The sequence below is a fragment of the Ciconia boyciana genome, chromosome 12 (genome assembly GCF_034638445.1).
Source record: "Ciconia boyciana chromosome 12, ASM3463844v1, whole genome shotgun sequence".
Taxonomy (NCBI): Eukaryota; Metazoa; Chordata; class Aves; order Ciconiiformes; family Ciconiidae; genus Ciconia; species Ciconia boyciana.
In genome coordinates this window covers 162364-305134 of record NC_132945.1, presented here as the reverse complement: position 1 = coordinate 305134, position 142771 = coordinate 162364, and the positions used below count along the sequence as shown (strand labels likewise).

The 142771-nt window shown below is 47.4% G+C and overlaps 3 protein-coding genes across 4 annotated transcripts; 1 reads left to right on the top strand and 2 right to left on the bottom strand.

Annotated features, from left to right (window-relative positions):
• The first annotated feature begins 30925 nt into the window (after positions 1-30925).
• Positions 30926-69612, top strand: LOC140658420 (rho GTPase-activating protein 20-like). 2 transcript variants are annotated; one of them, XM_072876835.1, is made up of 16 exons: positions 30926-31161; positions 34646-34745; positions 49264-49346; positions 53963-54133; positions 54740-54889; positions 56481-56522; positions 57278-57362; positions 58273-58350; positions 59096-59162; positions 60560-60748; positions 61209-61384; positions 61915-62076; positions 63251-63360; positions 64300-64489; positions 65125-65242; positions 65824-69612. In XM_072876835.1, the coding sequence occupies exons 3-16, from the start codon at positions 49267-49269 to the stop codon at positions 67563-67565; spliced, it is 3360 nt and encodes a 1119-aa protein (XP_072732936.1). In that variant the 5' UTR covers positions 30926-31161; positions 34646-34745; positions 49264-49266; the 3' UTR covers positions 67566-69612. The 2 variants fall into 2 exon arrangements, with proteins under 2 accessions (XP_072732936.1, XP_072732935.1); XM_072876834.1 differs by lacking the exon at positions 34646-34745 and having other exon boundaries at positions 30927-31161.
• Positions 69613-74980: 5368 nt separating this feature from the next.
• LOC140658658 (adrenodoxin-like) lies at positions 74981-90609 on the bottom strand. Its single transcript, XM_072877334.1, has 6 exons — positions 90581-90609; positions 90087-90304; positions 81929-85909; positions 76552-76676; positions 75977-76106; positions 74981-75726 (listed from the first exon to the last, which is right to left on the bottom strand). The coding sequence occupies exons 3-6, from the start codon at positions 82105-82107 to the stop codon at positions 75606-75608; spliced, it is 555 nt and encodes a 184-aa protein (XP_072733435.1). The 5' UTR covers positions 82108-85909; positions 90087-90304; positions 90581-90609; the 3' UTR covers positions 74981-75605.
• A 296-nt stretch (positions 90610-90905) lies between these two features.
• MSN (moesin) lies at positions 90906-138905 on the bottom strand. Its single transcript, XM_072877534.1, has 13 exons — positions 138750-138905; positions 110840-110923; positions 101470-101565; positions 100660-100934; positions 100118-100201; positions 99623-99769; positions 99054-99150; positions 97836-97999; positions 97249-97379; positions 96446-96606; positions 95842-95934; positions 95174-95407; positions 90906-94121 (listed from the first exon to the last, which is right to left on the bottom strand). The coding sequence occupies exons 1-13, from the start codon at positions 138759-138761 to the stop codon at positions 93957-93959; spliced, it is 1743 nt and encodes a 580-aa protein (XP_072733635.1). The 5' UTR covers positions 138762-138905; the 3' UTR covers positions 90906-93956.
• Positions 138906-142771: the final 3866 nt, after the last annotated feature.

Genomic DNA, 142771 nt, shown 5'->3' with positions numbered 1-142771 from the left:
GAAAGGTTTTTATTAGTCCTCACACCAAAAAAAGCTTGTGAGATCTCCAGATAAAGGTTTTCCTGAATGAATGTCCCACACAGATCAACATGTATCAATAAACAGAAACTCTTATGACCACGAGAGGGAAAACCCATGCAGGCAGAGCTGCTCGTGTGCATGTGTGTGAGATCGGTCGGTCTGGTAACGGCACTGACTTCCAGCCTGCCCACCCTCCCCGATGCTGGATGGCTGACAGGCTTTTACCAAAGGAATGAGAGAAATAAAATAAAGAGAAAGAGAACTTTGACCAAACTCCTGGAAATCAGAGCAGTTGTTAGCCGAACCATACATCACAACGAAGGTTAAAGTCAGGTTAGTGGCAGTGGGTTATCCACGTCTATTTTTCTCAATCTGGTCATCCAAGAATAGCTGCTGTGCTTCAGCTTCCAATACAAAAGCTGTCTCTGTTGCTCACATGTAGAAAGCAGGAAACCAGCAGGAAAGAGTGAAGATTCCACAAAAATTCCGCCTTTTCCTGTATTGCTGGCTGTGCTGATGCTTTCTCTGCTCGGCTCTTGTTTGACTCCTGGGCACCCATCCAGATTCACCCTCTGGCAGGAGACAAAAAGTGCCGTTCATAGGCTGAAAATTGGAGCTTCAGTCTTGAGAGACCATTTGGCTGACAGATGTTTCTGCTCGTCTGTCTCCATCATTATTTTCTTCTCCTACTAATTCCTATCCTAGGAAGTGCGTGGCACTAGTGCAAAGAAGGGAGGGGGAAAACCCACAAAAAATAAAAACATGTAAAAAGCCTTGGGGCATGAATTCTTAATCAAACACTGTCGGTCCGGTTATGCCTGGAGGGGTGCGCCTGCACCTCTGGGTCAGGGTGGGAGTCTGCCTGCAATGAATATTTAATGCAAATCAAAGGGCAGATGTTACACAATGTCTCTCAACTTCCACTTCACAGAACAGGGAGCGTCAGCAGTCCAACAGTTCGCAGAAATGTCATCTTGCAAAATTTGCAAAGTTGATCCCCGGTCCTGCAATGAGTCGGGACACCTCTGTCTGTGCAGAGCTTGTCGCCGGTGTCATCCCTCTTAATGAAGGACGTGTTAGAGCAGGAGGTCAGTAAAGTATTGGGTAAAGCTCAGGAGGAATTCTGCTTTCTTAATTCCTCGAGACGCTCAGATCTCATCTTACTTTTGCCCCCTTCAGCGAGTCCCCGATGGATTAAACTAGCCCATAAAAAGGGAGGACAAAGCTCAGTACATTTTGTCTTTTGAAACCACCTTCACACACGCCCTCACAAAACCACCTTACACCCTGACAGCTCTGTGGCTGCTTTTCTGCACCCAGTGACGGATGGTAGCACCCATCCTCTTGCTGGCTGTGTCCCCTGTCCTCCACTGCTTCTCTTCTCCTGCCTCTAAGCAGGTACACCCTCCTGCAGGAAAGACTGGCCATGTCACTGCTGTGGTAAAGGGAGCTACTCGTGAGGCATGTGAAATGACTCCTGAAGCTAAGGAACAAAGGTCTGTTGATAGCGGTGTATCCCTTGTGATCCTCTGCTGGGATGAGCATATCAATAAGTGATATTTTACTTTCTCCAGAAGACTTTTGACTGCAGCTACAGCTCTGATGCAGTCCATCATCCGCTCAAGTCAAGCCAAAGTCAGCACAATCAGCCAATACCTGCTTGACCGATTATATAAAATAGGTAAGTGCTTGTCGGGTCCTCCTCTGCTGCACAGGTGTAACCACGTACCCATACTACAGCTAAGCAGAAACCATCGGCTTCCACAGTTTGTGGAGACCCTTGTTATCGGCACTAAATACATCCACTGAAGCTGCACTGTGACCTATCCAGCCTTTCCTGTCAACATGAAAGAATAATTTCAGGACAAGACTTGCTGCTACCATTTACTGGGATGGGACGTAAAGCAAGAGAGAGTGGCTTAGGATACAGAGTCACCTTCATCAAGGGATACTAAAAGCTTGAAGGTAAGCAGGTCCTCTGAGCCTTTGATACTGAGTCAATTCAGGAGCAGGTTAGGTAAGTGCAAGTGCTCATCTCAGCAAACAGAGCAAACTATTTCATTGTTTAGAATAAAAGATAATTCATGAAGAGCTGTAGTACAGTGTTTCACTTTTAAATGTTAAATGTTTCACTTTTTTGTGTATGACTGCCTTCTCTACGTGAGACATGAGGCTAGAGTCTTGACCAGGGCAGGACAAGGTGTTGAATGTGTTTGGATGGAGCAGGGCATGAAAATGAAGGGTTGTAGTTTGCCAAGCCATGTTTCCAGGCCCGGAGGACCTCCTCCAGATCTCATGCCCCCCCCCACAGCTCTGGCACACACCAAGGTCCGAAGCTCTGCAAAGGGCACTGGGATATGTAGGGCTTCTCAAGAGAAAGTGAATACTTTGAGCTGTTGTTTTTCTTCTTTTCTCCCCAAACAGCCAGTGGCACAGGATGGGGGTCCTCCAACTTCTGCAAGAATCAAGATAATTTTCAATGGCATTTCAAAACAATGCCTTTTAAGGAGAAGAAACCCAAGCCAGCAAGTGGTGTACATGCGTCAGCCACCCAAGAGCCTGAAATGGTTTCCACTGTGCAGATCTACAAAGCCGCCGTGGAGTTGCCACAGGAGGTAATGCTAGCAAGCCTGGGGCAATGAGGGCCAAAACCCAGCAGAGCTCACCGACACCGAAGTTCTACCTTAACCCTATACAATCTATGTCTTTGGATGCGTGGGTGGTGACACCATCCAGCTCCATGTAATGCATCCACTGCAAAAAACAGACAAGATGTGAGAGGGACTTCTTTACTCTTTTGCAAAGGTTTAATGATCTAAATGAAAGTGTGAGGAAAGAAGGAAAAGCGATGTCTGCATCTGCAGTGCGATGTCGGTGCTGCGCTGCGCCTGTGACCCAGCGAGGTCCCCAGCGAGCCTCCCCGGCAGGCTGTGGCAGGCATGCACCAATGCAAACAGCACATTTTCTTTGAGATGGTAAAACCGTAGCCCCTCACACGGAATGTTTTTTGCTACAGTTCTCAGAGTGAGCATGGCAATTCAAATGAGCGGAGAGGGTGACAGAGCCAGAGGTCGCCTCTTCCTCCTGCTGGGGTGCCGGGCTTCCCCCGGCTCCCCTCCGCCCTTGCAGCAAGCCGCAGGAGGGCCAGACTGGCAAGGCGCTGGGGACCCGAAGCAGGGCCAAAGCACAGAGAGGAGGGTTTCGTCTCTCGGAGGCCGCCTGGGCACACATCTCTGCCTGGATGAAGAGGGGAAGGGGAAGAGGAAGGAGGGAGAGGCTGGGACGGTGTTCGGTCCCGGCAGCCCCACGGGGTTTCAGACCACGCTGCTGCCGGGCTGTGCGCAGGCTCCACGCCGGGATCCTGCGAGGGGGAAGGAGATGAGCAGTGGAAACAAGAAAAATTCACAGCAGCGAATTCCTCGGGCCTGGGACACGGAAATTGTTCTATTTAGGACTGGTCATTTATTTTTAACCTGGCTCTTGGACTCACACGCTGTTGTTACTGATCTTACTAAAGGAGGGCGGAGGGGTTTCCTTGCAGCAAGGCGCCTGTGTCGCACTGGGCACAGGATGGGCTTGGGAGGTTTCTGATTCCAGGAATGTGACTTTTTATAGATCCTAATCCAGGAAATAAAATGACTTGGTGACTTCTACACCAAGACACACCGTGCAGCCCTTGCACACTAGGCAAAGAGTAACCAGAGGAGCACAGCGACAGCACAGGCATGCACTTGGAGATATAAAGACTGGGGAGAAATTACATATTTTGGTTGGAATTCTACAGCTGAGAGGAATAGGAAAATTTTGCAAAGGGGACATTAAGCTAACTAGTAACCTAACAAGTAAAACATCCTTACAGTGAGATATAAGCTCCCAAGAGAAATAGCAAAAGCCTTTATATTTTACCTGTGCATTTTTTTACACCATTGCAACCGCTAATCAATTTTAAATCCATCTCTCAGGCCTTTCAACCCTATGCTAGACAAGTCCCTGGAGCATATTCTTAGAGGATACTATACTTGTACTAAAACTGATTAAAACACCAATGGAGGCAAAAGGCTGCAAATACAAGTTTAGTGTACAATTTTTCTCAGGATCGGAAGTAGTGGCCTTAGAGAGTGATACATGCTTGTGCTTACACACACACACATGCCCAGCATGAAGGGAGAACACATAAAAAAAGGGGAAGAAGCTTTAGATGGGTCTGGGATGGCCACACGGCTCCACTCCACCTTCTCTTGAGCTTGGATGCAAATTGTTGAAGCAGCTTATCAGCTTTAATATGCTCAGGGAGTTTGACAAAATCAGACTGCTCTAATCATCACCCTCTTTCACCCTACTTTAATGATGAGTTAATTGCCCATGATGAGACTTTGATTTTCTTGGAATGCCTTAGCCCTTTATAATTTTCAGGTTCTGGCTTATTCACAGGCATTTTCATGAATAACTGCAGTCCTTCTTGAGTAATAAAGGAAGACAGTCCCACAGGGGAAACTGAACTACATATTTTCTATGTGTGCATGAGATACCTGTCAATTTGCTTCTTTCAGCCTTTAACCAGGTTTCATCTGTCCCCATGGAAGTCAATCCAACAAGGCCAGTACCCATTTGCTCTCCAAACTGTACCTCTACGCGGGATTTTTTACTCAAGCAATGATGCAGCTGCATGGAAAATAATCATGGAGCCAACAGTTTTCAACACGGAGCAAAGCCTATGCTGCTGCTGGAATCTAAATTGGACAGCTTGAGGCTTTGGGGCTTTGCAGCAAGGAATCTTTAAATTAGGAATGTGTAAAGACTTTCCTGTGGTTTGGCACATGGGCAGCATTCCATAAATGCATCACAGAAATTAAATATAGAAAAGACCGGCTGATAGGTCTAATCCATTTTGCTTGGATAGCACAGAATTGGCTCCTATGGGACAGTTTGCATTGTTTGCTTGAGAAAAGTTTAAAATTTCCTAGGTGATGAAGCTTCCACCAATTCTTTTCAGGAAACAAGTAACAGCCTAACACATCTCAGTGTCAAGAAATTTTTCTGAGATTCTTCCTACTTTTTTTTTTTTTTTGCAACATACAGCTCCTAGATATGTCCTACTGGGCTGTTATGAATTGTTTCCTTCCCACCTGAGTGCTTACACTTTCCAATTTCTCTGGTGTGCTGCATGAACTGGGCAGAAGACAGGATTATACATATTGTGATCTCCCAGTTCAATCCTTTTTTATTCCTTCACATAAGCTTTTCCCTTAAAATCCCCAATCAGAAAATTTTTCTTTTCTAGAGTCCCCCTGGTTAGATCACTGCTTTTGCAGCAAAGTGGTGAAATGGAAGGATGAAGTCTCACAAGCACAGGACACAGCATACACTATTCAGCATTTTGCCCTCCTTAGAATGAGTGTGCTGTAGGAGTTTTTCACGGGCTGTAATACCCTATATGTTCCCGAGCTGTCAATCATTTTGGCATTTGTGTTACCTTCGACCACAAGTACAGTTTTTAGTATTGGAAAGTATGCCAGGGCTTTAGCAACCAGAGCACGAGCTCCTCTTCAGTACTTGTTTTGTTTGAGCTCAATGCATAATGTCGGTCTCATCTCGGTGTTTGTGGAGAGCTCACTCATGGCATTTAGCCACTCTTTAATTTGGCAGGGTGGAGAAAAGTTAGCACTGTAGCTCTGGAACAAGGTGTGTTGCCAGAAGTGCTGGGCTGGATCTAGAAACGGAGCAGCAGCTGAGTGCCACAGTTGAAGAGAGCAGGTGAGCCAGGACCTGAGATAACAGTACTGTTGACCAGGACCACGCTGGTCGGTGGGGCTTGCAGCTGAGAGAGTGTGGCACCATTTAAACACGTCTGCGTGAGCAGTCAGGACTGCAGTCGGAGCATGAATGAGTTAAGAGTGGCTCTGGTGGAGAAAGGCTCTGTTGGAGAGCACTTGGAAATTTTTACCTTTCAGGGGAAGACTTTCTGAGACCTCAGAGACACTCTCATTCATCTTTTTTCTCAAGACAGGGCACTCGTCCAGCTTCTCACTTGAACAATGCAAACTGAGATGTACTCCGTTCTTTGTTAAGTGCAGAGATCTGCAAATGAAAAGTGCAGTTTAATTTGGAAAATCAAATACTATTTGCATGTATGTAAATAAAATGCAAAAATGCTATTTCTGAGAAACTCATTTTAAGATTAAAAACACCACTAAAGGAAGTCTCGGTGCAGCCCTGACACCCTACTACTCAGGTGTGTGAGAGATAAACAAGCCCAAGACTGACTGCAGCCCAGAGCATACATATCGAGTCTGTGTAACATTTTCTGTGCCCTCTTTAGTGATTTGTTTAGCCTAGCATATCTTAATTATGTGTACAAGAGAATCTGAGCCTTCTCCAGTAGGATTCGTGTCATTTCACTAGAAGTTTACAAACATTTTGACAGTTCTCATACAATTGAGGTTGTTTTTATATTCATATAGCGATCCACACTTGTGTGTACTTTCAAGTGCTAAAGATTTATTCTTTCTCCTTCGCGCTTCCTAGAAATGCAGTAGCAATTCCTAATCTGGCCAGATTGCTTTGGGCTCTGGAACAAAGTTTTTCTTTCACAGAGATACTAAAACTGGATCAACCCTAAGCTGGAAACCCATATGCTCAACTTCCACCGTGATCTGTTAGCATAAGCCTTTCCATCAGGAAGACAGTCTAAAATCATTGCTATTGCATTCCCTCATTTCTGAGGGGTTTTTATTATCCTTTTCTGTTATTTATGTTTTTGATGAATGGAATCATAGTGGAAACTGATTGATTCAACTGGAGAAGAAACTGTAGCCTCTGCAGACTGCATCTTTTCCTGTCACTCCTAGAGATGCTCCCACCATGCTCCAAGCTCGGAAACCTTGCCGGGGCTTTCATGGAAAGGATCAGCACTGGGCGCTTCCCAGCAGCAAAGCCTGCAGGGCAAACGGTAGAGAATGGATGTGCTGGCTGCCCACAGACTGGTGGCCATAGCTCCTTCTTCCAGATGAAGCAGTGAACAACCTCCCGTCTCATTTCTTGAGGCTGATAGTGATGTGAATCATCCTCCGAGCAGGCAGGTGAGTGCCACGGCCTCCGAGTGACAGGTGAGGACGTAGGCAGACGCGCGCATTCCCCAAGGTCAGGTGCAAAGCACAGGCAGGAGCTGGGGAACCCGGGACGCCTGTCTCTCTCGGGCAACCGGTGAGGACAAGGCAGTGCAACGCGCACCTCGTCCCTTTGCTGCCTGAAGCCTTGCCCTCTCCGGCCGTGTGCCATCGCTGACACAAATGCATCGCCAGCAGGCCCAGGCAGCCTGGAAATGGACGGTTTCTTCAGGAGGGCTTTGCAGAACTGGCTCCTGTAAAACACGTTTCTCACACATATTTTGGAGCACATGAGAAACTGCTGTCTGTCACAGAGCGGGGACCTTGTCCTCAGGGGCATATCAATGCCGATAGCGTAACTGCGGGGTGGTCCAGCAGGGATGGGGTCCCACTGGCCCCCTTGTGAATAAGCCGCTCTGGGAGCTCTCTGCTGGGAGAGGGCCTGGATGTGGCCCGCAGGATCTTCCTGGAGGTTGCTGAGAAAGCAAAAGGGGGAGGCAGAAGCCTGGGTCCGGCAGCGCTGTGCAGTTTCTCACATCCGCTCCCCCAACGCCGTCCTGCTCGCATCCTCTCGCCACACCCCCCCCGGGTCCGTGTCGTTCTCCGAGTCTGTGTTTCCTTCCATTGTTCCCCAGCAACTCCTTGGGCAATACTGTCTCCCGTCCCAGCCTCGTAGGCAGTCTCGGCCGTCCAGCGTGAACCGATGGATGGGCTTTAAACAACAGAACGGAATAAACATTTGCTTCTCCTCAGAAGTTTCCCCCTCCCCAGTGCCCCCACACCCATGCACACACTGCAGTCAGATGTCTTTCTTCTCACGCCCATTGACTCAGGGTTTCAGAGAGATTCTCCTGTCGTCTTGTCCCTTGAACAAATTGCACTCCTGTTAGAGCTGCCAGCGCAGCCCGGCTCAGCGCTGAGCTCCTGGGCTCTGCTTTCCCCCTCCTCACCATTTCTTAGCAGGCATGGAGGTGTTGGGTTGACGGTTGGACTAGATGATCCTAGAGGTCTTTTCCAACCTTAATGATTCTATGATTCTTTCCAAGCATTAGATGCGAGCGATATTTGCCAAGGTGCTGAGCATCTCCAGCTGAAGTCCTAAAAGCCAAATGGAAGCCAAAGTCCCTGGAGTTTATTTCTCTTTTCTCCCCTCTTTTCCTCCTTTATCAGCAAATATCCATTTGCCAGGGGAGACAGGCAGAAGGAACCAGCAATCCTGAGCAAACTAGGAACGCTTGTTCAAACCAAATGGCCCCACTATTTCCAGCAAGCAAAGCCATCTGTATCCTATTTATTTACCCAGGAACCCAGAAAGACTGTGAGAAGTCAAAAGATGGTTGGTTTTTATTTTTTAATAGTTTAATTTCAAGCTACCTAAGGATAATTTGAAAAAAATAGAAACATACAATAGATTGTTTGTTTGTTTGTTTTAAACTGTAAACAAGCCAAAAGAAAAAGAAATTTGTTTTGGTTTAGTTTCATTTCATTTTGTTTCATTTCTGAAATGATTTGGCCTTGGTGCAAAAAAGTAAGAAAACAGAAACAAATATGTTATTGTTTTTGTTAATTTGTCATGGGAGCCACAAAAAACCATTGCTGAGATTTTATTCCTAACTAATATCTATTAACTCTACATTGTCCCACAATGATCCCATAAAATCCTTGGGAATACGGACAGCAGAAGAGCTGCTCATTCTATCCAAATGCAGATGTGATAGGAAGGGTGTCACATCGTGCCCCAAACTCAGCCACATTGCTCACTAGCCCTGATGCTTTCACCTGTCCGATAAGCATACTCTGTGCCCCACGGTGCCCCAAGACTTGCGCCGGGATGGACTTGTATGTCCTCATGGTGCAACGGGCCGCCCCGTTCAAGGAGGGACAACGGCAGCCATTTACATGTAGGCACTTCTGCATCTTTGCAGAAATCTTCTGGGGATTTCTGGCTTCCTGGAGAGCTCTCAGAGCTACTCCACTTTTGGAAGCGTGCAGGACAATGGTGTTAGAGGGCGAGGTTAAAATCTCGGAACTCTTCCATGCTCTTTTACAGCGTGAGTGAGGTCACAGGCAAATTAACAGGTTGGAAGGAGATCAGGACTGTTTCTAAACAGCTATCATTTTCCTACGAGGGGTTTTTACCACTCCAATAAGCGACTGTCCAAGGCAGGAGCTGGTTGAGGGAGACACTTTGATCACACTTTGGCCAATCCAGTCCCCAGTGATGCTTCTAAGGGTTAGACAGCTTTGCAAAACTCCACCCCATTCAAAGCACTGTGACTAACTCTCCTGCATACAGCCCATTTCCTCAAAACAGCAATCACAGGCTGCAGGCAGCAGACAAGACCTTCCGACAGGAGACTGGGCACGCTGAGCGATGTCCTCAAAACAACCAGTTCGGTGCAGCATGGCGGAAGGAGCGTTAACATGGGTGTGATAGCCTGCCGAGGAATTCCAGTGTCACTAAGTAATTATTTGTAATAACTGAGAGTAACAATTTCCATATGTAGGACCCAAAAACAAGAACTACAAGTCGGGAGATGCCTCCTCCAGCTTGTTAGATGAGAGCAGGGTTTCCACCTCCTCTAAAATAAGATCTAATCTGTTTTCTATTCTGGTCTCCATCACCCCACCAAAATAAAATCAGCTGAAGACAGATATGTCAGTGAGCAGAGCTGGAATTTTTGCTAGAGGTTTGGGGCGGGGAGGGGTTGGCACGGACTGAACTCTCAGCACCATGATCATGTTTCACTGGCTAAGGAGCCTGGACAGATGCACCTTTCACTTCCAGTGTAGATGAAGACCTTGACTGTCTCCTCCAGGATGGCGAGTTTCGCTCGGTGGGACTGGGAAGCCCTGAGACGAGCCTCCGTACGGTGTTCAGGCTTTTTCAGGACTGTCCAGAATGTGGAAATTCAGAAAGAGAGTGAAACGGGGGGCACACACAAAGTAAGAGAGCGGGACTGAGGGTTTGCTAAGAACTTCCATCCAAAGAGGTCTGTGTGCTTCCCTGCACGGAGGAGTGGGATTTTCCCTCACCCGTCCCTCAGAGAGCTCCTTTGTCCAGCTGGGCAGAAAAAGCCAGGAAGGTAACGGTTAATGCCAACGAGGTTATTTAGCTGAATGGTGTCTTTTTTTTCTCCTCCACCCCCCATTCCTCCGCGCGAGCACACACGCACACACAGAGTCTCACACACATACACATCCTGAAGCAAGAGGAAAGGAATTCCCTGTGCAGCCGGATGGCAGGACACGGGCCAGGACCTCCGGTGACACCACAAACTGGTGCGTCCTTCTCCCGCCGTGCCCCCGCGCCAGCACCACCTTCAGCCCTCCCCAGCCGCGCTGAGAGACAGGTCACTGGGACCAGAGACGCACGCACAAGTGCTTTTCTGTTCCTCGGTCCGCAGCGTCATCTTGGCTGTAGCCGGCGCAAATCCTCTGGCTCCCAGACAGGCCCCAGGGGTTTTTTTCTGCCCTCTCTCTGCCAAAGCAAATTGACTTCTGACACCTTCCCTTATGTTTTCATCCTTTAAAGGGTGGAAAGCTGAAAGCCTGGCTTCGCTGTATTCACTTCCACGCCTTCTCTGCACTCTCCCGCCTGGATGTTAAATAAGCTCTTTCAGGGAGGACTGGGCACCTGGGCTGCTAGTAGGTAGCAGCTTGCAGGCAGGGCAGCCTGCAGTGTGCACGTGCACACGCGTGTGTCTGCGTGCTGAGACCCCCGGCTGAGCGTGTCGGGGTGCCTTTCCTGCAGCCCACGGAAAACAGCGCTGCCCGGGGAGCGTGCCCCTGGCTTCCTCTGCAACCACCCCCGGCATTTCAGCTACCCACCCTGCTCTGTAAAGCGTGGGTAACAATTCCTGCCTCCTCCTCAAACGCGTGGTGAAAGGTACTGCTTGGGGCCTAGGTGTTACAAGTAGTGCCTAAAACTGACAGTAGGCAATATTTTTATAACTACCTAGCATTTATTCCTGCAAGAATCCATCCCCAGCACTCCTGTAGCAAAACAGATCTTGGAAAGCCATTCTAGGAGAATCCATTAATCATATTGAACCGGCACGGGACCAAAATATTTCCCCTCTCTGCCTTTAAACCTTCCTGATGCTTTTTTCATGTTGCTTCTTTGTCATCTCAAAAAAACTTGGAATTTCTCAGAAATACGAATCTACCTCAAGACTTAAGCTGTCCAGAAATGCATGGTGCGGGAGTACTCAGGCCTCCCGGTTTGATCCTGGCAAGTCTTTGCAGTGCCAATTCAGTAATTCTTCCAGCAGCTGGGAAAAAAACTGTTCAGGACCCCTTTTACCCACCAGTAAAAGGTGTTGAGCTAGGAGGAACAGATCAGTTAAGTGTGCAGTGACTGCTCACCCAGCTCAGCTCCAGGAGGAAGAGCCGTCCTGTACTGGGGTGAATTCCCAGGCAAGGACTGTGGGGCCAAAGTCTGTACCCACAAGCTGTTGCCACAGGCGCTGACGGTGCTGCCCTAGGACTTGCAAAGGCATCCTGTGGTCGGGATGAACCAAAGGCCTGTGTCACAAATGTCGTTCAAATTATTTACTTCATTCTGACTTGCTGCGCTTATGCTTTTTGCTTAAACAGTGCTATTTTCCACTAGAATATTGTCACATTCCAGCCATGTGACATGCCCATAAAAACATCATTTTAGCCTTCTCAGCTCATTAACCCTCTAGAATGTAAGCTGGCTGAATTCGCAGGGTTAAGAGATCTAAAGGATGCTTTTTATCCCAGCCATCACTTACCTCTCTCTCCTGGAAGAGACTGCTGGACAGCTGTGAAATTATTTTTTCATGGGCCACCATGCCAGCAGGTTTCCAGCTGGAATCAATGACAAAGCTGGAAATAAATTGCTGACTGCTTCGAGCAAGAGGATCAGGAAACCCAGCCCAGTTTTGAGCTAGAAAAACAACAGAAACAACCACCACCAGCCACCCCACCACATACCTCTCACATTCGTGCACTTCCCGCAGCCTCCCTGACTGTTCACGGGGTTGCACATTTGTTCTGTGGGTGCAGAACAGAAATTGTCCATCTCAGTGCCATCTCAGAAATTATCCAAAAGAAGATGAGATTGTTGGCTGTTGAGCAAGGAACGATAAGGGCTTTTAACATGTGGAAGGCTTGGGAGGTACAGGAGAGTTCTTGCAATGAGGAATCACCTGAGTGAGTCACTTAGTGACCCAGACGGACGTGTCTGTCTCTTTCTGTCTTGCAGGCTACACTTGATTAGAAAATTTGTTGTAGGCTTGTACATATCTTGCAGAACAGCAGCCCTATCACCACTTGCCTGATGTTCCACAATGGTGGTTGTTACTGATTGAAATTCAGGCTTGATGAATTTGTAATAGTGTGCCGGGTAGCGATGGCTCAGTCAGCAGGGCCACGTGATGAATCTGCACCTGCAAGGGCAGAATATAGCTGGCCAGTTGACATTGGAAAGCATTCGGTGGTGGAGTTGGGCTTCAGAGACCATCCTTGGGCGATCATATATGTGAGGGGTTACAGGCATTGCAGCACACGTGTTGCGAGTCATTAGGCACTAGCTCTTAAAACGCTTCCTGGGAAAGCTCCTGCAGCACCCCAACCATTACTAGCAGCACTCTGATGTTGCAAAACATCTGGCCCACATGAAAGAGAGACAGCATCAATGGTGTCACTCCAAGAGTACACTGGACCATTGCAGCTGTATTCTGCGAATCAGTCACCAGCAGCCTGAACTTTCCCAGCTGGGAAAAAAACGCTGGCTATTTATTTGGGAGATATGAAGGATGTCTACTGAGCAGCTGTTGCTGCTAATGCTAAACATGTTCATTTCCAGGACAACTTTTTCAACAGCTTGAATGGCAAATGAGTAGTAAGAAGGGCTTTTGCCAAAGCATTTAGACTTTGAACATATTTAACAATTAATTTTTGGCAGCACTGTCTTCTTTTAATTTTGTTTCTTTGGCTTCTAAACCAATAGCATTGAATCTCACTGTGCCCTTTCATGGGGGACAGAAGAACTCAAACCCAGCTCCTGTACCACATCAGTTTACATAGACCTGTGTCTCATGGTAGCAGCAAGAACTAGATGCTGGGAGGAAGGTGGCTTAAGTCTGCATATGCTATCTTTCCACCAGGGTTTGAGTGGTTTCCAGTTCTTGGGCTTGGGCTTTCTGTGCCAACCCAGCTACGATGGGCATGAATACAGACCCTGACTGACAAAGCCACATGGGCAATACCTGTGGAACCAACTGCACTTGCAAAGATGCACCAGTTTCACCATGCCAGCAACATACTGTAGTATAGCCTATATACTATCTACTCTTGGAGCACTTAGGCAGTAAAGAAGATCAGGCTTCTCATGGAGATTAAATGCTCTGAAATTGTAGTACAGCATAAAACATGGCCAAAACCTATAAACTGAATATTCTCTCTCCATGGGTCTTACTCCTAGGGAAACTTCAATAAGACCCAGATGAAAGAAACCAGCAGAGAACCATTTCATGCAGAGACACCTAACAGATATCCCACAGAGTCTGTCTTTTTGGAGTAGTAAAGGGGATCTAGTCCATTGTTCCTTAGAGACCTCAAATGTACTCTTAGCTTTGTTTTGTAGTAAAGCAAAGCTTTTACTATAAACCCATGTTTATAGCAAATTTTATGTTTATTTTATACTATGTTAATTTTTTCTTAAGCTTTGGAAAAGTTTCAGCCAGCCTCTTCTGGAGTTTTGTCATTTTAAGATAATGAAGTTTCTACAGGTTTTAAAAACATGAGGACCTGGGCTGAACAGGGAGATTTTAATGCTGTTTTCATTGCAGAAAAGGATATAATCTAGTTCATCCCTTATTTAACATAATAGATAACACAGCGGATTGTGACTGAAAGAGAAACAAGAATTATCTCACCCTGTGGATCATGGATCTCATTGTCCTCTGAAAAAAAGCATGTATTTATAAAAACACGTTACAATCTCAGACAAGACCTTGTGCTGACAAGTGGATACCTTCTCCTACTTCCTTCACATTAGCAGAAACCTAATCCACTTTATATACTCCAGCCAAACTCATGTTCTTGATCATATACAGTTTGCAGCAATTTTTCCAAAAAGAATAAGAAAAGAAAAGGATTGTCCAGGAACTGAATGAACTCTGCCTCTTCTACTCCTCCTCTTTGTCTTGCATGAGATTATGAGGGACTCTCTCTTGCTTTGTGCTTATGTAAAATTTAACACTGTGGTATTATAACAATCCAATTAGTAATAAACTGTTTAATAATAAAGGTGATGTCAAAACCAGATGGGATCATCCCACAATTTGTTTAGCTAACACCGGCACACAGGGCCAAGTCCAGTGTCCAGGGGAAGGCAGCTGTGAACATACATACAGTCCAATGAACTTGACCTTAACCAACAAATACATTAGCTTTGCCATAACTGTAACCAAGATGCATATGACCAGATCTAACGCACAGATGACTGGAAAAGCACTCTGTGGCAGACTAGTGCAAGGAAGTGCCTTGCCAGAATGTGTTCTTCCCTTCTTTCTGGTGCAACTTGTTCTATTACCAAAGCAGTAACTAAGACGACATTCCTTAGCTGCACACTGCTATGGTGGGGCCATCTCATCCCAGTTCGTAAGAAGTTCAGGGCCTAGAGGTAAAAGTGCCACAAAACATCAGAATGTGCCATCTGGCCTTGGAAACTGGGAAACAAAGGGCTTATAAATATGCAGGGACCTCCATGTGTTCCTGGGACCACATAGCAAGAAGACAGAGAGACTCAAACATATATGGAGAGGAATGTCTCCCCTCCTCCCTTTGCATGTGCTTCAGTCAGGATGTTTGTACAAGAAGAAAGTCAGTTGAACAATAAAACCCATATGTCAGATGTTGAAGGGAAGTCTGAAGTCGAACACGCCAAAAGAAAAGATTGAGACCAGTTCATCCTTACGATAAGATCACCCACTGCAATATGCACATCACAACATCCTTGTTAGGGGACCAAACTGATAACGGCAGCACTGTGGTACTTGGTACTTTGAACCTTTCACCCAAGAATTGCAAAGCACTTTACAATAAAGCCTAAATATATCTTTATGTGAGATGGGAGGGGCTTTGCTCAAAGAGATAGCTTTGCTTATTTTGAGCATGAAAAACACACAATTCCATTACAACACAAAACAGAAAGCTCTAATTCACCTGGAAATGGTGCTTTTAATGAATTTTAATGGAACTATACCCAGTCAGACTCCAAGGCTAGTGGACTTGCATGTCTTAGAAACATAGAATCATTTAGGTTGGAAAAGATCTTTAAGATCATCAAGTCCAACCGTAAAGTCTTCACACTTAAAAAGAGAGTTCCTGTGACCTTTTGTAGTCACATTTTTTATACTAAAGATGATATTAAAAAATGGACTCAAGAGTCCCCACTATAATAAGTATTTCGTTATTTATTCAAAGTGGAACAGCTCTCGGCAAAGCTGAGAGGTCCTCCTACGTAAGGGACGAACCAATAGCCCCAGAGAGGGCTTTTGAACGCTGAATCCCAAGGCCAGAGGGAGCTTCATCTGAAGATGGAGCTACTCCATGGCCAATTCCAGACCTTCACAAAGATGTGAGTGTGAAGAACTGGACAAAAAAGCTCATGAGAGTCAAAAGCTCTGCCATCAGTTCTTGAAGGTTTCCTGCTGTTACTATGGACGGAAATGCTGCAAGAGCAACTTTTCTTAACACTTTCTTTGTTCAGGGCTACATTTATTCAGCCCTCAAATAATGGAGCAGGAAGGAAAATGTTGTGGACCGAGTCTGGCAAGCCATAATTTGAAATGAGGTCTAGGCACTGGGAGGTTTTACCTCTGAGTACTTGAAAATTCTCATCAAATTTTCATCGGATTAATGAGTTTTTGCTGGACAAATGTTGGCCTCTCATCTGTCTGTGTGGGAAACATTCTTGCTAACCGTTTCTTTTAACGTTTAACCTAAAAGTAATTACGGTCCTAATTAGTTAAACTTTGAACGAAGTTCTGGCAATGACAGTCCCTGCCAAAGACAGTGAGCAGTCCTAACTGGACTGGGGTTGTCAGACATTTCCAGAAAACAGCATCAAGCATCTCTCAAAGTTCACGACCACTGCTCCTGCTCCTTCTGCCCTCCCCACCACCCACCAGCCCCTTTTCATCTTTCATTGCTGTAGGCAGCTCAAAGAGATGTTAATGTGCCAGAAGTGATCCTGGCGCCAAGTTTCTCTATCAAAACCATCTCCAGGCAACAATCAGGTTTGCCACATGTCTATTGTCCTCATCACTCTCAGGCAGTCATAGCATATCACGGATTGGTGCTGGTTTCATCCCGTGCCTTTTGCTCCTGCTGCTACTGTCCCCAAGTTCAGGAAGGGCTGTAAACAGTGAAGGCAAGATGAAGGGGTGGGGGGTGCATCTTTCTTTATCTCATCTGGCAGTTAATCCCTTGCCAAAGGTATCAAGCCGAATGAGGAGGGGAAGAGGCTGGTGAGACAGACATGTGGCGTCTTCAGATTCTGCAGCTTCCCTGCTGTATTTATTTTTCTTCTGTATTTCTGTAGCAAGCTTGAGTGAGTGACTATGGCCCTGGATGAGGAGTTAGCAGCAAGGGCTATTACACTCCCAGCCTTGGCACTGACCACCAGAGGTTTTTGGCTTCCGTCCCACCCTTTGCCTGTATTTTCATAGTCTCTTTAAACTGGCATAAGCTGGCTTCACCACCAGCAGAAGCAGCGGTCCTGACACAGGGTTTGCGTGGTGCTCCCAGTGGGGCATCTTATCCCAGCTCAACCCAGCAAAAAAGCATATATATGTTACTCTGAGATCAGGCCCGTAAGTGGCTGTGTAAGCCAGTTCACAGTGACTGTGCTACTGGGGCATCTTGTGGTCTTACCATGCTAGAGTCTGAACCCTTTGGGATAGGGAGTATGTTTCCCTGGGTATACAGCCCCTAACATGACAAAGCATTGATTTCAGCGGGTCCTTGGACCCTGTACAGCGTCACTGATCCTTCAATGGCAAGGTGCACCTTGCTAATAAAATACACAAACACTAAAGCAAGGAGCACGAGGTCTTAAGCGCTTTGTAACACATTCACTTGGGCTCTGTATGGAGTTGGCACTGCAGTGGCGAGGTCTGGGGCCATTGGGGATGAGGAAGAGTAAGGGAAAATGTGGATCTGCTGTGAGAGGGTTGAGGAGCTCTGTTATAAATAGCAGTCCCCAGTTTGTGTTTGGCTGCTCACGAGTGGACAGTGGTGGAGAGCCAAAAGTGTTCCCAGCTGATGACTGGCACAGGAGCTCTTCATGGGGGAGTCCTCAGGGAACAGCTCAGAGACACTGCTGGAAACCTCTTCTAGTCCAGTACGGTCCCGTAGGCTGCACCTTATCTTAATGTAGAAATGCTCTGTGCCTCCAAATTTGCTGTTCTAAGAAAGAGATGGTTTATATGGGCAGTGTCCTGCTTATGATTTTATTTCTGTTTTTTTTCATCTAGGCCCCTCAAAGATTTGCTTTTTGGGGTCAGCTCCTCGGCTTGCACAAGCTGGTGTTATTTCTTTGACTGCACGGCAGCTGTTCTGCCTGTGACCTGTGTAACATAAGCTGGTGGTCTCACATGGTCTCCCCCACCACTGGTCCTCTCCAGCCCTTTTGCCGTCACCCTCAACATGGAGATCAAGTGCTTTACCACCCATGAAGACACTCCCATGTTGTTCTGCTCCCCTCCACACTCATGCGTTTTTGCAGATAAGGTGGACGTCACAGGAAAGCGTGTTCTGGAAAACTCACTGTTGAAGCTGCCTGTGCCAGATTTGTCCTGGCAAAGAAGAGAGGGGCTTTGCGAACATTTTCACAGTCCTTGAGCAGCAAAGGACATCTCGCCACCACATCTCCCAAGCCTGAGCGTGCCTCTTCCTCTGGGTGCACAGGCAGGAAGCAGTAGTCTACAAGTAGGAGCAATTTTGGGCGAAGACTTGGCTCTCCTGCGTTGTCTGTGTGGCTGCTCTCAGCAGGACTACTTCCACTCCAAATGTGTTATTGCAGTGAATAAACGGGAGATGGGTGGGGTTGCAGGGGCGGTATGGACAATAAAAGGAAATGCCTCTGCTCTGCATATGCTCTGGAGAGGGAGGGTGTCTGTGTGTCGGGCAAGAGGGGATGTTGTGCGAGACAGGGTACGGAGGAGAGGTGTCTGCATGAAAACCAGAGGAGAAGAAAGCATTTGAGAGAGGGTGGGTGGGTGGGTGGGCGGTGGCAAGGGAGTGGGAACGGGACGAAAGAGGCCATGTATGGCTGTAAAGAGAGAGACTGCTTGAAAAGGACTGGGAGCAGAGGGTGTGTGAGAGGATTGCAAGGGGGAGATGTGAGGCAGAATGTCTGCGGGTGGCACAGAGATGGCTGCAGCGCCTGCACCACACTGCCAAACAGGACACCCCATCCCGGATGCTTGGACCGCCTTTTCCAACCCCATGGACTACACCGTTATTTTACCCTGTTAACACTCTATATCCAGTATCCTTTCCTGAAGTAGAAAAATTGTGGTATTACGGCCTGGGGAGGGTGCCAAGGTTCAGCAAGAGCTGTCCATCCCTTCAAACAAATAAACATTGCATCTTTTCAAAGCTCCCTTGAGCGAACAGAGAGACTTCAGAGTTGCTGTAGTGCTGGTGGTTTGAGGCTCATTATGGAACAACCCCTCCAGAAATGTTTCTCCTGATTTTTGAGTCAATGAGCCATCTTCTTCTTACAAAATGTATTCGCATGTATCAGTGTTACCACAGGGAAAACAAAAGCTTCCTCCTTCATTGCAGTAGCCTTCCAACCACACTCTTCCATATGACTTTGACACTTTGCAGTTCAAGGTCTTGTTTCTTCTGGTTTAAAAAAAAAAAAAATTGGCTTGGGTTGGAGACTGCCCTGGCCCACATGGCTTGGACCAGGATGCAGCTGACCCCCAGCACCCTGGGGTGCTAAGATCTGATGTTTAAGATTGGACCCCTCTCTAAGCCAGGCTCCTGAACAACAGTTGGCATACGCCAAGTAGATTGATAAATAAAATGAGATCATTTGAAGCCAAAATAGAGAAAAAAAGCAAGCTTGTTCATCAATATTCTGCAGAGAGTGAAAACATAGAAATAGTGACCTAGTAGGAGGCTGTACTCAAAATTCCAGAGGATCATGGCAATCTGATATTTACACTGACTTCATGAGTTTGGAGTCCTTCTGAAAAATCAGACCAGAGCAACACACACGTTGTCTTAGGCCCTGCATGCAATCTCCATGCCTAGCTGTTACGGCTCTGGTTTGCAAAGGGTTTCTGTTTGTTCCCTTGGTGGGTTCTAATTGCCCTGGATCAGCTTCAAATAGGAGGGAAAATGTTAAAAAAACACAAAGGGAGTCTTCAAAGGTCCTGAACATTATGCCTAGGTGGTGATCTCATGGCAGCAATGACCTCAGAGGTGTGTTTGGCTTGGTTCAAATTCACAGAACTGCCTCTTGCCAAAGATATTTTAAGTGGGCCAAAAACATCTGTAAACACACCCATCCAAAAACACATGCTGCATACAGTCACAGACACACATCATGTATCTCACGTAAACTCACATATGCTCCTCATGGAAAATGTGGGGTCTGCAGTCACACGCAGCCTGTCATTGCTATTTACCATACAGCTCAGGTGCCCCAACACACAGCGTAAATGCGAATGAGCTCAGAGTGGACAAGCTCATCAGCTTGTAACCTGTGCTGTGCAGTACAGCCGTCTCCTGCGTAGTTCCTGCTCCTGGATCCCAGATGGGGGACTATTCCCAGTTTTTATTTCTCTTATTTCAGGTTAAAATCAGTTCTGCATAAGCCATCTGAACTTCGCTGTGCTCCTCACAATTAATCCACTTCCAGCAAGAAGGAAGGTGTTCCTGGGGGTCCAGTTTTCCAGGCTGACCATGGATTCTGAGGTCCACAGGCCTTGCCCAGCTCATCTGCTCCCACCTATCCTCAGGCAGTATAGGAAAGAGAAATACATGCTGAGAGCTACATGTCTGTACTTACAGGTGACTTCTGTTAGTTGAGCAGAAGGCAAACCAAACTTGAAATTAAAATCCTAGTCCTCTTCAGACCAAATGGTGCTCCAACAGCCAGTCCTAGTATTTAATATGCATGCTGCAGTAAAGATTGCTGACTCCGTTCATTGTTTTGTCCCTGTTGTACCAAGCATGGCAGGCACAGGGACTGGTAACAGCTATGTTCGCATACTTCCAAGGTCACATTTACATACTTCTAAGCATGAACATGAACCGAAATGCTTGCTTTGTGCATCCCCAGGTTGTGAGGAATGCAGACACCCAGATCTGTATTCCCCATCTGACTTCCGCGTTTGTAGCTCAGCAAGTCTGAAATGGCTGCAGACTTAAGAGCAAACAATCCTACAGAAGCCCAGACTGTCATCTAGTACCAGCGGGAGAAATAGGACAAATGGTGAGGCTCAGAAAATGCAGTGCTGAACAGAAGCTAAATCTCTAGATGAACAGTAGGAGTTGATCCTGTAGATTCAGTGTGAAATGTTGGCACAGTGTCACAGAACCATAGAAAAATGTAGGTTGTTAGGGACCTCTGGAGGTCGTCTAGTCCAGTCTGCCCCTCAAAGTAGATGCAGCTAGATCAGGTTGCTGAGGGCCTTGTTCAGTCAAGCTTTGAATATCTCCAAGGATGGAGACTCCACAACCTCTTCGGGTAACCTTGTCTGTGTTTGACTTATCCTCACGGTGAAAAAAAAATTCTTTGTATCTAATCAGAGTTTCGTGTTTGGCAGGTTGAATCTGTTGCCTGGCATCCTACCACTCTGCATCTCTGAGAACAGCCTGACTGCCTTCTCTATACTCTCTCCTTAGATATCATAATATTGAGGCAGTTCTGCCCTACAGGTGACAAAATACGGAACTGAAATTGCAGCAGTGTGAAAACAGCAAAGAGAGGAGCTGGAAGGAAGGTAATCAGAGCCTCGAAAGGATCTGATCCTAGAAGCTGGCAAAGAGTGGAAGGAAAAGAATGGAAATCCTAGGTTTTTTCTGAAGATTGTCCTCCTCACAGCCATGACTATTTGATGGTGGTTGCTCAGAACTGCTCCCAGCAATGACCGCAAGGAAAGCACAGGTTGATCCCACAGGGAGCCCTGTGCTGTGCCTGCCTGACATTCTTGGTGCTCAACACGTGCAATAAATCATTTTCACAAGCTGCTGTGCATTCCTCTCCAAACACACACAGGATGCGCCGATCGACTCTTCTTTTCCAAAGGCTAAATCATGTACGCAGGGCCAAGGCTGGAAGCTGGCAAGAAGAACAGCGAACAGCCCGGTCCGTGTGGGCAGAGTGCTACCATGGCAAAAGCTCTTACTCTCAAAAGCACATATTTTCCCATAAATGGCCAGTCACTAAGAACCAGTCACCATGAACTGATACGGGCATAGGGAGGAGCTCTGATGTCTATTAATGATGAGGGAGCAGCTCTGTGACACGTTTGGACCGCAGGATAAAATTATAAGTGGCTTCACAGCCACTGAAGTGCACACAGACAGTGCTTGGGGCACTGCAGCCAGCACGCGGGGCCTGAGACTTCCACCTGCCCCGTGTCCCCCGAAGGGCACAGAGCAGCCAAACCACAGCCGCCGCTGTTCTCTCTGTGCCGGTCCTGCTCACCGAGCCCATGTGCGCTGAGGCAGTGCAAGTGAATTTGGGTCTCACCAGCTCCTGTGGGCACAGGAGCCCGTGGGCACCACCACGCTCCTCCCCCGGGTGGGGAGCACGGAGGAGCCAGGGCAGCTTGGCCCCGGAGGCTTTAGACCGCTGGAGGTTTCAAGAGCACCAGGTGCTGGGCCGGGAGCCCAGCGGCACCGTGCCCGGCGGGGCAGGGCCTCGCCAGCCAGGCCCGTCCCACCACGCCAGCAGGCCGGGAGGGCAGCCAGGCCCAGCCGAGAGCCCCGGCCACGGGCAAGTGGGCAGAGAGGAAGCAGGCTCCAGGCCACGCCGGGGGTCAGCCCACGGGTTGGGCCAGGGTCAGGCCCAGGGATAGTGGCCAGGGTCAGACGCAGCCCAGGGACCTCCAGGCGGTCCTCGGGGACAAGGCAGGTCTGAAGGCTGGCCCGGAGTCGGCTGGGGTAGGGCACAGGCACAGCCGAGCTGGAGCCCGGCGTCCTGCAGCAGGCTGGGGCCTGGGCTGAGGTGGGGGCCCGGGGCCTGTGGGCAGGGGGAGGCAGCAGTGGAGGCCCCAGGCAGGGCTGCTGGGGGCCATTGTGGCCAGTTAGTGCCTTGCAGGCCCTGGCATCACGCTCTGACCCAGGGAGTTTGGAGGCAGGTTAACCACGCTCGCCAGGGACAGCGGCATCATGCTTACCATGGGGTGAGAACAGCCTGGGAGGGTATTGGGGGGTGATTCACAGGCGGTCAGTTCAGAGACCCTTTTTAGCACATGTAGGCTTGCAGCAACTCCCCGCACGTCCGGACCAAGCAGTGCACACCTCTGACTCCAGCCTCCCTTGGGCACTGACAGCGTGTGACGGTAGCCGCTGAATAAAACAAATCACCTTTGAGCAGATAGAACGTACCAGCATACTCTAACAACCATAGCAACTCCTTTCTAGGCTATTTTAGAAAATGCATAGCTTTAATCACCTGTTTAAACTATTTTTCAAAAGCTCTGGCACCTAGCGAGTGTTTAAAAGGCTCCCTTAGCTTCTAACATTCAGCGTATTTTCTCTCAGTGACATGTATTTCAGTGTGTTATTACGGCAGATACCAGCCACCACCAAGGTAAGGTTGCGCAACAACATCCACTGTCATCGTAAGTTTGCTTAGGACGCTTCCACTGAGTATTTGACCTCACAGTTCCCATGCTTGGTCTCTCTTAAGAGAAGTTGTTTTGTTTCGAAACTGGGAACAAAATCCCAGTAGGTATTTTTAAGTTCAAGGAAAGTGAAAAGAAACAAACCCGAACCCCCAGTGTGCAATCTTCCCCTCTCTAAAAATATTGAGGCTGTGCTCTTTTCAACAGGCCTCCAGCAAGGAGAGATGAAAGGCAGTGCTCAGGACCAGGTCTGGAAACAAGACTGAATCCAAGGCCACTAAATCTCTGGCTGTGATGTATGTTACATTACACTGAGACAGGAGGAGGGTGGAACCTGAAGTGAAATTATTACCAGTGCTTGAAAATTCCCCCTGAATGTGCTTGGGGCACCTGTTAGAGTTTGTAATGGACCTTAACCAGGCTTACTCTCCTCACTCTTATGGGACAAGTCATTGCTGCTTCAGGGTTTCCGCTGGGATAGTTTGCATGAAGAAGACTTCTACGTCAGCTTCACAAAGTAGAATCCTCAGAAGACCTGTCCTTTATTCAGGAGTCAAAGAAAGTCACAGGTCTCCCAGCATCTAGGGAACTCCTGCATTTCAGCGGCAGTCCACAAGAAACAGTGTGTGAGAACAGAGTGCTGGAGAGATGCTCATTTCAGTTGGGAATCAAGCCCTGAGTTTTCATCTTTTATTCTACCTGAGATAAAGCAGTCACAATGTGAACAGACGTATTCCTGCCCTTTCAAACCAGCTTTGTGCCAAGCTATTTCCAGACAGGCACTAACAAGAACAGGCATGGGAAGAGAGCCTTCCTCATGCCATCACTATTAAAGATCTAAAGACCTCGTCTCCAGTTCTTTCTCCTTCCAGTCTCTCCCACATCTGTGCTAAACTGTTCAGAAAACACAGCTTTTCTGGCCTGGTGGCTTTCTCCTCTGAGTCTGCAGGGCTCTTAAGTATGAAATAGAAGCAAGGCAAAACCTAATTAATCACATTGCTTAAAATCATGGCCCAAATCTCACTGGGTTTACTCATGTGATTAATGTTTCATTGAAACAGAGGACCAGGGAGCAACTGATTAATTGATGAATATCCCATTGATTTCAGCAGATCGTGGATTTTTGCATAGGTATTTCCAGCTACTCTTACAGCTAAATGAAGGTTTAACCACACTGGAACTGGCTAGTCTAGTGTGCATGGAAATGCAAAAGATGAGATTCCAAACGCAACACCACCTTGGCCAAACAGCACGAGTGAGGTGTTTTCTAATCCTGTTTGCTTGATTAACGGCACGGCAAGACACATCGCATGTTTGTATTGCAAACAGGAGCACAACTCCAAGTTAAAGGCGGTTTTAAAAGTTCTTTATATTGTCTGATTGTGTTCATGCTGGGAAGGGGTAGGGGTGGAGTACCTGTGGGAGAACATTACGCATGCTGTAGACGCTCTTCTCCTGGCCTAGCAGCAAAACTATGTGACACCCCACTCTAATGAATACTAGCCAAGCAGTGAAGGAACCTGTTGCTAACTGGACAAAAAGCCTTTCACAAAGCAGCAAGTCAGTCATGAGAGGTAAGGCTCATCAGGCTGAGGGTAAGACAGGGCAATGACTGGAACCTGCATGGGAAATGCATACCTGAAGTGGTGGTGAAGAGGACTGTGGCAAGAAGGGCTGTTATAAAACTGCCTTTTTGCCCGCAGGAAGGAAAGAAAAATGAGTGAGTATCTGCCATTTGGAAACGTACTCCTTTTAGTAGCCTTCATGCTCTTCAGACATGCCAAATCATTGTACAGACATCCTTATGGTATTTTCAGCCCTGAATGAAGCTACAGCAGACAAAGGAACCAGGCAAACAGGATGCCAGCGAGCCCTGCTAAAGGAAACGCGATGTAAATCAGGGAGAGGAGTACACAATGCCTATAGGATGTATTCTTTCTATAGCAGGGGCCAGCTCAACCTTTGGCTTGAGAACAAGATCCAGCCTGGGCAACCATGTTAAATGACATTGTGTAGGGAGGATGTGATGGGCTAGCCTTCACGCATCAAAGGTTATCATCAAAATTCACGGCAGAGGAACACAGACTTTTGTGCAGATCTGATCCATGCCCCAGCTAACCCAATTTCCTGCTCTCAGCCACAGCCTATGACTTAATGCTTGAAGGGAAGGAGGAACTTCCCTGGGTTTCAGCTCACTAACAGTGCAGTGCTAGACATGGAAAAGTTTCTTAGCTGATCCCTGCATTTGTTCAGCAAACATCTAATTAGGACCACTAGACATCAGTGCATTACAAATGCAGGTAGCGATGTCAGCAGCATGGCAAACGCAATCGTCGTGCAGTATTTCTGCAGCACTGTAGTATATGGAAAGCAAACCCAGGAGCACAGTGAACTTATTTGTTTATCCTGTGTGTTGGCAGACTCTTTCAAATAGTTTCTCTGCACTATCAAATAACAACTCCAAAAAAAATAAAACAAAATATTCCTATCTGTTGAGAAATTTTCAGCACTGGCCTGTCTGCTTCAGTCGCTCATGTCAGACAGAGACCTCATCACTGCTGCTCACGCAACGGGGTCAAGGAGATCTGACAGCAGCAGAGCAAAGTTTTCAGCCATGTCCCATAAACAAGGGAAGTATTCCAAGCTCTTCCCTGCCTGCACAGGAGGATGCGGATTGGACTACACTATGTTTTGAAACAAATCCATAACCAGCAAAGGGAACAACTGCATTGGAGCGGAATCCCTTGGCTGATTCTTTGTTTTCTAACGTAGATGGGGCCAGAGGTGTGGAACTGGGTCCATCTGAGATGCCTCCCATGTGATAATGCGCGCTTTGCATCTTTCCAAAGCACAATGATTTGGAATAACAGTTGCCAAAGAATTTATCTTGAATGTCTTTTTGAAAACAAATTCACAACTGTTGGGGTTTTATTTTGGGGGGGGTGTTGGGTTCTTTTTTTTAAGGACTCTTTAAAAACTTACTCTAAGGGCTACAGTTGGAAAAAGTCGGTTTTGATCTTTTTGCAATGGGCTTCCCTGCTAGAAAAGGCTGTTTCAGTGGAGCGCTGACATTCAGTGCCCCTTCGAAGACACCAGGGACCTAAAGACCATCGATGCTGTCATATTTCCAAGACTGAATTCCTCCCTATAATATCCAGGCTTGCAGCCAATTTGGCTGGCTTGGAGCAGTTGTAACTTTAAAAAATGCTTGATGTGTATTCACATTTCAAAAAGGAAAAAAAACCACATTGCGGAGTGATTCAGAAAGATAGGCAGATGATGGAGTGAAGCCACAAAGTCATAAGCAAAGACAACCCAAGCAGAGATGATCTTCCTAAATTCCGTATCACTAATTCTGCTCCTTGGAGAGAGCGCCTCAACATTTGTACCTTAGCACGATACGACGATTTCCTTTCTCCATAACTGATCCTCTACACGGCCGCTGTGATACAGACAACGAACTAGTTTGAGAAAACAGCAGGCTATTTCTGAGCCCTTTCTTATGAAGATTAACTGCTCTTCAGAAAATGATCATTCATGGATGTTTCTTGGGCAGGAGGCAAAGCGAAGGGAAGGGGATCCTCTGTCTCAGTTTGCTCACAGATTTCAGAGAAATGTTGTCTTGGTTATTGTCGCATTTTGCTGATCTATAAAACACAGACTACCTGAAACCCTATGCCCATGCGATGGAGATAAAGAAACACAGCTGAGCTCCATCAAGCTACCAGTGGGAGTGTAATAAGCTTAGAGGCTCTAAAGCATTTTTACATTGATATAATGAGGTTAATTAAACTCAGAATTCACAGGAACTTGCAACTGCAAAGGAAACTTTTTCTGCTCGCTAGATTAGGAAAGAGGTAGTAGCACTTTGGGAAGAAAAGATCAAGGAATTTTATCAGAAGAGCTCCTTCGGAAAAGGCTGTGCCATTTTACTTACAGTATTGTTGCTATAACGAGACAGCGGGCAGAGCCATATCAGGATTGCGGATGCACTTCACTAGACAGAGGAAAATATGAATGAGAAGCACTAATAAGCACTAGTATTGTTTGCAGTCTTAAATTTGCCTGGCCCATTTGTACCTTTCGCTTACAGGAAATGCCTCCTGAGGTATTTCCCAGGAGCATGAGAGCTGACGGGGAGGGATTGCTCGGTTTGTAATACTCCATGGATGTATGCTGGGGGGAGGCTGGCTGCTTTATTGTGTCTTTGTAAAGACAGACAACATACACATTTCTTGGGGAAGTGGGGGGTGTCTATTATTTCGTTTTCCAAAAGTATCTCTTGGGTATCTTATGCCCAAAAATATTTGCAAGGGTTGTTTAGAGACAGAGGAAATGTCATTACTGAAAAATCACAACTTTTCAAATCTTGTATGCATAGAGAAAACAAAGATCAGACCACAGTGTACCAGGTGGCAAATGAAGCATTCCTCATATTTCTTTATAGTTTTAAAAATCACTTGACTTTCCAAGACAGTCTGTGTGACTGAGATGTGGTGCGTTTTTTTTTTTAAACGCTTCAGTTTATTTAACACTTTAAGTACTTGTTTGCAGGACTGAACCTATAATGTGAAAGAGACCAAAATATCTTAGCATAGATCGGAGTACATTCTCTCCATGTAGTGTATTCTTTTCAGAACATCTCCAGAGGGGATTTTATAGCACAGATATTTCTCAAAGTGACGGAACTGTGAAAGTATCCGCCCTTGGTACATGTTTACGTTGGAATAGTCTCTCAAGTGGCTTCTTTCTCAACACAAATAGACTTCCCCAGAGAGACAAAATTTCCCTGCCATGCAGATAGAAAACTTTCTAAAGGAAACTTCCTACACAACAAAAAAAAAAAGGGGGGGGGGGGTGCAGGGAGGGAATACACTTGGCCCCTATTGCTTTTCCTGCCTTCTCAGTGATGAATGGTCCCAGCTACTTCAGCCTGTGAGACAGCCACCCAGGCGGATCCCACTTTAAGCAGCGCCAGTAACGGAGGACAGCGAGGAGTTTGGGCTAGTCTCTGAGGGCATTTACATACCTCTCAACTCTGTTTATGATGGCAAAACATTCCCATGCCAGGAGCTTTAAAAATCCTGGAGTGAGAACTTAACAGAGTGCCTACGGGCTTTAGCTGCCCGGTTGCTCTGAACTTTCAGGGGGACTTAAGCCCCTACTTAAGGGGCTCTTTCAAAAAATTTCAGCCCTGTACATTATAGTAACACTAACAAACAACTTTGTGATAAAATCTATTAGCACAACTGCCATTAACTGGCTTCCTTGCAGAGAGATCAAGGAAGAGGTCAAACAAATATAGTATGGATGGTAAGCAAGCCTTTCCCAAAATGAGACAGCGACTCTCCTCCTGGGATCAAGCATTAAAGGGGGATGATACAGGAGAAGCCCACGTGTTTGACCTGCATTGTGGGTGCACCGCAAGTTCCCCTTGCAAGGTCATCTGTCTGCTACTTTCCATGATGCAGGAAGAGTTGCTTAAAAATAAAAAAAAAATCAAAAAAGAGATTAAGGTAAAAAACTCATAGTAAATAAGTGTCAAAACGTTCAAAGCAGATATTTAATAAGAGAAGAGGGATACAAAGGGGAACAATACAGGCTTTGTCGGGGCACACAAAAAGAGCTGAAAGATCTAGCAAAACTGGTGATAAATGATGGCTTCCCACAAATAGTCATCTCATACTAATTAGAAAGGAAAAAGCAATAGGCTAATCTGGAAATCTTTCCAAAACAAGAATCTGCATTACTAAATGTCTTTTCTCTTTCACTAATACTCCCTTTAAGACCCACTGTGTTTCTTTCCCATCAGCTCCACCACAGCGTTGTGAACATGGCACATGCGTTTTCTTCATGTCGCAGGGCGGGCAAATGGGTACCAAGTGCTCCATGAAAGGCACAGAAGAGCGGAAAGTTGGGCGACTGCCACAGCAGGTTATCTGTGATCCCGTGAAATGTGCTGCAATCCATGGGACAGGGGGAGTTGCAGGAATAATTTCAGAGAGGAATGTACCTTGTCAGTGCATGCTTTAATTGCTTTCCATAGTATTTTCTGTCCAGCAATCGTGGTAGAATTATGGAATTAATGTACGGAATTTCCACCTGGCCAAGGACGCTGAACAGCAGCAGCGCCTGGTTAATCTGGCAGTATTTATGTCCGTTTCTGTAAGCCATCGGGACTCCCAGCACAGAGACAAGCCCCTCCAGGAGACATCATCATCACAGATCCTTCGGCTTGCAACCCAGGCGCCAGACATCAGATGCCTTCCTTGAAAGCAGGAGTCCCACTCGCAAGGCCTCCAGCGTCTGACCAGCCCCCAGATAACTGACTGGCCTGTACTCACAGGCTCTTGAAAAACACGGTTTTCAGCTGAGAAGCTGAGCTGAGCTGCGTTGGCAGCAAACCAGTCCATGCCAAGGCCTTCCTGCAGTGGGCTTTTGCCTGAGTTCCATCAGAAGATTTGCCAGAACAAACAGGTTTCCCCCAAATGTGAACCGTTCTGCTCTTTCCACTGGGGAAAAAAATAGTTCCATTGGAAAATTTCTCACCGTTATTTTTGTGTTTGTATTGCAAGAGATTGTAGTCAGAATTCTGAGTAGGTTGTGGTCTCTCCCCAAACAGCTGCAGTCGCTGGAGAAAAGATGCAGAAAAAGGGGGAAGTTTGAAACGAAGGAGGTGAGAAAGCTGGAAGGAGGAAGAGTGAGGATCCGGAAAAGATCACGACACGTAGAGGAAATGGCTACAACTGATGGTCCCAGATACTCTGATGTGTACCTCTCAGTTGTAACCAGAATCTTCCTCCCAAAGGAATGGAGGGACTGCTAAATTGGACGAGATTTTTTGGAGCTCTCCATGGAAACGGATGTAAGGAATGACACAGGTAGGCACAGGCAAAGCGGGGAGCTGACTGCTTTTAGGAGAAGCTGGAAAACTGGGTGAGCACATACATTGGTGATAGCTGGGGCAGCAGATCTGGCGGTGAGGGCGAAGGAAGGAAGCGGTGCGGGAGCTGGGTATGATACCTCGTAAAGTTACTTCCATGCCCTCTTGCTCAGGTGCCCTGACTTGCAGGAACAACTGCTTTCCAGAACAAGAGCATCACGGTCTCGGGTCCTGCCCGTTCTTGGCTCTTCCACTGAGTTTGCCCAGAAAAGCTATCTTTTAGCATGACTTTCTGGGTAGCTCTCTGCCCATACTTAGTCCCCGACTCTGCTCTTGGGCAATGCCCACCGCGGAAAGTGAGGTTCTGCACCACCGGGGGTAGCGAACAAATCTGCTGAGCCCCTCCCACGCCAGGCACGCTTTGCTTGGCCTCGACGTTCCCCCCCAGCCTGCGCCAACCCCTCCTCACACCCCGCGCAGAAATGCCGATTTTCACCCTTTTCCCCCGGCACAACTCCTCTCCCGCGTCCTTTTTCCCCCACGACGCTTTGAGGGCTCCCCGGCGAGCGCGCAGAGGGGCGTTCATCCCACGCAGGACGAGCCCGGACCGCGCCGTTCCCCCGCCCCGGCCGCCGGGTGAAATCCCCCCTTGGCCTCCCACGCGGAGCCTCCTCTCGGGAGGGAGCCCCGCCGAGGGCTGCCGCTGAGGCTGCAGAGGGGTCGTTCCGCGGGGCACCCGCGCCCCGGAGGGATGGGCGGGCGCCGACGGGGCACTCAGCCGGGCCACTCAGCCCGGCCTCCCTCCCCAGCCCGGCCTCCTCCTCCCCAGCCCGGCCTCCCCAGCCCGGCCTCCTCCTCCCCAGCCCGGCCTCCCGCCTCCACCAGCCCCGGCCTGCGCCCCCCTCCCCGTCCGGCGGGGCCCGGGTGCCGCCCCGCGCCGGCAGGAGGCGCTGCCGCCCGGCCCCGCCCCGCCCCGCTCCCCGCCAATGGCCGGCCGCTCGCAGCGCCCCGCCCCGCCCGGCCGGGCCGGCCCGCCGGCCGCGAGCCCCGCGCCGCGCGAGCCACTCGCCGGCCGCCGGGACCGAGCGCGCCGCCGCCGCCGCCGCCGCCGCCGCCGCCGGCAGCAGCAGCAGCAGCAGCAGCAGCAGCAGCAGCAGCAGCCATAGCCATAGCCATAGCCATAGCCATAGCCATAGCCATAGCCATAGCCATAGCCATGCGCCGTGCCGCGCCTCGGCCGCGGGCATGACAGCGCGGCCGCGCCCCGAGCTGCGCCGCGGGCTCGGCGCGGAGCCAGGCAAGTACCGCGGCGGCGGGGCCGCGCTGCGGGCGGGGGCTCTGCTGCTGGCTCCTCCGGGGCCGCGCTGCGGGCGGGGGAGGGGGGGGTCTCTTCGTACCCTTCCCCGGAGCTGCCTGCGCGGCGCGGGCCCTCCTGCCCGCTCCCCCGGAGGCGGCCGCGCGGCGGCGGCGGCGTGGCGCGGCTGGTGGCGCCGGGGAAGCTGGAGGGGGCTGCGGAGCCGGGTCCGGAGGCGCCGGACCGGCGCTGGGGAGAAACCGCTGCCCGGCTGGGAGGAGGCGAAGGCGGCCGGCTCCCTCAGCCCGGCTGCGAAGGGAAGGGAGGCGGGGGGCGGCGGGAGAGTCCGTGGCGTGTGTCTGCACGGGTGTGTGGAGCTGGGGACCCGCTTGGCTGCGGGCTGGCTCGGAAAGGCGATAACCTGGGGACCTCTGCAGCACGGGCTCCGGAGGGCTGCTCGGCCTGAGGTGTACTCAGAGCCGCTTTCCCAGACCGGTGGCAGAATCGCAGCGCTTTTGCATCCCAGCGTCGTTCCGGGAGACCTGTCAAGTGCGCGTTACTTCGCGTTCGTGTCGGGACACAGTGACAGGCAAAGCAGGCCTTTTGTTACTGCCTCGTGTTTTTAGAGTCTCCGGGAGAAACCGCAGCCTCCTCTGGAGTGAGGGGAGCATGTGGCGCTCGCTCCAGCAGCGCGGGGGCACGCTGGTGGGGAAGAGATGCTCGGTCTGGACCGAACGGCAGCTGCCCTTGGTGATGTTTTAAAACGCAGCAGAGCAAACAATAGAATATCATATTAGCATGGGGCTAGCCTGAAATAATGGAAAATCAGAGGGAAAACTGTAAACATCATTCAAAATGCCAGTTTGAAATTCTCAAACAAATCATCCAAAACAAACAGTAGCTGAGTGGAACTATTTTCTTTGCAGGGAGTTTCCACTGGAATAAATAGCAAGTTCTGTTAAAAAAAAAAAATCTGCAACTAGTTGTAATACTTGTAGTGCTTGCCAGGGGCTGGAGGGTGCCCACAACCAGAGAGATCTTTATGATCCAGCCCGAGGTATTAATGCAGCTTGTGCTGCCAGTTCTTTAGAGACGCTTGCAGTTTTTACCTACAGGCCCTACGTAAGACAGAGATGTCTGGTTTTCCCTTTACTTTCCCCATCTTCTTCTACATTTAGAACATCCCTTAACGTTCTCGTTCCTAGCTAGACCGCTGTCTGCTGGTGCCTTTGTGTAACCCAGACAAAGCGTTGCTGTGATGTGCCAACTCTACGTTACCTGCCGAGATGGAAAATGAGGGCCTTCAGCAGTAAGTTCGTTGCCTCAGCATCACAGCCGGTTGCTAGCTTGCACAGCCAGAGCAGCAGGGCCATGGACGCCTGCTTCCGCAGGAGCGTGAAGCTCCTATGTGGATTGTATTCCCTGGGATGCATAGAGCACCGCCAGGCACTGCACCCAGCGATTTCTTCAGGGATCCGATCGTCAGTTTGTCCAGCATGACTTTAAGCTAATTAAGCCACTAGTACTTGATGGGATATGTATCAATGGCGGTGCTCCTGGCCATGGGACAGCTGCCCGATGACTTGCGGAGACCTGGCACAGCTCATGCCCAGCTGCGGGGAAGTTCCTGGGTGCATTTCCTGGGCCCCTGGGCTGGTGCTCTCCAGGGCACAGCTGAAGAGATGTAAAGCATTTAGTTTGTGAGCCAGAGAGAAAGTGGTCAGGAGGCCGTTTTGATATGCACAGACCTTTTAAACCTTCCCCCTGAGGTTCGCAACTAAAGAGTTTTCTCAAAGATCTCACTGCCTGTACAGGCAGTTAGCTTGATTGGGAAGCCTATTTATTTAACGCCCTCTAGTGATGTCTTACAAATTAATATAGATTCCTTTCAAGAGGAAAACAAATATTAAAGTTTATTGGTTTAAAAAGATTTACATTTTCTGAGAGTCAGCTGCTTCAGGGAATCCCTGTCAAACACAATTCCAGAGTTTGGATGGGTGCATAACCTAATTTTGGATAGGCTTCTCTAGCCACGGAGACACAATAGTCTCTGCCTGGAGAGTCTCCCCTGCAGACTCTCAGTGGTGCTCGGTGAAGGTCTTTCCATCAACAGCACTGGACACAGTTCCTTTCTCTTGACCTGTCTTTAAGTGCTGCTGCAGTTGAGGTTTTGGCTGAACCCACATGTAGATCGCTTAATATGGCTCTGGTCTAGGTGAGCTTGGCATTCGCAGAAGGGACCATTTATGCTTCTTGGTGCTTCACCTTTGTTCATTATAATTCGGCTAGGCTGGCCCCAGAAATGGGAAGTGTGTGGCCTGGTTCTTGCAGAGGAGCTAAGCTCCAGGGACTAGAACTCCTCTAGACTGTAACCAGGGGATGGGACTCGAGCACCTGTGTGGTCAGACTGGTTTTACTTCATAGGTATCGGGATGTTGAGGAATGCACCATTGATAGGGTTTCTCTTAATTAGCCAGACGATGTAGTGGATGTTCGTTCTTTATGACTACCCATGAGGGATCGCAGATCCCCTCCTGCTTGTAATATGGAAGATTCTGATTTGCAGCTCTGATGCAGAGATCCTTCTTGTGGATCCTTTCCTAGTTCCCCGTGGACAGCATTACACCAGCACACCGTGCTCCACCTTCCACACCAGCACACCGTGCTCCACCTTCCTGCCTGCCACAGGTTCACCACCCCTCTGCTGTTCCACCCTCTCTCATGCCAGCACCCTCACGAACACCCCCAGACTCCCATATTTGCTCTGTTCACCTTCATCCACATATTCCTCGCTCCTCCACCCTTGCCAGTGCCACCATCACAGCAAGTAGCACCCCGGCAGATCCAAATACACGCATCTCCGAAAACGCCTACAGCAGCTCAGGCACTTGTGCTGTTACTCGCCTGTGTCCCGCTTACAGCTGTGTACGATCACACCTACACTGGACTGCACCCGCCGCAAGCAACACCCAGCGGCCTCCGGAGCCCCAGCAGCACATCGCCGGTTTGGCAGCGCTGCTCGGGAGACAGCCCGTGTCCTCTGGCTGGAAGCTGATGTGCAGGGGGCATCTAGAGGCGGTACTGAAGCACGGTACACTTCTGATCTGCATGGCTGGTTTCTCAGCTAAGACGGGAAATCTGCCTTGCCAGCTCCCCACCTCTCTGTGTGCTTCTGGTTAGGGACCTGGCGTCTCCTCAGCATCTTCTCTTTGACTTGCCTGTGAAAGTGTCATCAGTATGAGTACTTACGCCTAGTAGAGTGAATAGCAAGTCTTTAACAGCACTTTCTCCATTTCAGCCAGAGGCGGGGACTGTGGCAGTCACTGTGATTTAAAAAACAATAAAAAACAATAAACCCCACTTCTGTTCATCTTCCACTTCTGGGCATTTTCTCCTGAGGGATCTTAGAGCTATGGGAAAAAGGACCGGCACAGGGATGGGTGCACATGGGCGCAGGAGATCAACCCCTCTTTTCTTGTCTCCACAGTGTTGTCCTCCTCATGTTCCCCTGAGAGCAAATGGCGGGACAGATAAGGATGTGAAAGTTTCCAAAACCTGGCGCCTATAGTTAGCCCCTCTGAAAACAGGTAGGGTGGAGTCCAGCTTGTGGCACGTGAGAGAGAAACTGAAGCAAAACAGGATGTTTTTGTGATTTAAAACTTATTTTTCATAATTCCTGTTGAAAGGCTTGTTTTGGTTTGGTCTTGAAGTTGCCTGCTGTATTTATTGGGAAATTTATCAGCCAAAGAGCTTTGTGCATGTGTGTGTGTGCATGTGTACATGCACGCGTGCTTGCGTAGGCAGAGCAAATGAAGAGGCTGCTATTCAGCCTCAGTCTTTATGGTTCATTGGAGATGCTGTACCCACTCTTATAAATCCTAGCCTCTGCAAAGCACTGGCATTTTATCATTGACTTCAGTGGAACAAGACATTTTCTGCCTTAATCATTTCTTCTCCGTGGCTCATCTATGAGTTTCTGCAGTAGCTTGCAGCAGTTGCTCCTATGGAATAGTTGTAACAGCCTCGTGTAAGGAAGTTAATGTGAATGGTTTGATTCCACTCATCTTTTTCCACCTCTCGTGCCATCAGAGAACTGGGACACGTTCTTTAAGGCCCCACAACTTGACTTGTGTTGGCTCATAGTAAGAGCTTTTTACTATAAGAATGTGCATATTTCTTTGTTAGCCTCACTTGGCAAACTGTCCCCTGGCCTCCAGGTTATTTGATCTCCGGGCTCTTCATCTTCCACGATTAGCTTCTCTCCTTCCCTTTCTCAGTCCACTGGCATGTCTTCAGGCTGTGTTTTCAGGCCCCTCCTTTGCACCTTCTCTTTCACATGGGCTCAGCTCACATAGTGCTGCTCCCGCCTGCCTTTTCACTCTTGACTTCTGCCCAGCTGCTCAGCAGTGTCTCTCTCTTGGCTTCTGTCACTGTTCAAGCCTCAATGTCTTCCTGCAACTCCAAAAACTGGCAAAAAAGCGCAATTGTTCAAGCCAAAGTCTACTTTTATTTGCTCAGCTCGTGTAACTTTAGCCTTGCAGCTCCGCTGAAATTCATGATGTTTGGATCCTCACTGGAGGCTGGGATGCCTATTTTTTATTTCCATCAACTGCAAATCCTACAGTTAGCACAAATCTATCATGAGTTTTGAGGAGTTCGACAGGGAATGTTGCTAATAAGCGTTACCAGTCCTGATGCTGTCAGGCAGATGAGCAAGCAACAGAAAGAGGAAAATGCCTTTCATGGTGTGTGTGCTAGCAGAGGTGCTGTTGATTAACCCATTTTTCAGCCAGCCAGCTCTGAGAATGCCATTTAACAACCCCAAGTCTGTATAACGCTAACAGGATGCTTATAAGGCATAAAGGGATTAATGTTCAGCTCTAATGAAATCCAGATGCACAGAGCTGCCTCTTTTCAAGGTCTTTTCCATGGCCAAGCTGCAAATAAAATTATTTAATCATTATAAATAGATGAGAAACACCAGACTTCCAACATGCACTAGGCGCTTAAACTCACAGGCACCAAAGGCTGCTGGCAGTTACCCGGTGGAGAGGATGGGGTCACCCACTGACCCTCTGCTTGCAACAAGATCACTTCTAAGGTGGGAACTTGGGACCTTTCTTGGGGAGCACAATTCACGCACGTGTTTGCGTTAGGGCTGGGGGAGGCTGGCTCGGAAACGAGCCTGCGTCTGTCCCTGAGAGAAAGCCAAGGCAGGTATAAAGGTGGTGAGTGTCTGGTCAGCCTCTGTCAGGGACGTGTTGCTGGACCACTAGCAACTTGGCAGCTTGCACTGGATGCGTGTCCAGGGAGAGGTGAGGATTCATACCACAGCCTTCGAGGGGAGATGTGCTGTCTGCTCAGTGGACCTGAAGCGTTACTGCCTCATAAACTGTTTCTAGTTTACACTTTCTCTTCCTTGTGCAGCTTATATCTTCCTATATCACTCGCCGAGCGTGGGTACTGTGCATTTCATGCCCTGGTGGTTAATCTGGGCCCTAGCAGGGGCTGGACCAGCGTACTCCAGCGCAGAGGCCCTGCTTCGGAAAGGCTGAAGTAAATCTGTAGCTGGGCAGACCCAGCCGTCTATGAGTTTTTAGTTTTTAATATGGCAGGAGGAGGAGTTTTGAACAAGAGAGGGGAAGAGAAGGGGGTTATTTTAAAGACATGAAGGAATGTGTTACATTCTTCTGTTCCTCAGGTTTGGCTGCTCTGCAAGATTTTCATTTTGCCAAAGCTCAATTCAGTGAACTATTTATTTGCATTTTTAAAGAAAGAGCACGGTTCTTAATTTACTTTGGCCTCAGTGATGAATTTTTATACTGTGAAATCCAGCAAGTTCCCTTCCAATGTTATATATACATCCAACTTTACAACAGAAACTTCTGCCCCAAAGTACCAGCCTGAATTAAATGGTTTAAAGGGGTTTATAGAAGTGTGCCCCCACTGATTTCCCACGAGTCTTATCAGTAGTCACCCTGTAGTTGTTTGATGCTATGCTCATAATCAGAGCATGCCACAGCTCAATGCTAGAGACCATATGTGTGTGTAGAGCTGTGTAGAAGTTTTCTTCAGAGCTATAGAGGCCAGAATTCCTCATGAGAGGTTCCTGGGGTAGCTGTCAGCATTGCTTCAAAGGAAGGAAAGGGATGAGGAAAGAGTCCCGCCATAAAGTTCTATCAAAACATATAGGGGGAATCTGTTGCAGTGGGTTTTCACCATGGGAATAAGCATTGCAGGAAAATCCCAACAGGCGGCAGCTGTTTGGTCTAATCCATTGTCAGCAAATATTTCAAATTTACTCAGCCCTGGACATCAGAATTGCAACCAAACCATCAGGACTCCAAGAAAAGGTGAAGAAATTTTACAAAACAAGTTTTTACTTTTCCCACTGCTTTTGGCCTCCTATGCTAGTACTAGAAGGGGTTGTTAGTTCCTCAGCAGGCCAGAAGCACAAAGTACAGAAGTATTTCTAAATCAACATCATTATTTATTGATCCCTTTAGTCTCCATCAATTAGCAATTTGCTGTGCTGTGCTGGCTACAGAGAAGAGACTTGCATTTGTGTTACTCAAAGTTTTTCAAATTGATAGTGATGCAAAAAAGACTGTCTGAGTGCACCCCTCAGAGGTTCAGAGCCTGATCCTGTTGAAGGTGACGGCTAATGATCATCCTCACGGGCAGTAAGCGTTTTTCTTGTTGTTGTCCCAGAACACCTAGATACACCCCCTCCTGCTGAACCTTCGGATTTGCAGAGAGAAGACCACCCGTGGATATTTTCAGCAGCAGTTGCCCATAATTTTCACAGATTCTGTCCACCAACACTGTGTCAGCGGGCTGAGGCTTGGAAACAGCAGAACTTTTTTTATTCTTGTATTCATCAGTTTTCTCCTGTCTGTCTGGTACTGGATGCTGCAGTGAGGAAGCACAGAGCTCCAGCTGGGCACCCAAGTGTTTCCAGCGGCACAGCTGATGAACGGGAGCTGAGGCCTTGTCTTCCTGCTTGAAGCTTTTGGGCCCCTTTCCAGGTGCCCGTCCTGCAGTCTGAGTGACAGCTGAGAGTTTCACTTTGGTTTAGGACCCTGGGCAGTGCTGTCTCGCGGGACCAAACCCTCGAGCTCATCCCCAGGCATGGATACTCCTGGTGGAGGACAGTGCCGTGCGGGCAAGGCTGTGCTCAGCAGCCGGAAACACAGACCCAAGCCTTGACAGATTTCCAAACGTCCTGATTTGGGGTCCAGCCCAGTGTCATTTAAGAACCTGGCCCATTACATCAGCTGTTCAGAAAGACCCTCTTCAGCTGGAAAGACCTCTGGTGCTCCATGAGACAGCAGTCTCCTCCGTGCTTTGCAGGACATCCTCTCTCGTTGCTATCCGCTGTCGGTGTTGTTCCAGGCTCCCGGTGTTGTTCCAGACTCCCGAGGAAGGCAGGCCCTGCAGGCACAAGTTATCCATGGGAGCAGGGAAAAAAAAGTGGCATGGAACAGATTAGTGTGAGTCAAACTAATCCCCAGCCACCTCCGAGTGGAAAACCCACTCGGCCTTTGGCAGCCAAGAATTGTTTCTCCCAGTCCCCCTTATATGGGACATTTTAAAATAAACCAGCAGGGCTCCATTTCTTGGAAGGAAAAGGAAACGTTTCAAAGTGTGTCCTTGCAAACTGATTTACTGCCACCAGGCTGTGCATATTTTAAGAAATGTTTGAGTTTAGCTGGAGCCGCGTTTTAGCAGTAAAGCAGAGGGAAGCAATTAGTGAAACAACACGGGAAGACGAACTTGTGTAAAACGGCTCAGATAAATATTTACACCCAAGTTTCTTAGCCCTGAGTTCACATTAAACCCTGCCCTGTCTCTCTGAAGAGACTTGCATCCACAAATAAAATACTGGGCTGTGGCCACCCAACATTATTTTACAATTTCTCCTCTGATTAATTTGGCTAGTTATGGATCTTAAGGAATTCGGAGGGTTAAAGTGGTGGCAGGAGAGTTAAAGATTCTCCCTAACATTTGCAAGGAAATGTTAATGCTTTACCATATGCCTGTGCTGGCAAAATGCACCCCAAAGAGCTCGTAAAACAGCTGCACTTTTTTTCCCTCTCTTCTGGGCACTGAATTTTCACCCTATGCAAAGTGAAGTACTGTGAACTATTAAAATATATATGGACAGACACACGTGTCCTTACCTAACGGGCAGCAGTATGGAAAAAGGAGGCTGGACGGATCGGAACAGGGTTGCATTAGCCAGAAAACGGAACGGACTGCCGGAGTCTCAGGGTGGCAGGAGGCATAGGGCAGTTAGCGTAGTGTTAATTGGGCTGCATGAGCAGTTAATACTGCTCCTTGTTAGGTGGGGTGAGTCATCCGTGTTGTGGAAAAGCTTCTTGTAGCCCCAGTGGTAGCAAAAGGACCTGTTTCTTTGGACAGGTAGGTGATGGCAAAAGTTTAGGTATCAGGAATTCCTGATAATATTCCATGAGATTTGATCTGCTCTGATTCTGTCTGCTCACAGATGTTGTTGGTCTGTGCTTTTGGATAAGCTCCTGGGGCAAGAACTGTGTCTGACTTGTTTTCACAATGAAAATGTCGCAGTTGTGACTGCGGGGGAATATACCTTATGATTAGAGGAGAAAGGACACCTAGCTTGGACCTCTCCCAGAACGAAGACCTAGCTTCCAAGCCTAGCTCTGCCACTACTTTTCTGCATCGCTGTGGGCATGTTACTTAAGTCTTCATTCTGAGCCTCAGTTTCTCCATTTTCCAAGCAGTCAGTTCAAAGCTGGAGTAGAGATGTATGGCACAGGAGTAAGGAAGGGCTTGGTTGAATAAAGACCATAATCTGGTTTAGAGCCCATCAGCTGGAAAATGTTGTGGCGAAGCACAATAGTTATACAGAGGGAAAAGCAGAAAGTCCCTCTGCTAAGGCCACCACTGTCTCGGAAACAGGCTCTCAGTCCTCTGGCAGCTGATCATGGTCCCAGCAGAGCTCCTCAGTTGGCCACCTGCTTGTGGGCACGTACAGCAGTGGCCATTCCTCTAGACACATAGGGTTTGCTTCTCTTCCCTTATTCACCTGCCCTGAAATGTCTCTAGAGCAGCCACGAAGGCCTCGTGTACCGCAGGGATGCTCGCGTGCAGCTGTTTGGGAGCTGGGAACGGGGTGGCGTCGCAGCGCAACGCGTGGAGCTGCTCTTACAGCTGCCGAAAGCATCGCTGTCCCTGGGATGGGAAACCTGTTGGCACAGCTGACGATGAGCACCGTGAGCTGGACAGCATAGCCTGCTTCACCTTCTCCTGGCTATTCTGCCTAGTGGGAAAAGGCTCATCTGGTGTCTTGAGGTGGAATATCTGACAGAGGTGTGAAGTTTGCCTACGGAGCCTGACTCCGCTCGGAGACAGAGCATGGAGCAGCTGCAGCTGTGGATAACACTCCTAGAGGTGCAGCAGGCCAGGCACCAACATGGGGAAAATTAGACTTTTTGGTCTGGCTTCCTCTCAAAATGAGGCACTTGCTGCCACTGTAAAGACTGGGAGGTGGTTGTACCCTGCCACCACCAGTAACGTCTGAGCTTGGTGGTGGGTTGCGCCCAGATGTGGTGGGGAGGGAGGTATCGGAGGCTGGGGACGTTCCTGTAGGTTTTGTAAAGGCAGCCAGCTGTGGCACCTCTCAGCCCCGCCGCAGGGAAGGGCGATCCCGACGCCCTCCTCGACAGCAGATAATCCACAGGTAGCAGAGCTCACAGCCCAGCCTGGAAAAGGCATAATTCCAGGGTTAAAGCAGCGCAAAACCACTGTGCTGCAGCACTGTCTGAGCTGGCCTCAGACCACCCCACTGGGGAAAAAACAGGGTGAGAAGTAGAGGGACGGGCCAGCTTTTGGGGGAGACGAGCGCTCGGCCCCAGGGAGGAGGCTCTGGGGGTACATTTGCGGCCCCGAGGGGGGCGGGGGGCTCTGTCTACCTCTCTGGGCAGCTCCGGCCCTGCCGCCCCCATTTCTGTTCAAGCTGTGACAAGGGGACCCAGAGCAGAATCGCTGTGAGAGGCTGGCAGCAGCCCAGACGTCCGCCAAACGCTGCTGGAGCTTCACCAGCCGGGAGGAACCGGTGTGCAAGTGGCGGCTTGTGCCTCTCTGGGCCTGGGTGATGGGGGAGAGGATCAGCCCGTCCTGGGCAGTGTCTGCCCTGCCGCTGGGTCCCAGATCAGCGCTGCAAGGGGTAGCTTCGAAAGCTGGATCCAGCTCCTTGGGCAGCCCAAGTCCAGACTCGAGCTGAGGGGGAAGGCTTGGGTCTGCTGCCTTGCAGACCAAGGCAGAGACTCCAGCTGGCCAAGTAATGACCCATTTAACATAGTTCCACCTCAAACAGTTAATTAGTGGTGAAGTTGCTACAGGAAATATTCTGAACTGCACAGGAAAAGCAACACGTTCAGCCCTCCACCCTGAGATTTCATGTGCCTGCTGGCAAAGCCAGCCCCAGCAGTGCTTGTACTCATGGTCTTTTTATGCATTCTGACCTGGGGGAAACTAAGTGCAGGACAGACGTGGGAGACCCCTTAGGAAACATGCTCCCCCTTCCTCTAATCAGTCCTTTCAAGAAGGTTTTCATCTCCTGAGCGTCCCACTCCATCTGCATCTGCAGACTCACTCCCTCGGTTACATGCCTTACAGCACCCGCCGCAGGCACTGCTAGTGCGTCTGCTCACATCATTCCTGTTTTCTAAAGTCAATAGGCACTGCACTTTTAGAGATTAAATTTTTAGGCATAGCATGATTTCTGGATGTCTTCTAAAGACATCTAATGCTTGAACAGCTCTGTTACTTTCAAATTAGTGCTCCACCAGGTTAATTATTCCTATTACTCTAGTAGCAGAGACACAAGGCTCTTATGCTAAAATAATTCATTGTACACGTATTTCATGCTACGATGCTAGCTAGATTCGTTATGTTGCTATAAAACTCCCCCTGAGAGTTCAGTGAGCTTGGCCTGGCTCCTTCCCTCCATTACATGAGTGTAAAGCTACTGACTATAGTGGGTCGACATTGATTTACCCCAGCTGAGGATCTGGTTGTCTTTGCTGGTCTCTGCTCAGTCCTGGAGTACTCAGCAGGGTTTGTGACAGCCCCCTGTCCGCCCGTCTCCCCTGTCCTCCATGCATGCCCCTGGGACCTTCCTCACTGCAAGCGTTGGAGCGGGGGTGTTTGCAGCCCACCTCTCAAGGCCACGTTCCCCATGGACTGTAGGTGGGGTTACCTTGGTGCTGGGTAGCGGGGGAGCTCTCGGGCTGGGGGTCCTGCGGGAAGCGGCTGCTCCTCTCGGGAGCCGGTTCATACAGAGCGTGTTTTTTTGAGGGCCCGCTCCATTTTGGAGCCTTCTCCCTTCTCCCCATCAGGTCATGCTGGCCTGCCTGGCTGGCAGCGAGCTGGAAGGAGGCTGGTTAACAATGCCTAATCACGATCACCATCACAACAACAGATCTCTGCTATATATAGCATCTTCCCCTGGCTGGGAACTGGGCAAAGATGGGGAAACCAGCGCGGGAACCAAGTCACAGCCCAGGCTTTTGTCTTGGTCCTAGAACTCCAAACACTCACCTTTTAAGGGACACTTGGAGGAGAACTGGAGAGGTTTTAATCTTATTCTGGGTGGCAAGCTGGGCAGGGAATCAAGGCTGAGAAGAAAACAAGTCATCTTCCAAGGAGCTGGTGGCATGATGTAGAAAGGCGTGTAGCTTTTCAAGCCAGTGTCACCCAAGATCAGGCCAGCAGAGACTGGCACAGCACATCTGGATGAGATGCAGGGCAGGTACGCGTGGCGGAGGCTGCCTCCCAGTAAGGTGACACCGAGTGCCCTACAGTGGATTTCCCCATTCAGGGGCAAGGGGGAATGACTGCAAGACAGCAGCTTTTGGAGCCCCTGCTAAAACTGCTCCTGGTCACGGGGTCACATTGAAGTTTGTACTTTCTCAAGTGGCAAATGAAGTCTGGAACAAGGGGAGAAGGAGACAGCAGCCGTGCAAGCGCACTGTTCCCTAAACTCATTTTAAGTGCAAATCAGCATAAAATGGCAAGCCCGGTTGTTTTCCGTTCGTGTAACTTAATGCCTGATTTCCTTTTATGCAGTGAACAATTTCCCCTTCTCTTTCTTTGTCTCTCTCTACTTGGGTTTTCTAACTAGAAATGCAACAGCAGTCTTATACAGGCACTTTGTAAGAGCATCCTGCGCTCGCATAAACAGAGACGTAACAGAGCAGGAGGCAGAAGTGTCTTACATTATCTTGTTAAGATACTTCTGTAGGAATGCCACTGCTAACATAAGCTCATTATTGGATAGAAGAGCAGCAGCAGTTGTTTTCACAGGAATGGATCCAAGCCCAAGTGATCCGTTAATTGTTTCTGTACTCTTAACTGGATTCTTAAGTATTTTTTTGAATGTTGCCTGAGAGCTAACTAACCATGTGCTATATTTATACAGTAGCTTTTGCTCTGTTCCAGTAGACCACTGAAAAACATGCCTTTACTGGGTTCAGTTGATTAATAGCAGCTATCAGCTATCTGCTCCGACACAACATACCAATACTGTGATGAGAGTATTCGTAGGAAGAGAGTGGTTCACAAGATCCATCCAAGAAAGAGAATAACATTGGTGTTACTGGCTCTGAACAATCTGTGATGCTCCAAATAATCAGACATTGTGGCCCATGTTTTACTCTCTGTGCCTTTAGCAACATAAGCCTCCCTGACTGATCTGAATGTCAGCATGGAATTGCCTCAGAGTCCACGTTTATAAGGCTGTGTTGTTTTGTTTTGTTCTGTTTTTTAAAGAGGATATCATACCCTTTGACCATCTTCACAGCTAGAAAGTGGACTGTTTGTCTGACTTGGGGAGAATGACACTTGACAGCCAAATGTTCCGCATAAAAGAGTAACAGAACGTGCAGCTAAGAGCACTGGAAGAAGCGAATTTCCCTTGGAAGTGTGAGCTGGGTGCCTTCAGCCGTACTAGTGACATGCTGATAGGGTCGCTCCATTCAGTAGTGTGCAAAGAACTCACGGTGAAAGATCAGTATGCTGAGAACAGGGGTAGACCTAAATTAACCTCTATTTCGCAAGGGACAACATTAATAAAATCAGTGCACAGTTCTCCCCTCGTCAAAAGAGAAGGGAGGGGATGGCTATCATCCCTGCCTTAGCAGAGAGCCTGTGGGGTGGAGGCAGGCTAACTGACTGATCTTCCTTGCTCTGTGTCCAGTTCTCATGAAGGATGTTTCCACTACAGGCTGCAGGGTGGTATGGACGTACCAGGCTAGTTTTAAACATGCTAGCTAGCCCCATTTCTTGGCAGAGGCTCTGCAGAGCTTCATCCTACTGTTTCTACACTGCTACTTGTTTTCAGACTGGCTTTTCAATCTCTCTTTCAGTGATGGCATACCTAATGGCCAAAGCAGAGCTGCCCAGGAGCCTTCTTGTAGTGTATTTTTTTCCCTGGAAAATACAGATTAATTGAAAACAAACATTTTATCGAAACACACTGCTTTGGAAGAGCCTCCCAGTAAAATGAAGGGAGAGCTCTGAAGGAACTCTTCCTGCCACACAGGATCTTAAAGCTTCTCGCCAGGCAAGTTTCTATTGGAAAATGCCCTTGACTCATGCCAGCTTACCCACCCAGCCCCACAGTCTGCAGCTTTGCAGCAGCCCTATCGTATGGATTAACCCAGAAATTCAAAGTCCTGTAGATCTGTCATATCTTACTGTGCAGGTGATCCTGCGTCCAGGCAGCCCTGGCCTTGCAGGTGGCCAAGCCCACCGCCTCCTTGGCTGCGTCTACCTCCCACATTTGGTCTGGAAGCATCAGGGTCTCTGGTCCATGCCATCATAACCTACAGTCTTCCATAGCATCAGCAGCTCGTGAGTGACAGAGAGGTGCTTCCCTGCCGCTTTGCACTGACTGACGGAGATGAGTCTGACCAGGCAGCTTCCCACTGCTGCTAGCAGACCGCGTGAGTCTTGTCAACTTGCAGCAGATGCTAGGGTCAAAGAAAGCACGTGGTGTTTTTGAAGACACAGTGTATCAATGTTTCTGAAACAAATATTTTTATTTCTGTTTCGCAGAAAAGTTGCACTACTTAAAAAAAATTTGTTTTCATTTCTGAATGTGAACTAAACCAAATAGCAGCATTCCAGTGGCACAGACATTGCAAGCTTTGACCAGCTATTGACAGAAGGAAAACCTGCCCTGTACTAAGCAGGTGTCGTTATTTTACAGCTCCATCCCACCTTCACTATCTGAAGAATAACATTCAAGCGCAGAGGTCGGTGGGGGAAAAAAAACCCTCTCATGCTGGCCAGCTGGGCCGATAGCGTAGGCCATACATGGGTTTGGAATGAGGGGCATTAGACTCACAGCCTCCCCAGTGCCAAGAAATACACAGCTAAAATTGGCAGCTCCGAGATGAGTAATGCACAAACAGGGTCCAGGGTGTTGCAAGTGTTCAAGCACTTTCAGAGTATGTTGGGTAAATGAGTATCTGTTTCCATGGCATCAAAACAGCACAGAGATTACGCCGTGTCCCTTTGGCGGTTCTCTGATTCCAGTGCCTGGTTAATGTGAGCAGAGCTGGCTTCCAGCAAAAGCGCTCCCCGGCTCTAACGTGGAGGGGCACAGAAAAGTCCCCCCTTCATCTGAAAGCGATGCTCGTGGGGAAAGGCTGCGTGATGCTGCCGGCAGCCAGGTGAGCCCCAGGCTGCGGACCTCCAGCCGTCCCCTCCAAGCACTGCCAGCTCTGCTCAAGCGCAGCCGTTGGGCAGGAGGGCGAGGGGCTGTGGCCGCCCCAGAGAGCTCCTGCGTGAGACAGAGGCCTTACGGTGTTTCTTCTGTGTAGTGAGATGGGAAGGGTTTTTTGCAAGAAAACCATAAAACTGTAGAGCTTAGACACATGCAGGATTCAGAGCACATTTTACATGGCACTGGAAGAACACTCAAGGTGTTAGGAGACTCTGTCCTCGTCCAGCAGCCTCTTAAGGAAACATCATTTACTTGGGCTAGCCTATACAAACCAAGACTGTTTAAAATGGGGTACACAGCTAGGTTCCCCCAAGCAGGGAAGGACGACATGAGCAACCCTTTTACCTTGCATGGCTACTGAAACCAAAGGCAGAACAATTTATTATTCCTCTCTTAAATATGCAAAGCAAGTATGTTAACCTTGAAATTATGCCAATTAGTTGTGTCCCCTTCCCTCAGTAAGATGCCACTCGTGTGACCTTGTGGCCGTCATCTCAGTGGCCGTCATCTCAGTGATGTCCTGCCAGGGATGCTTGACTGGCTAGGGTCGAAGAGACTTTGGCTGAGGGCTTGGAAGGCAATTTTCTGGTTTGCCTAGAGTCTGTTTGGAATCAGGCAACTGGACCTCTGGGCAACTGATGATCTCAGCGTTTTATTTGGAGATAGCAAGTATAGGGAATACCTTGTGTCCTGCATTCACGGCATTTCACTGGAAACCCAAAGTTCTGTCTTTGTGAGACTTCCATGGGGAGTCCAGTGCTTGCTGGAAGTGGTGCTAGTGAACAGGTCCTCACACTCCTCTGGAGAAGTGCAGTGAGTGGGCAAAGACGAGGCTTCTTGGAAGGCATTGCTGCCGCCCCCAGATACAACCTGAAACCATTCCTCATGGTCAGGAGAAGCAATCCACCAGGACTTGACTCTCTGATATCTCCCCTGAAATTTATTCTGAGTAAAACGTCCTCCTACACTACACTCACATCATGTATGTCACTGGTGCTCCTTACCACATTGTACCACAGAGGAGACCAGTTATAGGGTGGCCAAAATGATTGCTTTACCTACAGTAAGGTTATTATGTGCCATAGGATGCTTTGGCACAGAAGATACTATCACGTGCAAGGTTTTCTTTACAATGCCATTCAAGATGTCACTACAATGCCCCTGGCACAAAGATGCATCCGATCTCCCTGCGTGCCTGCTGTATTTATTTGAGTGACCTTTGCAGCTGACAGCCTGCCGGGGTTTTCCACCAGGCAACCACACCCGCCCTTTCTTCCTACCCTAAGATGTTGCATGACTGATGCTTTACTGTGCTATGTTTTGTAGGAACATTTTATCCTATTAAGGCACCTCTGAAAGCCAGATGTTCCGTTTTAGTCAGGACTCGCTTTTTTTAAAAACAAACATTTTTGAGCTGATGTTATTTTTATTTAGTTCTCTCTGTGAAACTTCCGAAGACAGATCTTTGCTTGGCAAGGTCATGTCAGGGAATGAGGGAGAAATTGCCATCCATCTGTCACTGTCTACATATATACACATACACAGAAGAATCTAAGATTTTCTAAGATCTAAGATTTTCTAAGGATCTACTTAGAGAGCACTACTGATGTTGCAAAGCTGAGTATTCATACGTTAGGAAATTGCTTTATTAAATTGCGCTTGCAGTCCCGCTCCACCTTTGAGTTACATGATCATACGCTCTTTTCCACGAGGTTCTCTGTGCTCTGGAGGGCTCTGATGGACCTGATCAGGCAACGAATCGGGATTCTGTGTTGTAGAAAGCTCGTGCCTGTAGAATTCCCTGGTCTTTTGTCGCAGAATTCAAAAGGTGTACTATAAACGAAATGGGACATGAGGAGTGTGCCTTCCCTGGCAGCTGGACTCCGCACCGGCCTCTGCCACAGATTTCCTTTCTGAAGTCTGGTAAATCACTCCCACCAACTTTTGAAGTGGTCACTAATGCCCTGTTCTCAATTTTTGGGATTCCTCACTTAAATCCCTGGGGACAGACTTATAGCCATGCTGAGCCCCTGTAGCTCCAGCGAGAGCGAGCAGGAACAGTGCTTCAGACCAGCCCCCTCAGCCGACCTTTCTGTCTGCTCAGAAAAATCAGGTTCAATGTGAGAACACCAGGCACCCACCAGGCACCCAAATTCACTGTAATCACTTCGTTCTTGGCCTTTCCGTCAGTGAAATGAGGATACCTTCCTCTAACATCATAAGAATGTCATGTTAATGTGGTTATAAGGTACTGAGCTGTAATGGGGTCATGTACTCAGAGATGGGACTAATGAGCTCACATGCAATGAATATTTCTGCGTTCAGCACAGAGTTTGAAAAGTATACGGTTAATAAAAGGAACATGCTTTCCCCATAAGACCTCTCCTCAACCAGCAATCCTGGTTTCTCTTGTTCTTAGGATATTCCATGTTTTGATACGTTCAGAAGTAAAAAGATCAGTAATTCTCATCATACTCTAAACTTCCTGGTACTTAAGGCTCTAATACAGGCAAATGCTGAAATTAGAAATGAGCCGTGGGACAGATTTTCCCATGCTTACTAAGCAAGAGCCACTGATGTAAAGATTTCTCTCCCAGGCTAAAATCTGTCATCTTTCTCCAGCACGAAATTCATTTAGCAACTAAAAGGAGACCTGTGACCTTCGTGGTATATGTTGACTTGGATGGTTATCATGTCTAACTCACAAGTCTCACCATTACAGTCCCCTCATTTCTGTGTCATACAAGACTTGGTGGCTGGGGCTGTTAAAAAAGGTACAAGTGTCTTGAGGTTACGCTATCTGGAGAGAGGCCTAATAACAGTCTATCTGCTGAATCTGTAAATCATGGAAAATGAAGACAGAGAAAAATCTGCTAAGTAACCTCATCCATTCCTTCAGTAATCACCCATAAAATATGGCTCCCTACAGTATTATATGCTGTTCATAGCTTTGTCCAGTCCAGTTTTAAATTGGATTTCTATACTTTTCCTTAACAAACTATTCCATGGCATGAGTGTTAGGAAGTTTTTCCTGACCTTCAGCCTGTGGTTTTTTTCTCTGCTTAATTTCATGTCATTACCTTGAATTTGGGCTGTGAAAGTGGAAGCATTTCAAGTTAGGAAAGTTTTAAGTGTCCCACATAAATGTGAGAGTTGACAAGTGTTTTACTAATAAGGAAGGGGAGGGAGGTGTCTGAAAGCACAGATCATGGCTCTCAGTGCTGAGATTTCATGAGTGTTAACTGGGTTAAAAGAGAACTTGTAGAGTGCAATGAGCAGATCTGCTTCCAAGGTGGCCAGGCTAACTGGAATGTCTTTTTGTCTTGCAGAAGATGAAGCCCATAGTCCAAAGAAGACGATCTACCCCTTCTGCCATTACTAAAGCTCTCGGCAAGTCAAAGTACCATTCCAGGTAGAGGAAATACCTTTCTGACTCCTTTTTTCACCTTTCTGCCTGTACAGACTGAAATCAAACTGGTTTTCAAATTCATTTAATGTTGTCAAGGGCGACTTGTGGACAGAAAGGGAAGAGTTTCTTTTTTACTGGAATGGCATCATGCTCAGCAGTAAAAGCTGAGGGAAAGGAGGAGGATGGGGGGACATTCACATTATGGCGTTTGTCTTCCCAAGTAACCGCTACGCGTGCTGAGGCCCTGCTTCCCAGGCAGAGGCTGGACATCTGCCCGATGTCCAGTATGGACAGTAGTGCACAAATTCCTGATGGGAAGTAGTGCACAAACTCCTCTTTTTTCCCATCTTATTTTCTCCGCCTGTCCTGTTGGGAGGGTGTGAGAGAATGGCTGGTGGGGGTCTGGCAGCCAGCTCAGGTCAACCCCCCACGCAAGGCTAGCTGGTTATTTTCAATGCAGATAATATTAGGTCTAGATATTTGATGCCTGTTATATCCAAGTATAAATACACCTGGACAATATTGCACAGTGCAGAGACACCCAAGTAAGATCAGGTACGAGAAACAGGGTGTAAGTTTCTGTAGTGTGGTTTCCCTGTTGACCTGGCTGGGATAAACGAGCCCTGACGCTTGTGTCATTCAGCTCAGCGGGGTATTCACAGTGCTGGCAGTGCAGACATCACCGGCGAGGTCCAGAGAGCGGAGCTGGGACTGGCTGGTAGAGTGCCCTTCCTCCATCCCTTGCAGAGCCGTTCCCTGCCATCAGGGCATGAAATGCTCTATACAGTCCAAGCTGGACTGAGTAGCAGAGCTTCCATCTCTTCCTGACAGCTCTCCTGGCTTTTCTCTCATGCGCCCTGACCCCCGTCTGCCAGTTGACTTAGCAGGCTTGAAGGCACGGGCCTGTTCAGAGCTTGTGTGAGGCAGATTGTGACTCTGTGCTGTGTCACGCTCGGTCTCTAGGTGAGGAGAGGACCTGCTTTCCTGAGTTGTCAGCCTGGAGTTTTTTCCCAAAATTCACTTTCAGCTGGAAGCCCACACTGCCTCCCTTTTGCCCGCTAGCGTAGCCAGTGCAGGGAGGCCAGCGTGCTCCTGCCAGGCGGGAGCAACGAGCCCCAGCTCACAGACACGAAGTCCAGGGGACTCTTTTCCTGAGATGCAGTGACCAGGCCACTCCTCATCACACACACACTGTCTTGACGCTGGGAGGCCATACCTCCTGAAGGAATAAGAGGTTTTCCTTAAATATATATATTCGTGTATACATATATATACATATATATGTGTGTGTGGTTTTTTTGATAGATATAGATGTGTATATATATGTCCCCCATGCTTGCACACAGCAGAAGGAGCTCTATCCTCCCCCCTGTTGCTGGACTGCAAGTGAGACAAGCTTCCTCGTGTGGTTCTGGCTGGACAGTCAATGAGTGTTTGGCTGATGGATTCGTTGCTGTTTAGTCTACCCTCTCACCCGTCACAGGCAGTGGTATGAGAAGCAGAAACAGAAATGCCCTAAGAAAAGAAAGAGCTCATGCCACAGGAAGGACAGACAGAAGCAGCCGCGGGAGAGAAGCTGCCCAGTGCAGACCAGTACGTGGGGACTCCTCTCCCGGCAGCGTGTGGCTGTGGGTGGGGAGCACAACTGGGAGGTGTCAGAGGACTGGGGTGCAGAGAGGCCCCGTGTGGGCCTGCCCATGTTCTGCAAAGGCCCACTGGTTTGGGCAAGAGCACAGTGGTCCCCATCCCCTCAGCTCTGACTGCGGTGAAGGGCTGCGGTGTAGTTTAATTAACGGGAAGGAGGCCGTAAGCTGTCCCTGGCCGAGCAGGTCTGGGCAGAGCTGTTGCAGGCAGGGGAAGGCCCGGCAGCAGCGCTGCGCTGACCGCAGGTCCTGTCGCGGGAGCGGGCAGGGGCGGGCGGAGGAGGGACGAGGTGCACCGGGAAGGTGCAGCGGGACGCAGGACAGAGGCTGGTGTGGCATTCACCGCCTCGTGTACCGGGACTGCGGCGGCATCATCCCTGAGGAGCAGCCTGGTGTTCCCCCCCAGCATGTCCCTGCCCGGCCCCCCCTGGGGACTCACCACCGGAGACCTCTCTGGCCCCTGCTCGGTCTGCTGGACCACCAGCAGGAGGGCTGGCCCTGAGCTTTGGCCGTGTTTCAGATGCAGATTCATGGGGGCATGTGAGGGGGCTGGGAGCTGTCTGGGGTGGAGGGAGTTCTGCGAAGTCTGTCCATGCCCTGCCAGCACTGTGTAGGGTGGCATCAGCTCAGGCCGTTTGGTGGGAGAGCCACCAGACCCGGCCGTCCTCCGGGACAGTCACGTCCCCGTCAGATGACAGCAGCTTTCCCTTACTACCAGCTCGGGTGGATAGGTTAGTGGTGACGTTGATGTGAAAAGCTCCCTCTTGCCTCGACTCCAGAGCCTCCAGTGCTCTGCTGACACTTTGCTCCTGCAGGTATAAAGCGCCTGGAGTGTCAGCAGATAGAGTCAGGTACCAACATGCCAGATGTGCAAATCTTCTGCTGAAATACCAAGTGCTAGCCGTGAGCCGAGCTCCTTGGTCCTGTAGTGGGAGCTGAGCACTCCTCAATGTCATCCCCTCTTCCTCCTGCAGCACCACAGAACTAGTAGACACCGATAAGGGGATGCCACGCTCCTTTCTGCCTTGCTCTGATAGCAGTCTTATAAATAACATTTCCTGAGTGATTTGTTTAGTTTGATTTTTTTTTTCTTTGTAAGAAAGAGGTGATAAAGGTGAACTGATTGACATTTGGGTTCAGACCAGCCCTCCTGAGGAATACCCCTTTTATGTCACACCATAGGTAACTGATGCATAGTGCATCCTGCTTTTCTGAAACAAGTGTGTGGGGTCAGTCTCGTAGGATCACTTAAAAGGGCAGGACTGATTTTCCTTTGGTTGTCTTCTGACCGAGTTACTGGCTTCTTTGTCATTCCCCCCCCTTCTAAATTGCACTAAAAAAAAGTAAGGAAGAGAAACAAATTCTTGACTTTATTTGGCTGGAGAACATCCTCGTGAGGGAGGGAAGCTTTAAACGTTTCTCATGACGGATTGCTATGGAGGGAGCTGGTACAATGCCATCTTTGCTTAGGCCACCAGCGTATTGGTGAGATTTTTTTGCTATCCTGCTGTTGTGTTTACAAAGCTGTGTAACTCCTCCAGCTTTAGGAAATCCACTGCTGAGCTTGTGTGATGGTGTGGCTCCCACTGCTCAATTGACGCACGTGGAAGGCTTTAAATACCAAGTTTAAAGGTGATTTAGCTTCTCACTTGTAGAGGCAACAGATGCATAAGCCAAGAATTCACTTGTTGGTGGCTGTAGAGTGGTGAGGAGGGAAGAGGGAATTTCTGCTTGCAGGAGTGTGGGTGTTCCTCTGGCTGGGGGACGATTTTAAAAAAGCAGCTAATGGCTAGCTTTAACCTCACTCCCATGAAAGCAAAGGGGCCCAGTTATGAGGCCAGTGGAAACTGAGTTAGACTAACAATGTCAAAAATACTACCCTTAAAGCTCATGTGTTTTTTCATTTGTTTGTGTAGAGACTGCCCTCAGACTAGAATAGTATTGCTGAGGGGTGGAGGGAAGGTAAGTATCTCTTCCACATGCGTCCTTGCCTGCAGGCAAGATAGACTTTTTTTCTATGTGTAGAGACAGGAGGATTTCTGTTGTTTTTCTGTCTACATAAATCTAAGGCCATGTCTCAGAGGTTAGCTAATTCGGTCAGGATTGGGCACACGAACACGGTCTCTGAACAAGGCTCAGCAAAGAGCTTTTCTCAGCAAAGAGCGAAGATTGCTTGTTCGTTCAGCACAATCCCACCTGCAGAGCAAGGGCAGACCCAGGAAATGACTGTGGGACCTGTTGTACTGCCAGCACTGCTGACGAGAGCCAGGAGCAGCGCTGAGAAGTTGCTCTGGGAGGGTGCTGAGAGGCAAGTGGGGAGATGAGCACTTGGTGGAGCTCTTCCAGCTGGGGAGAGCATGGAGAAAGGATCTGGTCCAATCCCGACGATGGCTTGTTGATGGCAGTCAACATGCAAAAACCATCAGGGTTTTTTGGAAATGGTCAGCACCTGCATCAATCTCAGTAGAAAGAAGATGCTGGATTGCAGCCAGGCAAACCAGAATCAGATGGCTGGAATTAGATGAGTACATGCAGTTCATTTTTTTTGTGCTGCAGCCCTTGCATTGACAAGCAGTTCAGTACGGATGGCAGTCCCTCCCCATGGCAGGTTGAGCAGTGCCATGAGCCGGGGACTGCCATGGGGTTTCCGTGTTCTTTTTGAGTCATAGCTCGCACGCACATGCAGGACATAAGCGTTTTACCTGAGTGAGAAATGACTCAAAAATTAATATTTCAGCAGTTTAACCTCCCCAGTTTTGGTGTAGGCATTTAGGCAGTTTTCCATCTGTCTGAGGCTGGTAAAATTAATTGGGCAGAGGCAGGCAAATGCCATTCATAATTGAGAGCAATAGGGGCAGTGCTGGGAGAAGCACGGGGCTATCGAGCTGTTCCAAAAGAGTCACCTAAAGATTCCAATCACAAACCCTTGTGAGGAAAGCTGCTGACAAAGTCATATGATTTTTCTTCCTTCTCCAGGGAAACTACCCTTTCCTCTTCCCATTCAGACAATGGGCTGCGAAGTGGGGTGTTCAGCAGCCCAGGCTCCACCTTCGTCCTGGACGAGAGAGTACAGCTAACCGTGGGCCTGCAGACCCAGGAAAGACATTTGATCTTGTTCAGTGATGTGCTGGTCATCGCCAAGTCCAAGTAAGAGGAATTCACACTCACTCCTTCTCCCCAGTATGTGCTATTGAAGCCAGGCTCTGAGCTATTTGTGGAGCAGGCATCAAAACAACTCTTCTTTACAAACGTGGATCTAAAATGGGCCATCACCTCACCCTTTCACCTCCAGAAATTCTTCTTGGTATTAATGTTTCACTCCATTTTCCTGAAGGAAAAGGTTGTCTAATTGGTTTTGCCCTTTCCCTTATGTGGCTTCTTGAAGCAATAGCATGAGGGCAAGATGCAGTAAGGACAGAAAACTGTCTCCTGGTCTGGCTACTTCTGCCATACATAAATTAAGAGCTTACGTGTCTTCAGTTACTAGCATAGACAGTAATTAGCCTAAATCACCATCTACCTGCACGTGGCTCTAGTGAATCACATTGCCCTAAGCCACAGCTGTCCCGCTGCAGCCACCAACCCCAAAATCCACTTGCAAAGCTTTCTTGTAGTGCCTCCACATGCCCAGACATTTCATTTTGGGGGGTTTGTTGCTGTCACTGCATCTGCATGACTGGAAGGTGGCATGACCAGACTCTGGAGGTCTAGATGTTAGGATCTGGCCTAAGAAATCCATAATTTGAATTGCAGATCCTCCTCCAGCCTGAAGCTGAAAAAGCAGGTGCATCTGAGTGAAGTGTGGACCGGCACCTGTCTCAGCGAAGTGACAGAGAAAAAGCTGGGTCCCGAGAATTCGTTTGTCATCGGCTGGCCTACCACCAACTATGTTGTCACCTTCAGGTATCCCATCAGACACCAGACCTCCCTCTGCAGCCTGGCAGCTGCCCAAGTCTCCCATATGTCAAGCGAAACAATGACTGAGGCTATAGGGCCCTGAACTCTACTACAACCCTTCTCCTCACTGAGTAGAGGACTTCCACTCACATTGGGCAGTGTGGTAAAAACTTAGATGTTGGGAGACAGTCATCTTAGAAAGATATCTGCAGGCTGGTCCCTGAGAGCCTTTTAGAGGACCAGCCTGTGCAAGTGTTGTTATAGCAAGGGCTAACCCTGCTGCAGAGCATCCTGGAACATCACAACCAAATCTGCCATAGCAAACCAGCTTGTGCCATCATATAACTTACACGCATGTTGTTTCAGCACCTGCCAGCAGCCATTTCTGTAGGAGATTAGCCCTAGTTTGAGAATTTTTCATTATGAAGGACAGGTTAGTTATGTCAACGAAAAATGCCAGATGGCCTTGTGCCAGGATTAAATCCTTTATCCACCCCTAGTGTGGCACGGGCAGCTCCTGGGCAAACCTTCCTCCTGCAGTTGTCTGCCAGGTGTCCCAAGCCTACAGCAACAGCCTATAAAGATGGAAAGGTTCTTCAAGATGGGTCTGCACAAGCAGCGCAGTCCAGAGCTTGCTTAGCCCTTGCTGACCCCAAAAATAGAAATGTAGGGGAGCATGGAGCAGGCTAGAGAGTAGCCTATTCATATCCAAATGCCATCTCAAAGGCTGTCCCAATGTTGTGCTTGAGCCAATAAGGCTCACCAAAAAGCAGGTGAGCTTTTTGTTACCTGGAGCTCAGTCTAGCCTGGCTAAATTGAATCTAGAGCTGGTATATCCACAGGGAGCTCAGGTCACTGCTGGCTCAGGCATCTCTGCTTCATACTCTCTTTTGCAAAGCAGAGAGGTCAGCAGTCTTCAAGGGTCGCTCTGTCCTCAGGGGCTCTGCTGGCACAGCTAGGAAGGGCTGATCTAGCCTGATGCTTTTCCCTCTGTGGGACAGCTGCCTTGGTGGAAAAAGAAATGGGAACCATACCATGGTTTCATACATGCTGTCTCATCATTTCCAAGGGTCACGATGGTCTCTCCCGGGTGATGCGTTCCTGGCCTTAGGACTCATGCTCTGACATGCAAGCTGCCCTTTGTGTCTTAGTCCAAACTCAACAGCAGTTCCATTTCCTTCATGTCACTGAGACCTGGGTAACCTGTGTTGGCAGCAGAAGCTTCTAGGAACAGCAGACACTGGGAAGGAAATAATAGGAGAAAGAAAATAGCAATTAAAGGTCACTGCAAAAATAATAAGGGCGCACAAGATGAGTTAACTCCAACATCACAGAAAGATATTTGTCCCTTATCTGAACACTTGCCAGCCTGGGCAGGACATGTAGTCCAGTTTGTTGCTGGATTTTTTTTTGTTGTTATTATTTTTGTTATTTGTTAAAATAGGACAGAAGCAGGAAAGGACTGTGCTTTTGTTCCAGGGCTTTGCAGGAAGGAACTTTGACTTACAGCTATATATAAATGAAACTGGGTAGAGTTTCCAAAGGCTGCTACCCACTCAGCACTTGTTTGATGATCTGCCTCCCTTTTTATCTTCAGCTCAGCTGACGTGAAGGAACGATGGCTGTCAGCATTACTGTGGTAAGTGACCCTCCTTTCATCCTCCTCCTGGGTGGTTCCTCTACAGTCCTCAGAGAAATTTGTCATGCTAGGTGTCAGATTGCCCTCTGATTTTCAGCACGTTAGGTGTCTAGCTACTGTTTGAAAAATCCACCTTTGAAACCTGAATGTAGAAGCCCCTGGGTGAAAGCAAAATTGGTGTTGACAGTGCAGGAAAGATGAAATCCACTAGAAGATAACATTGTTGGAGCACCTTTTTTCTTTGGAGCTGGACATTGGCTTTGCTAATCACTATGGAAGTGTCACAAGTGTTACTGATTCTTCAGATGTTTTTTGATTCAAACTAAAGCTTGTATTTTGTGGCATCTAGAGGCTACAGTTATTTCTTTTTCATGTTATGTTTTTACATGTTGTTTCCACTACCATCCAGGCAGAAGTGTTTGTATAGGTACAGAGAGGGGAAGAAGTCTCTTGATTTGTGGAGAACAGTAATGATCCTAAGGATGCTGGAAGGTGTTATGCTAGACACATCTATCTGCATTAAAGTACTGCCATGTGGGGTTTTGCTAGTCTGGGGCCTCAAAGAAAGATAAAGAAGCCAGTAAGAGCATGTGACCACACTATGAACATTGCATGTTATTGTTACTGTCATAATTAATCTGTATTTATTATAGTGCCAAGGAGCACATCCTTTTGATCTCTTGGATCCAAATCTTAGGGTCCTTCTCAAGTTTGGTTGGGAAATTATATTCCCTCCCCTTTTCTTTGACTTTTAGGCATATCAATGAGGTAAAACAGAATGAATATGTGAAGAATCTAACCCTTCAGATCTTTGTGCTGGATGCTGACAACTGTTCTTCTGTAAGTAAAGCTAAGAACCTGCTCATCAGACCAGCACTACATGGAGGTCTATGGGGTAGGGGCGGGAAGGCAGGGCTGTGGTGCTGCTGCTGCTGCTATCCCTGGTTAAAATTCAAGTCCCACCTGGAAAAGTTTTAGAGGGTGTCCATCTGGGCAGCTGCATCCTTCCCACTGGAAGCTGACTCAGAGAGTTTTGGTTTGGGAAATTGGGAGGTAGCGAGACCCTTACCAAAGAACAGTTAATTCTTAAGATTATTCTTGGCCTCTAGCTTCTTTCCTCTTTTCCTTCTGCTTCACTTCATAATTGGTGATGGTTTGTGGTTGAGTGCCCAGTCATTCCTATTTCCAGTGCAATAAGTTGAGGATATTGGTGATGAAAGAGTCACTGGTGTGTTCTCCAGAATTAATTTACTGGAACATGTCCCAGTCTCTTCATATGAATAGCATACATTTCTAGGCTTCATGCCAAGCTTGGTGGGTCACACTGACGTCCTGGGGGCTCTTCCCTCAGAGAGCGACCCCAGACACTCATGGTTTATTAGCCTTGTGCCGTGTTCACCCTTTGGAGTGACAGTAGCACCACTATCAGTCAAATATTGATGTGATCAAATACAGCATCTGAACACCACACAGTTCCTGTGATTTCTACTGGACAAAATCTTTGGATGGTTAATAAACCTGTGATAGAAGAAGTAGCGGACAACAGTTTTCACAATGTATAGCCATCACCCTTAACAATGATTCCAGTGTAGTTCAAATCAGTACAACTCTTCTAACCATGAACATTTAATAAAGACAGTCAATAGACAGATGAGTGACATTTTCCCCAGATTTTAAAGCTACAAGCAACTGCAACCAAACTTCATGCCTTCTTATTAGCTTCCTATATTTTCTCTGTTCTCCTTTCTAGACTACGGCAGTCAATGTGTCCAATGTGGAAACTGCAGAGAGTGTGATGAAGAAGACCCTTCTACAGCTTGGACTTCCTGTAAGTGGCAGTTGCATAGTCTGCCAGATCTTAGCTAAGGAAGCTGGCAACGTCTGGTTTACAGGACAGTGCAGATGTGGAGAAGTCTAGATTTGCTGTAGCTAACCAGTAAGGCATTAATACCCTCTGGACTACAAGATGAAGCAATCTATTTGTGTGGGTGCCAAGTATTAGAAACACAGACATGCTTGCATGCCTGCATTAAATTAAAACCTTGTCTGATAAAGTCCTTTGGATTTCAGAGGACTTCAATGCTTGCAGTCCAGCATTAGGATTGAGCCAAGCTTGTCAAAGGATTATTAATAATAGCCATGAAATACTGAACAAATCAGTGATGTTATCAGATGAGCCTTGCTCATTGCCATGGTCCAGCCTTTCCCATTACAGTGTTTAAAAGGTACCTTTGACAGTGTTCCAGTAGTTTAATTAATACCAAGGAAGGCTGTGGAACTATTATATTGCTAAAATAGTCCGGGAAACCATCATGTGGGTTTACATCCTGCTGGCTCTCCATCTTTTCTTCTTCTGAACCTTTCCCCTTCCACTCTGTATCAGACAGACTGATCCAGAGGGCCGTCCCTCCCAGCCGTGCGGCTGTCCCGGAGATAGCCGTGCACATCTGGCTCCTTGGCTTGTTCAGCCGTTACCTCTGTCTGTTGCTTTCTGAGTGGAGTGCAGCCTCGTGGACCCTCATCCTGGCCCGCTTCACCTAATATTTTTCTCTTTTCTGTTCCTCGTCCACCAGGGCAGGACAAGTGAACACCACCTCTGGGTGATCTCAGGAAAAGATGACCCTGCTTACCCTCTCATTGGTAAGAGCTCTCCCGTTTTCCCTCAATTCTAGCACCACAGGAAGAAGTGATAAATTATACTGGTGTGTGTGGCAGAGAAACATCTCAAACATTGCACTCATCACTTAAAAAAGCAATTGTAGGGGGACTGTTGCCGATGTGAGATGTGACATCAAGCTGATGTGAGATGTCACTTGGCTTTTATGGTCTCAGGATCCACACTTAATCAACACATGGTGACATCTTTGAAGATCTTCATACTTACCTCCCTTTTCCAAGCAAATCTGTGCATTTGTGGATGGGAGCCCATGACACTTTTCAGCAGATGCTCCAAATAAACAGGAGATTTTTAGACAGGCCTAAGAAGTTCTTTCTATCTGTGATGCAAGGGTAGGACATGCCTCAAAGCCCAGTCCCATCCCCGTGGCTGCTGGTATGAGCTTGCATGGCTACCTGCTTGGAGACTGGTCATCCTCTCCTGCTCAGCTTTGCAGGCTTCCCCTCCTCACAGGCAGCACGTGTGGTCTGGGGCAGACTCAGCCCTCGTGGCCTTACTGCTAGGTCGGAGTGAGGCAGCACTGACAGTCCTGACAGACAGCGTGTACTTGCGCTAAGGAGCCCACCACTTAGATCTAGCCAGAGAGGAAGCAAGGAAATACGCTGATTTACGCAGCAGCTAAACCGGAGCTGTTAGATGCATTTAAACTGCTGCTTGCTTCTCTGACAGAGGTATCAGTGGTGCGGCCATTGCTCAGACTGTTTTGCCCTATAGCATACTGCTTAGTTATGCCGAACAAGTAATCTCTGCCTTCACTCTGTATTGTGTTTTCAGTGATAACCCAATAAATATATCCCCAGGCTCTCCAAGGAAGTTTATGCATGTTGGTTTATTAAAGAGATCTTGCTCCAAAGACCATGTTGTTGTAGTAAGACTATTACTCTGAGACTCATTAGACTGCATGTGTTTATTTGGGGGTATTTCTTGGTGTTTTCCAAGTCATCATGGCATGGATACATTTTTGTATCCATCCAATACATACTAGACTGTCAGAGTAAGCTAACTCCTGCACAGAACAATGCTTACAGTATTTTGTTAGTGCAGTGGGGCCCATAAGCCTATTAATAAGGGCTTAAACCCAGTTAATAGTGCTTTGTTGCATGTTGTTCTGGAGAGCTGCTAAGGAAGAGTGGCTGGCTAAGTTTAACTGGATGAACTTATTTGTAAAGCGATGATCATATACGCATAGATGTGCCCGGGCCTCTTTAGTCCACAGGTGGAGGTTTTGCGCAACATTGCTTAGAGGCCCAGCTGCAGTGGGAGCCATTAGATGTGGGTGCTTCCTCCTGCCCAGATTTGGAGCTGTTTTCCCATAGCTCTGCATCTTTGCTTGCTCTTTACACACCTCTTTGCTCAACAGGGCACGAGCATCCTTTCAGCATCGCATTGAACTGTCTCCGGGACTCTGCTGACCAGCAACAAGGAACCAGCAATAACACCCTCCTGGCTGATGGGACAGAGACTTCCTTCCTTGATCAGCTCCCAAAGGAAAAACAGTGTCGGTTTGTCCTGAAACCCAGGCTCCAAGGTCCAGTGCAGCTGAGGAGAGGTAGGGGCTGCAGGAGTGCAGGCAGGCAGAGACTTTGCTGCTTCCATGGCAGTGACAAACTCTTCCTAGCATCATACACGTATTCCAGAGTCGCTCTCATACCTGAGTGTATGCAAAGAGGAAGAGATTGCAGAGGGGCTAAATTTGTCTGTGCAAATGTTCAGAATTGGCTTTCAGTCCTTGATTAGCTTTCAGTTGCAAGCCATTCTTACACTGCACAGACAGCAAGGTTCCCTGAAGAACAGTGATGATTGAATAAAAGTTTTGCTGACGGTTGAGAGATGAACAAGTGTTTTCCCTGCTGTATATTACCTGACCGTCCCCATTAAGAGTGTAGTTATTAAACACACAATGGTAGAAAGTCCTTGCTATGCTGGGAACTCTGCCTCCGCTGTAGATCACTCACTGGCCAGTAGGAAGGACAGACAGGTGTGTAACGAAGGTCTGCGTTTTCTTTCAGAGTCACTGCAGAAACACACCAAGAGGAAGAAGTCCTTGATTGACTGGGCCCTGCGCCGCAGCACCAGCACCCCCACAGGCAGCCCTCCTTCACAGTCTCCTACCACCCCACGGAAGCTCTTCGGCCTGTCTCTGTCCTCTGTCTGTCCTGACGGGATCCTTCCCAAGCCAATCATGGTAAGGAGCAGCCTGGGCTGTTTGTCCTGACATAAACTTGATGTGTTTAGCCCAGAATTTAAAGTCACTTGTGGTATTTATGAGGACTGGATGGGGAAGACCAGCATTTGCCTGTGATTCAGATCTAGCTCAGTAACAAGGGTGAAAGCATCCCTCTCCTGTGTAATCCATATCACTTTGTGCACAGATGTCCATCCTGTTTCAATGGGTGTCTCCAACCAGGTCATCACAAGCTGACAAGGGGCAATGTCAGTGGACTATGCCATGCTACATAGCCTAGACCTCATTCGCTACAAGAGTCCACTGGGCTCACACTTGCCACAGGATGAGTGTACCCACGTGAACTGTACCTGCAACTTAGCTGACAGGCTCTTGTCCCTGGTTAAATAATGATAAATCTCTTGTATGTCTGTCCTCTTCCCAGTACTGACTAGGTCTTACAGTAATTATGTTGTAATATGTGAGGTATAATATACACAAACAACAGGATAAAGTGTTAGGCTCTTAAGTACAACTGGGCTTTCTCTTAGGATATGCTGCTCCTGCTGTACCATGAAGGTCCCTCTACTAGGGGCATTTTCAGACGTTCTGCCAATGCCAAGACTTGCAAGGAGCTGAAAGAGAAGCTGAACTCTGGAGATGATGTCCAGGTGGATGGAGAGTCAGTCTTTGTGGCTGCAGCTGTCATCACGGTATGTTTGGCCAAGTAACTCAGCTGTCTGAGCTAATCATACCTTCCTTCTTTAAGGAAGCAACATGAGTCTTTATGGGTAGGGAACACAAAGCGTTTTCCAGCAAGGCACATTCTCACCTGATGGCTTGGTCCATCTATGTGCACAAAGGTATCTGCCTGCCCCAGTGGTGCCTTTTTCTCATGCAGATATGTGCAGTGGCCCTCAGGCCAGTGTTTCATTTTGCACCTCCCTGTACAAAACAGCCTCCAGCAGGCGATATAGTAATGTCTACCTCCAAGATAACCGAGGTATCTATACAGTGCCAAATAACATGCCAGAGTCTCGACTCAGCAATTCAGATGCTGCACTAACATAGGCATGAAGCCTTTTGGTGACAGCAGCACAGATGCTCTTTGTCCTTTCTGGACACAGAGAAGAGACTGCAGGGAGATATGGGAGGACTCGTGCCATTTAAGTGCAACTGCTCTGCATCCCCCCCAGACAGAGAGGCCATGCTCAAAGGAGCTGGCCTGTACTATCTAGACCCTAAGCCCTCACCAGCCAGCAAGCAAGAGGGAAAACAGCTGCCAAACGCAAGCAGAGGGGTCGTGGTGGGTGAAGGATGAAGCTTGCGATAAGACACAGGTTTTAGTAAGAAAAAGCCTATCTTTTGCACTGGCAATTAAATCTGGTCAGAACAATTCAGGCACCTAAAGTACCAAAAAACATCCCTGTCTCTTGCTTTTGCTGGCCTAATACAAGAAGCTGTTGACTGGGAGGATATTCAGGCACTTTCCAATGCAAGACATGGAAGTTGTTAAATAGTCCCCTGAGAACAAAACAGCAATCCTCATAGCTGAGAAATGTTTCAAACAGAATTATGCACAGCCTTAGGTATGAGTCCCTTGCCTGCTGCAATAGAGATCAGTCCTGTTCCGGAGAAGGGGCAGGGCACGAGGGCTGGCTGTGCACCCTGCCGCCAGCAGCTGCAACACAGTGCTGCAGTGCTGCAGTGGAAGAGCCCTGAGGAGGACAGCTTGGTGGAAGCGGGGAGGGGAGGAGAAATGTATTTGTGTCATGTCTTGTTTTATCTTGTGCTTAATATGAATAAACAATGACTATATGCATCGTGAAACCAAAACAAGGAATTCAAAACTGACCAGACTGCTCTGCATATATATATTTAATTCAGGATTTTCTCCGAAATATACCTGACAGTGTTCTATCCTCAGACATGCACGGACTGTGGATGGAAGCTGTGGACACAGAAAATCGGGCACATAAGATTGAAGCTATCAAAAGGTTTGTAAAAGCCTTTGTAAAAGCTTCTTTTGGTGGGAGAAGGGGAAGCATATGGCCCTAAGCATAGACTTCATCTTCTGGGAGAGTCCTGGTGCTGCTCCAGGCCACAGCAGAGCTATTGCTGATTGCCAGTGTCACTGGTCAGAACATTTTCCTTTCAATGGTCTTTTATGAACATTGTTAACATTTCTGACCCAAAAAAATGTCATTAGAAAATTCTTTTCTGATGACCAGTTCAAGTCACCAGAACCGGCAAACTGAAAAAGCACAATAATTCAGCCACCAGGAGTACATCAAATGTTAGTGGAATTAGATCCTTAACAATGGTAACTTTTTTCTTATGTGCACAAAATAAAGCTGATCATCATATTGGCAGTTAGAAGAAATAGTCCTGCCAAGATGGTGATTGGGACCTTGAAAACGGCTTTACTGCCTTGAAACTGCTGCCCTGAGCAAGAATAGTCCATCAGCATTGTGTGGGATACGCAGTATATCAAACCTCTTCTTGTCAGTGGCTCAGCTCAGTTTTTGAACCTTACTATTTGGCCCGAGCCTCCTTCCTCCATTGTCGCTACAGCATGGGACACAGGCAATGGCATTGTCTCATGTGCTGCTGGCCTGGAGCTGTATGCATCTCCTGTGGGCTATCATTATTGTGTTAAGGCATTATGGACTTCTACCCATGTGTTCTGGACGCAAGTCCCTTGGTCCCTCAGGCTCTGTGACCAGAGCGGGTAGGCAATGTGGATGTAAAGTTGTGGCTCTCACATAAGGTGGTGGAGGGGAGTGACACGGTCTTACTTTATCATCAAATGTGAATGTCTCAAACTGGTTGCAAAAGGGCAGAAGGGAGCAACAGCTTTGGGAAGCAGCTTCTGATATTTGAAGAGCGATTTTTATGAACAGCACTGTTTTCCTTTGTTCCCACTCCCTGAATAGTCTGGTCAACCAGCTCCCAGAGGCCAACCTCATCTTACTCAGACACCTCTTTGGAGTCCTCCATCACATTGAGCAGAATTCCGGCGTGAATCAGATGAATGCCTTTAACCTGGCTCTTTGCATAGCACCCAATATGCTGTGGCTACCAAGTCCCACTGGGCCTGAAGAGGAGAGCAGGTCTACAAAGAAGGTAATCTTTTGTAGGTTTGGCCTCATGCATGTCTTCCCCTTTTGCCGCTTTTTATGGGCACTGTATTTTGTAGACTAAAGGAAGGCATAGGACCAGTGACAGTGCTGGCTGAGTGGCATCCAGGCTTCATCCTTTCCCCTGTGCCGTTGTGCCCATGCTGGTAGGGGAATTTAGCCACTCAGTTTATCCAGGGTGGAAAGGAAAGCTGTGGTTGCTTTACCACATGAGCTTCCTATATGGGCAGGCAAGCACAAGAAAGATGGAGCAGCTGAAGTTAGACACTGCCACTTCAGCTGGGTCTAAAACCATCTTGCAGAGACAAAGTAGGCAATGAACATGACAGTGCATCAGAGGGGAGGAATGCTTGCTTGTAGTTTATGAGGCATTATCAATAGCAAGGAAAATCATAGAGCATGCTGTACCCAGCTCACTGTACCAGTTCATGTAGCTCATATTCTTGCCCCAGGTTAGTACAGACGCATTGCCACGTTCTTAACAGCTTCTTGAGCAAAAGGTTCTGTAGGAAATTACGTCTTTGTGACAGGCAAAGGAACATTGTGGGACTGATTTGACTTGCTCTGTATAGCTGGCTATATACTCATGAAACTGACTCTGTAAATTCATGTCTTTGCCAGGTGGCCTTGTTAGTGCAGTTCCTGATTGAAAACTCAGGAGAGATTTTTGGAGGTGACATTGCTTCCTTGTTTCAAAGACCAGACAACAAGAAGTCCAAAAACTCAGAGGAATCTCTGGGTAAGTTGGTGGTACTGTATCTTCCAGAAATGTTTAAGATCTTTTAATACGTAAAATCCTCACGCAAGAGTTTGCTTTCCCTTCATGTCTCTTCCAAGGAAAAACATTGAAAAACAGTTGTTTTGGGTTTTCGCTTTGCCTGTCAGGCATAGGCAGGAAGCGAGGGGAAAGCAGAGCGCTGAGGTGCATCACTTCAAATGTGTCCCTGAGCATGGTTGTCTTTCTCTATGGCTGCTGTTCAACCTATTCCAGCCATCACAAGAATTTAGTGTAGCCTTAGCACTGCTGTGTCCCAGCAGTCTTTTCTTCCAGATTCGTTCTGTAAAGCTAAACCAAATGGTTGAATGGATAGAGATCCAGTTGTCTCTGTTAACTGTCCCGTAAATACAGGCCAGTGGTGACAGCTCAGGTCATCAAGCCAGAATTTTTGATGTTGTTCCCAGTCCTGCTCTGGTCCCTGGGAAACAATGGATCATCTTTGCTTTTCCATGGACTTGATAATATTTCCCTGCCTTGGTTGTAAGATACTATACGGGGTTAGGAGACATAGGCAACAAATTAATTTGCATTCTCTGCCTCAGGCATAGGCTTGGCTCAGCATGACGATTCCTCTGATGAGCTGGAATTTTCTGCTTGTGACCCAGAAGGACCAAAGCACCACCTGGTACCTGAAACAGATGCCATTTTTGAACCATCCAGCAGCTTGTTACTCGGTGAGGATCAGGAAGACTGGGACTTGTTCAGTGAGATCACAGCCTGCTATCAAAGCAAAGCGCAGAAGAACACCAGTGCAGACAGCTACGACCTCCTGGAAGAGGAGGGCTCCTTCTGCTCCATTGGCTCCATACGCTCACTCAGTCCGGCCAGGGACCGGTGCTCATCAGAGCCCAGCGTCTGCCTCAGCTCCCAGCTTCCTGCTCAGAGCCATGAGCCGGTGGCCCGCCAGTCCAGCTGCGATGCCACCATCATGCACAGCCATACAGACTACATCCACAGGCTCAAGCAGCTGCAGCTGGAGAGCCAGAAGTTAATTGATGAAGGCCTAAGCCCCGGGATTAATAAGGCCAGGCAGAACTTGTGGCAGTCGCCTCAGACCAGCTCTAGGGTGAAGAAGCTCAGCCTTCAGAAATCCAGCCTGTCCAACAGGTCCAGCTTCTCTAGTCTGTCCTCTACCACCACCTCCCCGTCTGCCTCCTCACTCAGCTCCTTAGACAGTGCTTTCTCCTACTGCTCAGAGTCATCAGCCATTAGTCCCACAGACGTCTCATCCCTGCCATTCATGTTCGGCACGTCTGCCAGGCTTCATGCTGTGTCCCCCAAGATTGCCAGAAGGTCCCTGAAAGAGTGGCACAAGTCCTTCACGTCTCCTGTGCCTTTACACCCATGTGACCTGGACAGTTTCCATGAGTATGAACCCAAGGCCATAGAGAGCAGTCATTGCTTTGGGGAGAGGAAGAGTTTTCCATCTGTCAGCAGAGCTGCCGTGGGAAGCCCACTAACTGACATTGACTGGGAAGAAGAGGAGAGTCAGCTGAGTTGCGTAGGGGACCCTGGCCCAGGGCTCAGCAGCCAGGATTATAGCAAGGCGTCTGAACAAGACCCTGAGCTCCCAGCTGCCAGCCCAGCCAGCGAGAAATCCCCACAGATCAGCCACCAGCAGCACAGGGAGAAGGCAGTGAAGAACATAGAAATCAAAAGCATTGATGCCTGCCCTCCAAGCCAGGAAAGCCTGAAGCGCACCAAGATAACTTTTTACATGGCCCCAAATAAAGAAAGCTCTTGGGGGTCTCCAGTGGAAGAGGAAGAGGAGAGATCCATGGCAAACACCAGCAGCAGTGACTCGCCCAGCAGCAGCAGTGAGCAAAGCCTATCCAAGAACTTGCAGACTGTGAGCGTCCATATCCCCCAGACAGTTTTCTATGGGCAGAATACCCCCCTTGTCCTGCAGTCCATCTCCAGGCGCTACCACCATGAACCAGTGATCCCGTCCCCGCAGGCAGAGCACAAAGAGAGCCCCCAAAGTGCCTCCACTCCTGAGGAGCTGGAGAGCAAGCCAGTGGAAATGGCGCAGGCGCCAACCCAGAGCAAGGGCTTTAACACATTCAGCCACACCATCCGTATCATCCTCCCCGCCTCCATTCGAAATACCGTCAGGGAGTATTTCAAGCACGATGAAACCAAGAGCTGTCCCGCGGCTGAGGCGGAAGCAGTGGAGAACGAACTCCTTCGGAGCAAGGTGGAGTGGCTCAGGAGCCAGCCACTGGCAGAGGTGGCCACAGAGGAGCGTGATACAGTGGCGTTTGCAGAAGAGACGTTTGTCTAGGGAGATGGATGTGGGAGAACTGAATATTTTTTTGTGTATGTGCAGCAGAAAATATTCTGTAAGATATGATCGGGGTGTGAAGAATCTAGCAGGCTGCATGGGGCAGTAATGTAAAGTGACACTAATGTGTATGTAATGTTGGGGTTTTAACATTCATTTTGGCTGGGGGGGGGAGGGGGTGTTCTTGTTTTTTTTCTTTATACCCTTTTTCTATGGAAGAGACTTCCCTGGCTGGGTGTCTAGTGGGCTGAATGCCACCAGACTCTCTCTGTCCATGAATTAGCTGACCTGTACAGGGTCTGACTCCATTTCTTTTTAAAGCATGAAAGGAGAAACTCTGCTTTATTTTCTCCAGTCAGCTGCTGATGCGTGTGGATGACTTGAGAACTGGGACAGCTAATGCTCCATCAGAATGAGTTAAAAATCTTTACGCTTGCACAAAGTCCTCCACTATTCACTGTTCATCACCACCATTCCTCCAAAGGAAGACCCTTCACCTCCATCCCAGAAATCACTGCTTCGCTCTGCTCATCTTTTGTCCCCCGGTGGTCTAGCTCAGTCTGTGTTCATTACTGTTTGAGGCTGGGTTCCAGAAACACCAAACGGAGCCCAGAGCCCAAAGCCCTGCTTTCACTGACAGATGGCATATGTAACATTTTAACCCCAAGATTGCCTTTTCTTCCCAATTACTTATGCATTGATTCTCTCTTCTCATACCTCCCCCAAAGCTAGAATTTGACAGAGCCACAGTTACTAGAAAGGATTTTAGCACTGTCACTTTGGCAGGGCTATGAACATTTGTCTTCTTTGGTGTCCTCTGGGAGCAGCTGGTCCTTTGAGTCCTAGTAAAAGGTGACATTGTATTTCTGTAAATGATGGTGACATTTCAGAAGGCCCTTTCCAGAGGCAGTGTGGATGGGGCAACTAATCAAATTCCTAGTCATGCTGAGAGGGACTTAAGCAGGATTTGGCTTTAGCATGAGGTGAAGGAGTTGTGGAAGTTGTCAAGAATGTTGTCGAGTGGATGCTGAAGCAAAGCCCCATCTGGCTAGAAAGTTGTCAGACAGTCTGTGAGCCGAGACTGTCCAGGCTCAAACAGCGCTGATGCTGTCACAGAGAAGCAGTCGGTTCCCACTCAGCAAAGTACGTGGCCCAGTGTGCTGCAGCAGAATTAAGTCTGGAGAAGTGCCAGGCAGGGATGCGCTAAGCAGGCTGCTTGTGTTGCACCACGAAAGAAATGCAGCCAGTAGACTCTTGGAGCATCCCTGTGATTCCACTCAAGGCAATGCTCAGAAGCGCCGTAGCCATAATGGGACTTGCTTAGAGGTTGTGATGCTGCCAGCTGAGCTCTAAAAAGAAGCTGAGAGCACCACGTTAGTTTGACAGGCTTTACGAAAACGATGGGAAAAGTCTCAAAGGTTAAAAGGTTCAGGATGTTTCATTTGAAAGTTATGTGAGAGTTTTCTGAGGTGGTTTCTCTCAGAGAGATACTCCCTTTACTCAGTTAACAGTGAATTGAAGGACGAGAGAAATACATGAATCCTAATGATTACAGGTAGTCCTTGTGGAGTGAGTGCCCCCTGCAAGTTGCTGAGTGTCTGCTAATAGCCATACCTGGAGCTGCTTGGCACCTGCTATGGCTCAGTCCTTGCACAGAGAGGGAAGCCACCTCCGTAAAATGATCCAGTAGGTGTCAGATGCCTCCACTCATCTGCCAGGTGCCTGTGACAGTCAGTGCCAGGAAGCTGACCCCACACTCCAAATTCACACCATCGAATACCAGGGCAGGAGAGAGAGGGGGAAGCCCAGAGCCCACTTTCCAAGGTGTATAGAGTTCAATTGTTATATGCAGAGTGTTTAACTCTTAGATGTGGCACTCTGTGTCCCAGATCACCTTGGTGGCCCTTGTATGATGAAAGGTGTATATAATCGTAATACGAACCCTCCCCGCCATCATTTCCCTCACACATGAACGCTGACAAGGCATTCACAGTCTTTTTTCCAGAGCTACAGTTGTAACTACTTCAATAAAAGACACACAAGTTTGTTTGTCATTGTGGTGATCACCTTTTGTTGCCTTGCTCTGACTTGCCTCTCTTCTGCGCTTGGGTGATGGTGTTTGCAAAACACCGAACCGTGCTGTGAAACGCACGTGCTCCCCACCCCAGATCTGCGAGGCTGGCTGGCGAGGAGCCCTCTTCCAGCAAATCGGCTCAGGCATTACTCTTATTTGTGTCTTTTCAGGAAGGTGAAACAGCACTAAATATTATGAGAAAAGTCTGTCTGTACTTGGAAGAGAGATTATTCTGTATTCTAAACATGCTGTGTTTGGAATTTACAATGGATTGTAAACTGGCTCAGTAGCTGGGCTGGGCTCAGTTCAAACAAGGGGGACCTGGACCAAATGCAGAGTAAGAGCTCACAATTTGCGTCACCTAAAAGAATTTCGAGCAAGTTAAAAAGAGATTAGTTTATAGAAACACTGGGAGAGGCGGGGCAAAACACACATTTTCCTCTTCTCAGCTTAGGCTGCCTAATATGGGCGCATTTCCCTGGATAGTTGCTCTAACGCAGCTCTCTATTAATAATTTTTCTTCATTTAAAACAAAACAAAATCCTCCAAAATTTATCCCAAAAGACAGCACAAACCGCCGGTCCCTTTGGGAGCATGGGGCTGCATGGCAGAGGCAGGGTGCTACCCAAGACAGAGACTTGGCCTCCCCAAGCACACAAAGACCTTGCTTACCTGCTACCTCTAGGCCTGGGCATGGAAATCTGCAGCACGCCTTTCCCATGAGCCAAGGCAAAAATGCAGTTCTGAGAGTCCAGCTTGCTGGAGACCAAGACGCTCCCCACATTTTGGCACCCAATCCTACATCCACTAAGATAGCAGAAGTGTTCCACTTTCTTCAAGGCCATCAAAATACATGTAGCAAATTAGTCATACATTTCCTAGGGACGGAAGACCAGGACACCTGTGAGCTGTGCCACCATCCAGCACGCTCCAAGTGTAGTTGAGGAACAGGTAAGTGCCTTCATGTAATGCCCCACCTCTAAACCCCCCAAATCCTGGCCACAGTCCCCACGGGACTGTGCCATAAAGACAAAAGGGTCCTGGAGCTCCTGGCTTCTGCTGAACAATAACGCCAAACTGCTCCTTTTAATCCCAGGAGACTCAAGACCAGAAGTATAAATTGGCCAAAATACGAATTCTGCCTTAATTCTTGTGAGCGCACTCTGCTTTCCTGTCAGTCCCTGGCAGGAGACACCCAGCAGTGGGTCACCGTGCCACCTGGGGCTGCGAGCCACCCTGCGCTCCCACAGCAGCTGCGGACGCTCTGTCAGTGCTCCCGTTGGCGCGGTGTCACAGGGCGGAAAGCTGCATGGCAGCTGACAAGTCAAGATAAGGATAAAGAGGAATGCTCTTTGCCTTCCTGCAAAGAAGGAAAGTGCAACTGTTTTAGCTTTGTCTTCCTTGTAAATACATGTTTCGTTCATCTTCTTTCACATGGTGGAGTCTCTGGACCGGCACTCCTGGAAAGTCCAAGGAAGACAATTACAAAACCTTCAAATAAGGGCCCCTTTCCGCAGTAGGCGAGTATTCCATCCTCACAGTCATTGCCTCTGCCACTGATTTACACCTGCTGAGAATGTGATCAGTGATGCCTTAGGGTGCTGCTTGATGTCATTTTCCTGTCACATATTATATCCAACTGCTACCAAAATTCCTTTCTCAAAACTCCCGAGTGGGATGTGCTGCTCCCCAGAGATGCAGAGATGTATTTGGAAGTCACCAAGCATTCTTGAAAAAGTTCCACAGCACCCAGCTTGCTCATAACACAAAATACCAAATACAGACAGTTGGCTTTCTGACCCAGAAAGGCCACATTTTCCCTTAATGTACAGCCCTCAGACACAAACAGGTTTCCCTTCTCTCTCTGCCCTTTTCCTGATGAAAAGGAGAGGTTTAGCCCAAGCTGGCCCGACACATGCTGACAGCCCTGCTCGGCGCCCCGCCGGACGCAGTCACTCAGGAAGAGGTGTCGTGTGGTTGCCATCCGGGAAGCGCGGAGCCTTCATGACCTGCTCCCAGTATAGATCAAGGCCAGACAAGTCCAGCTCATTTGCCTTGAAGAGACAATGACTCATGCACTTCAGCCTCTTCTCATTTCTGCTTGGCATGTATGACTTGTTCCCTAACCCTGCAGGCTGACAGAAACCGTGAAGGAAGTGCCCAGGGGCAGCTGTAGTTTATTTCAGCCGCCTCAGTCCCATTTCTGACATCCCAACAGAGTCAGCAAAGCCAGTCGCCCAAGACATAGGCTCCCCGATCCTTTGCAGGCAGCTCCTTTGTGCAGAGTCCTCTCTGCTATCCCATGGCACCTCCGAGGGACAGACGGACTTGCCAAAGAGCGGTGGGGGCTATTTTGGCTACCTGCATAACAAAGCAAACAGCCTACCCTAGAAACTTTTTCTTCGAAGGTCACCCACACTCTGAAGAGGAATGTGACAGTCACTCAACCCTTTCAAGCCAGCAGCTGTTCCCTCCCTCGCCATCCCACCAGCACATGGCATCGCGCCTGCATGTAGAGAACTGACGTCTCTCAGCAGCAACCGTGGTCCAGCTTCAAACTCACAAGCAGGAGGGGGCTGGAGGGTGGGACTGCGGAGCTCTGGGTCGTCACTGCTTCGCAAAGGCATAGTGGCAGCATCAGGAGAGGGGAGAGACATGAAGCGGTACTGGAGGTGGTGGCTTTACAGCTTTCATTTAATCTGTTTTATTCCCTTTGCTTTATTATAGTAAACCTGGGGCAAGTTGGAGGAGAAGAGGTTTGGGAGAAACAGGCACACCCTGGAGGAGCTTTCTGAGGCATATCCAAGCAAAGGGCTGCCCTGTAGAAGGTTTGGCCTTGCACTGGCTTCTGTGAAATGCCAGTCAAGAGCCTCTGAAGCCCCAGTACTATACCACATCCACGGTCCCAAAACAGGGCTGGGACCCTGCGAAAATCCACCCTGCTGCATTCCCCTGCTACAGCGAGTGGTTCTGGCCCCCACCAGACGATTCCCTCAGTAGCGAGCCTTCTGTTAGTTTCCCTGGATAGAATTTTGTACTGATTTTTGCACGATGGACCAGAGACGAAGCCAAAGCCCGCAGTGGGGGATCTACAGGGTGTCACTCGCTACCTCTGCCCGAGAGCCCCACGCTGACACTGGACCACGCTGAGAGGGGCAGGGCTCGCGTCCGCACTGCCGCTGCCGTTGAGAAAGGCACAGAGGCAGCGCTGACACCAGCGCACACGGACAGCAGCGCGCAGCCGCCCGCGGCAGGGCCGCAGGAGATGAGGCGGGAAGGAAGGGAGGCGGGAGGGCGGCAAGGGGCGGGCGGGAGGGCGGGCGGGAGGGCGGCAAGGGGCGGGCGGGAGGGCAGGCGGGAGGGCGGCAAGGGGAGGGAGGGAGGGCGGGCGGGAGGGCGGGAAGGGGCGGGCGGGAGGGCGGGAAGGGGCGGGCAGGAAGGCAGGCGGGAGGGAGGGAGGACAGGCGGGAGGGCAGGCGGGAGGGCGGGAAGGGGCGGGAAGGAGGGAGGACAGGCGGGAGGGAGGGAGGACAGGCGGGAGGGCAGGCGGGAGGGGCAGGCGGGGGGGCGGGCGGGAAGGGGCGCGAGGGCGGGCGGCCGGGCCGGCCCCGCCGAGGAGCCGCGCCCTCCCCGCCCTGCGCGTGCACGGAGCTGCTGGCGCCCCGCGAGCGCCCCCTGGCGTCGCAGCCAAGCCCCGGGCGGGCGGGAGCGTCGCAGCGCGCTGGCGCTCGGTGCGGGCGGCCGGGGGCCTGCGGCCGGGGCGCGGCGGCCTCGCCTCGCCGAACGTTTCCAGGTGGGTCCTGGCGTGCGAACCCCACGCGAAGGGAGGCCAGACCCCGCGGGCAGCGGGGGAAAACGAACTCCAGAGGCAGGCAGAGCGAGGAGGTGCTCCCAGCCTAAGTCACCGCGTACCGCTCGCAGAGATGCCGACCGTGCAGAGATCCTTTCTGCTTACACTTGGAGTTTCCGGCTCTTATTTTAAATGTAAAGGACTTGCATGTCTGAAAGTGTTCACCCTCCTCTCCCCCCAGCTACAGCATTTGGTCTAATGAAAGATGCTACCTCTCTATACAAAATTTGTTTTTCACCCATCTAACCAGGTACTACTGTCACAGGCTGAGACACCTCAACTTGTGGAATTTTACTTAATTTAATTTATTGCCAGCTAGCATAAACTTTTAATTACTCATTCAGGTATTGAGAGGGGAAAAAAAAAGATGACAATTAAACAAACAGGGACACACTTTTCCTCACCCTTCGCAAGCTCAACTTCAGCCAAACCCAGCTCCTCCCCACCCCACTTCATGGTCTCAGCATCCCTTGTTTCCACCAGTCCCTCCCAATCCCTTCAGTGAGGGAAGAGGTGGCACAGGAGGCCAGGGTGTGTGCGTAACAGTTTCTTTCTGCCAGTCCTGGCTTCTTACTCATTTACTTGCGGTGCTCCTGGTTTCTTAATTGTTACCCCTGCTCAAGTATTGATCCTCCAGGGGCTGCAAGTCCCCCAGGGGTGTCCCTGCCCTGGCGTGGGTCACCCATGGGCTGCAGTCCCTCAGGGTCGTCCCTGCTCCAGCGTGGGTCATCTATGGGCTACAGTCCCTTCAGAGGTATGCTTCCTCTGGGAGAGAGCACCTCCTTCCATGACCATTTATCGAGCTGGGTCACCAGCACTGTCCCCTTCCACCTGCCTCCTCCACTCCCTCCTCCCATGCCAGCTCCCGTGTCTCCTTTTGTGCATGTTCCTTGTGTCTCCTACTCCTCGTGGCCATCACTCCTTCTTAAATATATTTGAGCACAAGTGCCACATGCTCCTCTGACTGATTGAACTTTTGGTGTGCAAAGGGGTTTCAGAGCCAGCTGGAAGGGGCTGTGACAGGCATAGAGCAGTCCCTGGCCTCCCACAGAGGGCAGTCCCTTCCCCCCCAGTCAAAACTCTGCAATTTATGCCAAATAAAACTGTGAATGCTCCAATATAAGATAAGCATTTTTGAAATGTATATTTCTTTTATGGGGTTGATATCTTGCCTAAGAACAGTAACTTGTTGGTTTAAATTGGTTGCTAAACATAGCCTGGGTTTTAAATAAATCCATAGGAAAGGTTTCTGTGCAGAACTCTTGTTTTGAAAACTTGGTTACAGATCATGGGTTCTCTACGACATTTAGATGGCCAGTTTGACATGTTCACTCAAACACGAGGGGAAAAGCCAGTTAAGTAAACTGGGGCAACAGGATATTATACCTAAATTTCCATCAAACTCATTCTATTCTAACCAGACTCATGTTACCAGAAAAGTGCATCTCACGGGGCTGTAAGCCTGATTATTAGAATTTTATTTGACGTATGTGGTAGTACAGCAATGGGGAAATTTAATATTTGGAGAAAGTAGCAGATCATGGCACATAACAGTTCAGTGACATGTAACATCTCAAATTCATAGGAAGTGGATCCCTCTTATAGGAAATGTCAGCATTCAAACGGTTATCAGTATGTTCTTGCTAACCAAACTCAGTTAGCCTCTATCATCAAGCCAGTCAGCACACCATCTTGTGTTTGGAACAGCTATCTCTTCTTAAGCTTCCCAAATTGGGAAAAATCTGCTCTACAGTTAAAGAGCCAAGCCTTGCAAAATTCCCAGCAGTTACTTAGAATAGCAGAATTCCTTAAATTTCAAAGGAGAGGGTGAGTCACATAGAGCACAGATGTTTACTGTCACCCGCCCAGGGAAACATTAAGCCATACGCTTTAGTCCAGTTGCGTTCAGCAGCGCACTTAAGTGCTTAACTTAAAAAATGTACCAAAGACCCTAGCATTAAGCTTTAAGTAAGAGATTTGCCAACAGGCATTTATATTGAATCAGACCTCTATGGTCTACTGCAAGCCAGCCACAAAAAGCAATAAGGTTAACCAAAAGCAAAGTACCCTGCCACACCTAAAATGAGGATGTGAGTTGTGCAGGAGTCACTTCCAGTTACTGTTTGCTTTGCTTTCCAACCTCCAGCTGTCTCCTGATGTCTGATACATCCATGGGGACCCGCACCGTCAGACCATCCATCGACTTCTTAATGCACACCTGGCAGCCAAGGCGAGACCTGAGAAGAAAACATCAAGTGAGGCTCATCTGTTCCCACAGTAAAGGAAGAAATTCCCAGCCCACGCTGGGGTGTCTGGTCCAGGCTGGGTTTTCACTAACGTTCCTGTTAAAGGTCTCCTGTGCCCCAAGAGAAAGCAGCTCTAGAGGCACAACCATAATACAGAATCAGTCCTGGCCCCTTGGAAACAGGTGCTGAGAATCTGCCTCAGAGGCTTGAGAATCTACTGCGGTCAGCAAGGGAGGCTTACGTCTCAGTGAGTCCATACGCTAAGTCCAGCATGTCCAGCTCTTCATCTGAGATGGCATCCAGCTTTTGGAAGGTGTCCTTCTCAAAGATGAGGTGACAGGTGGAGCAGGCTAATGTCCCTTCACATGCACCTGGTGGAGAAATGAGGGAGTGACAGCAAATCAGAAAAAACAAGGGGGTGAGAAAGAACATCTTCGGGAACAGTGTGAGAAAAGGTCCTTTAACAGATCTGGAGCATGTCAAAAGAGATGCCAGAAAACACAACAGATGGACGCAGATTTCAGCCTGCCTCTTCTCTGGGAGGATCACAATCAGTTTTCAAATTTGTACATCAACTCTAACCGACCAAGCGCATTGACACAGGCCACTCGAATCCCAGCAGTGACAGTGTGGAAGTCGCACTGCCACCTCGGTGTGGTAAGCCAGCCCAGCAAGCAGCTGTTGGGGAAGAGAAGCTTGCTTCATGGTCTCGCCAGAACACAGTGGCATGTGTACAGTTGCACTATTCCCAGGTACCCACTGGTCACAGCACAGACACATAAATCGTAAGAGCACGTACCCTTGTGCAACACCTACCAAATCCATCAATGGCCAAGTTTTGATTGACTACCACTTCCAGCAAACTCTCCCCTTCTTTGGCTGTGGCCGTAAGTCGCTCTCCATCCCGATTTATAAAATGCACCGTCACCTGGTCTGCAGAGCTGTAAGACAAGTTTGCCAAAATCAGAGGAGCCCACCCTTTCCTGCATGCCCACTGTTGAGGTCTTTTGGCTGAGCACTAGAGACAGGGCACTCGGAGGGAAATGTGCATACAAACACTTTCTAGAAGCATTACACCATGCATGTCAGAAAAGATTCAGATTATCAGTTCTCAGTGGCAGGCAAAACTGAGTTGACCCAAAATATTTCCCACTTTATCAAATGTCCCTCAGAATAAATGTTTAGCAGTGCATGAACAAGTGCAGATGCTCTGCACCCACTGCCTTGGCTTGGGCTGGCTCGCAGAGGGAGCATTCGTGGGCAGGCAAAGCATTTGCAAGTCCTGGGCCTGGGATGTTAATCCTGGATGGAGTGATGCAATAACAAGAAAAGTGCTCAGGATCAGATACTAATCATGCAGTAAGGGCTGTTATCATTCACGTTTTGTTCCCCCTTCCCTTCCCAAGGGGATTACTTGATGACTGTTCCTTTTCTGCTGCTGGTTCTTTCATGAAGTGCCCACTCCTTCCCTGAACTCAATGACAGGGAGCCTTGTTGTGATGAGACATGCTCAGCCCCAGCTTAGAGAGCGACCGTGCTGAGTAACCTTCTCTGAGCTGATGTGATCCTTGCTCAGGAGAAATTGCTAGTTATTTTGACAGCCTGCGAGATTTAATCTGGTGGAGAGTTAAGAACAAGGCCATCAGCATCTCTTAGTGCTGACTTGCGGAAACCGCATCTACACATAAGAGGGGAACAGCATCCTCTTCATCTCCTCCAGACCAGGCTCTCCCCACCAGTGTGGGGAAGGGCTGCTACCCTGAACAGCGATGTCAGGGATTTCTCACCAAGACAGTATATTCTGAGACCATCTATTATATTTGCCAGGGGAAGCACATGAGCAAACAGTGGTGGTTCTTACTGTACATACCCAAATGTCACTTAGAAGCAGGAGGTCCCAGTTACCCAGAGGTCCCACCCTCCTGTGCTGAAACAGGACAGCACCCTGGAGGCAGTGGGTAGTTTGCCCAGTACCTCTCAATGTGGCACTGCCCAAGTGCCCATCATCTCAAAGCCCAGGACATTCTCCAGTGGCAGAAGCTGGGTCCACCCTCTTCTCTTCCATCAGGCCGACAACACGCACCACTCTCCCAGATCTCTGGAAAGATCCACCTCTGTCTCCCACAGCTCTGATAGACTCCCGAGCACTAGCAGCGTCAGCGCTGCCCCGTGGCCTTGCTGCTGTCATTTCTGGCATAGGAAGAAAGAACCACAGCCTTGAAGATCGAGCAAATTTCACAGCGAGAACTGGCCAAGCTCACAATCCCCTGATTTTTCCCACTTACACAAGACTGAGTGAAGCAGCATCCAGCTTCTTCCAATAAAAGCGCTGTTTGTAACGCTTCTCCTGGAAGCCCTGGGACCAGGGAAACAAACAGCAAGTATGGCTCAGAGCTCTGAGAATGCCTAATATTATCTCCTGATTTCTTGCAATGTGTTTGCAATATACACTGAATACACACTGTCACAGCCCCAGAGTCACACGTTACAGCAAACCTGCTGTAGCGCCTACACCCCTCTGTGCCAGGCATCCTCTTGGAAAGTCACAGAGACTGGGAGGAGGAACTGGTTAAATGGGAATTGTCCCTGGGATAGCAGCACCAGCAGCTGAAAGGACTTTCCCTGTCTGCTCATCCCTCTCTGCTCTGTGGCAGATGAAAATGAAGCTTGTGGAGATCTCTGCTGATTTCCTTTTAATGTTAAGCACAGAAATATATAAGGATCAAGTTTAAACAATTTCCTTTGCTCTTTCTTAACTCACAAGAGGCAGAAGTGGAGTACAGGGTATGTATTCAGCTGAATAGGAGAGAGGAAAGAATTCCTGTAAAAATGTAATGGAAAAGGGGGAAGAAATGTTCTCTTTCAAGTTTGCAGGTCTTGTTCATTCCACTTCACATAAGTCACAATCACATAGTCACATCTAGATCTAATCCCATGTACCTACTGACAAATCATTGCAGTACATCTCTACGTGATTAAGGATGCCGTTTCTTAAAATGTTGTCACATGGACTTCAGGCGCAGAAAATTCCAAGCAATTATCTCTTTGGAAAGCCAATCCTTGTATTCCATCAAAATTTGGAAGTGGAGAAAAGAGATGAAACAATATTTTTTGCCTTCTCTGCTCTCTTGTTTTTAGTTGCGTCTTGATTCAGCTAGCAGGAGCAGAGCGCAGTGGCCGCTGTACCTTCATCTGAGGAGGCCAGCTTCCTGTTTTTCAGAAAGCTTCAGCAGAAAACAATGCCTGGGCTATGAGTCTACAACAGGGTCTCCTGGTTGTGAAAACAGCTGTGAAGTTAGCGCCGAGACCATGCTGCAGAGGGACGAGTGTCCCACGTGCAGAATGGAAAGATCACGTTGCAGTCGCGCACAGCCAAGCAGGACCACCTTAGTTCCCAAAGCAAACAGTCAAAGAACATCTTTAAGACACTTCAGTCTCCTTCACAGAGACACCCACAGACATTTATTTGTAAATATGCAATTTAAAGACTAGTTCTCAAATGTCAAAAGAGAACAAAGCAACCCTCTTTATATTTCGATAGATTAGACCCATTTATTCCATTTTTATGGCAAATAGGCAGGTTTCCTGGCAATGGTGGTTTTACAGTTATACACTGTACCTGTACAGTTTTACAGGTGAAATAATTTCTTACACAATAGAATGGTAAAGTCATAGGACTTCACTTAATAATGCAACTCAATGCATTCTTCAACAGGATAATGTGGGCTGGCTGCCTGCAAGCAGAGAGTGCTGGATCCAACAATCCCCAAAGCCGCACGCATGTTTATTGACAGAAAACTTCATTCGTGCTGTCTCTGAGGCACCTAGAACTTCAGCCGACACCAGTCCCAGGAGGATGCCCGCAGCAGCGGGATCCTCCTGCGAATGCTAGCGGGATTTGTTCCCTGCAGCTCTCCCTGGACGCAGCCCTGCTTTGACTGTTGCTGCCGGTTAAACGAGCCCTGAGACAGCTGAGTTGCAGCCAGGGACGGCACACGGGGTATCCAGTGAGACATACGGATGTACAGATGTTATTGCCACAGACCCCCTGCATGACTTTGGACAGGCCTGGGTGCAGCGGCTCACCCTTCTCGAGAGCAGGGACGATGCCAAGCACTCCTGACCCCAACACAGCACCTGTAAGCAGCTTCTCTCTCTTCGCTGGCTGTAGGGGAGATGTAAGCTGTATGTCTGTGTTCTTAGTATAGGTGCCTCTGGGGGGGGCATAAGCCCAGCCTGATTACTCCCCGTTTTCACTGTTCAGTTCAGTCATCTGCCACAGACCCACTCGCATACTGTCTTCATATCCCCCGAATCGGTCCCAGACTCGGGTCTCCTCTGGAGGCCACCTGCTTTGGGTACCCAAGGCTTCAGGAAAGCCTGGAAAGAAAATCTGTAGCTTTTATTTTCTATTTACTTTTGAATTTGTTAATCAGCATTTTTGAAACTATGAAAAAATTCCTTTTACATTTTGTTGAGAAAATAATTTTGAACCAGGGTTTTAAAAACAACTCAAAATTGGTTAGACTAAATTTTGCTTCATTTAGGCTGAACTATTTTACAATAGCGTTACTGTCACGGGACACACGGTCAGAGCTTTGGAAAGATCTTATCAGGATGTGACAAACTCAGCACTGCAAGTTCAACATGTGCCAACTGATTATTCCCTTTTAAAAAAAAAAATCTCAAATGTTTTTGACACAAGGAGATAGTGAAGGGGGCTTCAAGAAGGTGGTTCTTCTCCCTGTCAGTGTTTTTCCCTAAAAGATACTTTCCAAGGACATACAAAACAGCAAGATGCCTACAAATACTGCCAGAGATAACTTCATAAGCAACAAACCAATTAGAAAGAAAACCCATTGATAATGAGTCTTCATAAATCCCACTAAGCAGGGTTTTCAGTGTAACTTTTCTCGAAGGTCAGATAGTAAAATGGTTTATTGTATTTTCTGTGATGTTGGTTGGGTCTTTTTCTCGATATCTAGCAGAATGCAGTCTGACCCAGACCATACCGGTCTAGGAGATCTACAAACTCACTTTATTTTGCTCAGAGAAATGCAATCTCCTTCCAAATTATCCCGAAGGAACAGAGGAAAGACTGGCAGGGGGTCTGCAGTAGTCCCTGCTGTAGCAGCACAGACGAGTCCTCCATGCCAGCCACCTCTCTGGTCAGCCCCGTCCTCTCGGCACGTGGGGACGGCCTGCTCCGGCGCCTTCCAGACTTCCTTCTGGAAAAGCGTCCAGCCTTCCTGGACTCCTTTGCCCTTCAGGACTGCCTCCCGAGGGACCCTGTCAACCAGGCCCCTCAACAGGCCAAAGTCTGCCCTTTCAGATGACCAGCTGCGAGTCCTCCACCCTGGCAGGGACCAAATGCATTTAGAGCATTTCTAAACACAAGCTTCTGGCCAGTTTCCACCGCAGGGTTCAACTCACAGACTCAGTCACCACGACAAACTGTGCATCCTGTCCCAAGCAAGCAGTCTCAGCAAAGCCCAGCACAAGTCGCTGGCCTCAGGAGCCTGGCAAGACACGCGTGCTGTGGGCTCCTACAGCCCCTCGCACCTACAGCCACCGCCTGGGCGGCTGAGCGCTTGAGCCAGCTCCTCCGCCTCCCTGCCAAGAAGAGCACGCCAGCAAGGCACGAGAGCTTGCAGCGTGGCTTCCCGTAACCTAGAGAGCATTTTGCTCCCTGCAGCTGCAGACATCATCAGCTCCCTACTCTGCCTTCCTTTACAGCAGCAGGGACAAGAAACCCAAGAGCATTTGCAATTCCCAGAGCGACCCAGCGGTCATCCCAGCTCCCCCACAGCAGGAATACAGCAGGCTCATGGCCCAGCGCTCCGACACACCTTGCCTACCGTCCCCGTTCCTCAAAGGCTGGTGACTGGGCCCCAGCGGTCAATGGACTCTTGCGGCACGTCGTCATCTTCATGCTCTGGATGCAAGCCACTAGCTGTGGCCTCCACAGCTCCAGAAGCAGGGAGCAGCACCTCTCACAGACTGGCTCCCCGCACCACCTTCCTCCCGCCCGCACCTGCTTAGCCTACGCTTCCTCGCCCGCCACCTCCTGCAGGCCATGTTTCGCACTGGCCTCTGTCTTTTCCCTTCTGCGAAGCAAGGCAGAGGTAAGTGCGTGTCCCTCCTGAAAAGGCCCTTCAGGACGCAGCAAGGTAGGATTCAGCGTTTTACTCACCTCGATTCCCCAGGGACATCCTGGAGCTTGTGCGTGGAGCTGAAGCCTCTTTCTGACCCCTGCTTAGCTGGTGTGCGATGCTGCTCAGCCACCCCACAGAGATAAATAAAGCGAATTTTGCTCACATTCAGTCCTCTTAGCAAGGGTCGCATGAGCCCTGAGACGCCTTGAGCTATCATGCTACTTAAGGTCCTGCTCCGTGTCTCCTGGGCCGTCGTTTGTTGCAAGGCCAGCTAGATTAAGAGTTGTAAGTACGGCTGGGAGGGGGGGGGGAAGAAAGAAAGGGAAAAAAAACAAGAAAAAACTAGGACAGCCTCCGTGGGGGTGGAGGGAGGGAAGAGGGCGGGGAAGGAGGAGGGAAGGATGGACAGAGGGATCGTGCTCGGGTCTCGCTGCAGCCCAGCCCAGCAGGGCATGGGACTTGGGCGAAGCATGGTAACACGAGCATCATCTCCACATACCAGTCCCCAGGCAACGCTCACCTTGTTTCACCTTTCAGACTTCCCTTTTAGGAACCAGACCTAAATCCAGTTTCGGGAGCAATATTCATTGCAATGTCTAATCACACAAGGGGTTGCAAGCTGAGGGCTGGCACGGCAGACTGGCAGGAGCACTGACAGCTGCCGGCTCAGGAAGAGAGGGCCATGCCAGTTCTTACAGTGCTGGGGGGAGAGCGAGACTTACCGATTCCGCTCTTGACGTGGATGTCGCCCAGCCACATCATTGCCTTCCCCAATACTGCAGGCTCCCAGCTCTAAAATGCGACTACTCACTTACTTCACGGGATGGTGGTGAGAAGCAGCCACACTTTGCTCAGTTGCTAAATTCTCTGCCGAAAAGTGCCATAAAGGCACAGATAAGTATCATCCGTTTCGCGCTGATACTCTATGCCAATGAGACTTCCGTAGAAGAAAACTCTTTAATTTATTCCCAGAAATGCTGCCACTAGTTCCGTCTACCCTCCTCTCCAGGGTAAATCAATTTGCCTCTGAGGACCAAAATGCAACAGCAGAGACAGTTTCAGTTCATGGTTTTTGTGGAGTTTGAGAACAGCTCTCATCTCCGGAGCCTGAATTGTCCCTAATACCAAAGTAACAGTTCACCATTTGGTACGATGCTTGCTTTAATCAAGTTTTTTAATGCAGTAACATATTAGTAGCCGGTATAAGCAAAAACCTTTGAAACCAGACACTCTAATCAATCCGTACAGGGGAGAGAAACTATGGCATAAGAATGAGAACTGGCTGGAAAATGTTCCCCTCAAAACACACACAGACACACAGACACACAGACACACAGACACACAGACACACAGACACACAGACACACAGACACTCTCTCTCTCTCTCTCTCTCTCTCTCTGGATTCATAGTTTTGAAGATAACTGGAAAGTTTTGGCTTTTCACCCCAACATGAAAATTTTCCACCCAAAGCTTTCAGGTTGGAAGGGGATGCTTAAGCTTTCTGAGAAAAGCATCGAAGACATTAAGGAGCACAAGTATTTTCCATAAGGGGGGAGGGGAATCCTATTCTTCAGTCCAATAAAGTTTTAAAGGCAAGTGTCCAAGCGTTCAAACACACCACTGAGATAGCTTCAGTGGAGAGAAACTCACAGGCAATGCATAAAGGATTAAAAAAGAAAGAAACCTTTTTTTTTCTTAGGGGGAAATCCAGTTTCTAAAATCACCTGTCTACTCCCCTCTGCTCCCTTTGCAGCTGGTAGAGCAGCACAGAGGAATATTTCATGCCGCCTCACTCCTATTTGCCCAGTACGGGCTGGACATTACTGCTCCCGTGACAGGACACATGCAAGAGGACCATGCGGTGCTGGGCTATGGAGGGACGTGATCTGAGATAACTCGGAGTCGTATTTGCAGGGCACCACTGACCAAAGTCTCCTCACTCCTTTTGCTGAACATGGGTGACACTTCCTAGCTCAATATGTGATGTGCTTGGCAACCAGCGATCACAGCCTTGCAGCACCCTCATGCCAGCCCCTGCTCCTCCCACAAATGCATTTTTTTCTGCTGGGGGATTTGCCCCTCAGGTTTTGTTCAGGCCAACAGCTCTGTGAGTGCCGGGAGGGCGGGACAAACCACTGACTATCACCAGGATTTCAATCAGAGTGAGCGCTCCCCCCAAGTGCAGAGCCAGTGAGAGAGCTGCCGTCTGCCGAGGCGCACCCATGGCACGTCCCTGGGAGCAGAGGGGCAGGGGCGCGATGCCAAAGCAGGGATGCCATGTGGCAGGCATGGGTGCACGTCAGGCTGCCCAGCCACGCCCAGGATCACTGGGACTTCTCTGTCTTTCCGCGCCTCGACCCCCGTTAATGTAAACATTCCTCATTTCAAATCAGTTGCAGAATATCCTTCGGAGGCTTCCCTCCCCACCCTTGCTGGTATCACAGAGGAGAGCTGGCAGTGAGGCGAGCGGTTTCTCTTAGCTGAACGCAGCTCTGGCCAGTGTCCCTGCTCTGGGGCCCCTCAGTCTCAGGTCAGCTTTTCCAGGTGGTTTGCTCTCTCCTGCAAGCTGCCCTGCGTACTTCAGCCTTCAAACCCAAATTCTTGGGCTGCAGCTCACCCCTGGATTTAAAATCGCTCTGTGCAGCCTAAGCAGCTGAGAGAATCTGCCCAGTCCTGCCTTTGCTTTTCAGGCACTACAGAGAGGCAGTAGGCAGCCCAGCTCTGTCTCTCAGTAATTTCCATGGAAGGAAAGCAAGGCTTGCCGTGAGAGACACAAGGAAAGGGGCCACAGCACATCCAAACAAACCACAAAGCATCTTATCTCTCAGCGAACCTTGAATTGAGAGATACACCAGATATATGCGCAGCAGTTTTCACGGCAAGGACGTTTGCGTGTTTGCGGGGCACTGACCTCTCTCCTTGCCAGGAACTCGGAGCACAGCAAGTGACAGGTCAATGCCACCCCATGGGAGAGAGACGCCAGGTCTGAGAGCATCACACCCAGTCCTGCAGGGAGGGGAGAGGCAGCGGACAACTGTCCTCTGGTAAAAGCAGGAACAACCCTGCTGGGGCAGGAGAGAATCATGCCCTATACTGAGTTCGGATAGCCTGGTTTAAGGTATTTGAAACAGGGGGAAAAGGGCAGAAGCAAGATCTCCTTTTTCCCTCCTCTCCCCCACTACATCTAGCAGCAAGCCTAGAAGTAAACGCAGCCTTTCCATAGTAAACCACTGTTCATTTAGCCCAGGACACAAAAATAGAAAGCTTTGCAAATAACCACCCCTCCCACAAAAACCAAACCAACCAACAAAAAAAACCCCAACTAAGCAAAAATATCCTTCCGTTGAAAAAAACCCTCCAAATGGTGCTTTGGAGGCCAGCACACACTTTATGGGCAGGATAAACACAGCTGAAGTGAATCTTTAGCTCTGTTTCACAGAAACTGGGCAGAAGCCAAGTTTCCACCAGCGTGCACACGCACCCCCCCCGCTGCCCCTCTTGCTTGCCAGCAGGTCACACACTGCTGTCAGTGCAGTGGCTGTGCCTACACATCCAGCGACGTGTTAGCACACGCTGGGAAGGAAGTGGTTTTCTCCCTTGAAATACATCACCCAGTTTCTTCTGCACCAAACAGAGGACAAGTTGCCCCTCCCTGCCCCGTCTAGGGACCCTCATGCAAATGTCCAAAACAGCTATGAGGTGCCGTTAACTCCACCTCATCCCTGATTTCTGCACAAGAAGTAAACAGGTTGAAATCAGCACTGCACTGGTATCACAAGAAGTTACATGATACCATTGCAGCCCTCCGCAGCCAGAAGCACGCTCAGACGTCTCAGACACCAGACCCAGCTCCTCTGACCACCATTAGAGTTTCAGTCCTTCCGTGGGCCGGTTCAGCAAACACGTAGGCACATTCAGCACAAAGCAGACTTGCATCCGTTCCTTTGGGCAGAAGACACTGTGCAAACAGCTCTGACCAGAACAGCTCTTCTGTAAACTTCGTGGCTTCCAAGAGACCCTAGATGGAAGGTTTAAAATTACTACATTAGTCTGCTGCCTCTCTGAAAGCAGATGAAAATCATCACGTAATCCTATAGTTATTATTATACACATTAATACAGTTTTAGCGATGCTGCAGTTCTGGGGTTGTGAGAGTAACTCCACTACCATTTGAATCAAGATTTGATACATTGGATAAATTAAGGGAGGAAGAAGTTCCTCTGCGAAGGAGCAGGAGAAGAAGAATCAGAAGGAGCAGGAAGAATCAGGAGCAGCAGCCTGTCCTGCAGCAGAACAACCACAAGAGCCGGAGAGGGAAGAGACAAAAATCACACACAAGTCAGAAACCACCTGGCCCCTAGCCACGAGCAAGCCGCAACATATGCGGAAAGATCAGAGGTGTCATCCAGGCAAGCAAATTAACACCCTTGCTCCAATACTGGAGCATTTTATCAAATCAGTATTTGATAAAATCCCAGGTGCTCGACAGTGGAACTCCCAAAGGAAAAGTGTCCAGAGGGGAGGGAGGAACTGAGCAAGCCGCTCAACAAGTCATGACAAAGCTGAAGGCCAGCACTGTGCCCCCGGTACAGAAGTCCTCACTCCTTTACTGTTTGGAGCAAGCGGGACTGGCCCATGCCCTTCTCCAGGTTTGTGGGAAGGCAGGCAGCCTGGGCACGCAGAGGGCATGGAGGTGGAAGTCTGAGCTGAGTTCTGTGAAATGGGCCACCAGGTTCAGCCGCAACTTTTCTGCCCTGGAAGAAACACATCATCCTCCGTGCCTTGTTTTACCTCTCAAAGAAATGGAGGAAAGGATTCTTGGTTGGCCTCTGAGGAGCGTGAATGAGGGATGATGGATAAAACACACACCTGAGACAGAGAAGTGCTTTTACCAGAGCTGCACTGGCTCAGTCACTGCCAGGAGGTAGCCAGAGGCAAGCCCATGCTGTTCCCACGGGTGAAGTCTCAGGGACTGCAGTCGGAGCAGCAGGCACACAGACCCAGGAATAATGAAGGTTTCCAGAACGCAGCCTTTGTTCTTGACTTGAACAGCAAGAACAGCCTACCCCCCACCTCCTACCAAGCTCACCACCTCCCAAATACTCCTGTAAGGAAGCAGATACAGGCTGCTTATATACACAGAGCTAAAGACACTGAACAAAACTAAAATTCCCCTTCCCCATTGTCACTATGAAAACCCATCAACCACCTTCCCTGTTCCAGAACAAGCTGCTAATAAAAGCAAATAGGACAACTTGTGCTTGTTCTGCTTTCTCCAGGCCCCCAGGACCAGGTACAGCGTGCTGCCCCAAAACAGATGCACTGAACACAAACCTGCAGACAAAGTGCTTACATCAAGCGTGCTCAAGTCTCAGATACTGCCTCGTAGAGGCTGGAGGCGTGGGGGAAAGACTGTCAACATGCCTCAGTTTCTACATCTCTCAAACAAGACTACCATTTGCCTGTTCTGACCTTTCTCTAGACGTTCAGCAACCTTCTGAGAATCACTACAAACAAAAGGAGCAAGGGCCAAATTTTCACCACTGGAAGCAAGAGGGCAGTGATGCAATCATCAGAGACGGGCTAACGCTGCAACAAGGAAACAAAATGAATTCACATCACCACCTCTGGCGATGCAGCTGCTGCCTGGCTGGGTGAAGGCCACTAAGAAGTTACTGTGCCCCAGCCACGGCCTTCACTTGCAGATGCTTCTCCTTCAGTCAGTCAAGGATGCTTCAAAGATGGATGGGAGGGCAGTACCACTGCACGTGGGGTATAGACAGCCTTCGCCGCAACCTCCCAGCTCAAGAGCAGTATATTCTGCATCCCCTTGACCCTTCAGTCAATCTTGATGATTGAAGATCAACCCTGGCTTGTATTTCTTTAAAAGATGATGCATAACCAGAGGCAATAGCAATCACAGGTGCTTGTAATTTTCCAACTAACTCTGCTCACCAGAAAGCTGTATCGATGGTATTAACGCCTGCTCAGAGCAAGTGCATTCTCAACAGAAGCTGGGAGATACAGTCCCTTCCAGGAGCTCCCAATATTCCTTTTTGCAGTCTCAGCACTACTCTTTCCTTAATGTCTCCTCCTCATTCTTTCCTCCACTTTTCCCTATACCCACTTCATCCTGCAATCTATCCTGAGAAAGTCCATCTTAAAATTACTAGTAACTTTCAGAGACCCACCACTTGGCACTAGATGTTCCTTTAGGCATTGTTCAGTCATAAGCACCTGCACCCTTGTCCACAAACTGCGCTTAAATTAGAGCTGCAGACCTGCAAGACAAAAGCCAGCCTCAGCCTAACATTCGATGCATTGAGGCCCAGATCCTTTCTCTTACAGATGAGTTAATTTTTCTGCAAGGGAGACATTAACATCACATGTGGAATCAACTTGCATAAGGGTATACAGCAGTTATGGGTTGACATCAGCCACAGATGAATTACACTGTTCTCTGCCAGTTGTCACGTGCTCCGATTATACACTGGGATAAGATAATTAGACTGCATGCCCAATCTTGAGTTATGTATAGCTGCAAAGCCGGCACTCAACAGAACAGTCACACTGATCGTACAGGGCAAGCAAGACATACCTCAGTTATTTTCTACTTTCTCATTGGGAGATAGCCTGCCTTCGTAGATGTTCAGGCAGCTGCCATACAACTGTCTACGATTATCATACCTTACCCTGTATATTGCACTATCAAGCTTTGCAAGATGTTGGAAAACAACTATGAGATGCAGCTACTTAATGGAGAGCTACTGCCGCATGATGCACCAAGTCCGAAGCCAGGTTACAGACAGAAGCAGCAGCTTCTAGGACCAGCTAACATGAGAAAGAGGGGAACAAATCTTGTTTGCTATCTCAGAGACTATCTACTGGTTCCACAACCCAAAACAGATTTCAAGAGGATAGTGCTGTCAAAAGGCAGTGTCCTGCCCTGATAAGTAGAGAGCAATATCTAATCTAGTTCCCTAAGTTGCCATAGTTACTATCCTACACAAATTGACCTGAACTGATAAAGCATGGCATCAGGGGGTGCTCACATTCTATTATTATTCATCACAGTAAAAAAGGAAATGGCTGGAAGGCTACCGAGCCTGCTCATATGTTCACGGAGAATCTCACACCAGGTCACTTAAAAAATAAAAATGCCCATGCTTCCCTCCAAATGTATTAGCCTGAGCAAGCAACCAATAAGCTTGTCATCTACCTAGAGAAGCCCTACAGGACTTGTCTACATCAAAACAAATCAGAATTTGGAGACCAGCCCCTTGCAAATCCCTGCCTTAGAAAGTGAAAACAAGAGAAGGAAAAAGCAATCACAGCCTTAATTCTACAGCTGCACTGACTCCGAGTAGGAGGCCAAAGCATCCTCTGCCAAATGCATTAGCCCACCAGACAGATTTATCTCAATGAAAACTTGACTCTACAGAGTTACTTTAGCTTTTCTTTAGAGTTCTTAGTAAGTTGCATTGCTTAATAAAGCCACATTCCAGAACCTGCAAAAAGTGTTTCTGGTCCCCAGTCCTTCTGAGAGCCTTTTATGCTCCAGTCTGTCCCTGTCCCACAGACAAAAGCATCTGGGCCCCCAACACTTGCAAGTGTAGCCTAAACTGGATCTGAAACATATCATGGACAAAATAGCAAATCCAGCAGAAGCTGTCTACACAAACTAGAGGTTAAATACAAATTTCTGATTCTAAACTACAAAATGCCTTCCAACAGATAAGAAGAATCAGATGTTTCAGATTTTTTTTTTTTTTTAATTTTTTTTTTTTACTACTTGGTCCCACACAGAAGCAGCCTTCAGCCATTAATGCTTTACACTTCCATTTCTTCAAAGACAAGATACAGATATACCTAACCAGAGAATTACTAAGCCTCTTAAATCTCCACAGATACAGGCAAGAGGATGCCACGAAAGCTAGGCCACTCATGCAGAAGAGTAATCTGGCTGCATGCACAGAGCCCTCAGAGACTCCAGAAATTTCAGCACAACCCAAAAGGTATTGTCCATCAAGAAGCAAGGGCAATAAAAGCAGCAAAAACCCCATTTGTGAGAGCAACCTCCCCAGACCAGTGCAACCTTCACTTAAAGGCTGCAGTAGCCTCGAAGCAGACACGCAATTCCCCCCGTGGTGTTCAGGTTTCTGGAATCCTGGAAGGAAGGAACAAGAAAGACCCACCTACGGAAAGTGGATCTATGCCAAGCCTGGAGAGGATTGCAGAAGCCTCCATTGCTCCACACTTCACGTTTCGTTTATAAACAAGTTCAGGTTTCTCCCCTAGCATCAGATCTCTGGGCAATAACGCGTCCTGATGAAATCTCTGCCTTATTCTGCAGTGCAGCAACCATGAGGCAAAGGTTCTGCAAAGCCCGTCTTCACAACCACATGGAAAGCAGCTACAAAGATCACACAGTTCATTAGCAGAAAAGTGGCAGTAGCAATGCTCTTCCACCATTGGACCCAGTCCTGAGACCTCAGGAAACACAGGCAGAGATAGCCACAGCAAGGTAGCCGCAAAACAAATTGGGTTGAAGTCCCCGGTACAGGGTCAGGGCAGGACAGACCCAGCAGGACGTCGGGGGCAAGCAGCAGAATCGAGGCCCAGCCACCCTCTGCATGCTAGCCTGGTCGTGGATGCACACGGGGCTGGGCACGGCACGGCAGGCGCTCACCAGCGGCAAGTTCCAACAGCAGCTCCTCCTCTTCCATTTGACTGGTCCATTTGCAAGTTAAAACACGATATAAATTTATGCTCAGTGTCTCCACAAAGAAACGTGAATGCCAGGACTGGCTCCAGTCAGACAGCTTGGAGGGCTGGGGAGGGGGAAAGGGATGTTATTCAAGCAGTTGCTTTTCAGGATGCAAGTACGATCTCCTGCTTTGCGAGAGTGCCACAAGGCTGGCCTCTCAGGAACCAGGAGGCAGACCTTGGTTTCGCTTGGAGACACAGCACTAGACTCAAAGCAAGCCTTAAGTAACCAGCCAGACACCACCTGCTGAATTGCTCTGAACTTTATTGGCACTTTAGGAAGAACAGGGTATGGATTTTAACAACTCCTCCAAACAGGAAAAAAAAAAAAGCCTTAATATCAAGGTTCTCTCTGCAGATAAACACATGGACCCATGAACTCCACAACCTTAAGGAACTGATGTTTTATTATAATCCAGTAAAAAGACTGGTCAAAAAACCTCAATATAATTTACAGCAACAAAAAAAAAAAACAAAACAAGAAAAAACAAGCCAGGCAAACATTTGATAAAGTACTTCCCTCCCCCAACCCCCAAGAGGAGTAGTTATCCAATTAAACTGGAACATGGAGAGGAAGAGAACAATTCACTGTATTCTAACAAATAAAAAATGTGTCCACAAATCTCACTGTAATACTGAAAGCTTCTTACATTAGTCTTCCTGCAAAATATCATTTCTTTACAATACAGTATACATTTCCAAGGGAAGGAGGACCATAAACATATCCTCCATCCCATAACTAATATTTTCTAATTGTGCATAGCTAGAAGTATTGAAATCAAATATGATTAGATACCACTGGAATATAATACTGGTTAAGAAGGCAGGGCTGAAACAACTACAAAGAGTTAAGTGGACTCACTGGCACAGGCCGTTCTATTCCTGTATTGGACCATTTGGAATTAGAACGATTAAAAAACCCTATAAACAGAAGTCATGCCAGCATCATAATACATGAGCTCAGCAGTGTTGTGTGACCCATCAAAGCAGAAAAGGGTTACTGGTTTATTATTTGAACACATATTCCAGGCACCATACATCAGCTTGTTAGGAAATTGTTAAAATGTAATAAAGGCTTTTCTCCCCCAAATGCATCAATAGTTGCCACGGACAGAGCAGAAGTGCTGAGAACCAGCTTTAAAGCACCAAAGCAGAAGTGGAAAGGTTGTCTGTTCCCCCAGTAATGAGACTCACGTAGAGCCAGTGCCAATAACCCTTCAGTATAGCAATATGCAAATCAGTTCTGACAAATTTAACTGTAATCTTTCATTTGTGACTTTCAAAGTACTGAGGCCTGTGTTTTTGGCCAACCAAAAGCTTACCATGTCGTGTCCCCCTCAAAAGCATGCTGTGTCCAGGGAGAGAAGGGGGCTCCCACGTGACGTATCTGGATGTTTAGAAGCAACACGCTAAGCTGTGCCCCTAACAGAGCTTGGCTGGTATTTGTGTGGATCTCCACAGACTTGTATTGCTTCCAAAAAATAAAAATAATACAGCACTGGTAAGGTTGCTTCCAGCCCAAGGAATTCTTGGGGAAATACTGCAGTTTATTAACACTATCACAAATATTTCTTTTTGGCACAGTTCCCCTTTACTTTTCCCATAGAGCAGAGAGCTGAAAATGCTCTAGCATTCAGATGTTTTCCTTCTATCACCACTAGCAGTGATACCATACAAAGGGGAATCCACAAAACTGAGAAAGTCACAAGATTTAGGATCATGCTAGACAAGAAAATAAATCACAGGCTAGCCTGATGACTTCCTACAGTGACAGGCTAATCCAAGGAGGGCAAAGCAAAGGAGGACTCCATTGTAGGTGGAATCCATTTTTAAGAGGCCGCTTTTGAAGGTTAACATTTCCTTCTGTGAAGGATCAAGGCAAAATCCAATTCAACCCTGAGCGTACACGGCTGTTTCCTCCCCAGAAATGGCAGGAAGGATTCTGGGTAGCTACAGCATGGATAGCTTGGAAGACAGGAGGTGATGGGTATTACAACAACTAGTACAAATGGCTCTCGGGACTTGTCTCACAACCACTCGTGTCCCATTTATAAGAGACAGAGCCGTCTGTTCTCAAAGCTAAAGGGGCAAAGCATCCTTCTGGGGAAGGAAAAGCACTTGAGCCAGGGATCAGGCAGAGTGCTAGTGAGGATTAAGGCAGCAACTGGACAAGTATCTCGGGATCCTCTCCCCTCAAATGCCGCTTGAAGCCAGGAAGACAGATGCAGTCTTCTACAAGAGCAGTTTTTGGTCCCCGGCTGCTGATCACCTTTTATGATTGCATCTAGTTTAAACTAAAGACATCTGAGCTACAGTAGATCTATACACAGTCATAAGGCACCAATGACTATGTGCTAAAAAGGCCTCATGGAAAAACCTGAAGTCCTATTCACATGACTAGAAATGGACTGGTTCAGCAAGGGAAAACGCAGCTACGGGAATTTTTAGTCTTTTACATTTCTACCTACCCCTTTAGGTTTCCATTGGCAAACCCAAGAAGGAAGGCAGTGTTTTTTAGCTATCTCTGCCTCACCGGTTACATTCAAATTGGACAAATGACAGTGAACAAAGCCATTTACCAGAGACAAAACTTCTGGAAAGCAGGGAAGTCGAGGCTCCAAACCACACTGCATCAGTGGAAATATTCCAAAGGCCTCCTCATGATTAGGAAATTCAAAGTTCCATCATTAAACAACAAAAGGTAACACCAGCAGGAACGCCACAGAATCTGTTTGGTCTGCTTATGTTTGAAGGACAAAAGCTTTGGTCTTTTAGAAAGAAAGTCGATATTCTACATCCAACCCTTCTTCCTAAGCTCCAGCCTCCCCTTCTCAGCTACATGATTCAGACCCTGTATTAAGTCAGAAATTCAGACCCTGGCTACTAAGCTTAATACTGACGCTTATGCAAGTTAGTAGGAAGGCACAGTGTCAAACTATTAGCACTTTACTGTACGTAATTCAGTAAAAGCATCTGCTGGCCTCCTCACCCAATAGGAGAGGACAGCAGCACAGCCACTTCAGTAAGCAATACAAAACTAAATGGAGTGATACTTTACCCAAAGCCAAACAATTTCAGATTTGCCCCAATACATGTTTGCTTTCCCAAGCCACCCCAGGAAGATGTAAATACTATTCTTTCTTCTGTTGCTTAACTCCAGCATTTGCCCAAAACTTGATAAATAAGACCGTGGTCACTCTTCTGTAGTGGTTCCAGCGTAGCACGATTACGAGTGAATGACGGGAGAGGATGGGAAAGAGGGAAGAAGAGAGTGCAGGGCAGCAGGTGCAGGGGAGAGTTTACATGGACTCAAACTCATCAATGCGCTGCTTGGTGTTGCCCTGCCGAATCTGACGGAGGGTCTTGTACTTGTCTCGGCCCAGACGCATGTTCTCAGCGTGGATCACATCATTGGCTGTCTTCTTGGTTTCATCCCGAGCATTTGCCAGCTCTGAGGAAAGAGCCTTCGGGGAAGGGGAAACAGATAGCAATGGGTTAGCACATGCCACAGACTCAAAGCTGGACAAGGAGGTTCCTTGCTGATCCTCCTAAAGATTCAATATCCATGGAGACAGGAAACAGATAAGCCCAAATGTTTACAGTTCTGGGCCACCTGCTCTAGCTGACCCTGCTCAAGCAAAGGAAGTGGGACTAGATGATCTTAAGAGGTCCCTTCCAACCCAGACAATTCTGTGATTCTGTGGAAGTTGTTAGTATTTTTCCCTAACATTTGAAGGTAGAAAACATAAGGCAGTCTGTCACCCTATTTATCTTTGTCTAGCACAGTAAGAAAGACTGTCTCCAATGTACGTCAGAAGAAGAGTCAAGCGGAGGGATCCCTAAAGACAACAGGAGCATCTTGCAGAATTTGAGCAATTACTAGCCTTCTACCACAAAAGAAACTTGCTGCAGAAGATAAAGTGCACCTCTGTCAACTTTGCCTGTGTATAACCACCACAGCATGATGCAGAACAAGCAAAGCCTGATGCAAGTCAGGCAGACAGCAGGCAGTGTAACAAAATGCTTGGAAAGAGTCAACACCAGAACACTAGAGTTCCTTATGAGAAGGTAGCGCAGCACTGCTCCCTTCATGCTGAGCCATAGCGGGCTGCTCTCAGGGTTTTGCAGTGCAACCCAGTCAGCCAAGACAGTTACAGACAGCTGCTCGATAGGAACTGGACCAAGTTCTCTGATTCGTTGCAGCCAGGGCTATGAACAGCTGTCAGGTGGCTGGTAAGACTCACACAAGCACACTATGTCTGACAGATGCTGCTTTTTGGCACTGCTTGAAAACACTTCACTACTTCCAGTGAAATGGAAGTCAAGTGCCAGGAGACAAGATCTGCTTCTCTGCTCAATGATTAAGCAGCTATCCAGCAAGATCATGATTACCCCTCTTCTCCCCCCCTCACCCCTTTTTTTTTTAAATACCAGTAATACCTCCTAGCTGCAATTAACGGCAAGAAGAATAGAAGCAGCACCCAGACACACACCCTCTCTGCTGCCAACTTCTTACCTTCAAATGTTTCTGGACCCGTTCATTCTTCTCTGCTTCAGTGGTGCGCTCCTCCTCACTGCGGTCCTTGATGGTGGCCTCTGATCGTAGCTCAGCGCTGGCTTCTGCCGCATTCTCATCCTGCTCATCATCATGCTCATTCTCAGAGTGCATGGGCTCAGTGACGTGAGGGGTGCTCATGGCAGTCTTCAACTCCTCTTTGGTCTTTTCTAGGTCCTCCTGCACCATCTGTGCCTGCAGTAGGGCATGCCACAGTGAGTTAGTCTATATAATCCTGAGTGCGTGAGACTTCTCGCAGAACTGCACAGAAGCATTACTCGGTGCTTATTACAGGAAACATTGCACCTCTGCACACTGAAGTGGTACGTTCCAAAGCTACTCGTCCACAATCATTTGCAATATTTTCTGCTGGCTGACACTTCAGAGATTTGAAGAATGGTTATAATTCATGGAAAATGGGCTATAGGGCTAATTAGTCAAAATATTTCTACATGGAGTTAGAATAAGGCACTCAATCCACCAAGAAAAGCAAAGCTGGGTATTTACAACGGCCTCAAGCTTGCAGCCACTCAGTCTAGTGTGGTATCTAGTGCAGTAGTTTAGGTCACAACACAGAATGAAGAGCAACTCCACAAGAAGTACTGCCGTTGGCTCAAATTCTGCTTTACCTTCTGTTGCCACTCCTGGGCCTCGCTCTCTTTCTTCTGCCTGGCCAGCTCCAGCTGCATGATCCTAGCTGTGAGTTCTGCCATCTCAGCAGCCTGCAAAAGAAAGGCTTTTAGTGGGGACAAAACCAAAGTACTTGCTAAATGAAGCATTTAGTCCAAGTCCTGAATAAAAACAGTATCTCTAACATCTTTTTGGTAAGGAGAAAGCCTTCCCGTAAACTGCAGTCCCACCGATGATACCTCCATGATGCAAGGGAAAAGGAAGACAAAAAAGTTTTGGGTTGGGTTGTGTGTTTGTTTTTTCTTTTCCCTCTCCTCCAGACAGAGCTACAGAACTCAATTCTTTGAATCCAGACCAGGGAACACAATTAGTGAGCTCTACACTCTGTTCTCAGCATCATATACAAAAAAAGGCAAAAGCACAACAACCCAGATCTACTGTACAGATACACTTGTATTTAGGTATAAGTGCATCTGCATGAGGCTAAACATTAAAGACCCAAACTATGCTTCCTCACTATATTCATAGCCTGGCTTGCTTCAAGAGCTTAGATGCCTACCCTGTCACTATTTTCCCTACCTGATTTTTGGCTCACCCACTTACCAGCTGTTCCTGGGTCTTTTGTTGATCATGGGATGCTTTCAATAGGGCCTCCTTTGCCTCTTCTGCTTCTCTACGTTCTTTAGCCAGTTTCTCTGCTTCCTCTTGAGCTCGTTTTCTCTCCTGTTCCAGCTCCATAGCTCTCCGAGTCTGTTCTTCCAGTTCTGAAAGAATAGGGGAGAGCATTTGATCAAGTAAAGAAAGGCAGTAGAAGAGGAAGGTGCCCTTACACCTACATTCTGGATGAGGGTTTTCCTTCAGAGGGACAAGTAAAGGAGAGGTGCAAGCAACCGTTCCCTTTCCTCTCCTTCACGTTGTAATGGGAGCTGGAAGACCAAGAGCCAGGCCTGTCCCAAGCCAACAGATTACTTGCCCGATTGATTTGTGGGGAAGTACCCATCCCAAAATGACATCCTTAAAGGCAGAGAAGCATACAGCATTTTGCTTGGGCAACACCACAGTGTAACACTGGCCAAGCAATTAGGTAGTAATCACACCACTTTTTGACTCCCTCCTCTACAGATGTGCTAGGATAAAGCTTCCAGCCAGCACATGAACAACTGCAAGGTACTATCACTGCCAGAGAGGCATCTTGGCTGCCACCCATCTCTTTAATGGAAGTCCTATTTCAGCAGCTGCATATGGAGGGCTTACATGCAGCTTCAGAAGGCTAACCCAGGGCCCTAACACCAGTTAGCACACAATACTGGAGAGCCAAATGCCTCAGAGATGCTCATAGCTTTACTGCTTGAACCCTTCTCACTCAGACTATGCATCTAAGGAAATACTGGAACATTTCGTATTACCTTGCTGAGCTTTCTTGGTTTGCTCCTCAATTTGTTTGAGTCTCTCCATTAGCTCCTCCTTCTCACGTTCAATCTTCTCCTTCTCCTTTTCTGCCAACTCCCTCTTCTTCTTCTCATTCTCCAGCAGGGCTCTGATGAGGGGGAAGTCATAATACGATTTCAAATTAACAACTACTCACATTGGAGCACTTCCTAGCGAAGCAATGAGCACACCAGAGATGTGCACTACAGCACTCAGCTGATGAGTTTTACCTCAGACATGCCCCTTTACAGAAGTGCAGAAAGAAAAAGCTCTGCTGACATTCATCTCAATGGCAAGTTCATAATAGCAATGTTATAACGGAAATCTCCTTATATCAAGATCCATATTAGTCCTGCCAAATAGGCAGGCGAATCTTTAAGAAAGTGATGGTGGGTCACATTTGTGATGAGTGCCATTTCCATCATCCCATTACATCTACTGAAGCAGAAAGCAATCTGCTCTGTTTTTGGCTCAAGCAGATTAAGGTGCTGCCAGCAATTTATCTACCACATGATGCTATTGTGCAGTGATCGACCAAGTCCAGGTTACTCAGAACCCTACCAACCTCTCCATCTGTTTCTGGTGCTTCTCTTCCCGAGCCTGTGCTTTCATCTGCTGCACCTCAATGGTATCTGGTTTACGTCTGCGCATGTAGAGCTCATGGTTCCCCATGCAAAGTGCCAAGATTCGTTTGTTAATCCGTAACCGAGGGGCATAGAATACAAAGTCCTTGGGACAAGAAAAAGGCAGCATTAGACCTGTTCTTTCAGCATAAGAAGCCCCCTGCGTATGCAATACGCTCCAACTCCCTAAGCTTTTCAGAATTGCTAGCCAGCTTTTCTTAACGGTGTCTAATTCATCGGCGGTGGTAGTTAGACAGCTATCTTTCAGGAATTAATTTCAACCTGACAAATACACACAGGGCAGAAGTGCCCATCTTGTTGTTTCAGTGTGCTGGGTTTCATTGTAAAGCATCCCTAGCACATACAGTACACAGCGACTTAGCTTCACTGTTTCATTACAAACACCATCAGCAGCTGCTTTACCAGGCCCACTGAGACTATGACTTCTCCCACCTTTCTTCCCACGTAGTTATTTAATGCAAGTCTGGTCAGCCACATCAAGTGTAATGTTTCGTCTTATGCCAGAAAGGATGTTAAACATTATGTCCAATGGATAAATAACTTTGTTCTGTTAAAAAGGAGCAACAGCAGCAGGGAAATGCTTCCAAGCAGCAATGCAACAAGAATGACCAGAAGAACAGAAGATACCAGCTGACACAGGAAATTAATAACCCTTAAAGATAACCAATTATGTTCATTACAAATTTGCAAGAAAAAAACCCTCCCAGAATACTCTAAAAAATGACCTGAAGCTTCAGCTTCAAGTAAGGTGAAAAACTGCAAGAGCCCATCCCACGCCCTACTAAAGCCAACAGGCTGCAAAATTCACAGTTAACATAGGTACCTCAGATCCCTAATTGTATTATCAGAGAATCTGAACGGTCTTAGGAGAATCAGAAACCCTAAGCAAAGAGCTTCTCCCTGCCACTGACTTTGAACAGCTTAAGGTTATACTGAATAAGTTTCTACCCTCCTAGCCAGAAACAAATCCCAGCATCCCCTTACTGCCATTAGACCCATTCTGTGCATACTGCCCTGAACAGATCAGGTAGTAGAGCACTGCTTAAGTCAGTGTTGACATTATTGATGAAAAGATTGGGGGGGTGGGGGAGATCTTTCAGCTAAGAAGCTGAAAGTTTAGTTTGAATGTTGCTTCTTACTGGTGCTTTCTTGTCAATAGGCTTGATAACAAATTTCTTGTCATTGAATGAGATATTTCTGATCTCACTCCAAGGGAATCCAATTTTCGGTGTTAGCCTGCAGAAATGGAAAGCAAAAGGAAATAAAAAAAAGCCCCAAGTCATTCCAAATTCTTGCCTTACAATATAAAGCTCAAAATTCTACCAAATCTGCCCTCATATTTCAGTACTCTTACATTGACTGGAATCAGCAAACAAGATTAGTCATGCAAATGAACTACAAATATAAGAAGCAGTTTTTCAATGCCGCTTTTTTTTTTAAATGGAAAACAGAACTAGAGAATGCATCTGTGGCAGGAGGACTAGGGATACAAGTAAAACTAGCTTGATAAGATTTGCCAATTTCTTGTATTTTTTGGTCCAAAGCAGCACATTTTATAGATAATTTTGGCAGTGTCAAAAACACAGCCAAGAATGATATAGAAATTGTAGAGTTTAGTTAAAGACTTGAATTCCAGAAAAGATTAATTTTTAATGCCTTTATACTGCAACGGAGCTGAAGGCAATGATGAGGAGACGGGGTTTATTACCTGTCGTTCTGCTCATAAATGTTGAGTCCAAGAGCATCTACACCTAGCCAGAGTTCAGAGCCCTTCTTGTTCTTAATGCTGAAGTAGTTCACACCATACATTTCCAGATCCTGTGCAATTTTCAGGTACTCCAAGACAGCATCTTCTCTGCAGCGTGCGAAAAGAAAGCAGATATTCCTTTTTGAGTCTATAAGCCGTTAGAGCAAGAAGGTGCTGTCTTCCTACATGGGCAGAGCAGCAAAGAGCTGCCAAAAGTTCCAAGCATCACCCTAACAGATAACAACAAACTCTGCAAACTCAGTTTTGTTTTACTAAGAACAGTCAGCTGATCTGGACTAGCAAGGGCAGAGGCATGTGAACCTAGTTACTCTGAGCAGAATAACCTGAAGAACCTAACTCGTCCTGAAGCAAGCCACAGATTTTTGTGTGCATACATTACACACTAGCATATAGCACACTACTTTAAATACTGCAGTTTCACACTTCATCAGTTACCTAATCATTCCTCGATGTTCCTCATGCCACACCTGGATCCTCTCCTCCCACTGGTCCTTGTTAAGCTTGTGCTGCTCCAGAACTCTAGAAAGAGTACATCGAATGTTTGAGACCAGCCACTGCATTTATGTGCATACAGTTGCATCACTCTTGAATAACGCTTCATTAAATACTCCATTGACATCGCAGTTCCTCCACAAAAATATTCCAGGAAATACAGTTTTATTATAAGGCTAGCTAGAGACACACCAGTCAGTATTCAGACTTCTGACAAATGACAAGTTGTATTCAGTCGTGCTTCTCCTTGTAGCATTATGGTTTTTGGGTTTTGAGCTTCTCTCACTACTTCTGATTAGAGTTTCTTCAGTAGCAATAGGATGTTTAAGATTAAAGCTCTTAATTAAATGAATACTAATCCCAATGCTCAGAGAGGCACCAGGCTGTATTTTATTCTGAACATTCCAATCAAGACACCCCCCGCCCCCTCAAAAAAATCCCAAACCCTTTAAGGCAAAGGTCTAAGACTACCCAGGTTCACTTACCTCTGTGGGAGCAGCTTGTCACTAGCAAGGTAGCCAGACTTGTGCACCTCTTTGTTGAAGTCTCCATATTTTGACTGGACAGCATAAGAAGCCAGAAGGACGGCTGTTTCTGGAGGGCAATAAATGTCATCATTCAGAATTGCCTCCTTCACTTGGAGGAAGAAAAGGCGCTGCGTGATGTCCTGGATCAGCTCTTCTGCCACATCCTCTGGGTAGAACTTGGCACGGAATTTGAAAAGCAGGGGGCTTTCTTTGCGTACATCCTGTGCTGTTACCTAGAACAGAGTTATCAGATTTTATAGCCTACATACCAAGTGAAGGAGAGCACGTTTACGAACAGAAAGACAAGCATGCATTAGAAAAAAATTCTCCTTTCCAGTGCAGAAGTGAGTGGGCAGAAAAGCAAGGATTTTCAATTCCTTACTGCTAATTACCTCATCACCTCTCCCCATAGGACTTATGAGAAGCCACTAGTTATGATCAGTGCTAGGTAGGTTGCTTTCTAGGTTTCTCTCCAGCCAAGATGCTCACATGAGCACTGCATTAGCGTGTTACCAGGAAGGGTAAGAGACCTGCCTGGATAACAAACAGGACTAGATGCAGGAGGACCACGTCAGACACCATGACTCCTTGTACCTTGGGGATGGGGGTGTGGACTGAAGGAAGGCAATTCCAACTTGCTAATCTTGCAGTACTTCAGGTGTGTGGAGAGGCAAGAACAGATCCCTGACAGAAGTACGGAGACTGAATTTGCCCCTGGCATCTAAGAGAAGGGAACCCAGGACAAGTGAAAGCTTGGAGCAAACATACCTTTTTGTTCAATTTCAGCCATGTTGAGAAGCCCTTGGTGTCCTGATACTGAAGTCCAAAAAACCAGACCTCTCTTAGACCAATTGTCTTGACGACCTGGAAGAAAGATGATTAGCAAGAGCCCCAGGCAGATGGGCTGATCTCACTGGTGGCAGAGAACATGTTAGAGGTAAGTTCAGATGAACATGAAGACGACTGGTGCCCTAGCCTTCTGCCTCCCCTGCTACGGTGCACATACGTAGATGATAGGGCATCTGAGGGGTCTTAAGTGGGAGATATATTGTATTATTCCCTCTCCCTCATCTCTTCAAGGCTTGTTGCTATTTATAAACAACAGCTGGGATGCTGTTTTCTCCAGCTACTCATAAGCCAACATGTATAGCCAAAATATGATGCAACAGTTCTGCCAGGTATCAACAACGCAGCTCCACTTTCAGGTGCACCCCTCACTTGTCATGCAAATGTACTACTCCTGGGCAAGCCATGAATCACCCTGCTAGGTTGTGTCCTGCTAGGCTGTGCTATTTTAAGATTTGTATTCTACTCCACCGATAGCTGTGGACAGGCCTTTCATGCAGCTCTTTAATGAGTGGCACCATTAAGAGGTACTACAGTGGGTAAGTTGATATGCTATCCCTTGTGCCAGGACAAAGAGCCACCATAGAAATTAACTACACTGCTATGTAAGCTCTCTCCTTCGTCATTTCCCTAGCACACCACGGGCGCTATGTAAGTAAGAGTTAAGAAGGCTTTGCAGACATACTGTAACAAGAGACAAGAGCCTCATGGGGGGGCAAGACTACTGCAGTATAATGCTACTGCTGGTAAAAAGGAGGGGGAAGTTTCTCAGCAAAGCCTGTTCACTAGCACAAGGCCACAGCTTTGTGCCCTGGCAAGTCTGGGACATGCCACAGGGTGCAGCAAGTCTAGAAACTGAAGTTCTCCCACATCTCTCCTGAACCCCCAGGAGTTGTTCTCATACCGGCAAACAATGTCACCTTCATTACTAGACAAGGAAGGGGGAGGGAGAAGACATTTGCCTTTGGGTCGACCCTGTACCTAAAGAATGACACTGTAAGCTGCTTTTACACACCACCCACCCCTCGGGCTCGCTCACAGCTTCCCTCCTTCAGAGGGACTCAACAACTGGACAGCAGGGGACGAGCCTCACCCTGGGAAAACCGGCTGCCTGGCCATGGTGTCCCCCCGCCAGGTAAGGTGAGGTAATTTTGTACTGCCTTCTCCCATGTTGTATGATTTCTCCCTAAATGCCTGCTTCCTTTTGAATTACTTCCTTGTTGAATCCTAAGGATGCACTCTGTTCCCTTCCGATGTGGTCTCTAGCTTTGGCAAGGTACAACACCAAGGACCTACGTTCCCCGCAAACGCAGTACTAGTTCGATTCTTCAGGGCTTGGATGAGGCATTCCTTCTGGCCTTACAAAAGCAGCATTAGGGCCCTAGCTCCTTTCAGGCCCAAAAACCAAAGGGAGCTTTCCGCAGAGGCACGCTATTAGTAGCACACACAGAGACAAAACCTACGCAAGGTGATGTAGTCTATATGCATCATCCCACCGGAGTCCATGAAATTATTCTGTCTGTCCTTGCTTGAATATGAACTGGAGAGCTGGCCTAAAGCCCCTGTAACCACAGGGGAACGTGGGGCAGATAAGCCTTCACTTGTGCGTATCACACAGTAGGATGTGTGATGCTAAGGAGACTTTTGGGGAAGAATCAGCGTTTGCTGTACGCATTGAAAGCACGTGGTACAAGGAGAGAAGGAAAGGCCAGCCGAGAGCCTAAAGACAGCTCTCTGCTCGGCAGCATTCACATTTGAATGGGATGGAAGCTCCCCCCTCTGCTGCATGTGTCTGCTTGCCTCCCTTCCATTTGTCAGCAGCTTACGCCTGGGAATTCAACAAGCTGGTCTGCCAGCAAGGAACTGAAAGGCATCACACGGAGGCCCTGCACAAAAGGACTTTTATTCCACAGCACAAGTCTGCACAGCAATAGCAGCGACAACAACGGACTGGGCAGAGGAGAGGGGGAGACAGCACAGCACACAACGTCTCACCCCCAAGCTGCTACTGAATCAAGGCGGGGGGGAAGACAGTCCTCCCCCCTACCTCAGCTTTAGCAGGTTATTCAGTTCCATTTAGCAAGGGAAAAAAGCACGAAGAAGAAACAGCTTTCTACAGCTGCAAGGAGTCTGGCTGGCAGTTCGCATCTCAATTATGTTTGGGGCTGTACAGCATTCAGAGCCCCGATGAACTGTGCGATGTTCCAAAAAGCAAACAGTTACTGGCAGTGGCTGCGGATGGAGAAGGGCTGGCACAAGGGACAGAAGAATACAGAGTACTGTTTGTTTAACACAGACCACTATACTTAAATACCTGAAGTTTACACTCTTGGCTGGAGAGTGACATCTTTTTTTCGAGCCAGCAAGAACATTAAGTCAGACCCTGGGTCTTGTTTAGCCTGCAGTACAAGGCTTAGTCTACAGCTGGCAACAGATTACAGGCAGCCTTAAAAGCCAGCTGTCCCACAGTACCTTGACCAGCCATGACAAAGCTCTTCATCAAGTACCATTAGCTTAAAATTCCACTTAGTGAGCAATACTGCCTCAGGGGGAAAGGTGCATTTCTAGTGACTCTCACTTCACCTTCTGCAGACAGTCTAAGCACACAGTAGCACAATTTTTTTTTACTTATATTCAGAGAAGAAACACAAAGGCTTCTGGGTAACCTTTTCTCTCACTTCTCCTTACTCCACATTTTCCAGGTCTGCAGGACTCCTCCTGTTCTTCCCCTCAGCACCCACTCATCTCCTTCCAAACTATGTTCTTGCCATTGAGTGCTGCCCCACAGCAGGAGAGGAGCCATAAGCAGCCTCCTAAATATAGATTTTTACATCAAGATGATGACTGAAGATTGCCCTCATTCTCAGCCCAGGAAATACACCACCACACTGGCAAACAAGTGTGGATCCTGCATGAAAGCACTATCTACACATGGGCAAGACCAAAGCGTGCAAGCAGAGGAGAAGACATTCCACTCAGACCAAGTTCCTGTGCCAAAGGCCAGAGCATCCCAGGCTATACCGCAGCACAAATCTGTCTTGACTCTCACCTGCTGTCCTAGTTAAAGATGAAGTGGGCCTCTCTCCCTTTCTATGACAGACATGTCAAGTACTTCTGAGAGAAAACTGCTAGCAAACCTTATTGCTGGAGGAGCTCTGAACTGGTGCCATACCTGCAGTTTCATATGCCGTAGTCAAAAACGACTTAGAACATGGTCTTCCAGGTACCCTAACTTAAGACCCAAGATGGGCTTCATCTACAGCCATAAATATTCAACTGTTCCCTTTCCATCTGGCTGATGGATATATTTCTAACTCTCCCTTCAAAGTGCTAAAATGCCAAAGTGCTAAATGACAGGATCTTCTTTGAGTTTTTAAGCTTATTACAGTTTGCCATTGACCTCCTCAGCAACAAGCAGTCCATTTTTGGTTGGACTACTGCTTTTATAAAAGCCAGTAAGTTTCCACATGTTCCTGTGAAATTTGAGACACATTTCCATACCACTCGACCACAAGCCTTCATTACACAAACAAGAGCTCTGGGGTTTGCTGGAGGAACCAGCCACTGTCCCGAGACTTGCTGCTTTCTACCATGAAACTGCCATAGTAAGTTTTTGGTTCAGTGCTTTCATCTACTGGATCAAGTGCTCCAGACCAGTATCCTATGTATTTAAACACTAGTAGGTAGGACCTTACCAAGGCTAAAGGCTTCTCTAAAGTCTCCCTCCTCACAAAGCTTATTTTACAGGCTATGAGAGACCAGCCACTTTTATTCTAAACCGGCTCAACTCAGCTGGAGTTACTCAAAAGTTGAGAGGGATTTGGTAAGCCTGTGTTGTAAGCTTTAGCAACCATGAGAGAAGAGACTGACAAACTGGTACTCTACAAAACCATTAAACTCACTGCAGCAGATAAGCAAGGCAGGGCAGGGCACATGAACTCAGAACCTTAGGAGCTCTGGCTCTTAATGAAATCTGTAGGATCCTTAAGAATTAAAAAGAAAAAATAAAAAAATACCCCTGCACTCCACTACGTATTAGGCTCAATGCTGAACATAAAACACAGCATCAGTGATCAGGTTTAGAGTGAGCACAGAGATGCTTATTGTTACAATTTTAAACCATAGCTGAGTGGACCTTTCCATTACAAGCTTAGTTTTGACCCCAAAAGCTCATGAAACTGAGGAAAAGCCTCCTAGGAAGGTTAACCACATGCTTTCAAAGTCTGAAGTGAGAGATACTAAAGTTTTTCTAATGTCACATTTCTCCTTAACCTGTGACTTGGCTTCGTGGCTCTTAATTGGACAGAGATCACCTTTAATGAGATTGGGTGCTTTTGGTTACTCTAAAGGCTTATTCCGGAGTGGCATGCTGAAGCCGCCATCTCCTGGACTTTGCAATGTCCAAAAGCTAGCATTGGAAGGACTGAAGTTTACATGGTCAGCTATAGGCTCAGAGAGCACTAAGCATATCACTGAGAAGCAAACCTGTTCTGAAGTTGGAGAACTAGAGTTCATTTTAGGGTGGGGAAGGAAGTACTGACTGAACAGTTTAGTAACCACAACTCATTGTTAAAAAGATCCTGATGTAAGGCCTATCAAATGGGTAGAGATCCCTACCCATCGACTGCATTCACCACCCAACAGACCTAGTATAGCAGACCGCTAAGGCTCCTCTACCAGCGACTAGCAGGAATAGGGGGCATGAAAGAGCAAGGCACCAGCAGGATCCAAGGTCAGAAGCGATCAGAAACAAAGCGTTTGAGAAGCTGTGGGGGACAGCTCATACAGCATGTGGGGGACAGAAGAAGGGAGTATGTTTTCACATCGCAGAATTCAAAGCAGTTGAGGATTTTGTGACTAGTCTGTACACAGGCTGCCTGAGGAGCCTGTAAGATGCAGCGTCCACTAAACCAGGGTGTTTCTGCGAAAGCTTTCCAGCCAGCCAAGGCACGGGCTAGCCCCCCCCGCCCCCCCAACAGGCCAAAATCTCACTGATTCCAGCTAGAATCAATTTACCCCCAAAAAAGAAAGTTTGAGAGGAAAGAAGATTGGAGGGACACAACATCCACAGCAATAAGTAGCTAAGCAGTTGTACCAGAGAAAGGGTTAATCTTTCACTTATAGGAGATACACAAAGCAAAGCAATGCTTTGTTTTACACACTAGTCTCCAGTCCAACTGCACCTCAGTCTGATACAGAAAAGGGTCAAAGAAGGAAAACAAGCAGCCATCACTGTTGCAGTGCCTGGGCCCTGCATCCCCAGGAAAGCACTATTTCAAGGTACCTGTGAAGTAATCAGGCCTGCGGGATAAGCAGCACCCCTGACAGGCATAGCCCATCCTCAAGCTCTTCATTTAATCCATCACTACCAGCTGAGGAATGGGAGCAGAGTTACTGGTTTTGCTAGTGAGTCAGTAAACACTGGAGCTTAGCAGCTGATGCTAAGAGGTACGTAAGCAAAGAGGTATATAAGCAAAGCTGCAGAAGACAGACAGTACAGTCATCTTGTCTCAATTAAGCCAGGTTCTGTCCGTGCACACAAGCTTAAACTATTTAAGCTAAAGCTGTACAGTTACAAGCCTAGGGGATGGGGTGTTATAGGAAGAGCTTTAGTATAAATCATGATGTTACTGCACTGTATATCAGCTCAATGATATGTCTACAGCCAGCTACTTTGCAGCAGAAGACGATTTCCAACAAAGCAGTGAAACATCTGCATTGTTCTGTCACTACAAAAATTCACACTGGAATCTAACCAAGCAGAAAAGAGGGAGACAGGAACATTTCTACCTCAAGCCCATTCACCTATTATTACTATGGAACTTTAGACTCCAACCGTTCCTCCTCACGAAGCTACTACCTGAACACAAGCTTTCCAAGAGTCTTCTGAATCCTATGAATCCTTCAGAATTATGCATGGCGTAATAAATATATTTATCTACCTTTATACACAACAGGTGGAAGCAAATACTGCCTAAATGTTACTGAACAAAGCCAGCAGCATGCACCAAGGTAGCTGTGCAGCTAGAAAGCTTGGTAATGCTTAGCAGCTTCCTTTTTGCTTAACTCAGAACTGCCAGCTCAAAGTGAAAGGGCACTCTAGGGCAAAAACATGCAGGATATCTTACAATTTTTTCTGTGAAAGAGTCAAAAGTCAGGTTTCACACCAGAAGATCAATGTGCTGCAACAGCAAAACTTAAGTTTGCTTTGTAGAGGAACTCTCCCTTCCCTCACAAAAGCATTGAGGAAAGCAGCTCCTTTTTCAGAACCAGCATCATGCAGAAAACACTAGATTAGCAACTCCAGGAGCATAACATAGTTTAAGGGAGCTAGAAAATGAACAGCCATAACTTTGTTTTTATACACCCCATCATGGGACAGAAACTGAGATAGAGTGAACAGATTATCAGTCAGACAGCAGTCACTGCTTAGTCCCTGTTAGCAGTGTCAGCAGGGAGAACAGCTCCAGACTATCCCTTTACAAGAACTAATCCACAGGAACAGCTCAACCGTTTGAAACATAGTGGATATATGCCAGCTGACAATATATTCAAAGCCCCATCCCCATACTAAAGGGAGCAAGTTTAGTATTTACTGTCAGCTCACTAGAGGCTCTCATGTTTTGGTTTGGTATTCAGTTAGTTCTTTATGCAAAGACCAATAATCTGTTTGAGCATGTCCTTATACAAGAAGTACTTGCTTTCCTTTATGTGCAAGTCTGACTATAAAGTCTATTTTGCAATAGAAAAGAGCCTTGAATTTCCCATTAAAAAAAAAAAAAAAGAGAGAGAGATGGACAGACAACAGTCTGTTGTGTATCTGCATTCAGAGACCAAGATGAAACGTTTCCCATTGTGGCAGGAGCTGAATAGCCACCTCCTTTGCAATTAGTTTCCTTAATTGTAAAGGGACAATGATTAGATTGCAGGGCAGCAACAGAAGCTGGGATTAGGCTCCTCAACCACTCGCATAGCAGTAGCCTCCAAAACTCCGTATTCATGCTAGAGGTGGAAGGCTTTTGACATCCCCACGTCTGCTGCCAACTCCCTACCTTACTGCTCACAACGTTCTCAAGCCCTGGCAGCGGGTTAGTCTTCCCAGCACCATCACTGTGGTGGTACCACCCTAACAGCGCCCAGCACTGTTGCGCTAGGTCTTTGACTGATCGTTTAGTCAAAGCCTGGGCATCTGCCACTGGTGAGGCTCTAGGACATTCATTTCAGTATCAGCCCTGTCAGGAACCAACATCACTACCTCCACAAGGAAATCTCGTGTGCTAGGCAGTAGAAACAGTTTAATTCTTATTCCAGCAAGTGTGATATATGGACGGTATAAAGAGATGGTGTCCACCAAACCTTTTAGAGAGAGCAAATGTTTAACAGCTAGCTTCAGACACTTTTTTCCCCACTGTATTTCCTCTTCCCACTCCACCTACAATCTAATTTAGCTGAAGTAAACACTGCCTCATTTACATTACCAACTTAGAAACTTAGTTCTGCAACAGCATTTGTTTTCTCCCTTAGAAAAGTGTCAACTATGGAAAAAACAAACCAAAACTTCTGTTTAGACAGGTGCTGTGTGAAACACATTGCAGGGAGGAGAACGTGCAGCTGTTTGAGAACATGACACAAAGGAGTGAAATCAATTACTAAGACATGAAGAGTTCCCATACTGGAAACATGATCAGATGCTTCCCAAACAGACACAAGTCGCTGAAGCCCATGCCTGCCACCACAACGTCAGTTTGCAGCAAAAGCTGCAGATGGTCTAGAGCTGACTGAAAAAATCATGTGCAGATTAAAAATACTACTGACTTCAGTAGTATCACTTCTTAGCACCTGGTCCTTTGCTTGGATAATGTCAGAAACCAGATATTGAAAAATAATCATGGGGAGCATCCATGTGAAGAACACCCACTCCAAAAAAACAGTTAACGTTCTGATGAACTTGGGGGTATGTCGCCTCAGCTTCACTGGCATATGCTCCCATGAACTAACTGTGGTGGAGTTCCACGTTGCACACGTGGATTCTGGACAGAATCCAGCTCTCACTTCTATCAATCAAAAACTGTCAGATTTGAGACCACACAGGGCTAAAATATGTAGGAGCTACTATGTAGTAACACACAGACAGCTGAACTACACTGCAACTCACAACTTTCCTGAAAGCCTTTCTGCTTTTCCCATTATGAAAGGATGCTCTTTTAGTAAAGCCTAGGATCTCACTCTATTCCCTCCATTTCAGGGCTGGGCTGCAAAGCGCAATATAATATCTAGTGTTGAATCATCCAGCTGAGTATGAGAGAAAGTAGTAGTTTGTGGTTATACATCTAAAAAAAATTTTAAATTAGGTTTGCTGGCCCCAAATGAAATAGCTGACTTCTATGGGTGGGTCAGCCCTTAAGTTCCTCTCTTCATTAAGATAGGTACTATGTAGAGCTAGCCCCAGAACACTTAGCACTACTGAACCGCACCCATATCTGACATACCTGGTCTGGCAGTTCCTTCATCTTGTCATTAATCCAAGATTCATTGTACTTTTCTTTAAGCTATGAACTTACTGTTCAGATTTTCCTCCAAGTAGCAAATACTTCAGGATTACAGCAGAGAAACATACTGGAGCCTGTCAAAGTTTCAGCCGCTGCCATTGATAATGTCTGTCTTCAGCTGCTCCAACTTTGGGCTGCACATGCCTCCCTGCTTCTATTTGGACCAAAGTAGGAGGAAATGTGCCTAGCCAGTGAATGCAGGGGAAGGCTGAAGCACCCAGCTGAAGACAGCCCAATACAGTACAGTACGTAACTTCTCTTAAGATTTCCCTCAGGGCCTGATGGGAGTATAGAATATCACTTCACCTGCACTTAAGGGTTGCAGCAACATCTGAAACCCAGTTAAGCCTCTCCTGTTTTAGAGACCAACTACTCTTTGCAATCAATTACACAATGCTTGCAAGTAAGCCAACCAAAGATAGCTTACTAGCTCCCTCGTAAGACTCTGCCTATCTTATGAATTATGACTGCAGACATCTACTGCTTTCCAATTATTATTATTATGAGCTATAGCACCAATTCAGTTCATTAGAGCTAAGAATAGCTCCTAACGCATTCTTAGACATAAAAAAATGCAGCCGTTTTGAAAAAAATGTATAATTTCTTACTATGCTGAGTTCTCTTGAAGTTATTATACACACTGTCACTTAATCTTTGAAGTCCTTTAGGAACTGTTTGCTGTTGCCTTAATAGAATCACAAGATCTGCATCAACTTTACATCTTCTGCAGCTCCATCACTTACCTGATCAAAGAGTTGCTTCCCTGTAGTGTTGGGCTGGATGGCAAACTCCAGCTCAGCATCCATGGTGGTAACACGCACACTGATCTGGAAGACAGAAAACGCATCATTACAACACATGCTCCGAGTGACACTACCCACTAACGAAAACCAACATCTGCCTACAGCCAGGGACCAGCTCCCAAACCTCCAGGAACTTCACTGCCAGCAGTTACAAAGCCATCTGCCCTACCAGCACAGTGTTCCCAGCTTCCCTGTAGAATATAACTTTCCTGTTTCACAGTGTAAGAGTTTATCCTCTTTGTTCCTACTAACATTCCCATCTATATACTGACACGTGAGAGCCATTTACAGCTTATAAAGGTGAATTTCTAGTGTAGAACACTCTGGTGTCTTTCACAAAAGCAAAGATGTTCCAAACATCTTTGTACACACAACCAGACATCCAACTCTTCCATTTGAAGGACGAATATCAAGGAAGTCCCTGGAAGCATTAACAATTCAGCCTGCTACAGAAGACTAGTCAACACGAGCAATACTGTTCCAGTCTCCATGGGTATTTGAGAAATAAGGCAGAATCCCTGATATGCTCCAAGGGCTGCAGGTACGAAGCAAGACAGGACACAAGGATGATCTCATGTGCTAAGGCAAAAAGGACACATGTTGAACTAACGTGCACTACTACGTGCAGACACTTCACAAAGCAGTACAAGTGTCTCTATAGTTGCCTACTGCTTTCCAGTTCTTTCAGGGAGGTGAAGGATCTTTAAACACTGCAGAAATGGTTTAGGTGTAATTTAATATTGCAGTCAAGATTTAATGACAATATTAGCCTTAGATGTGAGAATAAGATCATGAATGGTCTTCCAGAAGAAACACTATATGACACATCCTGTCTCGACAGGACAGTCTCGCCGTCACGTTTTCACGTGTGAAATGAAAGTGGCAAGGGACTGCAGCAAGGGAGTTCGCAGTTTCATCCCACAGAAGCAGGAAGACATCTGTACATCTGTCACCAATAGTTCTCGTAAAGCAAGTTAAACAGCAGAGGCATTTCACCTCAAAGATTAGTGTAAAACATAGCCATTTCCTTTCACAACTCCTGATCATTACTGGAAAACATCGTGTAGATTCTTAGGGGTAGACAGGAACACCCCTGCCTGAACGCAGATGCCTTAACTTTTGACCAGGCAAAGTAAGGCCTGCAAGTACACCAAGCTGCCTGAGAACTCATTTCTATTTGCATACCTATCAACTGAAAAAGGTAAAGATATTTCACCATTTATGAACACAAGCCGCAGATATTTTAGATCAAACTGTTTTAATGCTTTTCCATCAAAGCAAAGGTTCAAAACTTGAAGTCGTACAGACGAGATATTCACAGTGCACCAAACCCCAGCATACAGGCCTTGCATTCATAGTTCTCTTTCTTGCCAACAGCCATTTACCCCACATCACTAAATCCTAATTTATTTGCTCTTCAGTGCAATCAGTCCTCTTTAGCACACTCCACCAGCCTTCGAGGGGTGAGAGGTGGGGGGGAATTATGCTGTGAACAGTTTTAGTAAGAATAACTCAAACTCACATTTAAAGCGTAAGCTAACCACATGACACTAGAAACCAAAAAAAGCTAGAGTAAGCAGAGAAATATTCAAGGAACCACCCAATACTGATATGATTGCAGCCAGTTCCGACCCCTGTATTTCTACTGAGTATATGGACAGATTTCACATCTCTTGTACTAAGAAAGCAGCAGCAGACTGCAAGAGAGCTACAACCAGGTTTTCTTCCCCATAAGCAAGAAGCGTTCTGCTAGTTAAGTCTACGTCAAGTGCCAAAAGAGACCACTACATCCAAATATATTTTGAAGTTTCCCAAAAAGCCCACTTGAGCCTAGGCACACCACTATTTTGTACTTGATATCTCCTCGTGATGAACCTAAAGGTCTTCTGGTTTTAAGTTTAGCTAAAAATTTAAGCATATTCTGTAAGAAGTTAAAGGTAGGCTTAGCACAGCAAAGCTGAAGTCAAGAAGAGCTGCAGTTCTAACCATTGCATGCATAAGGAATGCTGTTTAGACATTATTGAAGCAAAGATACCATGAACAAGCAGACTAGGAATAAGTTGGTTTTGAAACCCTCTGAACCTTCTGACACAATTAAGTCAAGCAGAGGAAAAACCATCCCATAGAAGTAGCAAGGAAAGAGCAAATGACCTAAACTCATAAGCAATCAAGTTTTGTTTAAAATTAGCAGCTTTTAGTAGCATGCAGTTGCCCTAAGTTCTCTTGCTATACCTTCCCAAAATTATTCTCCTCCGATCCTAGATGTTGACAATCGGCTAATTTCACCATGCTTTGGTGAACCAGGAACCCAGTCGCTTGCTAGACGGGCTGAACACTCCCAAAAACAGCTTTGCTACTTATACTTGGAAGCAGTCTCTTCTACCAGAAAGAGTGCTGGCTTGTAATCCTGACTTGCCCAGCATGCCTACCAGTGAGATCAAAGATGTCCATAAGCCATGTCTAAGTATAAGAGGAGTTACATTAAATGAGCCATTAAGCAACAGGTTGCTTTTTGTTTGTTTTAAAGTCTTTCCTGTTCACCTAAAACACTAATGTACCAGCTACCATGAAAAAAAAAAAATAGTCTTTTTGCTCCACTGTTTATGGATAAAACACAGTAGCTACTCTTATCTGATATCCTCTGCACAGGCAATTGAACACTGAAGTATCTGAACATAGAGGAAGCACCAGAAAACAGAACCGAAACACTTGTGGCAGCTCTTTGCAACCTGTGCCCAAATAGCTTTTAAGCTATTCAGAGCAAATCAGACCTTAAAATTTAAAATAAAGATGCGTCAGTACGTATCCTCATAATTCACGCAGATTACTTATTTGTAAGACTCACATCTTTGTTAGCACAGTAAAATAAGGTCCCATGCTGGAACCAGCAATTCCTTCACTGTCACTCACTTAAATGCACTTAAGCTGCCTGACCAGTTATGCTTCAATTAGCACATTCAATAGGAAGGGAGATACTTTTTTCCCCTAGTAAAAGCCCCCTGTGCTCAAGATGAGCAGCAACCTAAGGTTTAGGAGCAGCAAAGTCTTGAATGGGGTCTGCACTTGCCACTTCAGCCTGTGCTATTTTAGAGGACAGCACGAGCCAAGATACCACAGGAAACAGGCTTGTGCGTTAGAGAACCACACCCAGGTAACGCTAGCTTCCCTGATCTGAACAAAGTTCTAACACATTCAACAGCACACTGCTGTGAACTGTAAGCGGGCTGAGCTGGGGAAAGCATGTCCTGGGCTGTACCGGTGACATTTTAACCACTAGTTTCACAGTAATTTAATACTGGGCTGAGAAGTTAGTTTGCTGTAAAACTGAGCTTTGTTAAGCCTCTTGGTGTGGAAACAACATACAAAGAATTTCTTCCCATATGCTACCAAGCCAGGTTTTTTTGGAGCCAGTTGTTGCTAACTGGAAAAAACTGAAGTGGGGTTTCTACCATTTCAGGTGGTGGGAGGCACTGCTCGCCTTTCCCAGTTAGCAGATAAGAGGCCTGACAAAACTTCAGAGCAGATGCAGCTTTACCGAGTGTTTTGTTTCATTTCAAGAGCCTGCGTACCGGCACAGAAATACAAATCGGTTCTCGTAGGATGTAAAAAGGCTGAAAACCTAAGCAGCAAGGGAGCTTCGTTCTGGAAGATACCCAGGGGCCACCTCACTACTGGCGAGTCGCTTCCACTGATCTTAACGCGCTCTGCCTGCAGCTCAGCCAAGCTACGAGAGATCTACGGACTGCTGCCAGCTCGGCCTGACAAGTGCCAGGCGCTGCATGTTTACCTTCATCCTCCTCATTCACTTGAAGTCTTACTTTTAGCAAAACCACTTTACTGAGGCATTCACAGCCGAGGACTGCCCAACACAGATGTTACACAAGGGTTGCACACCAGAAGTGCTACACCAGAAGAAAGCCAGCTTGATCCAGTCTCATCATAACGTAGACTCTTGTTTGCCTCGTCCCTTGAGAATTACCCTGCCAAAGGCACTTTTAAACCATTTATCTAGTTTACCATCAGTGCTTATTCTAAGAAAAGCCTCGGGATTCATTAGCATTAAGCTTTTATGCTTTGTATTTCTAAACCATCTAATGATGTTTTCCTAGGTTTGAGAGCTGGCATAACCATCAGCATCCTTACCATTTGTGTTGCAAACAGAGTAAAACGCTCCTCAATAAGATAACCAGCTTGGACTGCTGAGCACATACAAATCTAGCTCTGTCAGTCCAGACAGGCAAGGTGCACCCTGCTGAGATGTAAGGAACAGCAGTAAATACAGTGAGAAAAAGGCACTGCCCACCAGCAATCAGATCACAAGGTCCACAGTGGCAGCACTCCTCCTGAAGGACACTACACCCCTCTTCCAAAATTTATTGTTAGTAAACTTTTGTCTTAAACTTTCAACAGTCAGGACGTGGTTTTAGAGGACTTACTGGATTTCATCATCAAAAGATTTACCAGAAATACTATCCTAGCAGTAATTTATACTCAAATTTTTTAAAGCAACTCGTTGAGTTTTTTTCATCACAGCATTTGTAACGCACTCACTGCTGCATCCAAGTGTCTGCAACCCTCTAAATTCTGCTTATATCTTAAACTAGCAGAAGTTTTACCCTAGTAGGTGGCCTCTAAATAGCCTTCTTTTGTCTTTCCATCATCATTTTAATATATTTTGCATACAAACAGCTAGCAACATTATATGAAAAGCTTCCAGAGGAGGCTGTCTTGCACATTACAAGAAAATTCGAGTATCACATTTCAACAGGCAAATTTACACTCACCAAACTAAGACATACTCAAGAAAAAAGCCCATATTTAACTGATTCATTTCATAACAGCTACAGGAAAGAGCTAGAAACCTAGCAACTCTTCCTCTTCTCTGTTTGAGGAATTACCATTGTTCTGCCAGTCTAAGCACAGCTAAAGATTGCCACTACCAGAGCACATTAAAGAGCTTCCTGCTGCCAAGGACAGTGTCGTGGTGAGGGCGAGACCTCCTGCACAGGCAGAACCTCTTGCATGGAAGAGACACTGTTCCAGCCCCCAGAGCAGCTGCAGCCAAAGAAAGCTCCTTTTGATAGGCAAAAGCTTTCACAAGCGCCAGGACACCAACACCCTCCTCCCGTGGCGTTTAGCGGACTACAGGAGACAGACAACAGACGGTGGTACCAGGCACCTATCTGCAACATCTTTTCAGAAATTTTAACATTGCCCTTATACTTTCAAGTCTCACTTTCTGCAGTAAGTTTTACTAGCAGCAATGATTATCTTCCACGTCTCTGAGTGAGTCCTACTAATCACCTACTATAACTACTTCCTAAGATGAAAATTTGTAGCCGCATATGGCAGGACAAACAGGAAAGACCGATACCGTCACACTGAGTAACGGATGTATTACTTGTACTAATGCCCCAGCGCATTGAGCAGTGCAAGAGGTAGAACAGACAATTCTGTTTGTCATAAGTTGAGAGAGGAACAGAGTACTTGGAAATTCACATCAGAATAACAGGTAGAGTCAGCACAACAGAGTATCAACCTCTACAAACCCCTGACCCCGAGCTAAAGCTTCTTTCCTCCCTGGATTTCCTGAATGCAAGGAAGCTGTTATACCCTGCTGGTCTGTAGGCTTCAAGCTTCAGATATTCATGCTTCCCAGCTTCAAGCCACCAAGAGGACTATCTCTGGAGAAAATGGCATAGGGAAGAGTCATACTTTATTGCTCATTTGACTGTTACGGAACAGAAGTAAGTTCAGTTAAAAAGAAATTCCAGGCCATCCTTTATAGACCCTCTACGCTATAGAGCACCAGTTCACCCAGCAGTTACTGCAGGTAAAGATACTAGACTAACACCATGCATCAGTTCTGACCAGAGAAGCACGTCAAATCCACCTGGAGTTGCATGAACTTTGAACTCAAGATCTTGTAAGGCACCCTAATAATCTAAAAACCTTCCCAGTTTTGGCTTTCAGCAAGATTAGCAACAGTACAGCAAGTATAGTGAGAATTGTTCCCCTGTCCCTTAAAACACGAGTGTTTTCTGGAGGACAAGCGCTCCCCAGGGTTGTACTTCACTTCCCACCGCTCTGGCCAGCCAACAGGCCCCGCTGTGAGGACAGGAGTCGCACGCCGGCCCGCAGAGCGTCTCAGGGCATCGTGCTTTGCGCGGCCTCGGAAGAGTGTCAGATGAAATGCCCCCCACCTGCAGCAGCAGCAATACTCACAGACATCTGTCTCCTTCCCGAGTGCCAGCACTCTGCCGAAACTGCCCTGGGTCCTCTGTGTCAGGGTGAGGCTGGAATCGGGTCATGTGAAAGCGCTTGCAATTTCTAAAGGGATTACACTTAATTAAACCAAGCCCCCTTCCAGCAGTCTTAAAGGGCCTTTTCATACCCCTAAGCTCATCAGGGAACAGAACCGCAGCAGGCAGGCACACCCCTGGCCCCAGCCCTGGCCCTGCTGCCCTGCAGCCCCGGGAGAGAGCATTAACCCTCCCGATGGCTCCCTGGAGCTTCCCAGCCCTCGCCACCACCCTCCTCCCCGCTCGGCTGGGGACACGGCACTCCTCCCTTGACTGGAGCCACAGGGGGGCCAGTAAGGCCAAGGAAGGTGTCCCATTCCACCCCACTACGACAACTTGAATAAAGTCACCTTAATATAGTGGAGGAGGAAGCTTGGCTGCCTTCGATGCACTCAGTACCAGTGAGCCAGAAGTATGACTTATGTGCATGTTATAACATCACCCTTACAGGCACTGATTGTGTCTGGGCTTTGTTCTGGTACCTAACTACAGCCTGTAGCAGGAACTCACCCTCTGAAGAGCCCCTAATGACTTTAGTGCAGAGCCTGAAGACAAAGAGCTGATGTTACAGAAAAACTGAGCTTCTTTGCACATACATCTTCTACTCACCTTATGCTAAGGCTAAAGATGGACACAAGCAAAGATCATTACCTGGAAACGTTTTACCAGATATATGTGACACCCCCATGATTGTTGTAAGAGGGAAAAAGAAATTGCACTTTCCCCACCCCTGCCCTGTTCTCTTTGCACATTTGACAGCACAGCATCTAAGCTCATTTTGCAGAAGTAGTTGTCAGTTATTCAGTTAGGGCTATTTTTAATGTCATTTCCGACAAAGCCAGGCGGATACAGAGTTGAGTGTACCTTTCAGCCATACACTACTTATAAACACATCCCAACCGCCGGCACCTGCTGTATGTTAAGACATAACACAGGACAGTCAGGTATAGACGGTGGATCAAATTTCTGAAGGTACGGAGATACCTAAGGATCTTGCAGCTTACTGCCTTTCTTATGCGTTAAGTTCCCTTATGCATCCAACCACCATTTAAAACTAGCTCAGTATTACAAGCTTCAGACTACTTAACACGAACAAGACACACGTGGCTGTCATTAACACACGAAAAATGCCAACTGTAACAGCCGGACTCACAAGAAACAGCAGGTTTACATGAAGCTTACAGTAAAATTTCATCCACTGTTATGCTGAATTCCACAGCTCAGTGTCATCTACTGAGGGAAATTTCAGTTTGTACCTGTAAGAAAACTAAATTAAGAGCCACCTGCAGAGGGAGGACAGGCTTCTCTGTAAGCAGCCAGCAGCAAAAGGAACAAGGGCCTGGATACTCCAATCTCAATTAATGGGCTCAACCACTGCTTGAGTTCAGCTTGGCAGAGACATCAAGAACTGTAGTCTGGAAGCACAGAAAGAAGCTCCACTTGTTAGCGTCAGCAACAAATATTTTTTCTGGCCTGTTCCCTTATCCCCACCACCACCCCCTTTGCAGAAGGATGGAGGAGATCATACATCTAGTGTGCTATGAAACACGCATCACTGGGCTATAGACCGAAAACATGAGGAACTGGCAGCGTCCCCCAGGTTCCACTGGAAAGTGCACATTGCTGCTGACTGACCTGGAGATCACAAAGGTGATCCGAGTCCTCAAGGAGAGTCCACAACCACTGCCTCTATGTGCAGAGCCCTGTAGCACATGCAATATACTGCTCTACCCCAAGTATACCGCATGTATTAGTAAGTTCACTCAAAAACACCCCCACAAACTTCCTTCGTTTAAAATCAAGTGGCAGATAGGGCTGAGCAGCACCCCATCAATAAAACCTCATACTTAGGTCAGCATTTGGACTAAAAATGATAAAAGAGCAAATCACTTGAATTGCAGCATGATTATCATACACGACTAAGTTGGCTGAACGATAAACTGAAGAAAAGCTGGGAGAAGGCACCATCGGCAGACATCCCAGAAGGACAGACAGCTCTGCTGGCTCTGGTGCCCCCCGAAGCCGTGCAGACCAGCCGTGCCCTCTCTGCAGGAGGGGAAGAGGCAGCTGCTGCAGCCCAACTTCACTGCACAGCCCCGTTCTCACGTGAGCACCAGCAAGCCCGGTCAGGGAAGCAGTCAGGCTAAATCTAACTAGATTTGTGCTCACGTGGTCGTACTCCTTCCCTGTGAAGAAGCACAGCAGCAACCCAGCTTAGATGCAGAAGCGGCTGTGGAGCCACACCTTAACTAAGCCACGTTAGAGCCGTGTCCCTCCCTCCACCTCCACCGGCAAGGCAAGATGGCCTACGCGGGCAGCAAGCTGCAGCCTTCGCACGGCTTCAAGAGCCAAGCTGTTGAGGACAGCAAGAGGAAAAAGCTGCCACAGGAAGCGAGCTGCTGCAGCAGCAGGCAAGGCTGAGAAAGTTCACAGCTTTGAAGAGCCTGCTTGCAGAAAATGAACTGAGAAAGGGTGGAGGAGGGAGCGCCCGGGCTGCAGGAAGCCAGACGGGCCCTGTGACACCAGCGCGCATCCGACACGCATCTCGCTCCAGCGGAGACGCCGAGGGGGTGTTGCCAGTGCAGAACGCACTTTGCCGGTAGCTTCCAGCAAAACCCACCTGTACAGCACTCATTCGCTAACACAGGTGGGGGCAGCTGGTTACAGCACACTGGCCACTAAGAAGCTACGCTGCAGGTAACCCACTCTTCTAGCCCTTGGCGACTAACGTGGAAGTTTTTAGAAGCACCTCTGCCCCATGCGGAGTGTGGAAGAGCAGAGAATTTCTGCTTTATCTAACAAAGGGGTTCAAAATAAGCTGATTCTGTGTCCACTCCAACCGCATTTTCTGTACAAGTTTTCTGACAGGGTTTATAGCAGGCATTGTATCCAGAGGTTGGAAGAGCCAACCCCTATTCTTGAAAAGGGTAAGGAGAAGAGGTTGACTGAGGTGGTTCTAAAAATCTGGTACAAAATATAATGCCAAAGCAACCAGTTTCAAAAAGAAAACCAAGTGATTTATCCTAATATAAACCCTGTCATACTGTAGTGTCAGCACCCCAAAGAGGCATTTGTTTGGCTGTTAACACAAGAGACTATTTTGAAATGAATGTGGACTGCTCATCTCCCAGTATAAGGAAAATAAAATTCTTCCATACAGCCAGTGGTAAACAGGAATGTTCCCATAAAAAAACAAAAACAAAAACCAACCAGTTTCCTTGAAGACACTTGCTGCCATTGAACAGGTAATGCCTACAGAGCAGAGCAACACAGCAGTGTTTTGCTGCTTTTCTGGTTCTCAAGACCAAGTGTGAGAAGCCACAACCACTTTTGGGTTGAAGTCCCCCTTTACAAGCGATCGATACCCAGTACTGCGAGGGGCCTGAGCACAGGGTTAGCAAGTGGAGCCTGAGGGGGTCCATCAGGCAGAGATCAGTTACGCGTATCTAGTCAGGGCGTCTACTTCAGGCATCCTTATATAAACCAGGGCTTCTTTTTTTCCCCCCTCCAAGTGGTGGGGAATCAGATTTATTACGCCCAAGGACAGTCCCTCTAAAAAATGAAGTCTCCTTCAAACCACATTTACAGAGCTCACAAGAGGGCTTCAGAAAAGCCCACTCCTTATGCAAAGGGGCTGACATTTGCAACTGCCTTATTTAGAGGCCTTCACACTCACCTCACCCACCCTGCCCCAACTTTTCAGTTTTCTCATAATCAGTGTTTCAAAGGTCCCCAGCTGTCTGCTTCGATCAGTACCAGCAAGCGCGCGCTAGTAATGCAAGAACGCAGAGCCACGCAAAGCCGGGGCTACGCCAATGCTTCTCAATAGGTTGGGGAACTCCGCATTTTAGAACTCTGGAGGCATCATTTACCCAATTTAATTAGCAATCTGATTTGGGCAGGCAACTTTTTCAGGAATAAAAGTTCTACTTTATAAGAAGATTACTACAGAGTTATTCATTCAAAACAATTAAAAAAAAAAAAAAAAGGGCAGGGAATTCCCCTACCCCCTACACACAGCATGACTTCCGAAATCACTAATGACATGTTTCCAAGTTAAAGCTACTAGAATATAATTCCCTCCTTTTCAACCAAGCAGATAGTAAGTAGTCACATCCTACCAGTGCTGTTTCAACACCGTGGCTGCCAGCAGCTTGCCACCCTGTCCAGAGGGCAAACAAGCTTCAGTTTGACAAAAGGAGTTGCAAGATGAGAGTATCAAGCCAGTAAAAGAAGCCATGGGTGGATCCCCAAACTTACAGTCAAGTCCAGATACTTGTATGCCACTTATTACACAACTTACTCACAACCTTGTGCAATGGATCAATTCCTCTATTTTTGCCATTTCCTTTCTCATAAATAGATTCCTCATGCACCTCCCTTTGCTTTCCTGTAGCTGTTCCAAGCCATTAACGTTGCCATTTGCTATTTCTTTAGAGCTAGTTTGAAGAGGCCCTTAGAATAACTATTTTTGTACCTGTTGTTTGAGCTACTTAGAGACAACATCCTTTACGACTCAAAACCCACCCAGAAGGAGACTAAAAAAAATAATGGGGAAAAAACCCTGACCCCTTTTCCACAACACCTGGATCAGGAGGTAAAACTCAAAGCAAAATCTAGCCATATGCAGTTGCCATCATTCAACTTCTACACTCCAGGTAGCTTTACGTTTTGTTTGGGGTTTTTTTTTTTGTTTTGTTTGGTAAACACCCATTTGTTTTGTGCCTGTTAGAAGGTGCTATTCTCTGGATAAATGGTATATGCCTGTTATGGCCTCTGCACCCTAACAGTAGGGTTGGCAGCTGTACTTCCCATGTCTGAGCTTAAGCACATCCCTAGCTAAAGCTCTTCAACTTAAAGGCAGTCAGCAGGGCAGCGGGTGTGTTTGCAATGCCAGCAGTGGTACGGGTGACATTCCTTGCAGCTATTGCGTGCCCCTCCTAGGCAATTCTATTCGCAGGTTACAAACAAGTATTTTCTGTGGGTCCCCCCGCCCCTTAAATTGTACACCACACACCAGTGGTATGATCCTGGCTGCTCCTGCAGTAACTTAACAAGCAAAACAGTTCCAACGCTCCCCACCACCACGGGAAGCATTTCAGATTTTCTGAGAAGACTCTTAGAGAGCAGCTTTTCTCCCACCCCTAAACTTGCCCTAGTCTAGTTCTTCCCTCCCAAGCCTCATTCCAAAGGCAGGGGATTTCCCGCTACGTTTAACAGCTGCAAAGACTCGGTTCAAGGGGTTAAGCAGACAAGCCTGGTAGCCAAGACACATTTCCAGACAGCCAATAAGCTTTACAAACCTAGCATCCAGTGGATGCCTGCCAAAATTACGAACAACTATTTTGCTGGAAGGGACTCAAAACAAGATCAAGACAGGATGCTAACAAGACAAGTGTGAGCTGCATAGAGGCACCACATGTACAGTAAGTTCATGAGCTAATAGACTAAATACTCATTCCCTACGTAAAGGTCTCTAAATTCACCTGTGGTTAAGAATGGTTTTAGAAGTAACTTGGAATTGAGGGCAAATAAAAAAAAAGCGCTCTGCTTATCATTCAAGAGACTTTCCACAGGGAAGACAGCATGAAGATAACCGCTGTGACTGAGCTCGTCCTTCCAGAGGATTCTCGTGTTTGGATGAACAAGTCAGAAGCGTGCTTATCTGTTTCATGTGCTTCTCTGTGCTTCAACCAAGAGACACGTAGCATTTCAGCTCACTGGTAAGGAGCAGGGCAGCTGCACATAGGGCTGCCTGTTTCAGACATCCAAAGCACTGCCTGGGAGTTGCACGTCAAGTTCTTGGCCAGCTCACATCACTCACTGAATATCTGAACAATAGCCAGACTTCTAGGAGCTAGAACACAGCCTTACTGTGGGATCTGACTGCCCAGACTATGAGCCATCCCTCCAAATTTAACTGCAGGCACAGTCAAGTGTGAGGTAAAGCTGTTTCATCATCCTGTGATTTTCAGTTTTATCATTTCCAGCGAGCTAGACAAATCCTGCAACTTCCTTTCGGTACAGGGTCTCATTTAGGCTGGCTGCCTTTTCATATCTATTTAGGTCACGGTTCCCTAAAATGCAGGATTTCCCTGAAACGGCTCAGTTCTACACTACTTCTTAATATTCAGTCTCCCCACCCACATTTGCTTCCCTCGCCACCAACCTATTTTAGGTTTTAAATAGCTCTGTTGGGACTGTACATAGTTTATAAAAGACCAGCTTGTGATTGCTGAAGTACCTTTTGTTATTTTAAGCTTCATCTAGTTCAAGCACTTGAGCTTTCCTAATATAGAGGAGAGTAGCTACAACAGCAGGATACACAGAACCCCGTGTCCCAAAGGACTCCCCACGGGGCGCGGAGCTGCTCGGGGGGGCGCGGAGCTGCTCGGGGTGCCGCAGAGAGCCGCGCCAGCACGCACAGGGTGTGGTCCCACCACCGCGGCAAGCCATCCCGTACCGCCTGCACCCTCCCACTGCCTTCTCTGGGTTTGTGTTAGCGCTCCATGACTACGCCACAAGCAAGACCAAAGAATGAGATCAGGCCGAGAATAACTCCTCTGTTATTTTCGCCAGCAGAACCATTTCATTGGTCCCACTCACTACATTTACACAGGGCTACTGCTACTGGATACAGATTACGGGAAGAGGGACAGGTAGGATGGCTTTTGGGGTACAATTGGACAAGATGGGCCAAGCTACTGAGCCACTTCTTATTCCTCGCTCCCAGGCACTCCTGCTTTTTTATCCTTTGCAGCAGCTCTGATAGGCAACCCCTTGGTGAGATTTATCCCTTATCCAGCCACATGTGCACACGCCATTAACCCAGTTTTCTGCTGAGCTAGCAGAACAGAACTGATGCACTGTTGAGCTGGACTATCCGAGGCAGCGCAAGGCAGGAACACACAGACGGGAGCCAAACTTTACGGTGGCAGCAGACTATCGAAGCTCTCAAACATGCAACCAAGTTGATCTAGTTCATTAAAGGCTGCAATTAAATGCACATGCGAGTTCACACTCATACACCTCTTGAAATACATTCTTTGAAATTGGGCTATTTGAAAAGAATGCCTGAAAACTTCAATTATCACTTGAGACCTAGATGCACGCATGAAGACATTGCTAAATGCCCAGGAAGCCCAGTGGTCACGTAAGATCTATTAACATGTCTTCCTTTTAAATACAGGTCCATCACGTGCCACCCTTACAATGCACAGTATTAAGGGTAGATGATAGTTGGACATTCTCTAGATCAGGCAGACACCATGAGACCAAGCAGTCAAAAACCAGCCATAGTAGAAGGTATCACTTAGACCGTTTCAGATACAAAAATAAATAACATTCTGCATCATGTAGCCTTTCACAGAAGGCCTGACTAAACTGAAGGAAAAAAAAAAAAACAACACAAAATTGATTTGTTTTTAATATAAGAAAAAAATTACCCCTTCCACTCCGGAGTATTTCTTCTTTAATCTTTCAGGGTGTTCTCACAAAGTCTATTTAAAAAAAAAAAGTTACAGCTACCTGAACATAATTCGTATCTGTTGGACTTGAGTTAAAGGCTGGAGCTGTCTCTACAGTTTTACAGAGAGACAGAGTCACAACTTAAAGAACAGAATAAAGCCTTAGACTTCCAGTGACTGTTACAGAGTCAAGCTACTCCCAGTTTGCTACAGGGTCGCCTGTTCTGAAACAGTGCTATAAGCATTGCGAAGAAGCAACTATCGAATGCATCAGTAACATACTGCCTCAGGACTCTCGCAGCTCAACATCATCTGCCGGCCTACGCTAGCTTCGTGTGGGAAAGTGTTTTTAGAATACTGCCTGGACACAACCAGAGACACCCTGCATAGATCAACTGTACCAGCAAACACAACAGATAAGACAGCTGTACTCACAAGTAACCGGGCTTATATTAAGTGTTCCTTAAAAAAGGGTTTGCTTTTGATAGTTTTTAATCATGATACTTGACTAGATCTTTTACTTTCTCCATGCCTCTGCACTCCAGAAGATGAGGTTAAGAACCTCCAGGCACCTACACAATACTTCGCAAGTTCCAGTACTTTCCAAGTTATCTTTGTCAAGAACTATTGTCCCACTGTATCAAAAACAAGACCCTGAACAATTCAATCTAACTTAGAAAACAATCCAACTTTGAAAGTGGCCTTGCTCTGAGCATGGGGTTGGACCAGATGACTCCTAGGGTTCTCTCTCAGCTTAACTTGTTCAATAATTCTACAAGACCGCAGAGGCTGTTGAGGAGCTACCCTGCATTAGCTTCAGCTTTTATAATGCTCATGGCAGAAACTGACTTCTTGTATCAAGCGGGCAGAAGCCATTTTCTTACATGATCTGCAGTTTCAATATTTAGATCCTTTAAACCTCCTCTACAAACAGAGATGTTATGGACTATCTTTATGCAGCCAAACATACAGATAAGCCGAACTGTTAGTGGTCTTCCTGAAGCTGGAGGTCAAAACTGAGAAACACAACTGAGTAGTAGGAAGAGAAATAGCCCGATGATGAGTACATCTCCTGTGTAAGTCAACATACACGCAGATATCACTTGCGAAAGCAAACAGTAAAACTTACTAGACTAACCAGACGCAGGGAGTTTGCAAAGCAACGTTCTGCAAGGAGCATTCATAAGTCAACTTGAGAGCTTAGCTCTTATTCAGACCTGCTGTGTAAGGTTGCTTTTTGTTATTTTTTCAGGGTTTTTTCCATATGCTAAGGAACAGCAGCATAGGATTTGCAGACATTAATTCAACTTTGATCAAAGTCTGGGGCTCCTTCAACGTTCCTGCACGCAGACACCTCACCCTCAAGTGCACATCTCCAGAACACTAGGAGCGGTAAGAGCAGCTAACTGCTATGGCTCAGGCTTGTTGTGCAAACAGACAGATCCACGTTAACGCATCTAATAACCCATCTGTCTCTAAGGGAATGGCAGATCAATGAAATCACTTGGTTTACAAGACTGACTGAATCCCCTCAGATCCAAATTATTTTCAGATATTGATTTCACTGCCAAATCAAAGCTGTCATTAGAATATTGTAAAAGCATTTCACTGGAAAGTCCTCTATGCCAAACTTTTCTGAGACCAAAGCATTTGCACAGAGTCATTTGCAGAGACACAGAAAAACTTGAAAGGACAGAGCAATGCAGCACACAGTCCCAAGATACAAATGAAAGCATCACATAACATGCACCCCTCCTCCAAACTGAGGGAACCAGCTTACTGAGAAGCAAGTTATGATGCAGTGAATCTTAAATTTGAAGTACCTTATAGGAATTTGAGGGGTTCTATATAAAAAGAAGAGACACCCACCAACCAGCTTTTTTTGTAGTGTGAATGAAAGACACTTTCAAAGCTTAGCCATGGGAGAAGGGGCTGGTCACCTCCTCTGACTAAGCTACATTTGTGGCTTAGTGGCAGAAGAGACTTTGCACAGAGCTGAACCAAGTACAGAGCAAACAACAAAGCCTATATATTAATTTTGTCAGAACTGAAGCAGCAAAGGAAAAGCAGGACAGCCTTCTGTCAGATTGCTACTTGATTATTTAACATTTGTCAGAACAAACACTAAGATAGCGTCGTATTTCCTGTGTATGATGCTGAAGCAAGTACTGTTCAGGACGTCTCATCTTCAGTTGATTGCTCTGATCTTTCAGCGATTTGGAAGTTACTTAGTCCTTCTATTTGCTCTATCCTTTGATAGAGAGCTTCAAGACAGACACTACAGTGATATGTTCTTACAGCTGAAGATGCTGATGTATCCTCATTCGAAAAAGATCTCTCCCCTATTCCGTTGAGTGTGCAAAGGGGTATTCAAACTGAGCATAATACACTGCCCGGCAGCTTGCAGTCAACCTTCAACTTGAGTAACAAACCACAGAGCAACATAAAGCAAAAAAGAAAACCACAACTTGGGGGTTTGGAGCTTTAACTCACTTCCGCGAGTATGGCTGTCACCACAACACCCTAGGTATACATTGTGCCCATCAGTGCAGAAGACATTGGTGCCTACAGATTTCACATAGCTTAAAACACTTGCAGCAGCAAGTCATTAAAAGAAGAGTAATAAAATTCCGAGTCTTCAGGAACCTACTGCTAGAACTTACTGCTTCGCAGTTTGTCATGGCTGGGTCAGAATACCATCGGTTTGAGGTGCAGTTTAGTGTTTAAAGCCAAAAAAAGATTGCGTCAGCAAACATGGGCAGTAAACACTTTTGGATTTTTTGAACACCAAGTTCAGGTTAACAGAGGCTCCTTGCTTGCTTTTTGGAGCAAAGGACTAATGCTATAGCAGCAAGGAAAGCGTGTCATCTCAGTATTCCAGGAAAGAATAGTTACAGTCCAGCTCCCATAACAAAGGCAGCACAATGGCGCTGCAGGCTGGAGCACTAAGACACATTGCTTATTCCAGTATTTTCTTGGTTTAGTGACAAAGTGTTTTATGGTGCTGAGTAAGAATGCTCTCAAAGCCCACCACCTTCCCAACCACGGACTCAGAGCTTTCAGGTATTACAAGTAATACTGGCCTTTTCTGACCCCATTATTGAAGCTGCTAGTAACCTTACAGCTTTTGAGGCACCTCACAAAATGAGCAGTCATGTGTAACATGTAACAGTTCATTCATACAGCAGTTCCTGGTTCTCTCAGAGATTGAATTAAATACAACTCAGCTAAAGTTCTCATTATCTACCCAATAAAAACCAAATCTACCTAAACCCAATCTACCCAAAATGAAGTCAACCACTTTTTCAAAAGTGATTTTAAGTTTCCTTAGTATATAGATATATTTAGGGGCAAATGAAATAACCAGCTGTTGGCAAAGTAGTTATTGATGGTTAAGGTTTTGATCTCGTCTCACAGAGTTATCTTAACATTTGGTATGTAACATAGTAGTTACAAATGGTAAACTAGAAAAGCAACACCTGCCTTATGCATGCTGTGCAATGTCTCCATTAATGAATGCACTCCAACAAAACTTAGTGGAACATATGACTATAATAATATAATCTAGTATCATCCCTAAAGGACAACTTTGGGTTTAAAATAAGTAAATAAATAAAAACCAAACAAACAAACAAACCCCACACTCACAAACAAACCACACACACCAAACCAAACTGTGTCACGATTTTGCACGTTGTTATTGCTTGGACACTGAGTATTCTATTGTCTCAGCTGCACTATAAGCTACAATACAAGCAAGTTTCTTTCAACCCATCCAGCTTTCCAGGCAATTTTGCTTTCCTGACATATACGTACTAGAAGATCTATTTTAGTGGTCAGATATTAACTAGATTAACCAAGTAATTGGGCACTATTGAAGGGCATTTAAAGGACAATGCAATCATCAGGCACAGTCAACATCGGTTCACAAAGGCAAAGTCCTCACTAATTTGATATCCTCCTACAGTAAGGTCACCCACCTAATGGATGAGGGGAAGGCAGTGGATGTAGTTTTTCTGGATTTTAGTAAGGCTTTTAATCCTGTCCCTCACAGCATCCTTCTGGACCAGTTGTCCGACTGTGAGATGAGCAGGTTCATGGTGTGCTGGGTGAAGAACTGGCTGGACGGCAGGGCTCAAAGGGCTGCAGTGAAGGGGGCTACATCTGGCTGGTGACCCGTCACCCGCGGTGTTCCTCAGGGCCCAACCGTAGGGCCAGTTCTGTTCAGTACTTTTATCAATGATCTGGATGCAGGAGTTGAATGCACCATTAGCAAGTTTGCTGATGATACCAAACCGGGAGGTGCTCTTGACTCTCTTGAGGGACATGAGGCCTTGCAGAAGGATCTAGACTGACTGGAGCACTGGGTAATCATCAACACCATGAAATTTAACAAACATAACTGCCGGATTCTGCACCTGGGACGGAGTAACACTGGGCACAAGTCTAAACTGGGAGAGGAGTGGCTGGAGAGCAGCCCTGCGGAAAGGGATCTGGGGGTGCTGGTCAGCAGCAGGCTCAACAGGAGCCAGCAGCGTGCCCTGGCAGCCGAGAGGGCAAACCCCATCCCGGGGTGCATCAAACACGGCATTGCCAGCCGGTCAAGAGAGGGGATTATCCCGATGTATTTATCGTTGGTGTGGCCTCACCTTGAGTACTGCGTGCAGCTCTGGGCCCCGCCACTTAAGGATGTGAAGATGCCTGAACACGTGAGGAGGAGGGCAACCAAGCTGGTGAAGGGCTGGAAGGCATGTCCTCTGAGGAGCGGCTGGGGACGCTGGGTTTGTCTGGTTTGGAGAAAAGGGGGCTGAGGGGCGACCTCATTGCTCTCTGCAGCTTCCTGGGGAGGGGACGTGGAGAGGGAGGTGCTGAGCTCTTCTCCTGGGGATCCAGGGACAGGACGCCTGGGAATGGCTCAAAGCTGCGTCAGGGGAGGTTCAGACTTGACCCGAGGAAACATCTCTTTACCCAGAGGGTGGTCAAACCCTGGAACAGGCTTCCCAGAGAGGTGGCTGATGCCCCGTGGCTGTCAGTGTTTAAGAGGCATTTGGACAATGCCCTTAATAACGTGCTTTAACTTCTGGTCAGCCCTGAAGTGGCCGGGCAGTAGACAAGACGATCGTTGTAGGTCCCTTCCAACGGAACTATTCTATTCTAAGTAGAGGTTGTGATGGACAGTCCTATCTATTTCTTTTAGAGCCCAACAAAAAGATAAACACCACAATTTTATATTGCAGGCATGTTGAACAGAAACTAGTTTCGTTACAGGAGAAAATCCTTCAAAAGTTAAAAGCTCTTACCCATCCTAAGACAGAAAAATACTTTATCTCCTTTGAAGGAAGCTACAGAAACCAAGTTCACTAAGAACCTTTAACTTTCCAGTTTCTACCTTTAGAAAGCTACGCTAACAACCTGGAAGTTGTGTGTTCAAGATACAATATGAAAGCAAGAAGAAACTCACCAAGAAAATAAGTGAGCATATCTGAAACTATATCCATGCCTCCAATATCCAACATGTTGGCAGATGAACGTTCTTGTTTAAAATAAGGGGAAGGATGAGAGTGGAAGTTTTCTTTTACCTTAAATTCAATTTAGAACATATTAATACAACTGAAATAAATATTAAGCATATTTATTACTACCCTTTTATGAAAAATTTTGATTTGCTGACCCTTTCTTGACCAATGGTCAACATTACTTTGCTAACCCAAAAAAAAAAAAAAAAAAAAAGGTATCTGCAGCACCAGTTCTTAGTCCGTTTTCCTGCACAGATACACCACTGGTCAACTTCTGCAAGACCCACCTCTTGCATGCAGGGAGGAAGCATTTCTAAAGACATCTATACAAAGGCTTCTATGCCATACGCCTCTTGCTAACTTGCATATGAACAGGTCAACCATTCATTAAAGTGTCTGCTTAATGGATCAGTAAGTAAACACTTACTTTTAATACACATGTACAAATCCCTCTCTCTCTCCCATTTCTAACTGGAACCCTAAGGTCACCAGTGAGTTGTCATACTAAGGGAACTAACAGGATTGTTTTCATATAAGAGGATGTATTGGACCACAAAGTATTGCATGGGTTTTGTATCACCACTTTTTTATTAGGCAACTTGATCTTGCTTGAATTTCTCAGCAGTGGAACTGCCTTACTTCCTTAGAGAGTGCCTTCAGAACCATTTGCTGCCATTCTGCAAGTCCCGTGGATTACGATCATCTTAGGATGATATCAAGTTCTGGATTTTAATAGAGGAAAAAAAACACGCAACCAGAACCCTCTTGTCCATCCAGCAGCCAGCCTGAAAAGACATTTAGTGCATTGAGGAAATAGATACTTTTTTTTTTTTAATTCACTATTCCAGAATAGCATATTCAGAGGGTGAAAAAAAATTACACCTTATTATTCTTAGAGACATTATGAACAAAAAGCCACACCTCTGGGGGGTGGGGGATGTTGAGAGCCCTGACACCTCACCCTAATAATTTGTCTGGCAGCTCATTTTTTGCTCTCTAACCAAGCACAGAATTAATATCAGAGCATCAAGTTCAGTACAGTTTAAAACCTATGGCAAGGAAAGATTTAGGCCAGAATTCCATCCTTTATTAGCTTGTGTTACATAAAACCAAATACATTTATTAAATGGTGTGGCTAAGTGATTGATCAGACTGCGATGGCAGATTTTTTCCTTAGTCACTTCCCCACCATAACTAGGTCTCCCAACCCAGAGAGAAAAAAGGTTGCAAGTCATAAGGGCTTACTAAGGAGAAGAGGACAAATCAGGGATATACAGACGGAACAGAATGGCTCAGGGCTGCAGGAAGTCATCAGTTTTGCTTTAAAAAGAAAATACCTGGAGAACATAGGAAGGCATACAATCGCAGAACAGCAGTTCTCCAACTTGCTGCACGCAAGATTCTCTGACATCGACTTAACCCCCTCACCCCCAAAAAAAGAAAAAAATACCGAGGTTTTACAGTATTCACGCTCCAGTACAGTGAAGTCTGTCCTCCTGAGTAGCCTTCCTCTACCAAACAAACAAGTTGACCAATAGTGCTAGAAACTTGCAAGAGGGTCTAGATCAGTCCGGACCACGCGTACCATGCCATTCTTATTCACTGCTTCCGTTATCCTCTTTCTGATCTCTTCCAAGATTTCCTTTTCCTCTACCTAGAATCACTGCTGGCAGAGAAAGGAGTCTGTCTCTTCCCCCTCCTAGTCCGTCATGTCATTCTTGCCTAACTGCATGTTTCTCTACAGAGCGGATCAGATTCGGAGCTTTTTCCTCCTTTAGGAGCACCCCTGTGCCTTGGTCTGTAGCTTTTCATCAACCAGCGATGGCCAGAGGGAGAGAAACCTAGCACGGCCAAACACTCCTATTTCTTAGCCTGGGAATGGGATGAGAACCAAACATCATTCCTTCATCCAAAGTTTGTATTTTTGAATAGGTTACTCAGAACAACTACAGCTTCAGAGATGTTGGAACAACTAGAAAAACCATTTTGCAGGAGTCATACCATTAAAAACCTCTTCAAAGAGCGTTTTCTCCCATTTAATACAAGTTCAACAAGCTGCTATACAAAGGCCAGGAATTTCTGACTGCCCCAGTACTCCATGGGAGGATCACACATCCATGCAAGTGAAGGTATCCTTTCACAGCTGCAAGGAAGGAAGCAGCAGAGATCTCCTACCTATGTATCCACAGTTGCTGCAGCCATAATTGTCTCGTCAATATAAGGCCCAAACCTCTGCAATTTCACATTTTAAACCTCTGAACAGTTGCAACCGATCCTGTGGTTTTATAACCACCAGGCCTGCCAGTGACTGTCTCTTCCTACATCCCTGCCAAGTATTTGCTGCACAATCTTTTAAACATTACAGTAAGAGTCAGCATTAGCTACTGGAGTCAGAAGGGTGGGTTTTATGCCCACAACTTCCAAAACACTTGAATGCTCCACCTAGAAACAGCCACAGAAGCGTTACGAAGAGGTCTGCCCAAAGGAGTAGCCTTCCATGAATCTAGAGACTTCAGCCTGCCCTGGAAGTTTCAGCTGGGATGAAAACAAGCTCCTTTGATGCAGTGTTATTGGCTGCACTATGCAAATTCCTGCTGTTCCCAAACACCCCTAGGGAAAAGCAAGCAATTAACTGGCTGCTTACTAGTGCTCTTCATTTACAGCAGTTAATTGCCCTGGATTATTCCTGGGCAGGGAGGGATTTCCTCTCGTCCAGGAGTGTGTCTGCAGCAGCAGAGAGACTCCTCGCCGGGTGAGGTTGGTTTCTAGTATAACCATTTAGCAGACAGACAAACAGACACCGGGGGGCGGGGGGAAGGGACGGGACCCGAGGAGTTAAGCGTTGAGATCTTGGAACTCTTTTTCGAGCAGACCCCATTGTAGTCCTCGGAACAGCGATTAAGCACAGATAACAGCTTTATTGTGCAAATTCAGGGAGGCCCTCTCGCTGCACAGAAGGGGAAAAAAAAAAAGAAAAAAAAGAAGCCAGCCAAATAAGGTTGGTTGAGCTGCACCAAGCCAGGAAAGAGGCCAGGAGATGACGCAGCCAGAGGAAGCTTTTAGTCAGCTTCCTCTCCGACTTGGAGCCGGGCCAGGGCCACCTCTTCCCCAGGAGTTTCTCTGCGAGAAGCCCCGGCTGAGCGGCAAGGACACGCAGGGCCCGGCCACGCCGGCCGCGTCCTGCTCCCCTGCTCCCCTGCTCCCCCAGCTTCGCAAGGAGCAAAGACAGAAGGCGTCTGAATCCATCCGCTTCAGTTTGTCAGCTGTCTTTGGTCGCTGCCTAGGGACTTGAGCGAGCTCCCTGCAGGAGGATTTCACTTCAGACCAGACATGATACATAAAACAACTGAAACACGTTTCCTCTAGAGGCAGTGATGCCATTTCCTGTCAAAAAAAAGGGTCCATATTAAGACATCTTATGAACTATCCTCACGAGAAAAGCAAGAATTGTAATTAACCTTCAGGGGTGATTAATCAGACAAGGCAGTCGCCCCAAGAGTTAAGGGGACGGGGTGTTTGCAAGGAGTGATGACCAACCCCTGACATCAGGCACGCTTTTCTCCACAGGACTCTTACAGCCGAAGCAGCAGATCTAAAGCTCTCCTTGGGCTCCTTTTATTGTGTGCACCTCACCAACCTGCTTCTTGCTCATCTGCCACAAGCAACAAATCAAGAGGTCAAACACAAAAGAAAGGACTCAACTAACATTTTTTAATCTTCTAGATTAATCTTCTAGAACCTCTGGTATGATGAGCACTCTTAGGCCTAACACTGTCGCATTAAAGTTCTAAGGACTGGATCATGACTACCCATTCAGATCAGGCACGCGGCACAGTTCTTGCTCACTACAGTCAGAAGCCACTATCACTGATGTTTTCTGCACAACACTGCCAGGTAGGTGCAAGGCTTGCCGTAAGAAGTGGAAGCAAGATTTTACCAGTATGTAAAAGCAAAGTGAACACTAGTTCATCAATGGTATTCTTTAAACTCCCTGTTTAACTTTAACATAGAAGGCCCAGAAGCACCAAACAGAAGCTTTTGCTCACTATCAGGCTTAACTGCTTCATCTGCGCAAGAGGTAAAACCTCGCTATTCTTGCAGAATCTAGGAACCAAGCTGATGAACACGATACAAGCTAGGGTGTAAGGGCCTTTCCTGGTTTGTAAAATCCCATGGTAGGTATAAAGCTACAGATAATTCATCATATTCCGGTCCAGTAGTTTACCTGGTGCCACTGTACACTCAGCATGTTTAGCTATTGTTGCTGCTGAAGTACAAAGTCATCCAAAATTCACCAACAGGGGCAACACAGACTTCTGTATAAAGCAAGATCTTTGAGAGCTCTCAAACGCACCTTTTTATGGCAACTCCATGTACCTGATAGTGTTAGAAGAAAGGTACAATGGATTGAGTTTGCCTAACAAGCTAGCGCCTGTGTCACACCAAAGCCTGTCTAACTTTGATCAATGCTGCCAAGCTTCCCAAGATATAACACCAAAGGGTTGCTCCTCAGATAAGACAGAATGCACCTGGAATGCTTCTAGTGTTCCTTCATAGCACGAGAGGATCCAAACCCAGGGCATCAAAAGAAAAGTGTCCATCCATTACAAGTCATGGTTTCCATCACTGTCCATCCTCCCCTCTCAGCTTTCAAGACCTCTAGCAAATTCCGCAAGAAAAAAAAAAAAGGATCACCCAAACAAGTGTAGCACTCTGCTCACAGCTGCCGTCTTGTTGCAGCATTTGGTAGCAAGTAGCTACGCATCAAGAAACTAATTATCCAGAGGATTCTCCTGATACCTACCCCAGTCTCTCGGTTACCTTTCTTCTAACCAGATCTATGCAGTTCCAAAGAACAAAGGGAGATATGCTTTGAGGACCTCTGGAGTCCAACTGGGAATTAGGACCATCAATTTAAGCTACAGACAGGGTCCCTGAAGGCCCTAATGGCTATTGCTACGCTGAGTTTTAGAAAGTATTAAGGGGAAAGGCAACATCAGAAAAGACTTTTTTAGAAAATCTTAAATAGCATCATAGATCTGAGACCTATGAATCCTACTATTCTTTTGTGCTGAAGACTTCATGCTTGTCCAAGTTGATTTTCTCTGCAGTAACACTTTGCCCTAGAAACCTGGAGACTTACGTTCTGAACATCGAGAGAAACACTTAGTTCTGCTAATACAATAAGAAGAGTCCAAACTTTATTATACCTTAGTTTGAAGCTTTCTGTATTCACGAGATTAGCTCTGATTAAACCCATTTCGCTACAACGAGTAAAGACTACGTTACCTAAAACAGAACTGCTCAAGTCCCAGTGACAGGACAGTTGAATGCACACCTCATACACGACAGATGCTCACGCTTCAAGTTCAGTGGCCGATCCATCCATATAGCCACCAAGTAAGTACATTCATAGGCAAAATAGCTAATGAATCCCGATACTAGAAAAAGCAATGTTTCTGTAACTAAAAATAGAGTAAAGTATCGGCCCATTAAATGGGCATGACTGTACAAAAAAGGTCGCTTTCCCTCCCAGTCCTCCAACTAAGACGCTTTTTGTAACACTGAAGTTTGAGTGATTAACTATGGGGCTTGGAGTAGCCATCAACATGACAGCTCATTCACTTCTGTCAGGATTTGGAACTGAGTGTGACTTCCAGCTCTGCCCAGCCTGAAATGACTCAGTGCACTAGTCAGTAAGCATGAGATCAGGGCCTGCTCACGGCCAGTAAACAGACTTCTGGCAACTGGGGGAGAGACTTCTCAGAGCTTGACAATGGCTTGCAAGAGGCAACTAGTTTTAGCACTCAACTACTTCCACCCCTCTGCAATGCAAGGTGTGGGGGGATTATATGTCCTCTGTGGTGTGTACTTTAACTGTTTACGTCTCACAAGCTTTTCAGAACAAAAAAATTATAAGCCAGAGTCGGTTGCTTAACTATAAGATCGCTCTAGATAAAACAGGGAAGCTTTCCTGTGGAGGGCATGGCAGGATCAGCAGGCCGACCCACGATGGACTTCCTACGTAGCCTACAAGACCTCCAGCAGCCAAACCCCCCAGTTGCGCAGACGTTACACGGCACAACAGCAGATCATGTGCCACTAGTTCGAAGGTTACCAGAGTTAAGCTTGGATTCCTATTAATAGTGCACCAAAGCAGAGTGCCACTTGTAGAAAATCTCATGTAACGAAATGGCAATCTCTAGCTAGATGTGTTAACATTTAGCCGAGTTTAATGAGAAGTAGGGACTCGGAACTCAACAGGTTTTGCTGCTCAAGCCACGCAGCAGCATGTTCTGTAAGCCTGGTGAGATGAATGATAAGAGCTACCAAACACTTGAGACACAAATGTTTTTCCTGCCCAGCCAGAACTGTTCCCTGGAACACTTCCTCCATCTGTCTTCTTCACAATGGATTTATTTTTGTGATGAAGCCCACATATAGCTACATCTAACTGCTCAAGTTTCACCCACATTTGACCTTGATTGAGGAAAGTCACTTGCATTTTACTGTTTTGTTAATTAAGTAGCTATTAACAAATCTTAAGCTAGCACACTAGTAGTCATGTTTCTTTCACATGAAGAACTGATTACACAGTTATGCCAGCATATCCTGTTCCTGCAAACCACAGCTCAAGAAATAATGTTTAAAATATTATTTCAGTTGGGTCTGCAACTAGGGCAGATGGGGCAGGAAACCAAGGGCTGATACAGCAGGAGGCCTGCAGCTCTGTACCTCAACAGGCACAAACACTTGAACCGCTTTCTGCGGAATCTGCGGTGTGCAATACACAGTGTCACAGCAAAGCACTTCCATTTCTTTATCTGTTCCAGTTTTTAAAAGCTCCGAAAGCAGAACTGCTCTGTCAGAACCAGAAAGCAGCAGACTGAGAGCGTGAATCCAGCCTAGGGTGTGCCTGCAGATACAGAGGCTGCAACGAGCACCCTGGAGCGAGCGCAGCTTCGGAACGCTTGGATTCAGCCTGTTAGCGGGAACCCTCCTCGTGAGCGTCTCTGCAGCACGGTCAGGATTTCTTGGCTGATCCACGCTAAAAGAAGCCACTCATCACAACTGTAAACTCTCTGGCTAAAAGGTCTCAACTGCATTTTACACAGAAGTCCCCTAACCTGAGCTACTTCTGTTAATCTTACTGAACTTGTTGCCTGTACTTTTTTTCTTTTTTAGGAAGTAAATCTTCACTAATCATTGCTGATATTTGAAGAAAGGCCTTTCTAAAGCTTTGGAAAATACTGTCTTAACCTTTAAGTGGCTTGAGTTTGATATCCTTTAAGATGTTGATGTTTTAAAAAAAAAAAAGAAAATCCAGCTATTGTCCGAGAGAGCTGGCATTTAAGACAGCAGGAAAAGCAGAAGTCAGTCAAACAGGCATTCAATATCTATTCTGAAGTAACAAAATTAAACTATCTGTAAAAAAAAAAATAAAAAAAAATCAGGGTGGATTCCATTCCAACTTCCACTTGCATGGGGGTGGGTTTTTTTTCCTCTCCTTTATGTAAACCATAGACTCTTGGCTTACACATGAGATGTTCTTAGGCCGTTTCAGATCACTCCCAGTGAGGAAACATCCAGAGCCTTCCAGCCTGCTCCTTCCTGTTTTATCAATGAAGGGCTAGGACCAATTCTTTCACTCCAACCAGGAGAAATTAAATGGAAAAACCCCATGCTCCTCATTAGTCACCAAACTCCTGCTGCGAGAAGGAAAGTCAAGTACGGACTTGACCAGACTTTCTGAAGTACCGAGATCTCTCCAGCCAAGAAATACTTCGAGTCAAGCTGGGACAAGGCTCCCTAGCAACTCAAGCTGACTAATCACAAGCTGTGAAAACCCCAACTTCTCCTCTTTACAGAGCACACGAGAGGCGGCCACAGGACTAGTTAAGTCCCCACGGGGTTCTAGACGGCTTAGCCCGGCACGCCGTCCCAAGCCGGGCGCAGCCAGCCGAGTGCCTGCGGGCGGGCAGCGCGGCGGGCACCGCTGCGCCGGAGCTTCTGGAGAGGAGCGGCGGCCTCCGCAGGGCGCTGCCCGGCCGCGCCGTTAGCCGGCCAGCCCGAGCGGGCAGCCGCGGCCCAGGCGGGGCTCCGGCCCGGCCCCGCGGGCGGGGGCGCGGCGGCGGGGCAGGGAGCGGCCGGGGAGGGGAGCGCAAGATGGAGGGGCAGGCGGCTCGGCTGGGCTGGGCCGGGCTCGGCTCGGCTCCGCTCCCCTCCCGCCCGCCGCACCCCCGCCGCCCTCCCTCCCCAGGACTCCCTCCTTCCCCCGCTCCTCTCTCCCTCCGGGGCGGCCGCCGGCGCCTCCCGGGCCCCGCCGCCGGCCGCAGCCGCTGCCGGGCGGGGCGCAGGCGAGCCCAGGCGGGAAGAGCCCCCCGGGCCGGCGGGCGGACGAGGCGGGCGGCCGGGGCGCCGCCGTCCCCTCCCGCCGCGAGGCCCGGGCGCCGCCGCACCCGCCCAGCCCCACGCACCCGCCCCGGGCGCCAGCCCCGCTCGGCCGCCGCCGAGAGCCGCCCCCGCGGCGGGGCCCCCCGCTCCGCTCCGCTCCGGCGGCACCCACCGTTTTCGGCATCTTCCCGGCGGACTGGGCACGGCAGGTCGCTCCTCCTGCGCCGGTGGGGCTCTGCGGGGCTCCGCGCTGCTCCTAACGGGACTCCGCGCCGCGCCTCTCCGCCCGCCCGCCCCGGCGCAAGCCCGGCCCCGCCCCGCTCCCGGCCGCCTTCCTGCGGGGCCGGAGCTGCGGCGCCCCCGCCCCGGCCTCCTCAGCGGGGCGCGGCCCGGCCCGGCCATGCGGCGCGGGGAGGCCGGGGCGGGCGTCGCCGCCGAGGCTGCGGGGGGCCCGGCCGCGGGGGACGGCGAAGCGCCGGTGCCCCCGTCGGAGCGGACCCCTGCGAGGCGGCCTGGGGAGGGAGCGGCCTTGGAGCAGCGGCGAAGACCCACCGGGGCAAGAGCCGGGGGGGCCTCCGGCGCCCCGAAACTGGCTGCCGAGGAAGCCGAGAAAGCCCTGAACGGTGGAGTTTATTTGCATATCAGGTGCCACGGGACTTCTGGTCCTTGCTAAGGGCATTACTTAAAAAAATAATGCTATTTCATGGGCGATCGCCCTGTTCAAAGTAAGACCGCAGCGCTGACATGCGCCAGGTCCTTTTGTCTCCCGTTCCGCCTGAGTCACGCACGCTTGGGGTGCAGCTCAGGGGTGGTGCTCGGTCAGCAGTCTCCAGGCCTCGGCGCGTTCAGCGAGCACGCTGTCGCGTACAAGGTGTTCGCATCTGCCTGTTTCACTGAAAAGCACGCATCCGGCTCCAGGTGCTTCAAAAGCACAAGGGGCTGTGGCTCCCTGAAGCTTGGCAGGCAAACCACCCCTAGTCTTCAAGCCTTCCCAGAGGCCTCCACCATAATCACACGCTACAAACGAGCAATCAAATTCGTGGATGAAAATAGTTCAAGGACCAGCTGCAGACCGCTCGCCAAAGCTTCCCGTGCCATCTGTGTTTTGGAACCACTGATGGAGGGAATCAAGGTCCAGCATTTTCACAGGGATTTAAAGAAGCCATCTCATCTCATTTGGGACTTGGAACATAACTGTCAAACAGCTACCTAAGTCCCATTTTCTCCCAGGGGGAGGGGGGGAAAGGCCATTCTTTTTAAAGTTAACGACTTGTGTCCAGAAGAAGGAAATGAAATGTTCTCAATAAATCTAACGTCTTACTTTTTAAGGAAAGTAGAAACATATCTTCCTATTTGTGTCCTCTTGTCAAATCTGCTAAACTTTTTCAATCTTTAAGCCATCTTGGCTGATGCAAAGACCATGCAGACTAGCTGTACTTCATACCTACCTTTTTCCCAGCATGCTGAATAAATGAAGATTGTGTTAATATGAGAACACATAAATTCAGATATAAAATAGGAAGAGAGCAAGCCAAGCTCTACTAGGCAGTTCAGCACAGACTCCTGCTGAGCAAACTGTTTTCTTTAATTTGATTACAGGATTCTGCTGGGATTAATATTAAACTGAGGCATGCTGGGAGTTGACATCAGATTCATAATAACACTTTGTACATCTTTAAAAATTGCAGTTCATTCAAAAGATCTCGAAGTGCCTTGTAAATACCCATAATTAAATCCTCAGGGTCTGCAGAAAGGAAGTTTCTCTTTTTTCCCCAAGGAATAGTATTGTTGTAAACATATATGTAATATAACACAAATAATTTTTAAAGTAGAGGCTTATAAAATGCGTTGATTTGCTTTTCAATGTGATGTTTCCTCACCATGCAGCATTATGTGAGAAAGAGAAAATCCAGAATAGTTCGCACCCTATAAAAAAGAAAAATGACGTTTCTAAGAGACAAGGCCTTGCCTCACCCCAGAGTAAACTAGGAGTAATACTATAGAGAGTAATAAAAGTGTTCCTGTGCCCACCTGGCAGGAGATGGAAATGGGGTCCATAAGCTTTTTTTGCTTCATCTGAATATGCAGGTTTCACCTGAACTAGTATCTCTATGCTGTGTCTACATAGGAAAAAATACCAGTAGAACTGGATTGATGTAAACTGGTGTAACTTTTCTACACAAAAAGTCACAGGGTCTGTAAGAGCCTATTTTACAAAGTTTTCTTCCTTTTCTGACTCGTTTTTACATTGAGACTTTCTTAGACTAGGTTAAGCAAGACTGCTCCATGAAAGGGTTCCACTTGTTTCCTACAGAAATTGATACTGACCAAAGAGATCCAGAATAATAAAGGCACTTGCTCGTGATTTTTGCCAGGTTTGGATCCAGGAATGTTAGGTGTGAGCTTTCTCACTGAATTCAAGTGGCTCTGTGGAGACTTCTTCATTACCACTCTTAACAACTCATATGTGATGGGGAGAGCCCGATTCTGCTTCTCCTGGGACTTCTATTCCAACATTCCTTCATAAGACTGAGGTAACTGTTTGGAGGATTTAATCATTCTTTTTCACGAAGATGACAAAACTTCAGAGGATAAAAGTCCACCTGTTTCCTTGCCAAATTTAAGGAGCCATAGTTTAGCATCCAGGGACCTAACATTTTCCTCATAGTGCTAATGATAGGAGCCGTGATGCAGACGAAGCCCCATGCCAGTGAAACAATCAGACCCAGAGCAACTGCATTCCCACTCATAGCGTGCCAGGCGTTGGCCGTGCGCACAGAAAGTCACAAACCCTATGTCGAACAGTCTACAAACAGTCTGAGGGACGAGACAAAGCAAAGGGAGTTCTACAGCGTGACAGACACTTCTTTCTCACCCCAGCCACTTCTCTTGTCCATCTTCTCTATTACTTGTAGCGATAGCCAAGCAAAATACCACTCATGCCACTTTGAAAGACAAGGGTTCCCTGTGACAGGCACATGAGTCTCTACGCTTTACTTCCTCTCGTGCTTCTTCCTTTCCTCTTCCCCTTCCCTGCTGAGGGGGAGGACAAGACATCCAAAACATCTGAACTGCCTGGTGCTCCAGCTGCAGCGTCATGAGGAATTCCTGCTGCGGAGGTTCTGCACCAAGACCTCACTCCCCCACAGACCTCTCCTTTGCCAGCTGCTGAGGAGGGGTGGTGGTATCAAGCAGCCAGTTTGCTGAGCCCTCCCCGCCCGGCCGTGTGTGAGAACAGGCACTTCGGTGGATTCCTGGAGAGCCACAGGCAGGGGTTATCTCTCCTCCCCAAGTGCAGGATGAGATTCCAAGGGGTAAAAGTGTCAGCTGACTAAAGATCCTCCCTGCAGGAGGCTGTAGAGATGAGTAACTTACCCAGGGCCTCAAAACTGCTCTTACTTCCAGACTGCTCAGAGCCCAAATAATATTGAAGTATTTCAGAATTAGATTAGACCAGGATGACATTAAGCATTCTCCTGGGAGGAGGTCTGGTATCTCACTGGGGATTTATTGTCTTGGTTTCATTTCCATCAAACCTTTTGTAGTACCTTCTTTTAAGCAGAAAAAGCACGTAAATTATTTGGTCTGAAATACCAGAATTATTTAGCATGAGCACTTAAACAAAGGGCCATCTCATCAGTATGTATTTTTTTGGACTAATGCTGGGTAACTTGAACTGCCCTTCGCATAGCTTTGACAGAGGATAGAGGCCTTATTCCATCCAGCTTGCTGCAATGCAATTCAAACAAACAAACAGACCAAAAAAAGCCAGAGCAAAGGTGTTCCATACTAGAAGGTGTATTTCAGAGGGCTGACAGAAATTTAGTTTGATTCGCATAGGCCAAGGGAGGCACAAAATGAAATTGTTACGATACTATGAGAACTACACCTCCGCCACAGTCCTGGATTGTCCTCTATTTAAAATTAACCGGTCTGGTTATGAGCTATTCTTTGAATAGCAGGTAAGCTTCTTTCTCCTGCTTTTACAGTTTCCTTCTGCTCAGACATTAATGCCTGCAAGTTCACGGAGCGATGCCTTCAATGATGATCTTGGATCATTTTAGTGTTTGATTGCGTTTAGAGATAAAAAGCATCTTCTCTCCCAAACAAACACAATCGCTCTTTCCAAACACCCTCGCCTCTTTAACATTTTTATGCCTTGAGCATCAGGCATATCAATCTTTTGCAGTGATT

Excerpts from the sequence above, each read along its gene's own strand:
- LOC140658420 (XM_072876835.1), top strand. The coding sequence starts at position 49,267 with ATGAAGCCCATAGTCCAAAGAAGACGATCTACCCCTTCTGCCATTACT. Across the intron at positions 49,347-53,962 it reads AAGTCAAAGTACCATTCCAG|GGAAACTACCCTTTCCTCTT; the intron begins GTAGAGGAAATA and ends TTCCTTCTCCAG. Across the intron at positions 57,363-58,272 it reads ATGCTGACAACTGTTCTTCT|ACTACGGCAGTCAATGTGTC; the intron begins GTAAGTAAAGCT and ends TCTCCTTTCTAG.
- LOC140658658 (XM_072877334.1), bottom strand. The coding sequence starts at position 82,107 with ATGATAGCTCAAGGCGTCTCAGGGCTCATGCGACCCTTGCTAAGAGGA. Across the intron at positions 76,107-76,551 it reads CTTGGCCATTGATGGATTTG|GTGCATGTGAAGGGACATTA; the intron begins GTAGGTGTTGCA and ends TTTCTCCACCAG. Across the intron at positions 75,727-75,976 it reads GCGTATGGACTCACTGAGAC|GTCTCGCCTTGGCTGCCAGG; the intron begins GTAAGCCTCCCT and ends TTTTCTTCTCAG.
- MSN (XM_072877534.1), bottom strand. Across the intron at positions 101,566-110,839 it reads GGAAGCAACTCTTTGATCAG|GTCGTCAAGACAATTGGTCT; the intron begins GTAAGTGATGGA and ends TCTTTCTTCCAG. Across the intron at positions 100,935-101,469 it reads GGCTGAAATTGAACAAAAAG|GTAACAGCACAGGATGTACG; the intron begins GTATGTTTGCTC and ends ACTCTGTTCTAG.